Source organism: Schistocerca nitens, chromosome 1, assembly GCF_023898315.1.
Source record: "Schistocerca nitens isolate TAMUIC-IGC-003100 chromosome 1, iqSchNite1.1, whole genome shotgun sequence".
NCBI classification, from domain to species: domain Eukaryota; kingdom Metazoa; phylum Arthropoda; class Insecta; order Orthoptera; family Acrididae; genus Schistocerca; species Schistocerca nitens.
The window spans coordinates 651474829-651619007 of NC_064614.1; the positions used below are offsets into that span (position 1 = coordinate 651474829).

The following is a 144179-nucleotide window of genomic DNA, read 5'->3' on the forward strand; positions in this document are numbered from 1 at the left end:
GATGTAGATGTATTAAAATCCCAATGGTAAACTGCTGAAGCATTTGCAACAAAGTGCCAGATTTTGAAATACTTGTGAAAAGCAGTGAAGCTCACATAATATTAGGTGCAGAAAGTTGGTTGAGACCTGTAATTGATAGCTGTGCGATTTTGGGGGAAAATTTAAGTGAACATTGAAAGGATAGGCAAATGGGAAATGCAGGTAGTGTGTTTGTCGCAGTAGACAAGAAACTCAGATTGACTGAGATAGAAATTGAAGCTGCATGTGAGACTGTTTGGGCAAGACTCAGTATGAGGGGTAGGCATAAAATGATAATTGGATCCTTCTATTGCCCACCAGACTGATCTCCTGACAGAAAATTTCAGTCCACTCCTATGCAAGTTCTCCAATCATAATGTAATCATTAGTGGAGACTTTAATCATCCAACAGTTAATTGGGAAAATTAGTTTCGTTAACTGTGGACTTGTTAAGACATCCTGTGAAACTTTACTGAATGCCTTCTCTGAAAACTACTTAGAACAGAGAGTTTGGAACCCCACTCAAGATGGAAATATATTGCATCCAATGGCAACATACAGACCTGACATCTTTGACAATGTCCACATGAAAACTGGTTATCAGTGACCATGACATGGCTGTGGCAACTATCATTACGAAAGTACAAAGGACAACTAAAACAAGCAGACAGATATACAGGGTGATTCATGAAGATACACAAATATTTTAATATGTTATTCTACAAGTAAAACTAAAGAAAAAAGTTCATTGGTCAGAATGACGTCAAATTGCAACAGAATATTATTGGAGAAAAGGGAAAACGTATGAGAGAAGAAGAAAAAAACAGTGCGGCAACTGATCAATAGGTGGCACTGTATGCATCAGAATAGGTAAATGAAAACACCCGTCATGCGCACAACCCACTGAAGTTGGTATAAACATGCCGGGTACACAGCTTTTCCTCTTGCCGCATCTGCGACGTTTGCCATGACTGTTTCAATGCAAGACCCTGCTCTGCTCGTAAAGCTGTATTACAAGAATGACGACAGTGCTCATGTCGCTCTGCAGAAGGTCCAGACACTGAAGGGTTTGAAAAAAGGCGTTAGTCCAATGACTGACACGGGTCTGGAGAAAATGATTAGAAAATTCAAAAAGACGGGTTCTTTTGGTGTACAACCTAGTAGAGAGAAGAAACGAATTGGTTCGAAGTTGGTGGAGGCAGTGGCCACAGAAAAGCAGGAGGAGACGAGTGGTTGTGTGCAAACGTGTAGTGCACAGAGAATTGCCCGAACGTTGGTCATAGCCATGAGCACGGTGCGTAAAATCCTACGAAACGTCTTTCTTTGCTATACATTCCTGACAGTTAGAGAGACCTTTGCTTTAGAATTTCTTGCTCACATAGAAGTGGACAATGATTGGTCCTGGAAGATTTTGTGGACAGGCGAAGCCCACTTCCATCTGACAGGATATGTCAGTACCCAGAATTGTTGAATATGGGCAATGGAAAATGTACATGCAAATCAACCAGTACCACTTCATCCTGAAAAGGTCCCTTTGTGGTGCTGGTTTACGGCATCATTTATCATAGGGCCATATTTTTTTTTTTTTTTTTTTTTTTAAAAAGAGGAAGGTGCTTCCGGTTCTGTTACCTGTACTGTCACTGGTAAACGCTAAGAGTGTCTTTTGCACAACAATGTCATTCCAGCTTTCCAACAGCGTGGATAGGATCATTCTTATGCAAGATGGCACACCTCTGCACATTGCAAATCCATTTCAGAAATGCTAGAATTATCAGCCACTATTTCCCTACAGCCTGGCCGTCCCGATCACCTGATCTTAATTCATCTGACTTCTGGCTGTGAGACTATCTGAAAGACAATGTCTTCAGGTTCTGATTTCAAACTTAGCTGCATTGAAGGCACGCATTGCGCAACACATTCTGAATGTGACCCCAGAAACACTTCATTCAGTTGTGGAACATGCTGTTTCTCAAATTCAACTTGTTGCAGAAAACGGTGGACATCATGTTGAACATGTTTCGCGCCGGACACTCAGAAATTAATAATTCGATTTGATTTTGACCGATGCTTTTTATGCAGTATTTGGTCTCAGGACAAATGAAACCGATGCTTTTGATATGGTTTTTGGCCTCAAGACAATTAAAAACCGATGTGAATTATGCTTTTTATGCGGTTTTTGGACTCAGGGCAATTAAAAACTGATTTTTCCCATCCGATGTGATATGACCTTGCCGTGGTGGATGGGTTTACGTAACTAACAGTATCACACATGTACACCCATGCACACTGAGTATTACAGTTTGTTCAACATCAAACGTACACCTTAGGCATTGTTGTACGATTCATTTGTCATTTGTAGTCGACCACTATTAAATTATGATGCTTACAGCGCCATCTATTGCTACATTTTGTAACTACTTATTTTTCTTCTTCCACATGTTTTCCCCCTTCGCCGTTAATATTCCATTGCAATTTGATGTCATTATGGTTGGTTGGTTTGTGGGATTAAAGGGACCAGACTGCTACGGTCATAGGTCCCTTTTTCCAAAAACTAAAACCACCCACAGAGAATAAAAAACGAACAACAGAAAAGACGGCAGACGACACTAGACAAGAAAGACACAGACACAGATCAGACAAAATGAATTAAAAGAACACAGCATGACGGTGGTTGGCCAACCATAGAGACAAAAAAAAGGAAAAGCCAACGACCGAGAAATATATTAAAAACTCAGTCTAAAACCGTAGGCCACAGGCCAGAATCAACACTAAATAAAGATAAAAACTTGGAGCAAATGATAAAAGCCCCCTGCCCGAATAAAACGCAAAACTAAACCTGCCATAGCAGAGTCATCAGTTAAAAGGGAAGGGAGCGGTCAGACCGCGCCATTCGGCGTCCCATAACGCGAAAACTTTGCGGAGTAAGACTGCTCGCAAATCAGTCTCCGGGAGGCCAATGTCCAGCATTGGTTCACTGGTGGCCTGTTTGGCCAGGCAGCCAACACGTTCATTGCCCGGGATACCTACTGTGACCAGCGGTCCACAGAAAGCCCACAGAGCGGCCGCAACGGGCAAGAGTATGCAGGGACTCCTGGATAGCCATCACCAGACAAGAGCGAGGGAAACACTGGTCGATAGCTCGTAAACCGCTCAGGGAGTCGCTACAGATAACGAAGGACTCACCTGAGCAGGAGCGGATATACTCTAGGGCACAAAAGATGGCGACCAGCTCAGCAGTAAAAATTCCTGCAGCCAGCCGGCAAGGATCATTGTTCGTAATGGTCCCCTAGAGTTAGAGCATAACCGACCCGACCAGCAACCATCGAACCGTCAGTGTATACAATGCCAGAGCCCTGATACGTGGCTAGGATGGAATAAAAGCAGCGGTGGAAGGCCTCCGGAGGGACTGAGTCCTTCGGGCCCTGTGCCAAGTCGAGCCGAAGACAAGGGCGAGGAACACACCACAGGGGTTTACGCAAAGGGGCCCGGAAAGGAGGTGGAATAGGGAAAACCATAAACCCGGAGAGAAGCTCTTTGACGCGGACCGCGATCGTACAACCTGACCGGGGCCGACGTTCTGGCAGATGGACGACCGATTGCGGGAACAGAAGACGATAATTTGGATGCCCGGGCAAGCTAAAAATATGGGCAGCATAAGCGGCCAGTAACCGGTGGTGCCGTAACTGCAGTGGAGGGACACCTGCCTCCACAAGTAAGCTGTTCACAGGGCTGGTCCGGAAAGCACCAGTGACAAGGCGTATCCCGCTGTGAAGGATTGAGTCCAGCACCCGCAACGTTGAAGGGGATGCTGAACCATAAGCCAGGCTCCCATAATCGAGACGAGACTGGATTAATGCCTGGTAGAGCTGTAAGAGGGGAGTTCGGTCGGCGCCCCAGCTGGTGTGGCTCAAACATCGCAGAGCATTAAGATGCCGCCAACAAGCGGCTAGGGCACTGTGAAATTCCCACTCACTGAATGGAACATTGTAGGTTTCAGGATGGTGGGTGCCTAAAGAAAGGCTCCGACGTTCTATCTGCTCTTTAATGGAGCGGAAGGCCAGTGAGTAATTCGCAGAAGCGGAACTCAGAGCAAAATGCTCTGCCAAGCGGTTGGCAATGACGTCAGAGTCAGTACAAACTGCTCCATTCAGTGAGAGCGCAGGGACGCTGACAGGGGTCCGATAGCCATAGCGGCGACGAATCTTGGCCCAGACCTGCGATGGAGACACATGGAGGCGAATGGTGGACACATACCGCTCCCAGCACTCCTGCTTGTGTTGGCAAATGATGCGGCAGGCCCGCACACGAAGCCGTTTAAAGGCAACGAGGTTTTCTAAAGCCTGGGCAATCTCAGGCGACCACCAAGGCACAGTCCACAGCCGAGGGTACCCAGAAGAACGGGGAATGGCAGATTCTGCGGCAGTAACGATGCCGGTGGTGACCGAGTGAACCATCGCATCAATGGCTTCATCAGAAAAAGGCACAATAGCGGCCATGGAGGAGAACAAATCCCAGTCAGCCTTATTCATAGCCCATCTGCAAGGGCGCCCATAAGAGTGACGTTGTGGCAGTAACAGAAGGATCGGAAAGTGGTCACTGCCACACAGGTCGTCGTGCACACTCCATTGGACAGAAGGTAAGAGGCTCGGGCTGCAGATCGAAAGGTCAATGGCAGAGTACGTGCCATGCGCCACACTGAAATGTGTGAAGGCACCATGGTTTAAAAGGGAGAGGTCGAGCTGTGCCAATACATTCTCAACGATGGCACCTTGACCTGTTGCCACTGACCCACCCCACAGAGGGTTATGGTCGTTGAAGTCGCCCAGTAACAAGAAAGGTGGCGGCAATTGGGCGATCAGCGCAGCCAGGACATGCTGTGGGACATAACCATCCGGTGGAAGATACAGACTGCAGACAGTAACAGCATGTGGCGTCCACACCTGAACAGCGACAGCCTCTAAAGGTGTTTGGAGAGGGACGGACTCGCTGTGAAGAGAGTGAAGGACATAGATGCAGACGCCACCAGACACCCTTTCATAAGCTGCCCGGTTCTTATAATAACCCCGATAGCCACGGAGGGCGGGGGTTCGCATCGCTGAAAACCAAGTTTCCTGAAGAGCAATGCAGAAGAAAGGGTGAAGGCTGATAAGTTGTCGGAGCTCAGCTAGATGATGAAAGAAACCGCTGCAGTTCCACTGGAGGATGATATTGTCCATGGCTCAGAAAGGCGTGAAGGGACTGGGAAGGCAGTTTATGCCGCTTGTTCACTCACTGCCACCGATTCAGTACCAGCGCGAGTGACATCCATGGCGTCTGAGCGACCAGCGAGATCCAGGTCTTCAGCAGACGCCAGAATCTCGAATTTGTCCGCAGACGCTGAGCTTGTAGGAAGCGGTAGGATGGGTGCCACCGCAATGTCGGGATTCTTGGGAATCTTTTTCTTTTTCAGCTAATCTCGCTGTGCCTTTGGTGGTTCAGGCTGGGAGGGCTTCACTGGGTCAGTCTCAGGGGCGGACGACGACCGTGAGGCCCTATGACCAGCGACCGGTGGTTGTCTGAGCCATTTGCGGGTGTCCACTTTTAAACCGGTCGGAACTTGTGAAGGGAGGTCACCAAGGGACCCCTTCCTGGCGAGAGGAGTCGAAGAAGTCTTACGCTTCTCCGGCTGGGAAGCGGGAACTGATGTCCCCGATGGTTGGGGGGCTGTTGCTCCTGAAGTAGATGGAGCAGGAATCACAACGGTAGACGATCACCTTGACCTTCTCAGGTAATGTGTCACCCTCTAAGGCCAAAATGAAGGCACCGGTGGCAACTTGATGATCCCTCAGACCCCGGTGGATGCGCCTGACGAAATGGACACCTCGTCGCTCTAAGTTGGCGCGCATCTCGTCATTGGACTGTAAAAGGAGATCCCTGTGGAAAATAATGCCCTGGACCATATTTAAACTTTTATGGGGCGTGATAGTAACTGAAACATCCCCCAGCTTCTTACAAGCGAGCAAGGCCTGTGACTGCGCAGGGGATGCTGTTTTTATCAAGACGGAACTGGACCGCATTTTGGACAAGCCCTCCACTTCCCCGAACTTGTCCTCTAAATGTTCTACAAAGAACTGAGGCTTCACCAATACAAATGATTCCCCATCAGCTCTGGTACAGACGAGATACCTGGGCGAATACGATTCGCTTTCATTCATTGTCTTTCGTTCCTCCCATGGTGTAGCCAGGGAGGGGAACGATTTGGGGTCATAAACGTTAGCTTTAAAATGAGCCCTTGAACGCTTAGAGACTGCTGGTGGCTGGCCACCAGCAAGAGAAGATGTGCCACGCTTCATTGCATGTCATCCACCCTGATGCCACGTACTCCGACCAAGGGCCCTCCCCATGGGCGCCACCTAGCCACAGCAAGGGCAACTGGCAGGATGGCCATTGCCGGGATTCCTGATGCCCCAGGGAGATGGGCATCTACTCCTTGGCATACATGGGGAGTAAACGGCGCAGGCATCAGTAGAGCGATCCCTGTGTTGTCGGGGGGCTACAACCAACAGGGTACATGGCAGCCCCACCACAATGGACTGGCTACCGTGCTGGATTTTAGGTGATATATAGTCCATGGTCGCCATCAGTGCAGAAAGTGGCACTGCACATTGCATGGCGGAAACTGCACACAGGAATGTATCAATGCCCAAGAGATAGAGAGCAGGCAGGACTGCAATGCAACGACGAATAAGCTGGCAAAAGGTCTGACCGCAAGAGGGACACAATGCACCAAGTAAGACGCTCTTCCCCAATCGGCTCGCTCTTCAGAAAAATTTTGAGATATGGAGGGCAAACCCAACAGGGGACCATCACATAAGGCCGAAACGTTTGAGACTCCTTTTAGTCGCCTCTTACGACAGGCAGGAATACCGCGGGCCTATTCTTACCCCCGAACCCGCAGGGGGCGATGTCATTATGACCAGTTATGTTATTTCTACAGCGGTTTGAAAGTTTAACTATAATTATAACCACCCTGTATAATGAAGTACTATCAGAGAGAAGCTGCTTAAATGTCCACGCAGATCTGGATACGTTTTCAACATGATGCAGAGATTGGCAACTTGTTCTAAATGTTCAGAAATGTAAAATTATGAAATTTACAAAAATGAAAAAAAAAAAAAAGTCATATCCTATGACTATATCAATGCATCACTGTTGGAATCTGCCAACTCATACAAATACCTGTGTAACACTTTGTTGGGATATGACATGGAATGATAACATAGGTTCAGTCATGGGTAAAGCAGGTGGTGGATTTCGGTTTATTGGTGGAACACTGGGGAAGTGCGATCAGTCTACAAAAGAGATTGCTTACAAATCACTTGTGGGACTGCTTCTACAATACTGCTCAAGTGTGAGGGACCCAAACAAGACAGGACTAACAGGGGATGTTGAACATGTATAGAGATGGGCAGCATGAATGGTCACAGGTATGTTTAATCCATGGGAGAGTGACACAGAGATAGCGAAGGAGCTGAATTGGCAGACTCTTGTAGACACACATAAACTATCCCGAAAAAGTCTATTTACAAAGTTTCATGAACCGGCTTTAAATGATTACCCTAGGGATATACCACAACCCCCAATGAATCACTCACACATAGGGATTGTGAGTATAAGATTAGAATAATTACTGCAAGCGCAGAGGCATTCAAACAATCATTACTGCCACACTCCATACAAGAATGGAATAGGAAGAAACCACAATACCTGGTAGAATGGGACGTGCCCTTTGCCGTGCACCTCATGGCGGTTAGCAGAGTACAGATATAGATGCAGATGTAGTATACCAATGTTCCAACCACCCATCTTACCTACAAACAAGACCCAAAACTTCTACTCCTACAGATTGTTGCTGGGATACCGAGCACTCTCATACTGGTACGGCATGTGTATCACGAGTTTCTGTGTTGCCCCACTATTGTTTGGTTGATTGTGTTATGCCAGCACTACTGAAATGAATGTGATTATGAAGCATGCATAACACGTACGGCCTCTTGAAATGAATTGTACAAGTATAGTACAAAATGTATAAATCATCATTTCGCAACATGTAAAAGAGGAAAAACTGAATGTATACAATCTGGCTGCATCAGTATACAATGTGCCTAAGAGTGCCTGAGTGTTCATAAATAATGTTAGATGCCACGAGACTTTAAGCAGGCATACGGGAAATGTTTCTTTAATTATAAGTGATGGGCTCATTGACGTCTCCGGTATTATAAGAGACATATTTATTTAATTATTTATTTGTTAATTTGGTGAAAAATGACCCCACTATGCAATGGGCCTACTATAAATGAAGACCCAGACTTTTGTATATTGATACGAGTATGTCACTTACTATTACTACTGAAAATGTTATTGAGGTCACTGACACACAATAATAAATCCTCATCAGGCTGGGACAACCTTTCTCCAAAGCTCTCAAAAAAATGTAAACTTGAATGGGCTCCTGTTTTGACTCACCTTACTTAGTTCGTCTTTGTATGTGGTATATTCCACACTTACTTAAGTTCACCATAGTGAAACCTCTTTATAAAAAGGAACCCAGAACTAATGTTCAAAATTATATGCCAGTATCACTTACATCTGTCTTCAATAAATTGAAAAATCTTTCATTCTTAAATTAGATGAGCATTTTACCTCTAGAGAATTCATGGGTAACTTCCAATATGGCTTTCATGTGGATTGGAGCGCAATATCTGCTACCGGGAAGTTTGTGTATGTAGCATTTGACAAGCTTGACTGGTTGCAAGGAGGCGGGCTATGCCTTGGCTTATCGAAGGCCTTTGATGAGGTCAGCCATGAATTTCTTTTGCATGAACTAATTGATTATTATGTCCCTGGAGTGGATATTAAGACTTTTCCACTTCTTTCTTCAAAACTTAACTCAGTGCACTGAAATTCACTTTAATGACGGTGATATGATAAGGCTTGTGCAATACAGTAACAGCTGTGTCGGTTCAGAGCTTCTCAATGCTCCCATCTTGGTCATCATCTGTACACTTACTATGTTAACAATTTCCCTTCAGATGGAAATGTATCCACCAGTATATATGTTGACAAAATGTCTGGGGTGTGCTGGGCAAGCAACTACTTAGAATTAAACACTGTCATCACCAATTCTGCTGATGTTGCATATGATTTCTTCATAGAAATAAATTTTAAAGTGACCTGAACTAGCCAACTTTGGCACAGGAAATAATGTATCATCCTTATAAAATGAAAAGAACAGCATAAATTTTGATAGCAATGATTTTTAAAAGTTTTTAGGAATGTTTTTTGACAAAAGTTTTACTTGGAACAAGAATATCAGTAACATATGCTCAAGGATGTAGAGTGGGATCTGCCTGCTAGGAAGACTTTTCCATTATTTAGGCACATGTGCTTTAAGGTTGGTTGATTTGGGGAGGGGGACCAAACAGTGAGGTCATTAGTCCCATCAAGTTAGGGATGGATGGGGAAGGAAGTCAGCCATGCCCTCTCAAAGGGACCATCCCGGCATTTGCCTGAAGCAGTTTAGGAAAATCATGGAAAACCCAGATCTGGATGACTGGACGCAGGTTTCAACCGTCACCGCCCCCCCCCCCCCCAATTGTCAGACCAGTGTGCTAACCACTGCACCACCTCGCTCGGTCACATACTTGAAAGATGGTCACAGTTACACAAATAGAGCTTTTCTTGCAGCAAAAAGAGCAATAACATAGATTCCCAAGGTGGATACAAGAAGATCATACAAAGAATTGTTTACGGGCCACAGACTGCCTGCATTATACGCACTCTACATTTATTGAATCATTATTATGGTGCAAGAGGACCAAAAATACAGTCTTGTCGACAGTCAAATACACGAATACCAAACTAGACAGAAGGACGATTGTCTTAGAAAAAGAAAAAAAATTTACCCATACTTTAAAGAGCCCATAAGTGAAAGGAGCACTCTTTGGTAATAAATTACCAACACACCTTGAAGGTTCAAAATTTAAAACCACACTCAAGAACGGGCTTATATTAAAATGTCCCTATTGCCTCAATGACCTCTAATTATACATATTGTCATTAGTTCGTATTTGACACCTTGCATGTTTGTTTGTGGGCACTCTGTTTTTTATTTTCATCTTGTATATTAAGATTCTACTCATCTTAGTGTTACCATGATTAATTATAATGCATGAACTTCACGTTTACTGCAGTTAACAATAAATGAAATGAAAGTTCTAAGGGCAAATAGCACTAAGGGTAGATGACACATTAGTAACTGATGGGCATAGTGTGGCAAATCTATTTAACAAGTACTTTATATCCGTTACTGATAGAATGGGACTTTCAGGATCAGTAAATAATGCCCTTGAATATCTGAAACTAGCCTTCACAAATAGCTTCAAGCACATGAATATATCACTCACTTCACCAAAAGAAATAACTTCCATAATAAAATCTTTAAAAACAAAGCATTCTAGTGGGTACGATGAAATATCAACAAAGTTAATTAAGGCATGTTCTTGTGAGTTTAGTACAATTCTAAGTTACTTGTGTAACCAGTCAATTATAACTGGGACATTTCCTGACTGGCTAAAATATGCAGATATTAAGCCTCTATTTAAGAAAGGGGATAAAGAGATACCACCAAACTACAGACCGATTTCACTTTTGCCAGCATTCTCAAAAATTTTAGAAAAAGTAATGTACAGGCAGCTGCTCAACCATATGACTACAAATAACATATTATCAAGAACACAGTTTGGATTTCTGAAGGGTTCTGATATTGAGAAGGCTATTTACACCTATAGTGAAAATGTACTTAATTCATTAAATAACAAATTACAAGCAGCAGGTATTTTCTGTGATTTGTCAAAGGCATTTGATTGTGTGAACCACAACATCCTTTTAAGTAAATTAGAATTCTATGGTGTCATGGGCAGTGCTGCAAAATGGTTCAAGTCATACGTCACTAACAGGAAACAAAGGGTGTCAGTGCAAGGGACTAGTGAATTAAGTCATCAGTCATCATCAGAATGGGAAGAAATTACATGTGGTGTCCCACAAGGATCCATCTTAGGGCCATTGCTTTTTCTTGTGTACATTAATGATCTCTCATCAGTTACACTGCCAGAATCAGAGTTTGTTTTGTTTGCAGATGACACAAGTATTGCAATAAATAGTGTGTCAAGTGTAGTTCTAGAAAGATCTGCTAATGATATTTTCATGGATATTAATAAATGGTTTAAAGCCAACTCACTGACATTAAACTTGGAAAAGACTCACTATATGCAATTCAGAACCTGTAAGAGGTTTCCACCAAGCATATGCATAAAATACGAAGAAGAGCAGATACAAGAGGTTGACAGTCTTAAATTCCTGGGATTACAACTTGATAATAAATTCAGTTGGGAAGAGCACACCACAGAACTGCAGAAACGCCTTAACAAATCTGTATTTGCAATTTGAGTGTTAGCAGACATAGACGACATAAAAATGAAAAAGCTTGCATACTCTGCCTACTTTCATTCCATAATGTCATATGGTATAATATTTTGGGGTAACTCTTCAAGTCAAACAAAAGTTTTCAGAGTCTAAAAGCGTGTAATACGTATTATTTGTGGAGTAAATTCACGGACGTCCTGTAGAAACCTCTTCAAAGAACTGGGTATACTAACTACTGCATCTCAGTATATTTACTCATTAATGAAATTTGTCTTATATTCTCTTTTTCCAACAAACAGCTCAGTTCATACATACAATACCAGGAACAAAAATGATCTGCACAAGGACTTAAAAGCACTTACTTTAGTTCAAAAAGGGGTCCACTACTCAGGAACACACATCTTCAATAATTTGCCAGTAAACATAAAAAATTTAGTTACAAATAAAGATCAGTTTAAAAGGAGCCTGAAAGACTTACTAGTGGCCAACTCCTTCTACTCCACTGACAAATTTTTAATTCATACTATTAGTATTGTTATTTCAGCTTAAAAAAAATAAATTGACATGTTCCACATCCACGAGGATCTCCTCAGCACGGATCTATGGAACGAAAAACTAATCTAATCTAATCTCCAATTCCCCATTCACTCACTTGTGTATTTCTTACACCTGTCACTTCTTAGCTTTCCCATTTTTCACTAAGTTACCAGTTTCAACTGACATATCACAAAATGTGACATAACTACTGTTATTAGGTGTGATACATCTTTTATCATGTATGGGAAATTTTCCCCATTTGAAAAAATTAAGTTTTCTGTCCCAAATTGCCTTTCAATAGACTGTCTTTCAAGTAACATATTTAAATGTCGCGGGATGTCAGCTGGAAACGCTATGTCAGCTATCCGTTTGTTGTAATTCAGTTATGGCTGTCTAACCTTTTCACAAACAGGGTGACTCCCTTCTGAATTGCGAAGAATGCGTTGAGAAACGTCTCCATTAAACCACTGTACCCCCCCCCCCCCCCCCCAAAGACTACGTAAGTCACTATATGTTACTTCCAGTTCTTTCATCAAGCCCTTGAACTAACGATAAACACTGTGTAAAACATACACTGCTTCGCAACCATCAACCTTCACATCATTACATTTCACACCTTCTACAGAAATTTCTTCCTAATGGCCAAAACTGAGTATACTTAATTCGTTCTCGAGTTCTTGTTTCATGCAAGACACGAAATATGTTGAATCCAGCTACATACAGTGCACCGTCTGTCACCATAGTACAAGACTTGTCCCATGACAGCTTTCTTGCAAATACTTCTACGAGCTTTCATGTGTCTTGTAAATCCTGAGGGCAGAACACGATCAATGACGTAAAATTTACAAAAACAATTAAAAGGCAGTGTTATGAACATAACTTACATGATCTAGTGCAGTGCACAGCCTTCCCCCAGGCGCCAAAGTTTTGCAGATAGACTTCAGCTCCACATTTCTAATAAAGAAAAGAAACGACTCAGACTTCAAGAGAGATTCTAGTGTATTGTCAGTTTGCTACAAAATTTTAAATGTGTACTGGGTACGGCTCAGGCGTACCGGTTACATAAATTACACAATATTGATCCTTTAACAGCAGCATGTACTTGACGAAAAAACTGTCAATTTCTGATTTAATTACGAGCTCTTCATTACCTCCCGAACAATTTCAAAGCAGATATGTATGTTATCCGCCCTAATACTCACATTTCAACGGCTAGTTTATAAATAGCGTTTAATTCAGCGATAGTAGGTTCCATAACCAAAAATCACACACAAGCACAAAAAAAAAAAACAAATAAAACCGCACCAGTCGTCAGATGCCAATGTTGACACATTCAAAATAATTTTCTTTGCCGCCAAAAACCATGCACACACGGTGCGAGACCGGAAACAACCAGCGCCACCTAGAAACAAAGCCTCACAGCGTGTGTCGTTACGTTCCAGCGGGGCTCATACAATACCGACACTTTGGCAGACCCTACAACACGGACTGTCCAACAACGAACAAACGCAAGTGCTTCTTGTGGCGCAAATGTATATTGTCATTTCAACTAATGTAAAATAAACATGGTCGAAATTTCCTTCACTGATGCCTATTATAAACGAAAATAAATCTCATACTCGCAATATTTCGACTTTATTGAGGTGCAACTTCGTAATTTTAACATATGCACATAGAGTGGCAATACATACATGGTAAATTGTGCCTTTTTATATTGCAATTAGCGATCCAAGTCTGCGCGTGTTTTATGTTAAAACGTGCTTATATGTAATCAGAGTGAAACATTAAAACCTTTTAATGGAAAACAAGCGCAGATGTGAATCACTAATTGTAAAATATAGCAGGCGCATACCATGTTCATTTTTTGTTACTGGAAAATTATCGAATTGGCTCAAAACCTAGCCAGCAAAATTTTGTTTGATACGAACACACATATAAAGCGGCAGCACACAAATTAATAGAAGTATTACTAAATCTACTGATTTATGTAATATCATCAATGAGTAAGGAAACACACATTCATGACAATCTAAAATACTAGAGAAACTCTGTTACCCGTAATTTTCATACACCGAGGGACAGACAGAACCCCCCCCCCGCCCCCCCGCCCAAACACACACACACACACACACACACACACACACAGATAGAGAGAGGGGGGAAGTGAGGGGGTGGAATAAACGGAATAATAATATGATTTCCAAAAAGCGCTGTTTTACATGTCAACAAAAAATTAAAGTACAGTTTATTTACAATTTTTTCTTCTTTTAAAAAACATTTATATTTTACCTCATAGTTGCATCATTTCTTCTCTTAGCATAATTATTTAACACTATATTTATGCAATGGAGCAGTATGGCTCATCTGATAGTCTAGACTATGTCTGTTTTTACGTTTGTCTCCACTGATAAAATCACTGGCAATATTACAGGACCTTCAAATCTTTGATTTGCCTCTTGCTGAAACAAAATTTCATGTTCTTTTATAATTTTTGGAAAGTTAAATAAACATAAGTTATATATGCCACTACACCTTCTTTAGGATAAGCCAAGCCTCCTCGATCTTTGACCATTATGAAATGATCATCCTGCTTTGCTTCATCTGAAATGGGAAATACTTTGCAATACTCTCCGTGAGTTTTTTTTTTTCAGCACTTGGTGTGAGCAGTATCCTGATATGTAGTGCAATAATGGCCAGGTGTCCTCCATTATGCATTGAACATCATTCTCACAAGATGACGTCGGGTAGAGAGGTAGTGTCTGTTTCAGTTTGACGAAAAAGTCGTGTTTTACTTGATATTAAGTGTGTTAAATGTAACAGGGTAGTGTGTAACGGAGTTCTGTTCGATTCTTGCGACAAATGGTGTCATTTTCGATGCACTGAAGTGTCGGAAAATAATCTTCCAGATAATGAAATGGTCGTATGACATTGTTGGCTGGATGTCCCAGTAGGGTTAGACCGCCAAGTGCAAGTCTTATTTCAGTCGGCTTCACATTGAGCGACTTGAGGCCGATGATAAGGAGCGGTGAAAATCTCCAATCCGGCCGGGAATCGAACCTGGGCCCATTTATTTGCATGGGAGGCAAGCACGTTACCAGCCAGCTAAGGAGGCGGACATCTTCCAAATGAAAACACTGAGTGGAAGTGCCATAGCTGTGTAGATACAAATGGTAAACAAGTATGTCTGAATAACATGATGGATGAAAATGCCTGTAGACGTGCTTCGCATAGAGATGCCCTGCAAGAAATTAACCGTGTGAAAATTATTTCAGTGTTGCATGAGCATATTAAATATCTCTAGTTAGAGAACGCGAAATCAAAGGAACAGGTTTGTGCTGCTGATTGTAATATCAGGTATAACAAGGGTACTCTTAACAGTGAAATAGCTGTTCAAACATGCAACGAGGTTATGCCTTGGGAATGTGTTTCAAAGAAAAGAACACTCGCAAAGAAGATCAAAGCTTATGAAAGCGTTAACTAAATCTGAAAACAACGAATCAAAAGCGTCAAATGACAATGGAAACTCCTGCAAAACAAACGAAAATGGAGAATACAATTCTTTGAATTTCAAAAGTCGTGTGTCAAAGTCTGTAAGCAAACACAAAATAAGGATTCCTTCTGACAGCCACGGTCGTGGTATGTCCAATATATTAAGTTCAGTGTTGAATGACTCAACCAAGCTTAAAGTGGAGGGGTTTACGAAACCTGGAATCCCTCTGAGTAATGTCATGGGTAAAAGTGACTTCCCTGAATGGTCTACTAAAGATTTTTTTGCTGTAATTGGAGAATCAGACGACGTTAGCAAAAAACAAGCATTTGATGCAACCTCTGCCCTCAAGAGAACACTGGCTAGACTCATACGTACAAATAGCATCATAGTGAACATACCACATCGACATGGCTTGATTGGAGCTTCATGTGTAAGCAAAGAAGTATCAAAATTAATATTAGATACAACCAAGTCTGTGATCGGTTTAAGAATGTGCCAGCAATAAATGTAAGAACTTTTAAAAGGGACGATTACCCAAAATGTGGACAGCACATTAATTACTCTGGTAAATTAACTTTATGCCGGGCCATTGAAACAGTTGTAAGTGATAAGTTAAAATAGCAGAAAACAATCCACAGTCTTGAACATGAATGTGTCCAGCAGGGAATCTTGCAGTGATGACCAAGACTTGTTCTTACAAGTCTTGGTATAGGCCTATTAACCTTCAACCACCACCATTAACTACAAAGTTAGATTATGAGAAACTTGTACTACAATCAAAAGATAACTGTGATCAGGTGTCCTTGTTTCATATACACATACAGTCAGTGAGAAATAAACTGCATGAACTCTAACTAGTTTTAGAAGACTTGCACTGTGATATTCTGTGCTTAAATGAGCACTGGCTTAAAGAACATGAATCCAAGATGTAACTCCTATTGGGTTAAAATTTTTAACTGGCTATTTTATATCAGTTATGGAAAATGGAGGAATACCAATACTAATGAAAAGTGATCTGAAACACACTGTTAAGGTTATAGATCTCAAGGATATAGTCCATGATGGAGAAATTGTAATTGCTGCCGTTCACTTCCCCAAAGCAAGATTGTCGTAGTATACATTTACTGTGTCCCCAAAATTGGTGCCAAAGTTATTGTCCAACATGTAGATAATCTCTTAATGTTCTTACTTAGATATAAGAATCATGAAATTTTAATATTTGGTGACATTAATATAGATGTGATGGTGCAAAATTCTAAAACTAGATTACAACTAGATACATGTAAGTCATACAGTTACAATTGCCTTCACTATATACCTACCAGGCAGAACGCCTGTCTAGATAATTAATACCAAATATTTGCAAAGATGATGTAGTAATAAACCAATGCTCTCTGATCATGATAGAATTCTCCTAAAATCAATGGGGTTAAAAGAAATCATGCTTGACCAATAGAACCGTGGACAATGAGGCAAATGTAACAAATCTCACACAAAACTTTTGACTATCGATTGGTGTAATACTGTCATGGAGAATCTTTAAGTGATGCATTTGGTTATTTCCTACATACCATTACCACTGTCTTTAATGAATATTTCCCCCTCATCATTAAACACTGGACTAAATGCAAGGAGAAAACAGAAAAGTAATATAACTGAATGGTATACGCCTTACTTAAATAACTTAAGAACTTACTATAACAAATCTTTCTCGGATAATGAGTATAGACATTCATATGCCAAATTAAATAAAACCTGTACAGAAAAGGTATCATCTCTGCAAAGAAAAAAGCAAATGACAACTATATTCCTCAGGCCAGTAACAAATGTAAAGCAGTATGGAAATTAATTAAAACAGAAATAGGGATAATTGCAGAAAATTTACCTGTCCCCCTAAGCAAAGATGAACTAAATAACAATTTCATAAATTCTAGGAAATTATCTATAACAGATGAAAGAAATTTAGAGTTGGCAGTAGACTTGCCAGAATATGGATGGAGACCTATTTATCCTAAGGATATACTGAATGTAGTCAAATCATAGAGCAAATCCAGAACTGAGGAAATATATGGTTTTTCTCATAAAGAATATAATTAACACTATATTCAATCCACTGTCTTACCTAATCAATAGAATGTTTACAGAAGGAACATTTCCAGACTCCCTTAAACTGACACTTTTCATACCCATATTCAAAAGAGGAGGCAGAAATTCATCCCAAAATTGCAGACCCATTGCAATAGTATCTATAATATTCAAAATTATTGAAACATCAATAAAGGACCAATTAAACGTTGTTTTTTAGTCCTAAATAGGGTCCAATAATGGATTCCAAAGTGGGCTATCAACAATAACGGCAGCTCAGGAAATTGTTTTACGAATATTACATGGTTTTGAAATTAGGGAACACACTTATGTATCTTTAGTAGACTTACCCAAGGTATTTGACTCTGTGCCACATAGCATTTTTATTTAAAAAAAGTTGAGAAGTATGGAATAACTTATGTAAAACTATTATTGCAAAAAGCATTTGAAAAACAGAAACCAAATGATAGTTTAAAATTCAAATAACAAATGAAGTATGGAGTCCCACAAGGATCTGTACTGGGACCTTTCTCATTTATTGTGTATGTGAATTACCTGCCCAACTTATTACATTGAATTAAAGAAGACAAAGGAAACAAGACACTGGTCCAGGGAATTGTTTAAAATGAGGGAGAAATGTACACATAAAAGCCTCTTAAAGGAAATGTACACTCAGAACATTAACTTTATGTGAATGGACAATTAAACTTTTAATAACTTATTTAGAGCTACTTCGCCCTGACACTGAAAAGGAAGACACATGTAAGCAAAAATTTATCCTCTTGTACTTGGTCCTTTAATGACATTTCATTAAAATACCACAATGTGGGAACATATAGCACACATCATCCATAGAAGAACTGGAGAACTTCGAATTTTTCCTTCATTGCGCTCCCACTTGTATGTTATGAGTGTAACACTGATTTTTTTCTCAAACTCTTTCTGCATAACATATGGCTGTGAAATATACAACAATAGCTACATTTTGGTAACTGCCAATGCTATTTTGTTTTTATCCTTGATCATAATTCCCACAGTTGTGGAAACTCATGACAGAGTTACATAAATTGTAATAAAACTATTTTCCACTATACATATGTGCAGCAAAAAACATCAACACAAACAATGTTCACCATCTCGTCATGCGGTCCATCAATCAAAATTTCTGGGTAACATGACAAACACGCTCTATGTTTGAGAAACTTCAAACAGCATTTTACACAGTCAAATATTTAGCAAATACAGTAAATTTTGACAAACTGTTTGATCGTGTACAGGTCTTTTAAAGTGTCCCAAATAAAATAATGCTGATTCACACTAGATGTCAGTGGACTGTCATGTCACATCATGTCACCATCACATTAGGGTGCATTCACACTGAACATCATGTCATGTCAAGTAACATCAATTTGTTTCAGCCCAACACTGAATAGTGAAAATGAGGCTATGAAATGACATCTGTGGTACAAAAGTCAGCATATAGTATCGGAACTGAGGAACTAAGAACGAAAACAATGGCGTATTTACAATTTTGTCTTTGTGTGTGTGGGGGGGGGGGGGGGGGGGCTAGGCCTTTCATTTCACAATAGCTCAAATTGAAAATTAATTTTGTAGATCTTTACAAATTTATTGTCCAAAACTGAAAAAAATGAAGTGTATCATTAGCTTTCATTGGTTTGTTTATAACACTAATGACATTACAAAAACTATTTACTAAGATTAGAAGTACATCATGAAATCAAGTTTGAATAGTTTTAATAAAACACAATAGAGTTGCTAAGATAAATTTCTGCTTTGATTCTCTTAATTGCCAATTTTTGTAGTCTAGGCCCATGTTAATTTACACTCCTGGAAATTGAAATAAGAACACCGTGAATTCATTGTCCCAGGAAGGGGAAACTTTATTGACACATTCCTGGGGTCAGATACATCACATGATCACACTGACAGAACCACAGGCACATAGACACAGGCAACAGAGCATGCACAATGTCGGCACTAGTACAGTGTATATCCACCTTTCGCAGCAATGCAGGCTGCTATTCTCCCATGGAGACGATCGTAGAGATGCTGGATGTAGTCCTGTGGAACGGCTTGCCATGCCATTTCCACCTGGCGCCTCAGTTGGACCAGCGTTCGTGCTGGACGTGCAGACCGCGTGAGACGACGCTTCATCCAGTCCCAAACATGCTCAATGGGGGACAGATCTGGAGATCTTGCTGGCCAGGGTAGTTGACTTACACCTTCTAGAGCACGTTGGGTGGCACGGGATACATGCGGACGTGCATTGTCCTGTTGGAACAGCAAGTTCCCTTGCCGGTCTAGGAATGGTAGAACGATGGGTTCGATGACGGTTTGGATGTACCGTGCACTATTCAGTGTCCCCTCGACGATCACCAGTGGTGTACGGCCAGTGTAGGAGATCGCTCCCCACACCATGATGCCGGGTGTTGGCCCTGTGTGCCTCGGTCGTATGCAGTCCTGATTGTGGCGCTCACCTGCACGGCGCCAAACACGCATACGACCATCATTGGCACCAAGGCAGAAGCGACTCTCATCGCTGAAGACGACACGTCTCCATTCGTCCCTCCATTCACGCCTGTCGCGACACCACTGGAGGCGGGCTGCACGATGTTGGGGCGTGAGCGGAAGACGGCCTAACGGTGTGCGGGACCGTAGCCCAGCTTCATGGAGACGGTTGCGAATGGTCCTCGCCGATACCCCAGGAGCAACAGTGTCCCTAATTTGCTGGGAAGTGGCGGTGTGGTCCCCTACAGCACTGCGTAGGATCCTACGGTCTTGGCGTGCATTCGTGCGTCGCTGCAGTCCGGTCCCAGGTCGACGGGCACGTGCACCTTCCGCCGACCACTGGCGACAACATCGATGTACTGTGGAGACCTCACGCCCCACGTGTTGAGCAATTCGGCGGTAAGTCCACCCGGCCTCCCGCATGCCCACTATACGCCCTCGCTCAAGGTCCGTCAACTGCACATACGGTTCACGTCCACGCTGTCGCGGCATGCTACCAGTGTTAAAGACTGCGATGGAGCTCCGTATGCCACGGCAAACTGGCTGACACTGACGGCGGCGGTGCACAAATGCTGCGCAGCTAGTGCCATTCGACGGCCAACACCGCGGTTCCTGGTGTGACGGCTGTGCCGTGCGTGTGATCATTGCTTGTACAGCCCTCTCGCAGTGTCCAGAGCAAGTATGCTGGGTCTGACACACCGGTGTCAATGTGTTCTTTTTTCCATTTCCAGGAGTGTACTTTGAAGTGTATGTAATCTGCTTGTGTCTGCTTTTTTAACACACATAAATACAACAAATAATTAAAACCTTTACTAGAAATTTAAAACACAAAAGGAAGACAGTGGACACTTTGTTTTTCCATATCACTTATCATAGTTTGACACCAATCCTTTCTTCTCAATGAATCGCTATCATTGTAAGCTTGTTCAGATGTATTTTGCTAATTCTATTCCTTAGGTAGTCTTGATTCTCTGGGGTGTAGAAACTTCACTCATTTGTGACCATTGTGACTTGTACAGTTGCCAGTAACTGTAGAAATCTAACGACATTAGGATAGATCTGATGGTCACAGGCAGACAAAGCTTCCATTGCATTTTGAAGCAACTGCTCCAATAAACTCACACATTGATGAAAGAGTTTCAACTCAGCTAATGTATTTGTTAAATCGGTGACAAACGGATCTGAAGCATAAAATGTATGGAGTTTAGTAACTCCATCAATGATACCTATGTCTTCAGTTTTTCATAGTAGAAGACAATTAAAGCTGTTAAAAAAAATTCACAGTGTATCAGGAACCAGTCCTGCAATGAACTAATGAAGGCATCCAGAACAGGTATGAACACAGACACTTTGTAGTAACCCTCAACACCATCATTGGTATCTGGACTTGTACAATGTGCTTCCTTGGTAGAAATGTGTGGTTGCTTGATTTCAGCTCTATTGGCTGAAACTAATTTCTTGGCTTCTAAAAAAAGACAGCTGAAGATATCATCAACATTTTCTCTCATTACCAGAAGTTTTCTTTTGAGTTCCCAGACAATGTGACTAACAGTGCAAAATACATGTATTGCCGCTGAAGTTGATGACAGATGGACTCATACAGCACAAACAGTTCAGAATTTATAGCCGAGTAGATCATAAAATACCCCTCGGTAATGGCTGCAAACAGAATCATAGTATCATGGGGTATGGTCTTGTCAAATTTTTGAATCTTTCCCAGAGCTGAAACAACACAACCATATCTCCCCATGATGTCTTGTGCACTCCAAAAATGCTCAATCCATATAATGAGTCTTGTATGTTTCAAACTCCTGAAGCGAACATTGGATAGTGATTCAAGAGCATCATTTAATATTTGGCTAGATTTTGGTTTCCCAAAGAAATTACCTGCCATTTCCAGGCTTCCTATAGAATTCCTGATAAATTGAATGACGTGTGTGTCAGTGACTACCAAACTGAAATTATGAGCTGTATAATGAGAATATACAGCTAAAGGGTAATCGTGTTGTATTAATGCATGAGCCTCATGGGCTTTCCCTGAAGTGGATGCAGCACAATTATAGCCTGGTCCTTGTAAAAATGACACATCAAGATCAAAGTTTACCAAGTTTTCAATTATAGATCCAACTAATCCATTTCCAGTGACAACAAGCACTGAAACAAAGTGCAGGAAATCTTCACGAAGATTGAGATCCAGGCAAGTTTAAAGGGTGCAAAAAGAGACTTGCTCTATTCCAGCAATGTCAGCAGTTTCATCCACAAGATACATGAAATCGTCAGTATCATTAATGTGCTGAGCAATCCTTCCCAGGAGTTGGTTACTGAAAATTGATGGTCTGGGTTAGGACTGGAGCACTAATCTACTTGTCGGAATTACCAGTTTCTTCTAAACTTGCTGTTAGTTTTTCCTCACCTTTGGCACAATATTTTAGAATGACATGAAAAAACACATGTTATTCTCTTTTGTAAGCTTTAGTAGTCTTGAAGTGTACATGTCCCCTTACTCCAATCTCCTAATGGCAGTAGATAATCACCATTTCGATAATAGAGATTATGCGTTTTCTACTTCTTGCTATCTGCTCCAGGTAATGTTTTATATCATTTGTCTTGTTCATCATTGCGTGAACAAAACTGTCATAATCGAGTACAGCAACCTTATGGTAAGCATTGCTCACAAGGATGTTGACATATGCAAGGGCATGCTTCTACTTAGAAAACTTAGAAGTTACCAGGGCTCTACCACTTCTGTGACTACCTTTGCCCAAACTTGTACTAACGAAAAATGCACAGTACGTATGGAAGAGACAATTCTGTTATGGAGAGTACACTAACCAAAAATATTTCTCCATTCAACTCCGGTTGAACTTTTAAGTTGTGTTTATTTGATAGTATACAATTACTTATCCCATACTTACAGCCTGGTGGTGGATTGTCAGAACTTGATGTATCAATGAAAGATGATATTTTTGCTTCAGGACCAGACAAAGGAGATTTTGAACCAGTAGTAATGCTTCTACTGTTCGAAAACAGCAGTGACAGCAACTATGGTGGATCATCCATTTTTCCAGTGTGAGAGAACACTTTCTTCTAGTCGTGGTGTTTTGGAGAATTAGCTGAAAATTTTTCCATTTCTTGTTTTGCACTTAATTGTCTTACCTCTCAAAACCATTATTCCATTATACTAGATTCAATGGCACTGGTTTTATAACAGTGTCTTATCGACAATTTAACAACCAATAGCATAGAAAATCATGTATGAAACAAGAGAGAGTATTTTCTGGTCAGTGCATGCTCAGCAATGTGTCCACCGCATCTGTAATATGCACTGTATCTGTATTCATTAATGTTGATTTATTGGTACATTAATATGCTGAGATCTATCTTGTAAACTTTGTATTTAATTCGCCATTGATGTTCAACTGATATATGTTACTAAAATAAAACTGAAAACAGGTAATGTTAGTCTGTAATGGAGGATATTGTTTAAATAAACAGGCTTTAAAAAACTCTATTTACTATTAACCAGTCACAACATACAACAACACCAGTTATTGGAGATGCTATTTTGTGCAGAGATTAGTTTGGAAACAGTCTGTTATTGGCATATTATAGCAGACTACAAGTCACTTCTTCAAATACTGAAGCTGAGATATTTTTAACCCTTGTTTTCTACCTATTATATTATCATATTGTAGGAAAACATGTCTATCATTTCATATTTTCTTGGGAGGAGGGGGACTTAATCCCAGAAGTCCCCACTCCTCCTCACTGAATGATAAAGTTGATTGATGGTCAAGGCAAACTTCATTATGTATGCTCTTGATCAATTTTGTGTGCTATAGGGGTGAGAAGTAAAGAAACATTTCACAATATTTGCTACAGGTGGGTCATTTGTGATCAAATGGATCCAAAGGAATGGCCCACTTAAGTGAATGAAGGGACTGAGGGATGACATCTAAGGAACGATTGTTCACCGTGGACTTTGGTAGCCTCGTTTCTAGGAATGGACGTTCACTGTCCATTTCCCTTGGGCCAGTCTCATTCCCAGAACGGTCATTCACAGTTCATTGTGGTCAAGGTTGGTCTCTTTCCTGTATAAGCTAGTTCACAGTTCACTTCACCTAGTTTACTTCCTCCATTCTTTGTTCTCACCTTGATCTCACTTGACTGGTTTCGTTCTTCTTTGTGTAGTCGCTTGTTCCAGCTCAACTTTTTTATAATTACATAAAAATTAAGTTGTATGTAATACAAACATTTGTTTCAGGTAACATGAATACAAATTTGCTTATCTCTTCATTGTTTTGATCAAGTTAAGAACACATATTTATGACAAAGCAAGTATTTTTTTTATTTGACCATATTAAATGAGGACCATTGTTTTCTTTATTCTTAGATAAAATTTCATTTGCTCGGTTTTATGGGTAGTTTTAAGATAACTTTTAATATTTTTTTAAAAAAATATTGTAGTGTAAAAAAGTTTACATGAAAACTGTGAGCATTGTATTTCTTCCAAAAATAAAATGACACTTATGGAGACTCTAATTTTTCAGATTTTGTGTTTTCTTTTTTGTAACCCAGTTTGGTTTTTTGCACAAAATAATTGTGCATGGTTTCGGCTCAGTGTGAAAAGGGGAAGTGTTGCATCTCCATTTAAAAAATCGTAGAATGACTTCAAATCTACTTAATTTTTTCTCAAAAGATTTTCTGCAGATGAACCTTTAAAAGAACCTTCGTTCACTTTCAACTTAATTATTAACATCATATTGTTGTATTAACTTTAATAAGACAGTTTATAAGCTTACCATGTGAGTCAAATGTGATGAGAAAATCACATTCTATTTTTAACATACTTAATCTTGCATAAAGTCTTTTTTTTTTTGCTTTAGAACTTTAATGGAATCCTCAGACACAACATGAAATAATTATAGCTTCTGTTCTCTGTTTTCTTAAAAAAAATTATTGCAGTCACCTCTGATCTTGGCACCTTTTCAAGCCAGATAATTTACAATATTTACTTTAGTACCTAGATGTAGAATGTTGATAACATCTTCATTTTCTTGTCATTGTGAAGAATTTGTCTTTAAGAAACGTATCCCTCAAATCAAATCTGTTTCAGGATACTATTACTTCATTACAAAGGAACTGTTCAGTCAACTTTTCATAATTTTTGTGATTTGATCGATTCCTGCTTGAGCACTTATAAATTTTCGTCTATTGGTTCTGCTTAAAGATTTTGTGTATTGACTGATTGCATTTTTGGTTTAGAAGATTAAGGAGACAGAACAGAAGACAGAAAGGGCAAACGATTTTTCAGTTTTTCTAAAACAACATGTGGGGTATCAATATTGATGATTTGATTTCATCATGAAATAGAAACTTTTTCAATATATATATTGCTTTTGCCCACCACTTTGCGTGCTGGATCGCCTTGGAGCATGGAAAGATAGTTCATGTGATGGTTCTTTGAGAAGAGAGTTTGCAGTTATTTATAAAAACTATCAATATAATTATTTCATACATCTGAGACCAGAAAGGTAAAACAAGAGATGTTTTCCCAAAATGTTTTTAGTCAATACGCACACAACTCTAAAAGCGGTCACATTTTATTATATTGTAAAAGAAACTAATGATTTATCTAGCCAGTGTGAGTTCCATGGACAAGCTTTTTCTGTCCTTCTGCATAGTAAGTTAAATGACTAGTAGCAGTAGTAGTAGTAGCAGCTTTATTCATCTCTAGAACTCTTTTTACAAGGATATAGGACATGTCAAAGTATTTAGAAATCTAGATCAATTTACAATTAGCTAATTCGTATATACATGTATTTAAAGACTTCTAATTAGAGACAATCATTAGATTTACTCATGGTATACAATACTTCACTTAAAAATAACTTATTAAATAATGTAATGCTACATTGTTCACTCATATCTCGCTATCAGTCACTACACATGCTATACACACATTGTTTCATAACACTTCACTCACTACTCACCCACCCACCCACCCACCCACCCACACACCCACACACCCACACCCACACCCACACCCACCCACCCACACACACACACACACACACACACACACACACACACACACACACACACTGCTGATCTCTGAGCTATTTTATGTACCGCAACTTCCCATTTGCTATCCTGAAAAACTGAGTCAGCATCCCTCCATAATGAGCGAGCTGTTGAGCTCAGAAAGAGGAAGAGGTGTTAGTATTGTGCTATGCATAGCTTGGGGGTAGGTATTTCTAGAAAGGAAAACAAAGAAGGAATAGAATATAAAGTGAAGGTGTTATGCGGAATGTTAGTTATTTTATAATCATTATTATTAATATTTATTTCTATAACGTTTTTTTATCCAATCCCTACTCTGTTTTAGCTAAGTAATCCTTCAATGTACAAAATGTATTGCATAACAAGTATTTTTAGCTGCCTTTTTGAATAATTGTATTTTGGCAATTTCTTTCATCTCTTTTGGGCATTATCTGTACAGTTGTATTCCTTGATAGAAATGCTGTTTTGAGTTTTATGTTTATTTTTTCTTGGTAAATGTAACTTGAGTGTATCTCTTGTTGCATGGTCATGGACAGAGTTGTTTGTGCAGTAATTACCAATGTTATTTTTGATGTGTACAACTGACTGGTAAATGTATTCACATGGAGCAGTTAAAATCCCTAGTTTTCTGAACAGATCTTTACAATGAGCTCGGCTAGTATTATTGGTTAAAATTCTTATGGCTCTTTTCTGGAGTTTGAAAATTGTGTTCATGTTTTGTGCATTTGTTCCTCAAAAAAGAAATCCATAGCTAAGTATTGAGTGTACATACGAATAATATGTAACTAAAAGACACTGCATATTACACACTGATGATAGGATTCTAAGGGCATAACATGCTGATGACATTCTGTTTGCAATTACCTTTGTGTGTTCACACCACTTCAACTGAGAATCAATATTCATTCCCAGAAATTTTGCATTTCTTACACATTCTATAGAGGTGCCATCTAAATTTAATTTGACATGGTCATTTTTTCTCTTCAAACTGAAATTCATGGCATTAGTTTTCTTTATGTTCAATGTCACTTTATTACTTTTTGAACAATCATAAACTTCCTTGAGAGTTTCATATGCTTTTTCGGCAAGGAGTTCTCCTGTTTTCTCAGTGACTATAATATTGCTGGGGATCAGAGAAGAGGATTTTTTCACAACGACTGACACGACTGGGAAAGTCATTGATGTATATCAGGCACAGTATTGGTCCTAATATGCTACCTCGCGGAACCCCTATATTAATGTACATTTTGTTCTGGTAAGTGTTTTACTAACAAGGGAACCTCCCCTTCGCAGCCCCCTCAGATTTAGTTATAAGATGGCACAGTGGATAGGCCTTGAAAAACTGAACACAGATCAATCGATAAAACAGGAAGAAGTTGTGTGGAACTATGAAAAAATAAGCAAAATATACAAACTGAGTAGGCCATGTGCAAGAAAGCAACATTAAGGACGGTGTAAGCCCTAGCTGCTCACGCTAACGACGAGACCACGGCGCTCCTGAAATCACATTCTCCTTAATGTTGCCTATCTTGCGCATGGACTACTCAGTTTATATATTTTACTTATTTTTTTCATAGTTCCACACAACTTCTTCCTGTTTTCTCGATTGATCTGTGTTCAGTTTTTCAAGGCCTATCCACTGTGCCAACTTATAACTAAATCTGAGGGGGGTGCGATGGGCAGGTTCCCTTGTAAGTGTTTAGAACTATTTGAAGTATGTGTTTCCTCTACTCTTTGTACCCTATGTGTTAGGTATGATCGGAACCAGTTGTTAGCTACGCCTCTTATTCCTAATGCTTCTAATTTATTTACTAGAATCTTGTGGTCGACTGTATCAAACGCCTTAGAAAGATCCAAAAATATGCCTGTGACACAGTCATCTTTATCAAGAGCATCAAGTACAACTTTTGTGAATTCTACCATGGCTGACTCTGTATTTTTGCCATTTCGGAAACCAAACTGTGATTCGCTTAAAAGATTGAATTTATTCAGGTAATTAATTAATCTGTCTTTCATAATTGCTTCTATTTTTTTGAGAATGCTGACACCAGGGAAATGGGCTGGTAATTTTCTATGTCTTCTCCATTACCTTTCTTAAGCAAAGGTACAACTCTCGCCTGATTTAACTGCTCTGGAAATGTCGCTAACATGAAGGATTCATTTATTATATTTGTTAAGGGGCCTTGTATAATCCCTATGCATTGTTTCAGTACACACATTGGTACTTCATCTAAGCCTGCTGACTTTTTATTTTTTAGTTTTTTAATTGTTTTACTGACTTCATTCCCTGTGGTTAGCAGTAACATCATTGTATTTAGTGCAAATTATTTACAGGTGTTATGTTTCTTTGGGGGAATTTTTGCTGTAACTTCTCTGCAGTACTTGAAAAATGCTCGTTTGCATAGTTTGCTAGCTGCTGTGGATCATTTATTAATTTATCCCCCTCCTTTAGCAGTAAGTTATTCTGCGTTTGTTTGCCTCTCCCCATTTCCTTTTTTATAACATGCCAGGCTGCTTTGCGTTTATTCTCTGCATTATATATTAGTTCGTCGTTAAATGACTTTTTTGCAGCAATCCTTCCTATAGATCTTTTTGTATCTATGATAGAAATTTAAGAATTCTGGATCATTGCAAATCTTTTTCATGGAACTGATGTGTTTAAGTGTTTTGGAGGACTTCTTAATACCTGCTGTTATCCATCTGTTTTTGTGAGATATTGATACAGACATGCATAGTTTTGGAAATGCCTTTTCAAAGTTCAATTTAAACAATGCGGAGATTTTAGAGATTTTCATTTTCACATTGGTTTCCTTATACACTTCATCCCAGCTTTGTTTTTCTAGTTCTTTTGAAAAATCTTTTATTTTGATTTCTGATAGATGTCATTTGTAGGCTCGTAGTTTAGAGAATGATTTGATGCCTGACTTTACTGTTGTTATTTGACAGAGATGGTCTGATAGTCTGAGAACTTTTACAGCTACATCACATTTTTCCCTGTCCATATTTGTGGCCACATGGTCAATCACTGATGAAGTCGTTGTGGTAACCCTTGTTGCACTATTGACCAATAGGGACGTGCCAAAACTTTGAGGGATATTTGTGAAGGTGCTGCTGGATTCATTTATGATGTTAGTGTTGCGGTTAATGGCCCCACACATAATTATGTTGGCTATTGTATTTGAGACTTTATGTAGAACTTCTGTTAACTTATTGAAAAAAGTGTCCACTCTACCACTGGGAGATCTATACACACACAAATGATTAATTTCTTGGTAATATCAAGCCCTGTTAATTCAATAGCTGATATTTCGAAGCGTTTCTCTTCACTTACAGTACTGAGATCATGTCTTGATTTGAACTGTGTTCCTTTTCTGATATAAATGCATGATCCTCCACCCCTTGAAGTAATTCTGCAGTAAGAGTTTGCGTTTTCATACAATGATAATACTATATGTTGGATTTCTGTGTCTCTACACCAGTGCTCAGTAATAAAAACCACTGTGCAGTTCAAAGATTGGAGCTCAAGATCTAATAGTTGTATTTTATTTTTTATTGATTGCATGTTTGATGGAGGATTGTTAAGTCTGTGAAATGCCCCATGTTCCTCTTTCCAATGGTCATGTGAGTTATTGTTTCAGTTTTTTTAAAGTGCTGGACATACTCTTTAGGTAGGGGAACCTGTTGTCTGGATTTATCCTAAAAAAGACCTATTTTTCCTACCTATGACAACAGGTATTTGACAATGTGTGGTTCAAGATCCACCCCCTATACTTTCATGAATCAGCTGTACCAATCTTCCTTCCCAGTCCTGTTTAGGTTTAGGCCATGCCTAGTGAAACCCCATTTGTTGATAGTCCAGATGGGCACCAGAGAAACATGAGCAAAGTTGGCTGTCCTCAGAGCCATCCCTAACCCCACGTTGATTCGCCTCACAGCTCCATCAATGTGCAGTCGATCATGACGCCAGAACAGCTCAGCAAAGTGTACATTGGTGCTATGAGTCAAGTAAGCTATCTTGTCCAGGTCACCACCTATGTCATATGCCCCATCCCTGTGCAGACTGTTTCCCACCTCACCCACTATCACTATATGGTCCTCTTTTGTAAAGTCCTTACATAAAGACCCTAGGTCCTCTATCACATGACTTATTCCTGCATTTAACTTGAAGATACTGACCCTGAGAATTCCTGTAAGTGAGGGCTACACCTCGCCCTTGGCTACTATCTAGCAGCAGCAGTTTCTTCTTCCTAGCACTTTGTCCAGTCCTAGGTTTCTTGGCATCAGTTGAAGTGTGCTGAACATTTCCTGCTCCTCGTTCTACCTGAGGCTCTTCTCCACTTAACTCTGGCAGTGGTAGATACCTGTTTTTTGCGTTGATGATAAATCTGTCAGATCGAGTTCTCTTTCTTCTGCTCTTCTGCTCAGCCTACTCTGACCTCTTTTTACTGCCTTGTAGTCACTGGCCTAAGTCAGCCACCTAATATGATACTTTCCAAGGATTCATTTAGCTGAGGAAATGGAAGTTAACAACCTTCCTACAAAGGGTAATCAATGAACTGATCACATAGAAATAATAATTATGTGTACCTGATCTTTTCTCTGGAAATTTATCTAATTTCCATGTAGTGTGCACAATTAGATAGAAAAAAGGGAAAGGTGGATGAGTAAAAACGAAGGGTTCTGAAAAAGGAACGGTCACCAGTGAGCTAGTTCCAAAAGATGAACGAGTTTTCCCATCTCTAATACACACAAACACGCCAAAAAAATGTTGTAAGGGACTAAGCAAAACTTGTTTACCTTATCTATCATGTTTTTTTCCCTTACATGACTAATAACGTCATAAGCAATTGTATTTTTCTCCTTCATTAGAAATAAGCTCTTGATATGAAAACGTTACTTAATGAAAATTGCTTCATCAACTGTTATTCTTATTTATACACAGTGTAGGCGACAGTTATGTTCTGTTGCTGTAAAATCTAATTAATTTTTCGCTTTCAGATATCTGACCTCGGTTATGGAAGAACACTCAATGGAACATTTGCAATTTGTCTCGAAAACACATCAAACTAACACAATAAAGACTAAGAAGGTACAAAAACACAAATACACTACGATAACATGAGTGAACTGTGCGAAAATAGTTAATTTCCGATGTTAGGACGCGACGACACCGTCAGAACTTTCTTCCCGAGAAGCCTTGACAGTGACGTGAAGTGGTGGGATGGGACGGTCCATTGACGGCTCGTGTGAAAGCCACCATTTGAAATTCCTTGTGGGATATTTTGATATTTTCCCAGTCTAGCAGCATGGCGTTTTGTTGGCGCGGTTGGGGGGGGGGGGGGGGGGCTGGTGGCAGGAGTAGACTGAAACTGTATAGTGTCGAAATATGAAATTTGTGGGGATTTATTGCTTGCACAGTTACTTGCGCAGTTATCTATGCAGACAGATCGTTACGTTTGGGGAGGTTTTTAACGATGTACATAAAAGGTGATTAGCAATTCGAGTACCGATCAGTAGCTTAACATATATATATATATATATATATATATATATATATATATATATATATATATATATATATATATATATATATCGAATGTAACAATCAAATGGCTGCTGAAAAAAAAACTACATAATTTTGCAATTGAGGTCGGTGAATGTATGTCACCTATTTACGTGTGCAACAAGCAAAATATTTACAATGGTCGAAGGTTGTTTAGTTTCTCTCATATTACATAGTGTAATGGAGAGGTTCTGACATAGTAGTCTTACGCGTATTTCAAGCAACCCTTCACACGAAATCAGAACTTTTGAGCAATACTGACCGTTTTTAGTATACAAAGAGTTTAATTCTCTTGTGTCACAAACATATCTTTGTGTTTTGGGTTATAGCTTTTTGAATTAAAGCGGCAAAGTTATGTGACGAGTGTGGTGGTTGTAATTGAGTTGTTAGTTGTAGTTTTGTGTATGTTAATATGGCTTTTCACATAAATTGTAGTAGTGACATAATTAAGTCAGACAACAAAGTGCAGTATATTCCATGCTACATTGCAAGAAATGGAACAGCAAACGTATCGAAGTATTTTGAACCATACGTAAAAACGGATGCAAATGAAAATGGTACTTGGTTTATTACTTGGAACATACGTTATTTTCCGGAATGTTTAATAATTAATTTTGCTTAATGGTGCCCTGTTGTTGTTGTGGTCTTCAGTCCAAAGATTGGTTTGATGCAGCTCTCCATGCTACTCTATCCTGTGAAAACCTCTTCATCTCTGAGTAACTACTGCAACGTACATCCTTCTGAGTCTGCATACTGTGTTCATCTCTACGATTTTTACCGCCCTCCACACACACGCTTTCCTTCTGTACTAAACTGGTGATCCCTTGATGGCTTAGAATGTGTCCTAGCAGACGATCCCTTCTTCTAGTCAGGTTGTCCCGCAAACTTCTCTTTTACCCAGTTCTATTCAGTACCTCCTCATTAGCCGGCCGCGGTGGTCTCGCTGTTCTAGGCGCGCAGTCCGGAACCGTGCGACTGCAACGGTCGCAGGTTCGAATCCTGCCTCGGGCATGGATGTGTGTGATGTCCTTAGGTTAGTTAGGTTTAAGTAGTTCTAAGTTCTAGGGGACTAATGACCACAGCAGTTGAGTCCCATAGTGCTCAGAGCCATTTGAACCATTTTTTTTAGTACCTCCTCATTAGTTATGTGATCTGCCCATCTAATCTTCAGCATGCTTCTGTAGCACCATATCACAAAGCTGCTATGCTCTTCTTGTCTAGATTTTCTGTCTGACAGACAACTCAACAGCCCATCCTTTTTTTTTGGTCAATATTTCGCAATTATGCAGTGGGGACTTGTAGGCTACCCTGTAACAATAACAAGTCTTACATTTATCAATATTAATTCACAAGCACATTCTTCTATATCTTGATCTACACAGAGTTCACGGATTTCAAAATTGTTGCATTTAGGCCTATATTCCTTTTCGTTATGAATGTGGCAACTACTGTATTCATATTGGATGCACATGAATAGGTTACTAATTTATAAGCACTTGCATTAAGATTTTCAGTTGTTTTTGTTATATGGTGTTCAGACAAATGACATCAATTTTATGGGAATCTCTGACAATTTAATTTCCTATTGGTGTGTATACTTACTCTAGTAACCACAGGGATTTGCCTTTGTATGGTGGACTGTCTTAATTTTTCCGCATGAGTGTAGGCCATGGTAATGATATCTCCATTTTATGGCAACTACTGGAACAACACCAGTATGAGATTTTGTATCGATCTGAAGGAGCACACTCAGTAGATTGGTCATTACACCATAGAATCTCCACCAAATCCAGATTTTTGCACTCAGTAGCTGCTCCTTTTTCGTCCAGGTCACTTCTAATACTGTTCTAAAGCCAGCTGTTTTCAGCTGCTTCAACTATCCGTACCTGTGTTTTCTGTTACATATACAGTAGGAGCCCGCCAGATGCAGCCTTCTACATTGGTGTAGGATTGTGGATGGAGGTGTCTTCTCATGTGCTGTGGCACTAATGAGACAACATTCAGTTTGCAGATATTTATTTCTAAGAGTTTTACAATTACTGTCTTCTTTCTAGTGCTGCCTAGCACCGGGTGTGCTTAGCCCACATTGCACAAAGATGCAGGATACACATCAGCACCCGACTATAAATCAGCTGCTGCAGGCCCTGGCATTGCCTGAAGTCAGTGCTATGGCCACATAGCAGGAGGATATGGCGGCCAGTGTGACGCTACAGCCTGTCATAGCTCTTGACGAATGTTGGAGCGTCAGTGCTCTCATGACTTAAACTGCTTTTAGGCTCAGGCTCACGCTGCACGTCATTATTGTCAGTTTCCAAGATGGCGTGTGGGTGGAATACCTACCAGTGACACAAAGGACAGCCTAAGAGGTAGTCTCAGCATACAGCTTGTAAGGCCATACTCATACCGTCGGAGTTGCGGCTCAGGTACCCTGTTCCCAAGTTGAACAGCTTGCAGACAGGCAGATCAGTTCTTCATCCACGGAAAAATGGCCTGGCCCTCATGTTCGGGTAGTCACAGGTGTGACAGGCAGGCTTGCAGGGTTAAAGTTCCTTTCACAGCCAGACAGCTGTAGACTTTTAGCAGTGTACTCCAAGCTGGCGGTGGCTGTAGGCTTGTTATTGTACTCAGTAGGCCATCCTTGCAAAGAATAGAGCTGACACTCCATTGATATCATTGATGCTGGTGGATTGGCCTAACTCAGATTGACTGGAAGGAAGGCAAGGGCTTTAAGCAGTCAAGAATGTGATTCCTCATATGGGTGATTAAATGTGCTCATGTTTTCTGAGCTTTTCAGCATTCTTTGCTGGCCTAATCTTCAACTTCAGGGATTATGAGCATTCCTTTATGCTGTGCAGTGTTGTCTGAATGTTGAATCTGATGTTCCTGATGTTCTGTCGTACACAAACTGAGGTAATGAGCTTTTTGTGTGTTTGTACTTCTTATCCTCCAAGTGGTGACACTGGTTACACCCCCCTGCCGGTTCGGGGGTAAGAATAGGCCCGCGATATTCCTGCCTGTCGTAAGAGGTGACTAAAAGGGGTCTCCAACGTTTCGGCCTATATGTGATGGTCCCCTGTTGAGTTTGACCTCCATATCTCAAAATTCTCCCGAAGAGCGAGCCGATTGGGGAAGGGCGCCTTACTTGGTGCATTGTGTCCATCTTGCGGTCAGACCTTTTGCCAGCTTATTCGTCGTTGCATTGCAGTCCTGCCCGCTTTCCATCTCTTGGGCATGGATACGTTCCTGCATGCACTTTCCGCCGTGCGATGTGCAGTGCCACTTTCTGCACTGGCGGCGACCATGGACAACATGTCATCTAAAATCCAGCACAGTAGCCAGTCCGTTGTGGTGGGGCTGCCATGTACCCTGTTGGTTGTAGCCCCCTGACAACACAGGGATCGCTCTACTGATGTCTGCACTGTTAACTCCCCACGTATGCCAAGGAGTAGATGCGCATCTCCCTGGGGCATCAGGACTCCCGGCAATGGCTATCCTGCCAGGTGGCCTTTGCTGTGGCGCCCGTGGGGAGAGCCCTTGGTCGGAGTAGGTAGCATCAGGGTGGATGACACGCAATGAAGCATGGCACATCTTCTCTTGCTGGTGGCCAGCCACCAGCAGTCTCTAAGCGTTCAAAAAGTTCACTTTAAGGCTAACGTTTATGACCCCAAATCGTTCCCCTCCCCGGCCACACCATCGGAGGAACGAAAGGCTATGAATGACAGTGGAAGGTATTCGCCCAGTATCTCGTCTGTACCAGAGCTGATGGGGAATCCTCTGTGTCCGTGAAGCCTCATTTTTTTGTAGAACATTTCGAGGACAAGTTCGGGGAGGTGGAGGGCTTGTCCAAAATGCGGTTAGGGTCATTCTTAATAAAAACAGCATCCTCTGCCCAGTCATGAGCCTTGCTCGCTTGTAGGAAGCTGGGGGAGGTTTCTGTTACTATCACCCCGCATAAAAGCTTAAATATGGTCCAGGGCATTATTTTCCACAGAGATCTTCTTTTACAGTCCGATGACGAGCTGCGTGCCAACTTAGAGCGACGGGGTGTCCATTTTGTCTGGCGCGTCCACCGGGGACCGAGGGAGAATCAAGTTGCCACCGGTGCCTTCATCTTGGCCTTCGAGGGTGACACATTACCTGAGAAGGTCAAGGTGATGGTCTACCGTTGTGATGTCAAGCCATATATCCCTCCCCCGATGCTGTGCTTCAGGTGTTAGAAGTACGGCCATATGTCTTCTCGCTGTGCTTCCACCCTCATATGTCGCAACTGTGGTCGACCATCCCATCCTGATACTCCATGTGCCCCGCCTCCCAGCTGTGTCAACTGCGGAAAGCACCATCCCCCTTGCTCGCCGGACTGTAAGATTCTACAGAAGCAACGGAAAATAATGGAATACAAGACCCTGGATCGACTGACCTACACTGAGGCTAAGCGGAAATTTGAACGACTTCATCCAGTACGCATGACATTATCTTATCCCGCCACTGTCACTCCTGCTACAGTTGCCATAGCTGCACCACATACCATCAGGTCTCAGAGTCATAGGACCACACCTGCCCCCTTGATGGTGGGGCCCACTTCTCTCCCTGTTGCTCCTGCACCACCTACCTTGGGAGCAGCACCCCTTCAACCACTGGGGATACCAGTCCCCACTTCTAAGCTGGAGAAGTGTTAGTTTTCTTCGACTTCTCTCGCTCGGAAGGGACCCCTTGGGTCACTCCCTTCCCAGGTTCCTACCAGCGGCACAGCAGACACCCACCAGTGGCTGAAGAAGCCACAGGTTGCTGGTCATCGAGCTTCGCGATCATCTTCGGTCTCTGAGACTGACTCCAATATACCTTCCCAGCAACGGCCACCAAAGGAACAGCGAGAGAAAGCGTCACGTCATTGAAGACCCGTAAGACCAAGGCACCTGCGGTGGCACCTACCCCACCTCTACCTACAAGCTCTGCGTCTGAGGATGAGGTGGAGATTCTTGCGTCCGTTGAGGACCTCGATCTCGCCGATCGCCTTGCACAGGTGCTCAATCGGAGGCAGCAGGTGACCCAGCGGCATAATCTGCCTCCCCAGTCCCTTCACGCCTTTCTCAGCCATGGACAATATCATCCTCCAGTGGAACTGCAGCAGTTTCTTCCACCATCTAGCTGAGCTCCGACAAATTCTCAGCCTTCACCCTTTTCTTTGTATTGCTCTACGAGAAACCTGGTTTCCTGCAATGTGAACCCCCGCCCTCCATGGCTATCGGGGTTATTATAGGAACCGGGCAGCTTATGAAAGGGTATCTGGTGGCATCTGCATTTATGTCCTTCACTCCCTTCACTGCAAGTCTGTCCCTCTACAAACACCTTTAGAGACTGTCGCTGTTTGGGTGTGGACGCCACAGGCTGTTACTATCTGCAGTCTTTATCTTCCACCGGATGGTGGTGTCCCACGGCATCTCCTGGCTGTGCTGATAGCCCAATTGCCACCACCTTTCCTGTTACTGGGCGACTTCAACAACCATAATCCTCTGTGGGGTTGGTCAGTGGCAACAGGTCGAGGCGCCACCATTGAGCATGTATTGACACAGCTCGACCTTTCCATTTTAAATGATGGTGCCTTCACACATTTCAGTGTGGCGCATTGCACGTACTCAGCCATCGACCCTTTCAGCCTGCAGCCCTAGCCTCTTACCGTCTGTTCAATGGAGTGTGCATGATGACCTCTTTGGTAGTGACCACTTTCTGTCACTACCACAGCGTCACTCTTCTGGGCACCCTTGCAGATGGGCTATGAATAGGGCTGACTGGGATTTGTTCTCCTCCATGGCTGCTATTGTGCCTTTTTCTGATGAAGCCATTGATGCGATGGTTCACTCGGTCACCACCGGCATCGTTACTGCCGCAGAATCTGCCATTCCCCGTTCTTCTGGGTCCCCTCGGGGGAGGCGATTAAAGATCGCTGGCGGGCACTCCAGCGTCACAAGCACCGTCCCTCAATAGACCACCTCATCGCCTTCAAGCGGCTGCGTGCGCGGGCCCTCCGCCTTCTTCGCCAATGCAAGCAGGAGTGCTGGGAACGGTATGTCTCCACCATTGGGCTCCATATCTCCTCATCGCAGGTTTGGGCCGAGATTCGGCACCTCTGTGGCTATCGGATCCTTGTCAGCGTCCCTGCGCTCTCACTGAAATGAGCAGTTTGTACTGACTCCGACGTAATTGCAAACCGCTTGGCAGAGCATTTTGCTCCGAGTTCCTCTTCTGCGAATTACCCACTGGACTTCCACTCCATTAAAGGGCGGGTGGAATGTCGGAGCCTTTCATTTCACATCCGCCATCCTGAATCCTACAATGTTCCATTCAGTGAGTGGGAAGTCCACAGTGCCCTAGCCGCTTGCCCTGATACAGCTCCCAGGCCAGATCGCATCCTCTGTCAGATGCTGAAACACCTCTCAGTGGACTGCCAGTGACGCCTCCTCGAACTTTACATCTGAATCTGGGTCGAGGGTGAGTTTCCATCGCAGTGGCGGGAAAATGGTGAGCCGGCAGTTGAGTTGGGTACTCGACTCTCGTGGCCTTCTGGCTCTGCCTCAGGGTGGGTTCCGTAAGGGCCGCTGTGCTGCCGACAATCTGGTGAGCCTGGAGTCAGCCATCCGTACGGCCTTTGCCCGCCCCCGCCATCAGCACCTCGTCGCCGTCTTTTTCGACATGCAGAAGGCGTACGATACAACATGGCGCCATCACATCCTCTCTATGCTTCATGGTTGCGGTGTTCGGGGTCCACTGCCGATTTTCGTACGAAATTTTCTGTCGCATCGTACCTTCCGCGTGCAAGTCGCGGCCTCCCATAGTTCCTCCAGAGTTCAGGAGAACGGGGTACCACAGGGATCAGTCCTCAGTGTCTGCCTGTTTTTAATTGCAATTGACGAGCTCACTGCGGCGGTGGGAACGTCTGTCTCAGCTTCCTTGTATGCTGACGACTTCTGCCTCTACCATAGCTCCATTGGCATTGCAGCTGCTGAACGTCAGCTGCAGGGCGCTATCCGCAAGCGGCAGTCTTCGGCTGTAGCACATGGCTACCAGTTTTCGGCTGCCAAGACCAGCATTATGCATTTCTGCCGGCAACGAACAGTTCACCCTGACCCGCAGCTTTATCTTGCCGGCGAACATCTTGCTGTGGTGGAGACACATTGGTTTTTGGGTGTGGGTTTTGATGCCCGGTTGACTTGGCTCCCACATATTCGGCAGCTTAAACAGATGTGTTGGCGCCATCTTAATGCTCTGTAATGCTTGAGTCACACCAGCTGGGGTGCCGACCGATCTACCCTCTTACGGCTCTACCAGGCGTTAATCCAGTCCCGTCTCGATTATGGGAGCCTGGCTTATGGTTCAGCATCCTCTTCTGCGTTGCGGGTGCTGGACCCAATCCTTCACAGCGGGATTCGACTTGCCACTGGTGCTTTCCAGACCAGCCCTGTGAACAGCATACTTCTGGAGGCAGGTGTCCCTCCACTGTGATTACGGCGCCAACATTTACTGGCCGCTTATGCTGCGCATGTTTGTAGCTTGCCCGGGCATCTTAATTATCATCTCCTGTTCCCGCAGTCAGTCGTCCATCTCCCAGAACGTTGGCCCCGGTCGGGTTGTACGATCGCGGTCCGCATCAGAGAGCTTCTCTCTGGGCTTGGGGTTTTCCCTCTTCCACCTCGTTTCCGGGCCCCTTTGCATACACCCCAGTGGTGTGTACCCCGCCCTTGCCTTCGGCTCGAATTGGCACAGGGCCCCAAGGACTCAGTCCCTCCGGAGGCCTTCTGCCGCCACGTTCTTTCCATCCTTGCCACGTATCAGGGCTCTGGTGTTATTTACACTGACGGTTCAATGGTTGCTGGTCGTGTTGGTTATGCTCTCACTCTAGGGGACCACTACGATTAACATTCCTTGCTGGCGGGCTGCAGCGTTTTCACTCCTGAGCTTGTCGCCATCTTTTGTGCCCTAGAGTATATCCGCTCCTGCTCAGGTGAGTCCTTCGTTATCTGTAGCGACTCCCTGAGCGGTTTACGAGCTAGCGACCAGTGTTTCCCTCGCTCTCGTCTGGTGCTCACTATCCAGGAGTCCCGCCCATACTGTCGCCCATTGTGGCCGATCTGTGGTCTTTGTGTGGACCCCGGCCCATGTTGGGATACTAGGCAATGAACATGTGGACTGCCTGGCCAAACAGGCCACCAGTGAATCAGCTCTGGCGGTAGGCCTCCCGGAGACTGATTTGCGGGCAGTCTTACGGCGCGAAGTTCTCTCGCTTTGGGACGCTGAATGGCGCGATCTGACAACACCCTAACAAACTGTGTGCTGTCAAGGGGACGACGGCTGTGTGGCGGTCATCCATGCGAGCCATTCGCAGGGACTCTGTCGTCCTTTGTCGGCTCCGCATTGGACACACCCGGCTGACGCATAGATATTTACTGAGTCGTGGGGACCCGCCTCTCTGTCGCTGCAGGGCAGTTTTGACAGTGGTGCACATTTTGTGGCCTGTCCGCTTTTAGCTGTGGTCAGGCAGACATTTGCGCTGCCTGATACGCTCCCTGCCCTTTTAACAGATGACACTGCCATGGCGGGCTTGCTTTTGCGTTTTATTCGGGCAGGGGGCTTTTATCATTTGCTCTAAGTTTTTATTTTGTGTTGAGTCTGCCTTTTGGCCTACGGTTTTAGACTGAGTTTTTAATATGTTTCTCGGTGGTTGGCTTTCCCTTTTTTTCTCTATGGTCGGCCAACCACTGTCACATTCTGTGTGATTTTAATTCGTTTTGTCTGGTCTTTGTCTAAGTTTCTCTTGTCCTATGTCGTCTGTCATCTTTTCCTTGTTCGCATTTATTCTGTGTGGGTGTTTTTAAGTTTTGGAAAAAGGGACCGATGACCATAGCAGTCTGGTCCCTTTCATCCCACAAACCAACCAACTGGTTACACCATCATTGCATACTTGGTGGCTGTGTACCACTCAACTTCATCCCTGTCAATTCCAACAAAATTTCACTGCATTCTTAACTACTATTCTGGTGTGCAAAAATACCTAGATCCAAGAACCTGAATTTGAAATCGCCAAGTGGTTACCAGGGTGATCACAGGCAAGCTATAGACAGGTAGAAAGTGTGCTCCAAAGCCACTTTGTTTTGTCAAGGTTTTGAGTTCATCTTCTAAAAACAAAACTGGGTCATTTCCTGTCGAGTGGCCTAATGGTTCCCACTCGATCTTCTGCATTTTTTATGAAATTTTTATAGGATGTACATGGGTTTCACATAAAGCTGTGCAGTCGATAAGTAGTATGGTATGGCCACTAGCCAGGCCAGTTTTTTCAGGTTGTGACAGATATGAATAAATAAAACAAGTTTGATTTACTGTTGACCAGGGTCCAAAGGGACTCCTACACTGAAACTTAGTGGTTCTGCTCAGTGTTTTTGGTATAACAGTCTAGTTGCTGAAAATGTGCTTTGTATACATCAGATTTATCACACCTTCCTGTCAAAGTAGCTCATAAATTTAGATCACATTTTGACAGCTTTTATCTTATAATAGAATGACTTTCTGATACTGCTTGTTTTCATTTGCAATCAACCAGTACATCATAAAGCTTGCAAGTGGCATCTTGATTACTCAAATAATTATTGAGTCATTGAAAATTAATGTCGGTTTTAAAAGTCATCACTTTTGTCTGATTTTCAAAAGACTGTAGCTCAAAAGGATCTTCTTGGATTTGATTGTTCTTTGTACCATTGTAAAGTGGGAGTTAGAATTACACGGTAACTTGATGAATGTTCAAGGCAACATTTCAGTGTAGTGTAACATTGGTGGTACAGACATTTCTGCACGTCACCTAAAGAACTGTTCCGTGAAAAAGGGCTTATGGGTTGTTACTTTGGAATCAGCTGATCAGTTGAAAGGATCTCTACCGTGAAATTTCAATGGATGTCAATGAGGGATGCCAGAGGTTATGCAAAAAGAAAGCAAGTGAAACTCAAGAAGCATTTGCACATAACATAGTTGCTGCGGGTCGACTGGAGTGTCCGATCCCACCCGTCGGCTGTGACCCGTGACGTAAGACTGTTGTGGTGTGTGGCGTCACGATGGCGCAGAGTTTGATTTGTGAATGTGGCGTGTTTGTAGGTGTCGATGTGTTTTGCTGTTTGTTGTGCCCTCTGGTGGTGTGTTTAGGGGTTTTGTGTTGTGTGGTGTATTGGGTTCAGTTTGGTGTTGCTGCTTGTTCTGGTTTTGGCTGTGTGTGGAGAGGAATTGTTTTCAGTGAGTTAACAATTTGGTGTTTGTTGTGTGAAAGTTATTGTAGTCCTGTTTGCTGTAGGTCGTGTGTTAATTTGAGTAAATTAATTTGTTGCTACTCTTGTTAGATATGGATATGTCTACATCTACATCTACACTCCGCAATCCACCCAACGGTGCCACTGTCATTACCTCCCTTTTCTGTTCCAGTCGCATATGGTTCGTGGGAAGAACGACTCTCTGAAAGCCTCCGTGCGCGCTCGAATCTCTCTAATTTTACATTCGTGATCTCCTCGGGAGGTATAAGTAGGGGGAGGCAATATATTCGATACCTCATCCAGAAACGCACCCTCTCGAAACCTGGACAGCAAGCTACACCGTGATGCAGAGCGCCTCTCTTGCAGAGTCTGCCACTTGAGTTTGCTAAACATCTCCGTAACGCTATCACGGTTACCAAACAACCCTGTGACGAAACGCGCCGCTCTTCTTTGGATCTTCTCTATCTCCTCCGTCAACCCGACCCAGTACGGATCCCACAGTGATGAGCAATACTCGAGTATAGGTTGAACGAGTGTTTTGTAAGCCACCTCCTTTGTTGATGGACTACATTTTCTAAGGATTCTCCCAATGAATCTCAACTTGGTACCCGCCTTACCAACAATTAATTTTATATGATCATTCCACTTCAAATCGTTCCGCACGCATACTCCCAGATATTTTACAGAAGTAACTGCTACCAGTGTTTGTTCCGCTATCATATAATCATACAATAAAGGATCCTTCTTTCTATGTATTCGCAATACATTACATTTGTCTATGTTAAGGGTCAGTTGCCACTCCCTGCACCAAGTGCCTATCCGCTGCAGATCTTCCTGCATTTCGCTACAATTTTCTAATGCTGCAACTTCTCTGTATACTACAGCATCATCCGCAAAAAGCCGCATGGAGCTTCCAACACTATCTATTAGGTCATTTATATATATATTGTGAAAAGCAATGGTCCCATAACACTCCCCTGTGGCACGCCAGAGGTTACTTTAACGTCTGTAGATGTCTCTCCATTGATAACAACATGCTGTGTTCTGTTTGCTAAAAACTCTTCAATCCAGCCACACAGCTGGTCTGATATTCCGTAGGCTCTTACTTTGTATATCAGGCGACAGTGCGGAACTGTATCGAATGCCTTCCGGAAGTCAAGGAAAATAGCATCTACCTGGAAGCCTGTATCTAATATTTTCTGGGTCTCGTGAACAAATAAAGCGAGTTGGGTCTCTCACGATCGCTGTTTCCGGAATCCATGTTGATTCCTACAGAGTAGATTCTGGGTTTCCAAAAACGACATGATACGCGAGCAAAAAACATGTTCTAAAATCCTACAACAGATCGACGTCAGAGATATAGGTCTATAGTTTTGCGCATCTGCTCGACGACCCTTCTTGAAGACTGGGACTACCTGTGTTCTTTTCCAATCATTTGGAACCTTCCGTTCCTCTAGAGACTTGTGGTACGCGGCTGTTAGGAGGGGGGGGGGGGGGGGGCAAGTTCTTTCGCGTACTCTGTGTAGAATCGAATTGGTATCCCATCAGGTCCAGTGGACTTTCCTCTGTTGAGTGATTCCAGTTGCTTTTCTATTCCTTGGACACTTATTTCGATGTCAGCAATTTTTTCGTTTGTGCGAGGATTTAGAGAAGGAACTGCAGTGTGGTCTTCCTCTGTGAAACAGCTTTGGAAAACGGAGTTTAGTATTTCAGCTTTACGCGTGTCATCCTCTGTTTCAATGCCATCATCATCCCGGAGTGTCTGGATATGCTGTTTCGAGCCACTTACTGATTTAACGTAAGACCAGAACTTCCTAGGATTTTCTGTCAAGTCGGTACATGGAATTTTACTTTCGAATTCACTGAACGCTTCACGCATAGCCTTCCTTACGCTAACTTTGACATCGTTTAGCTTCTGTTTGTCTGAGAGGTTTTGGCTGCGTTTACACTTGGAGTGAAGCTCTCTTTGCTTTCACAGTAGTTTCCTAACTTTGTTGTTGAACCACGGTGGGTTTTTCCTGTCCCTCACAGTTTTACTCAGCACGTACCTGTCTAAAACACATTTTATGATTGCCTTGAACTTTTTTCATAAGCACTCAACATTGTCGGTGCCGAAACAGAAATTTTCATTTTGACCTGTTAGGTAGTCTGAAATCTGCCTTCTATTACTCTTGCTAAACAGATAAACCTTCCTCCCTTTTTTTATATTCCTATTAACTTCCATATTCCGGGATGCTGCAACGGCCTTATGATCACTGATTCCCTGTTCTGCATTTACAGAGTCGAAAAGTTCGGGTCTGTTTGTTATCAGTAGGTCCAAGATGTTATCTCCACGAGTCGGTTCTCTGTTTAATTGCTCGAGGTAATTTTTGGATAGTGCACTCAGTACAATGTAACTCGATGCTCTGTCCCTACCACCCGTCCTAAACATCTGAGTGTCCCAGTCTATATCTGGTAAATTGAAATCTCCACCTAAGACTATAACATGCTGAGAAAATTTGTGTGAAATGTATTCCAAATTTTCTCGCAGTTGTTCTGCCACTAATGCTGCTGAGTCGGGAGGTCGGTAAAAGGAGCCAACTATTAACCTAGCTCAGTTGTTGAGTGTAACCTCCATCCATAATAATTCACAGGAACTATCCACTTCTACTTCACTACAGGATAAACTACTACTAACAGTGACAAACACGCCACCACCGGTTGCACGCAATCTATCCTTTCTAAACACCGTCTGTGCCTTTGTAAAAATTTCGGCAGAATTTATCTCTGGCTTCAGCCAGCTTTCTGTACCTATAACGATTTCAGCTTCGGTGCTTTCTATCAGCACTTGAAGTTCCAGTACTTTACCAATGCAGCTTCGACAGTTTACAATTACAATACCAATTGCTGCTTGGCCCCCGCATGTCCTGACTTTGCCCTGCACCCTTTGAGGCTGCTGCCCTTTCTGTACTTGCCCGAGGCCATCTAACCTAAAAAACCGCCCAGTCCACGCCACACAACCCCTGCTAACCGTGTAGCCGCTTGCTGCGTGTAGTGGACTCCTGACCTATCCAGCGGAACCCGAAACCCCACCACCCTATGGCGCAAGTCGAGGAATCTGCAGCCCACACGGTCGCAGAACCGTCTCAGCCTCTGATTCAGACCCTCCACTCGGCTCTGTACCAAAGGTCCGCAGTCAGTCCTGTCGACAATGCTGCAGATGGTGAGCTCTGCTTTCATCCCGCTAGTGAGACTGGCAGTCTTCACCAAATCAGGTAGCCGCCGGAAGCCAGAGAGGATATCCTCCGATCCATAGCGACACACATCATTGGTGCCGACATGAGCGACCACCTGCAGATGGGTGCACCCTGTACCGTTCATGGCATCCGGAAGGACCCTTTCCACATCTGGAATGACTCCCCCCGGTATGCACACGGAGTGTACATTGGTTTTCTTCCCCTCTCTTGCTGCCATATCCCTAAGGGGCCCCATTACGCGCCTGACGTTGGAGCTCCCAACTACCAGTAAGCCCACCCTCTGCCCGGATCTTGCAGACTGACGGGCAACCTCTGGAACAGGACAAGCAGCCATGTCCGGCCGAGCCTGAAACCGGTTCGTCAGACAAACTGGAGAGGCCTTCTGTTCAGCCCTTCGGAATGTCTTTCGCCCCCTGCCACACCTCGAGACGACCTCCCACTCTACCACAGGTGAGGGATCAGCCTCAATGTGGGCAGTATCCTGGGCAGCCACAGTCGTAGTCCGATCGGGGCATGCGTGGGACGAGCTGGCTTTCCCCGACAAACCCCCATGCGGACTCCCACAGTGATGCCCATTGGCAACAGCCTCAAGCTGTATGACCGAAGCCAACACTGCTTGAAGCTTGGGAGCGAAGGGATGCCAACTCAGCCTGCATCCGAACACTGCAGTTGCAGTCCTTATCCATGCTAAAAACTGTTGTGCAAGGAATGTCTGAACTAATCTACAGGGAGCACAAACAGTTCGACACAAAATGTAAACGGTTATTAAAATACAAGATTGCCTAGTAAATGCAGTAATGCTGCTACTTGCGCGCTGATGACACACTGCTCGGCGGCGGAAGGAGACTACATGATTTTACACTATTCAGGTACTAAAACGCGATGCTACAACTCTCAAATACTATAATACACCCAAAATTTATGAATTAAACAATGCAAATACCAAAAACACGCGAAGAAATTAAGAATTGAACTATGTAACAAATAAGTGAGCTAAGAGTATACGACTTGCTGCTGCAGCTGCTTATCCAACTGCGGCATGGAGCACACTGACTGATAAAATTAACGGTGTGCGTTTGCATGCTGAGATGGGGAGGAGTCCGATGGAGTTGATTAAATTTCTGCAGCTGTTTGGTTTGTTGGCAGCGGTCGTGAAGTGTGCTGTTTGTGATCATGAGATGAAACTGGCAAAAGTTGCAGTGTCTTGGACCAGGGACGGTTATATGTGGCGGTGCCGTAGTGATAACCTACGGCGCTCCAAACTTCGTCGTTCCTGGCTCGAGAAGTCTAGGTTTGGCATGCATGAGATGCGTTGTTGATGTACTACTTTAGTTATGAATCCTCTCACAGTTTTTGTGCACATGAGACTGGTGTGAGTGAGAGGAGTGTGCTTGACTGGTCGTTTCTACCATATTTGTGACATTGTGGGTCAAAGCAGATGGGTGGAATCGGAGTCTTCCTTATTTCTGTTGCTGCTGGGGGCTTTGATCCAAAAGATTTTCAAACACCCATTACAAGTAAGGCCTGTACTAAATGCTTAGATCATTGGTTGTTGATTAAAGAACTGAAAGCAATGATGCAATTGTCAAAGCAGTTAGAAAAAGTGCAGATTTTGGCATTGCCGTCTCAGAGTTGAACTATATAAAAGGAATTATGCAGGAGTCTGGTGTGTCAGAAAGAAGGTTAAATATTGTAAGGTGACATGCAGAATTATCTGCAAAACCTATGCTACACTGTATTGATATGTTGCCTTCAAGATCCATGAAGTTACTGTTTGATTTCAACTTGCACTTGATTTCGTTTTTGATATTTAAATGTAAAAATGCAAATACATTCATGTAAAAAGCTAGCATGTTCGTAGATGGTGAAAAGCATTGTGATGAATTCCAAAATAACACAGAAATAATGTAAATGAACAGATAAACATTTCTGAAACTTGAAGTCTTAGTAAATTAATTTTTATTTTAAGAAAATCAAAGATAACCAATAACAAATTTAACAGATTTTACATAATTTTTCAACTGTGCATACAGCATTCAAAAGTCCATTCTATGTTCATAATAGCAGTCAAAGCAGTTTTTTAACTTCTTTATTGTCTTTGAACTGGTTTGTCTCATAAATAAAACAAACTTGTTCTCATGAAACAAAATATCTTTTCAATGGAGCAAAGAAAAGTCAACTCTTAGGGGACCCTTGTGAGATATAGCCTTTTGAAAATCAGACAAAATTGATAATTAATTTTTTTGAATTGACTCCAGTCTTTGATAATTCAGTAATTGAGTAATCAGGATGCCACTTGCACAGGCTTATGACAAGGGGTTGGCTGAAAATGAGGGAAAAATCAGCATCAAAAAGTCATTGTCATAAGATATGATATGTCAAAACAAGAACCAAATTTGTCATGACAAGATTTATGAGCTACTTTGACAGCAAATTGCGATAAACTTGGTGTACACTGAGGAACAGTAATGCAAACTTCGTGAATTATTCATATCCATTCTGGCATTTACAAGGGCGTATCAAGTGGCTCTGCCATACTACTTATCAAACTGCAGTTACATATGGCTTTATATAATACTCACACATGCATACATCCTGTAACATTTTCAACAAAATTGGAGAGGGATGTGGGGGGATCTTGTTTAGATGTAGGCCATTGACATGGAATTCTACATCTTTCTGAGAAATGGATATCGGAGAGACATCTTTAACCCTAATACTTAAAAGTGATCCTTGCATTGTGGTCATAATTGGTGACTGAATGATTTTTGGAAGTAGATTCTGTCATATTAGTGTATCCTCCATTAATTTACCCAAAAGAAAAAGTAAACAATTTCAACATAACTCTTGTGAGCACATCTACACTGGTGTGCAAAACTGAAGGACAAAAGTAAATTTTGCATAATGTGTCACTGGCAAGTAACATAGCTTGATAAAACTTGGACCATACCTAGAATGAATTGCTAGGGTGTAGCAAGAAGGTACCTAAAATAAATATGCAGTGAGAGGAACAGACATGGCACTTTTATTCAATTACTTTGAAATCACTACTTTTATGTTGGTCCCAAGGACATTACAAAAGGCAGGACGTGGCTTGTAATAAGGTGCGTTAACACCACGGACAGCAGTACATGCTCTTCAATGTGCTGCAATGGTGGCCACAGTTTTGGTAAGGAGTTGTTCTTCCACCAGCACTGTGGTTGACAACTGCTGTGTGGTCGTTGGTGCATGTGAGCATACTGCAGTCTCAACGCAAATTTAAGATGGAATGGGCAGGCCAGTCCACTTGCCGAATATCCTCTTGTTCCAAGAGCTTCTCCACCTGTTCATTTCAATGTGGTCACGCATTGTTGTCCATAAAAATGAGGTCAGGAGCGAATGCAAATGCACTCCTGAAAAAGTGCACAAGGGGAGGAGTGCAGTGTCACAATACCATTGACCAGTGAGTACACCATGTTCAAAGATTTGGAGGTCAATATGCTCATGAAACATTATGCTTCCCCACACCATAACCTCTTCACCAACAAAACAAGTCATGTTGGACAATGTTCCTGGGCGTATTAAGTGTTCCCACCTCTTGCCATATTAGCTTATATTAAGAGTCAATACTCATACTGAATCAGATGCCATCCAAGAAGAGCTTGCGACCCCAGTCCTTGTGCTCTTGGCTCCATCGCAAAAGGTAGTGCCGATGTGTGAGTGTTCGTAGAACATTACATACTGGACATCAGGTGAGGAAACCGTCTCCCTGTAGTAGCTGTGCCACTGTGGAGCATGACATTGCATGCCTTGCAGTCTCATTAAATGTGGTTGCAATTGTACCTGCTGTTTGACATGGGTTCCAGTGTGCCTGTTGCATGCTGTAGTGATCATCTGCAGCTGTAGTTGACCACGGTCAACCACCTCCTCTCCCTCGGGCGGCATTACCTGTGGTTTGGAATGCTGCTCGTGCACATGAAATGAGTTTGTGAGTAACACGAAACTCCTGGGTTACATCCATCACACTTTGTCCTTCTTCCAGATTCCTGATGATTCTTTCGCATGTGAAATTGTCCAGATGTTTGCTCCAGGCAATGTTGTACTGAAGGACCCCATGTTGTACTGAAGGACTGCTTGCCAGTTTACACACACACACACACACACACACACACACTCACACTCACACTCTGTCTTTTCTCATTCCTTCAACTGCTTCATATTGTGGGGCCAGCCCCATTTGCCTCTATAGTTTTGCTGTCCTGATGATGCCAGGTGTCATTCAACTTTCTGTGCACAATTGGGTGACCTGTGGCACAAGCTCCTGCACTTTCATTCATTTTCACTGACTAGCCCATTCGTAATTGTTGTAGAGCAGTGTTTGTTTATTAGGCTTTACAAATTATTGCAACATACAGGTCTCTCTTTAGATGGTCACATTTCAAAATTTTAGAAACATATTTTCACCAAAAGTACAGCGCTGTCTAATCATTACTACTGTAGAATCTGTTACAATGTAGTTTAATGGGATAAAATGGTGGAAGGCCCAGATAATTTGAGCTAGCTATAAATTACTGCAGATAATGTTGCCTGATTCTTCTTGGACTCCCAAATTTGAACACTACACTTGTGTGATTCACAGTGCCTCTCCTGTATTTTCTGCCCCTGGCGTTTCAGGCACCCACTCCGTTCTGTGTAATGCAGTGTATCTTTCAATAGCGTGTAAAGTTACAAAAAACAAAATACAAAATGTTGAAGAAGATGTGGCTGATTTTCTGTAAACTGGTGTCAACCCAATCAAGAAATACTAATTAACGCTCAGTACAGCATTATACAGGGTGATTCAAAAAGAATACCACAACTTTAAAAATGTGTATTTAATGAAAGAAACATAATATAACCTTCTGTTATACATCATTACAAAGAGTATTTAAAAAGGGTTTTTTTTTCACTCAAAAACAAGTTCAGAGATGTTCAATATGGCCCCCTCCAGACACACGAGCAATATCAACCCGATACTCCAACTCGTTCCACACTCTCTGTAGCATATCAGGCGTAACAGTTTGGATAGCTGCTGTTATTTCTCGTTTCAAATCATCAGTGGTGGCTGGGAGAAGTGGCCGAAACACCATATCCTTAACATACCCCCATAAGAAAAAATCGCAGGGGGTAAGATCAGGGCTTCTTGGAGGCCAGTGATGAAATGCTCTGTCACGGGCTGCCTGGCGGCCGATCCATCGCCTCGGGTAGTTGACGTTCAGGTTTCATAACTAACCTTTTTCGTAGGACTCTCCATACAGTTGATTGTGGAATTTGCAGCTCTCTGCTAGCTCTGCGAGTCGATTTTCCTGGGCTGCGAACAAATGCTTGCTGGATGCGTGCTAAATTTTCATCACTCGTTCTCGGCCGTCCAGAACTTTTCCCTTTGCACAAACACCCATTCTCTGTAAACTGTTTATACCAACGTTTAATACACCACCTATCAGGAGGTTTAACACCATACTTCGTTCGAAATGCACGCTGACAACTGTCGTCGATTCACTTCTGCCGTACTCAATAACACAAAAAGCTTTCTGTTGGGCGGTCGCCATCTTAGCATCAACTGACGCTGACGCCTAGTCAACAGCACCTCAAGCGAACAAATGTACAACTAAATGAAACTTTATAGCTCCCTTAATTCGCCGACAGATAGTGCTTAGCTCTGCCTTTTGTCGTTGCAGAGTTTTAAATTCCTAAAGTTGTGGTATTCTTTTTGAATCACCCTGTATACTGTGTTATGCGTAGTGGAATGTTTGGCCCCTTGTGGTCACACAGCGTCTCGCATGAACCTGTCCTGTGTCCACCTGTGCCCGTGTGGCAGATGTATTAAAGAATCAGTCGAACAGTGTTTTGTAAGCCAATTCTCATGAGGGAAAATGCATTTCCTTAAAATTCTTGCATTGAATCTAAGCCTGGTATTTTCCTATGACTATGTTCGTGTTGTCATTCCGTTTTTAGTCACCCTGCAGTGTTATTTATACGTACATTGCAGTTGTTACAGTTTACTGTGGTTTATTGTCAGTAGAATAATAGAACAGTAATAGATTTCTCTGTAGGCCTATATTAATGCAGAGTATATTAAATTTATATATGCTCAGTTCTTGCAAATACATTTATATTCTGCAAAATATTGTAATGTACATGGCAAAGTTACTTCCATTTTACCACTTATTAGGATTTCTTCCAGTTCCATTCACATATGGAGTGTGGGAAGAATGATTGCATAAATGCCTTTGTTAGTGCTGCAATTAGTTTAATTATGTTTTACTATCCATGTGGTGGTTGAAGCATGTTCCTAGATTCCTCACTCCTACCTAATTTTTCTATCTTCGAGTGTCTACTTGTTCAGGTTTTTCAGCGCATCTGTGACACTTTCCCATTGGTCAGACAAACCTTCGACCATTTGTGTTGCCTCTTTTTTAAGCATACATTTGTGTTGCCCATTAGTCCTATCTAATTATTTAATATGGGCTCCACACACTTAAGAGCAATATTCTAGGATGAAACAGCGCACACTCCGCTGCAGAGTGAAAATCTCATTCTGGAATATTCTAGGATGTGTCGCACAAGTGATTTGTAAGCAATCTCCTTATTTGACTGATAGCATTTTCTTAGCATCCTACCAGTGAACCGAAGCCTACCAGCTGCTTTACTTATGAGTGGGCCTATATGATCAATCCATTTCATACCCCTACAAAGTATTCATACAAGTTGGCTGATTCCAGTTGTGAATAGTTGATGTTGTAGCCATAGGGTAATATGTTTTTTTGGTTTGTGAAGTGCACAGTTTCATATTTCTGAAAATTTAAACAAGTTTCCATTCTTTCTGCCACAATGAAATCCAGATTTGATTGAATATTTGCATGGCTTTTATAGGTAGCTCATCTGTGTGAAATGTCTGAGATTGCTATTAATATTGTCAACACACATTTCTGGGGTATGCCTGCTGTGTCCTGCTATTAATTCCAGTCCATCCACAAGTTCACTCGATACCCCCGTACAATCGTACTTTCCACTATAAGCGTTGTTGTGATATCGAGTAAATGCCAGATGTCAAGAAATACTGCATCTACTCATCTGCCTTGATCCATGGCTTTCCAGATGTCATGTGAGAAAAGCACATATTGAGTTTCGCATGATGATTGTTTTTGGAATATATGCTGGTTGGCATAGAGGATATAATTATGTTCAGGATGCTTGCTTGCTTTTGTGCTCTGAACATGTTTTAAGCTCCAACAGTGGCTGCATGTGAAAAATATTATATGGCAAGTTTCCTGAATCACTTGTGCTACCCACTTGTAGACGGGTGTGACTTGTGCTTTTTTTGCATCTATTGGGCAGCATTCTTTTGTTTAAGGAATGTATGATGTATGAGAGTTATTGATAAATCTGCTAAAAAGTAATAAAAAATGTTTTGTAAACATATCACCTTACTTCTCGACATAAGTCTCCTTTGATAGATATACACTTGGTCCAGTAATCCTCCAGCTTTTTTATGCCATCGTAAAAATACATTCTGTCAGACTCAGCAAAATACTCTTTGACTGCAACTATCACTCCCTCATTTGATTTAAATTTCTTCCCAGAAGCCAAGGTTTCATAGGGAAGAGGAAGAAGTTACTTGGGACTACGTCTGAGTCTCGTAAACAGGGTGGATGAGGAACCAATTCAAAGCCCCAGTCATGCATTTTTGCCATTGTTGTCGCTGATGTGTGAGGTGGTGCATTATCCTGTGTGTGTCAACCTCAGTCTTTTTTCAGCCAACACAAGTTTCACACGAACCAACAATGAAGCAGAAAAGGGTGCAGTTATGGTTCTGCTTTTTTCCAAGTAATCTATGAGGGTTATTCCTTGGGAATCCCAAAAAACAATGGCCATCACTTAACCAGCTGCCAAAATGGTCGTTGCCTTCTTCAGTGCACTTGCACCAACCTTTGTCCATTGTTTTGACCACCACGTTTACTCTGTTGCATAATGATGGATCCAGGTTTCATCAAAAGCCACAAACTAGCGCAAAAAGTCTGGCAGTCTGCAATCAAACACTGCCAGACATTGTGGTGAAATGTTTTGCCGAATACGCTTTCGGTCGACTATGAGAAATTGGGGCACCCACCTCGGACACAGTTTCTCCAAAACTAATTCTACATGCAAGATATTTGCACTCACTCAGTTGAGATGCCGACAGTCCCAGCAACATCATGAAATTTTATTATGTGGACTTCACTTATAATACCATGGATTTTGTCAATGGATTCCTTTGTGATGACTTCAATTGGACAGCCAGAGCACCCTTAGTCTTAGGTGCTTGTCCAACCTTGTTTAAAGTCATTAATCCAAAAGTAATTGGTCTTCAATGATAGTGCAAAGTCCACATGAACTTCATCCAATTCTGTTTTGATTTGTGCGACAGTCAAACTCTTCAAATGAAAATGTTCAGTAACAGCACGAAACTGTTTTCTCCATTTTCAGTCGCAGTCAACACACTAACTAGATCAGGCAGCTGTCAACAATGAAGTGTATGCTGTACATTGTTGAAATTCTTTATATGTTCTTTGGAATAGTCAAACTTACCAACTACAAATGCGCAACAAGAGTGTACCATTCTTTCTACATCTACAGACATACTACACAAGCCACCACACTGTGTGTGGTGGAGAGTACCCTGTAACGCTATTAGTCATTTCCTTTCACGTTCCACTCACAGATAAGGCTTGGGAAAAATGACTGTCTATGTGCCTCTGTGTGAGTCCTAATTTCTTGTATCTTGTCGTCATGGTCCTTGTGTGATATGTATGTTGGCAGCAGTAGGATTGTACTGTAGTCAGCTTCAAATAGCGATTCTTTAAATTTTCTCAACACTGTTCCACGAAAAGAATGTCACCTTCTCTCCACAGATTTTCATTTGAGTTTCTGAAGCATATCTGCAACACTTGGGTGTTGTTTGAACGTACCAGTAACAAATCCTGCCTCTGAATTAATTCAGTGTCTTCCTTCAACCTGACCTGGTACAGATCCAAAACACTCGAGCAATACTTAAGAATAAGTTGCATCAGCATCCTATAAGTCATCTCCTTTACTTTTGAACCACACTTTCCTAAAATTCTTTTTCCCTACCACAATCTTCTTATGCTTCATCCATAGTCCGCAGTATATCATGAGAAAAGAACAAGCTGAGTTTCACAAGAGCGGTGCTTTCTAAAATGGTGCTGATTTGTTGGTGTAAGCTTTTCGGTCTGTAGAAAATTTATAATATTTGAACTCAGAATATGTTCAAGAATTCTGCAGTAAACCAATGTTAAGGATACTAGTCTGTAATGTTCTGGGTTCTTTTGTTTGCTCTTCTTACATACACGAGTCACCTGCACTTTTTCCAGTCGCTTGGCACTTTGTGCTGGACAAGAGATTTGCAATAAATGCAAGCTAAGTAAGCGGCCAGTGCCATAGAGTACTCTTTGTAAAACCAAATTGGGCTTCCATCTGGACCTTGTGACTTATTTGTTTTCAACTGTATCAATTGTTTCTCTATGCCAGGGATGCTTATTACTATGTTGCCCACATGGGACTCTGCAACAGTAAAACGACAATATGTTTGCATGATTCTCCAGTATGAATGATTTCTTAAATGCAGGTTTGAAAACTTCATCTTTCATTTTGCTATCTTCAATAGCCACACCAGACGAGTCAATGAGTGACTGGAAGGAAGCTATAATGAACTGTTACCAACTGAGGTTGCGCAGTGGTTGGTACACTGGACCTGCATTCAGGATGATGAAAGTTCAAACCCGCGTCGAGCATCCTAATTTAGGTTTGCGTAAATCGCTTCAGGCAAATGACGGGATGGTTTGAAAGGGTGCGGCCAATTTCCTTCTCTCTCCTTCCCTAATTCGAGCTTGTGCTTGTCTCTGGTCGCTACACACTAATCTCCTCCCTCCTGTTCTCCTAGGTAAATATCGATCCAGTGCAAGGTCAAGTTTTCTTTTGAGCCTGAGCCACAGTTCTTCTACAAGCTCCTACCATTGGTGTCACAGGCAGCCTTCAGATATGACCACAGTAGATATCTGTTTAACATGAGAATTAGTGTCAACTGAAATTATGTCCCAGAGTCCATATATTTTAACAATTATAGGGATCATTCCCTATGAAATCAACAAGTAAAATAATATGTTTGAACCTTGATGTTTTAGAATTGTCAAATTTTTTGTCATTTTGTTCTTTCTGCCAACTAAGATAAAATACGAAATTAAAGATTTTGTTTTTAGATATTAATTTTTAATGTTTATAAAATTAGGCAACTTTGAAACCAAGAAATGACCATATCTCAAAAACTATTTGACTTAAATACTAAAACATACACCATTTTTTTCAGTTTCTTATAAACTTTAAAAATATGCACTGCTTCACTATATTTATGAACATGATAAATTTTAACAAACCAAACTTTTTAAAATTCTTAATAATCAAAATTAGAATATCTTTCCCTTTGGAAAGAAAGTGTTACATACACTATTTCATAATGTGAGGGCCAAATTTCAGGGTGGTATTCCAGTGGAAACATACTGAAATAAATTTTATTTTGCTGCAATTTGCATTGTCAGTTGTATCAAAGTTCCACATGGTTTGCAGGCTGATTCAAAAAACTGAAGTTAAAATAAAGTTGTGGAGTACTATATAGGCACTCTGCAGTTTACCATTTTAAAAAAGTAGTTAACAGTAACATATAACAATTAACATAAATAATGTAAGGAACAACATTAATGGAAATTGCAGGATGAAACAATACGTAAAATAAGGCAAAGTTATTCACCCACCTACAATGGGTCTGATGTGTGGAGCATAGACACATGTAACAGGAAAAAAAGATTCACACTACCTATCAAGCTCTTGCGTTACTTCTAGAAGAAGTATACACATTCACACACGCAACCAGACAGACATCCAAATACACATTCCCATGATGTGGAAGAGTTATCATTGATTATCAAAAGCAGTTGTCTAGTCTGATGGAGGTGGGAAGGGGGTATAGAAGGAAGTAGCAAGATAGTACAAGGCAGGTCTTTTGACATATGGCTCAGCAGCTGTGCAACAAGACAAAAGGGTTCACAGGGTGCAGTATATAAGAGAGAGAAAAGAAAATGGGGGAGGAAAGAAAGATGGCGACAGGGAGATTTGAGAGAAAGGGGGAAGTTGCTGGAACCAATTGAGGGGGGGGGGGGGGGGAGAATCCACACATGAGTGGTGAAGAAGTGGTGAGAGAAGGCAGTACATTGAGCAAGATGGGGAAGGAGTGGTGTGGACATAAGAGAGAAGGGAAGAGGTAGGGCAGTGAGAAACGGGTTTAGGCCAGGGGGATTGCAAGAGAGCAAGATATGCTGGAGAGGGAATTCCCATCTGCATAGTTCAGAGAAACTTGTGCTGCAACAGAGTATCCAGATAGCTCACATACTGAAGCAGCCGTAGAAGTCCTCTCTGTTATGGTACGCAACATGCATGTTCAACAAATGGATGGTAAAGTTCGTGGTACACCACAGTTTGGCATTGGCCACTCTAGTGAATAGACAGTTGGTTACTTGTCTTGCACACATAGAGTGCTGTACAGTAACTGCAGCATAGCTGATTAATAACAGGTTGTTGTTGTTTTTATGGGACATGGCTTGCACCTAGGCTGATCACAAGAGAATGACACATGGGGTGCAGGATTGGGAGCAGAATTGTAATAGGGATGGACCAAGATATTCTGTTGATTGAGTGCGTGGCAGAACACAACTTTGGATGGCGATAAGATATCCATAATCTTCAGGCACGACGAGATAGAATTGAAGTCCTGCTGAAGAATGTGGTAGAACTTTTCAAAGCTACGGTGATACAGAGTGATCAGAGGAATGCTGGTTGGTAGCTGGTTAACTGGTTTGGTATGGGAGATGTGTTTCTGGATGAACTGGACAGTATATTGTCCGTCAGTAAAGGCTCTGGTAAGGTTATCGGTATATTTCAACAACTACTGCTTTCCACTGCAGATGGAATATTCTTGGGTGGCAAGGCTGTGAGGAAGAGACTTTTTGACACAGAACGGGTGACAGTTGCCAAAATGGAGGTACTGTTGGTGGTTGGTGCACTTGACGTGAACAGACGTGTTTCTGGAGCTATCTGAGAAGTGAAAATCAACGTCTTCACTAAAGACGCCTCTAGTCAAGTAGTCGTAAGATGACCCCTGACAGATGCAGTGGGCTGGGCATTGCAGCTCCACATGTCTGCTGCAGCCAGTCATGTTACGCGATTTTGTAAACATCTCTATGCCAATGCCTCAGTGTTGCTGGAGCCCTATAGATGGCTATTATATTCGCCTGCGGCAGTTTGCACTTCACTGCTGAAAGCTGGCAACTGAGCTGCCAGCTGTCAGGAATCATCTTACTCCGACTCACCTACAGGAAGGTGTGTCGTTAAATTGATAAGGAGTAGGTGTTGAGGTTATGGAAGAATGAACAAAGGATGTCCTTATTGTGACTCCAGGTTATGAAAATTTCATGAGTGAATCTGACACAGGCAAGGAGTTTTGGGTGTTGACTGGTTCGGAAGGATTTTTCCATTTGTTCCGTAAATAAGCTGGCATAGGACTGTGCCATTTGAGTATTCTAGGTAGTACCAAAGATTTGTTTATAGTTTCAGGCTTCGAAAGTGAAATAATTGTGGGTCAGGATGTGGTTGGGTATGAGGATTAGGAAAGAAGTGGTTGGTTTAGTCCCAGGAGGATGTTAGGAAAGGTGTCCACAGGCATAGGAGATGTTGCTGTACAAACGATCACATCAACAGTGATCAACGAGGAGTCTGGTAGTAATTGAACAGGAATTGTGGAAAAGTGGTGAAGGAAGTGAGCAGTGTCTTGAATGTATGATGGGAGGCTACGGACAAATTTGGGAGGTGTTGATCAGAAAAGGCAGAGGCTTATCTGTGGGAGTGTTTATCCCAAATAGAATGGGACAACCTGTGGGGTCGGGTTTGAGGAGCAGGAAAAAGATAGAGGTGCGGGGGTTGGTCTGCGAAAGAAGATGGATTCAGGTGCTGGGAAGGACTTAAGGCGTTGAGGAGCCGCTGGAGCTCATATTCTACTTCTGGGATGGAATCATAAGGTTCGTAAGCAGAGACGTCGAAGTTGGCAGATACCCTCTGCCATGCAGTCACTACGATTCTTGGCCACTGTGGTGAAGCCATTGTCTGCGGGAAGGATAAGATGCAGATTAGTTTTCAGGTTATGGATAGCTGTGTGTTTCAAAGGAGTAATGTCTGATTCATTGTCCCCCAGGGGGTCTACAACTCTTTTGTGGATACATGCGTGGTGAGCATGGGGTCCCGAGCTAGTGCAGTTCTCCTTCCTTTCCGGGCTGCCCTACCCCCCCCCCCCTTTCCCCATCCCTCCTCGTCCGCAATCCTCCACCCCCCTTTACCTCCCCTACACACTCCCTCTTCTTGGGAGTAATGTATCAAGCCTTCGTCCGGAAATGGACGTTTGAAGACTCCAGGATCCTGTTTCCTTTCTTTTTCTCCATCGTCACACTTTCTTCCTCTATTGGTCTTTCCCCATGTTCACTCTTCTCCTTGCTTCTGTCTCTTCTTCTTTCTCCTTGCCCTCTTCTCCTTGTCTTCTCTTCCATGTCTTATTCTCCACTTCGGCGTTTGAGATTCTTTCTTCTATCCCTCTCTCTCTTTCCTCTCTTCTTTCCTCCCTGTGCGTGTCTGAAGGCCGACCCACACGTTCGCACGCGTAGCCGGTGACGGGGTAACACAATTCCCTACCCTGGTTGGACAAGTAAGGCATGTACGTACCCCCTGGTAAAGGCCAGGCCCAGGGAGGGTGATTGCCTGAACTGTTACCTTCTGAACGTGGTGATTGGTCCCTCCGTCTGTTTCTCAGGAGGTGTGACCTGAGATGTGGACAATCACCTAAGGCGGGAGTGCCCTCTGAAAGGGCCCCCACAAGGAAGGAGCACACCGTCGGAGACGCTGGCAATCATGGGGGATTCATCCGCAATGGATTTCTCTTCTTCTTCTTCTTCCCTGTCTTCTGCCCAAAAAAGAAAGCTAGATGAAACTCCTGTTCCGAAAATTCTGCCACCTGCACCGAAGTTTCTTGTTGTCACACGATCTGACGGTCATGATTTCTCAATTGTCAACCCTTTCGTCATTCATTTGGAGACAGAGAGCACCTGCCAGGCCCAAAAATTACTTCAAGCCACTCTCTTACACACATTCCCTGTACGGGTGGAGGCCCACTGCACCTTGAATTCGTCGCGTGGCGTGGTGTATACGAGGTCACTGTACGGACTAACTGATGAGGAGATTCTGTCTTTCCTCTCTGATCAGGAAGTGACAGCCGTCCATCGGGTCGTGAAAAGAGTCGACAAGGACCTCATATCGACCCGAATCATATTCCTGACATTCGACAATGTGCAATTGCCTTCACGAATTAAAGTGGGTTATGAGATCATTTCTGTTCAGCCGTATGTACCCAGCCCTACAAAGTGTTACCAGTGTCAGCGGTTTAACCATACCCGGCAGTCTTGTTCAAGTGCGGCTAAATGCATTACCTGTGGCAGGGATGCCCATGAGGGTGACTGTCCACCTTCGTCCCCTCGTTGCGTCAACTGTATGGGCGACCATGCTGCCTCCTCTCGCAACTGCCCCATCTACAAAGATGAGAAAAGTATACAGGAAATTCGAGTGAAAGAGAAGGTGTTGACCTCGCCTGCTCACAAGTTATTCAGTAGCAGAAAGCCCACTGTGCTTACAGCAGGGAAATACAGTACCGTTCTCGCCTCTCCTCAGCCAACCAGGGAGGTCATTACACAGACATGCAATCTAACATTTAGTGATTCGGTCGTCAGATCGGCCAGTGCTAAGATCGCCCAATCAACTTCTCCTCTTCCTCCCACCAACCCTAAGGCTCAATCATCATCATCTGCTACTGCTAAGACGAGGACCTCTAAATCAGATGCTTGGATCTTCAAAAAAGAACTGACACGCGAAGATTTCTTGCGTACCCGAACTTTACAGCCATCAACTGTTCTTTCGACAAAACGTAATTCTTCAACGAAGGCTCATAGTAAAAAGAGTTCTCCATCTCCGCCATTTCTTCTCCTTCGCCACCCAGTGGTCGCTGTCCCCGGCCATCTTCAGTTTCGCCAGGCTGCACCACTGGTAGCCAAGCATCTGGCCTTTCACCGGCGGAGGAAGCTGCCCCTCATGACCAGCTCAGGAAGGTGGCAGACGCAACTGTTGAGTTGATGGACCATGACTCACCACCTATTGATTGCAGCAGCAGCAGCAGCAGTGCTCTCTTGAAGCCAGGCCCTCAGCGACCATCGAGGTGACCCTTTCTTGTTTCTTCTTTTTCTTTTCGTTTTCATAATGGCACTTCTTCAATGGAATATTCGCGGCATTCGGTCCAACCTAGAGGAACTAAAATTGCTCCTTTGAATGCACTGCCTGCTTGTCGTAGGTCTCCAAGAAACGAAATTACGCCCATGCAATCCTATTGACCTGGCACACTATACCTCCGTGCGTTTTGACCTGCCCCCTGTGGCAGGTATTCCGGCTCATGGAGGGGTCATGTTGCTGGTTCAGGATGATGTCTACTACAATCCAATCACATTGCACACGGATCTGCAGGCAGTTGCCATCCGAATTACTCTCCCCACTTTCACATTTTCCATTTGTACTGTTTACACTCCATCATCGTCTGCCTTTACTAGGGCAGACATGATACAACTGATTGCTCAGCTTCCTCCACCATTTTTGTTGATTGGAGACTTTAATGCCCACCATCCCCTATGGGGCTCTCCAGCATCCTGCCCAAGAGGCTCCCTCTTGGCAGACCATTTCAATCACCTCAATCTAGTCTGCTTAAATACCGGTGCACCTACCTTCCTTTCGGATGCAACGCATACCTATTCCCACTTGGACCTCTTATTATCCACTATCCAATTTGCACGTCAGTTTGAGTGGTATGCTCTGTCTGACACATACACGAGCAACCATTTCCCCTGCGTAATCCATCTACTGCGTCACACGCTTTCTCCACATTCCACTAGCTCCAAAGCCGAGTGGGGTCTTTTCACCTCCCTGGCAACCTTCCATGATCAAGACTTCTCCGGCTGCGATAGTCAGGTCACATACCTCACGGAAGTTGTTCTCACTGCTGCTGAATATTCCATCCCTTGTACTTCCTCTTCTCCCCATCGAGTCCCAGTCCCCTGGTGGACTACGGCATGCAGCGACGCTATTCGTGCTCGGTGACGTGCTTAACGCACCTTCCAACGCCACCCTATGATGGCGAACTGTATCAGTTACAAACAACTCCATGCACAATGTCGTCGTGTTATCAAAGAAGGCAAAAAGGGTTGGTGGGTGGCTTTCACCAGCTCATTCAACAGTGTTACTCCTTCTTCGGGTGTCTGGGGTGGCCTGCGCCGTCTATCTGGCACCAAGGTCCACTCCCCGATTTCTGGCCTGAGTGTAGCGAATGAAGTCCTTGTGGATCCTGAGGATGTTTCAAATGCCTTCGGCCGCTTTTTCGTGGAGGTTTCGAGCTCTGCCCATTGCCACTCTGCCATCCTCCCCCGAAAACAAGCGGAGGAGGCACGGCCACCTTCTTTCCAGTCTTTGAATCGTGAAAGTTACAATGCCACTTTCACCGTGCGGGAACTCGAAAGTGCACTCGCCCGGTTCCGATCCTCTGCTCCGGGGCCTGATGGTATCCATATTCAGATGCTGAAGAACCTTTCTCCTGCAGGTAAAGGCTTTCTTTTTGTGCCTATAATCACTTCTGGACTGAAGGTCATGTTCCCACGCGCTCGTGTGAAGCAGTTGTTGTTCCCGTACCCAAACCAGGAAAGGACAAATGCCTTCCTTCCAGTTACTGCCCCATCTCCCTTACCAGCTGCGTCTGCAAGGTGATTGAGTGCATGGTAAATTCTCGATTGGTTTGGCTCCTTGAATCTCGACGCCTCCTTACCAATGCCCAATGTGGCTTTCGTAGGCGTCGCACTGCTGTTGAGCACCTAGTTACCTTGTAGACCATCATTATGAACAACTTTTTGCGTAAGCGCCAGACGGTGGCTGTGTTCTTTGGTTTGGAGAAGGCTTACGATACCTGTTGGAGGCCGGGCATTCTCCGCACCATGCACACTTGGGTCCTTCGCGGTCGCCTCCCTTTTTTTATTAATGCATTTTTAATGGATTGAATGTTCAGGGTATGTGTGGGTTCTGTTTTGTCAGATGCCTTTCGCCAGGAGAATGGGGTGCCCCAGGGCTCCGTTTTGAGCGTGGCCCTTTTTGCCATAGCTATCAATCCAATAATGGATTGCCTTCCAGCTGATGTTTCAGGCTCCCTTTTCGTGGACTGCTTTACGATCTACTGCAGTGATCAGAGAACATGTCTCCTGGAGCGCTGTCTTCAGCGTTGTCTTAACCGTCTATATTCATGGAGTGTCGTCTACGATTTCCGTTTTTCTGGTGAGAAAATGGTCTGTATGAACTTCTGGCATTACAAACAGTTTCTTCCACCTTCCTTACATCTCGGTCCCGTTGCTCTCCCATTCGTGGAGACAACAAAATTTTTAGGTCTTACATTTGACAGGAAACTTTGCTGGTCTCCACATGTGTCTTACTTGGCTGCTCGTTGTACCCGTTCCCTAAATGTTCTCAGTGTTCTCAGCGGTACGTCATGGGGAGCAAATCGAATGCTCCTGCTTCACTTATATTGGTCCATTGTCCGATCAAAGCTGGATTATGGGAGCTTTGTCTACTCTTCTGCCCGGCCGTCCGTCTTACGCCGTATAAACTCTATCCAACATCAGGGGGTTACGTCTGGCGACTGGAGCATTCTACACCAGCCCTGTTGAGAGTCTGTATGCCGAATTACTGCTAAACTACCGGCGCAATATGTTCTTTGTCGGTACGCCTGCCGACTGATGTCAATGCCCGACCACCCGTCATATTTCTCCTTCTTTGACGACTCTCTCGACCTCCAACACGGGCTGTATGTCTCTGCCCTGTTACCTCCTGGAGTTCGCTTTTATTGCCTGCTTCAGCAACTTGATTTTACCCTCCCTACGACTTTTGGAGTGGGTAGCCCGTCGCCACCTTGGCTCCAGGCTCAGGTTCGCATTCACCTTGAACTCAGCTCGCTCCCAAAGGAGAGGACCGCAGATTCGATATACTGCTCCCGGTTTGTCGAACTTCGTTTGAGGCTCGCTAATTACTTCTTTATTTACACAGATGGCTCCAAGACTACTGCTGGCGTCGGATGTACCTTTGTCGTTGGAGATGATACCTTTCAATACCGGCTCCTTGACCAGTGTTCAAGCTTTACAGCTGAGCTTTTTGCTCTTTATCAGGCTGTTCAGTATATCCGCCGCCATCGTCATTCTCCCTATGCCATCTGCTCTGATTCTTTGAGCGCCATTCAGAGTCTCCATGACCCATTTTCGGACCACCCTCTCGTGCAACAAATTCAGTGGTCCCTTCAGTCGCTAGCTGATACCGGCACTCGTGTTCTTTTTTTGTGGATTCCTGGCCACGTTGGTGTGCCTGGGAATGAAGATGCTGATGCTGTGGCCAAGGCTGCTGTCCTCTTGCCTCGGACAGCTTCCTTTTGTGTCCCATCAACTGATGTTAGTGGGGTTCTTTGTCGGCGCGTTTCATCATTGTGGCATGAGGCTTGGACCTCTCTCCATGAAAATAAACTTAGGGCCACCAAACCGATCCCAACGGCTTGGACGACCTCCTCACGCCCTTCCCGGTGAGAGGAGGTCATTTTGGCCAGGTTGCAGATTGGTCATTGTCGGTTTAGCGACCGCTACCTGTTGTGTGGTGACCCCGCGCCGCAGTGCCCCTGTGGTCATCCATTGATGGTGTGCCATGTTTTATTGTCCTGTCCCCGTTTTATTCACTCTCGTGTTGTCCTGTGTCTGCCGTCTACCTTACAGGAACTTTTAGCTGATGCCGCTCTAGCAGCTGCTCTTGTCCTTCGTTTTATTACACTGACTGACTTGTCCCAAACTATCTGACTCTTTTATTTTGTTTCTCTGCATCTTTGTAAGTACTTTCTGATGCTGCCCCCATGCGTTTTTCTACGCTATTAGTGCACTAATGTTTGTGACTGGGCACTAATGACCTTAGTAGTTGAGCGCCCTAAAAATAAAAAATATATATATATATCATTGGGAAGGGATTTAGGAAACAAAGATGAGGCCAGGTTAGAAATGAAGAATTCGTTAAAAATTACCAAGGGCTGACTGGGTGGTAGGGGAAGATGATCACATTTGGAGGGAGGTTGGAACTGTAGAACTGTTTCAAACAAGCTTGTATTGGGAGTTTTGATTTGGGGGGGGGGGGGGGGGTTGCATGGAAAAGAAATGTTTCCACTGCAGAGAACGAATTAAGGAAATAAAGTCATTTACTTGGTTTAACAGGTGTGATTCAGATTCATTGATGACACGATCATGATGTGGACAGCCTTTCTCCTTTTGTCCATAACCTAAACACCTACTTCCAAATTCATTTCATCCAGTTTTCCTCACTCAACGAGCCATCTTCCTAGATGACAATTTGTCGATTTCTAACTCTCAGATGGCTCCATAAATACATCTGTTCATATCAAGCACACCAATCAGCAACTGTGTCACCGCTTTGACAGCTGTCACTCTGTCCATGTCAAAAAGTCTTTTTTCCTACAGCCTCACCCTCTGTGGATGCCGCATCTGCAGTGGAAAGCAGAATTTGTTGAAATATGTCAATAACCTTACCAGAACCTTTGACAATATCCTATCCAACTCTCCAATAAACATTACCTTGTGCCACCTCCTCCTCTGACATCAGTAAATATGTCAATCAGCTAACAACCAGCCCCTATTCCAGTCTTACTCTATATGCTGCACACCATGGGTCATTACCTTGTGGTTGGCCTACGTGCGAGACCTGTCTCGTGCAATCCAGTCAGTCATTTCGTACCCAATAAAAGGTTGGCATTTGTGAAAGCAGCCATGTTATGTATCAACTGTAATGTAATTACTGCACAGTATTCTGTACATGAATGGCCACTGCAAAAATGTGCAAACTGTAAACTTAACCATTCAGTTCCCGAACCTGTTGCACTCCATAACAGAAATGTCTTCAACAGCTGCTTCGCTCTGTGGGCTGTTTCTATTTTGCACTGCCTCATCTTACCTTTTCCTTTGTTTTTTCTGTCCACATTGCTCTGTCCCCATCTACATTGTGTACTGTCCTCTCCTACCACTTCTCCCCCTCCCTCTCCCCCCTCCCCCTCCCCTCCCTCCCTCTCCCCCTCCCTCCCTCTCCCCCTCCCTCCCTCTCCCCCTCCCTCTCCCCCTCCCTCTACCCCCTCCCTCTACCCCCTCCCTCTACCCCCTCCCTCTACCCCCTCCCTCTACCCCCTCCCCCTACCCCCTCCCCCTCCTCCTCCCTCCCTCTCGCCCCTCCCCCTTCCCCCACCATCCACCCCCTCCCTCTCCCTGCAGGTCTGGGGGTTACAATAGGCCCCAAGGTATCCCTGCCTGTCGTAAGAGGTGACGAAAAGGAGTCTCGCACTTTTCGGCCCTATAAGTTCAGGTCCCATTTTATGGTTTGATCTGCCACTTTCCAAATTCTACAGAAGTGCGGCCATGGGGGGTAGGACACCTTACATGGTGCATGAGCTATCTGTAGTGCCCTTAGATTTGATCTCCTGAACATCTTATCACGGCTTTGCATCTCCACCTGCAATTCAACTATTTGGGCGAGGACATGTTCCGGGGTGTGTCATCTTATTCTGTTTGCTTCTTCCTTTGCTGTGGCTAGGTAGTGCCCGTGGGGAGAGCCCCTGATCAGAGTGGGTGGTATCAGGGCAGATGATCCACAATGAAGCGGACTAAGTCATCTCTTGCTGGTGACCATATGGTGCCAGCAGTCTCTTAGAAGGGCAAGATCGAGTACTATGCTGACAGATATGACCCTAAATCATTTCCCTCCCTCACTACACTATGGGAGGAACGTAGGGCTACAGAAAGACAAGAGCCATAGTCACCTAGGTATTTAGTCTGTAGAAGAATTGATGGGGACTCTTTTCTACCCGTGAAGCCTCAGTTTTTTGTTGAATATCTTGCAGATAAGTTTGGGGAAGTGACAACGGTGTCCAAGATGAAAAGCGGTGCAGTCTTGATTCAGACAGCATCTCCAGACCAATCCCGGGTGTTACTTGCTTGTGACCAGCTGGGTGATATTCCTGTTTCCGTCATTGCCCATAAAAGCCTCAACATGATTCAGCGGATTATTTTCCATCGAGACCTCCTCTTGCAGTCTGATGATGAGCTCAGAGCCAATCTAGAACGGCACGGTGTTCATTTCATATGGCACTTTTACAGGGGACCCAAAGACAACAGGGTTGCCTTCGATCATACAATGTGAACTTTCACGGCCGGTATTGTCTTCACTTAAAACTTCCGGGCTGATAGGCCGTGGTCGAAGTATAAAACTGTCTCCTAACGTTTCGTCTCCGACTGCGGGAGACATCTTCGGAGGTAAATCGGCGAACCAGTTCGCCGCTTTACCTCTGAAGATGTCTCCCGCAGTCGGAGACGAAACGTTAGGAGACAGTTTTATACTTCGACCACGGCCTATCAGCCCGGAAGTTTTAAGTGAAGGGTTGCCTTCGTTTTGGCCTTTGAGGGTGATTCATTGCCTGAAAAGGTCAAGGTGATGGTTTACCCCTGTGATGTTAACCATACGTCCCTCCCCCTATGTGGTACTTTAAGTGCTGGAAATTTGGGCACGTCTTCCCGCTGCTCTTCCAACGCCACACATCGAGACTGTGGACGTTCACTGCATCCAGATACTCCCTGTGCACCTCCTGCCACTTGTATAAATTGCGGAGAGCAGCACTCCCCCTGCTCACCAGACTGCACAGTATGCAGTACTCCAAAAGGAGTGGAAAATCATGGAGTACAATACCCTGGACCGGTTGACTTACCAAGAGGCTAAACGTAAATTTTAACGATTACACCCCATTTGGTTGACGTCCACATACACTGCAGCTACATTAAAATCGCCATCACAAGTACCAGTCGTACCACTCTGTGCCACAAACAGTGGGTCGTCTGGGCCTCCAGAATACAACCACCCCTTCGGTGGTAGGGGGTCAATCTTCTTCCGTTGCTCCCGAAGTCCTACTTCAGGAGCAAGGCCCTCCAAATGCAGGGGACGTCAGTCCCCCCCCCCCCCACCCCCACCCCCCAGCCACAGAAGCAACAGCCTCCTCCGGCTCCTCTCGTACAGAAGAGGTCCCTTGAGACCCTCTCTCCCAAGGTCTCCACTAATGCCACAGCGGACACTCGCCAGTGGCTAAAGGAGCCAAAAGCTGATGGACGAAGTGCTTCACGGTCTTCCTCCGTGCCTGAAGCTACTTCAGATAAGTCCTCCCAGCAAGCCCCTAAAGAGAAGCGGATATGGATCTCACTGATGCCTCATCCACAATAGGAATGGATACAAATACTCAATCAGTGGCAGAAGGTGACCCTGAGGCTTAACCTGCCTCCTTGCATTCTTCATACCTTCCCAGCCTCACTGTAACGTCATCCTCCAGTGGAATTGGTGCGGCTTTTTCCACCACCTGGCTGAGCTATGGCAACTGCTAAGCTTTACACTTGCTTTCTGCATTACCCTCCAGGAAACCTGGTTCCCGGCAATGCGGACCCCTGCCCTTCGCAGCTATAGGGGATATTACAAGGACCGTAGTGACTATTATAGAGTGTCAGATGGAGTTTGTGTCTGTCCTGAACTCAGTAAGCAGTAAACCTGTGCCCCTTCAAACCCCTTTTGAAGCTGTGGCTGTCAGGATAAGGATGACACAGGAAATAACTGTCTGAAACGTATATCTTTCTCCAGATGGTGCAGTACCCCTGAACGCATTGGCTGCACTGATTCATCATCTCCCTAGACCTTTCCTACTTTTGGGAGATTTTAATGCCCATAACCACTTGTGAGGTGGAACTGTGCTTACTGGCCGTGGTAGAGGTGTCAAAACTTTCCTGTCTCAACTCGACCTCTGCCTCTTAAGTACTGCCCCCCCCCCCCCCCCCCACACACACACACACATTTCAGTGTGGCTCATGGCACTTGATTTATCCCTCTGCAGCCCAGAACTTCTCCCATCTGTTCACTGGAGAGCCCACGATGACTTGTGTAGTAGTGACCACTTTCCCATCTTCCTTTCACTCCCCTAGTGCCATTGCTCCAGATGTCTACCAAGATAGGCTTTATGGGGAGGTTTACTATCTTTGGCTCGAAAAAAGCATGTTCTTTGAGAATTTTTTTCTCGGGATGTGTTATAGATACCAATGTCAAATTTGGTCAAAATGTTTATTGATATTTCCTTTATAAACTGGAATTTTTTTCGACCGGAAAAGTCGAAGAGCAAAGGCGGAAGTGCCGTCGGAACGAAACAAAATTAGATGTAGATGTCCACTTGCGGTACGTTACAGATCAGCTGGCTTGTCTGAAATCAAAATTGATTTGACGTTAGAAAAGTATATAAGATTCTATAGGAGCTGTACCTCACTTAAGTTATTTGGATCTGTAGGAAACAAAATGGCGGCAATTTGGAAAGAAAAGGGTTTTTTTCATCGATTTTTTGACTTCGTCGGCCAAGTAATAATATTTATAATTGATGGATCAGGGGTAAAAGTGGTACAACTCCTAGACAATTTAGTTAGCTTCATCGGAAACAAAGAATCATGCCAATTGGTTCAGTACATTTGAAGTTATCATACCACGCGATAAAAAAAAGTCATTTTGAGAAAAATGCGTTTGAAGGGCCGTCCATCTCCCCCTCTCTGTATGCAGACGACTTCTGCATTTTTTACTGCTCCTCCAGTACTGGTGTTGCTGAGCGGCACCTACAGGGAGCCATCCACAACGCACTGACATGGGCTCTCGCCCACGGCTCCCAGTTTTTGGCCACTAAGTCGTGTGTCATGCACTTCTGTCGATTGACTTGGCTACCTCACCTTCATCAGCTTAAGTGGAAGTGCTGGCAGCACCTCAGTGCCCTCCACTGCCTGAGCAACACCAACTGGGGTGCAGATCGCTCTACTCTGCTGCAGCTGTACAAAACCCTTGTTCAATCCCACCTTGACTATGGGAGTCTGGTTTATGGTTCGGCGGCACCCTCAGCGTTGCGTTTGCTCGACCCAGTGCACCACTATGGCGTTTGACTGGCAACAGGAGCTTTAAGAGCGAGTCCAGTACCCAGCATCCTGGTGGAGGCCGGAGTCCCTCTGTTGTAGGTTAGGTGTGCACATCTGCTCGCCAGTTATGTTGCACACATTCGTAGTTCTCCTAAGCATCCTAATTACTGTCTCCTTGTCTCATCTGCAGCGGTTCATCTCCTGTATCAGAAGCCCAGGTCAGGGCTTAAGATTGCAGTTTGCGTCCAGTCTCTTCTGTCTGAAGTGTAGTCCTTGCTTTACCACCTATACTCAAGGTCCATTCACATACACCTCCATGGTGTACACCTAGGCCGAAACTTCGCCTGGACCTCTCACATGGTCTTAAGGACTCACAGTTAACCCTGCAGCTCTCTGCTGTCACTTCCTCTCGATTCTTGACATGTACTGAGGCCATGAAGTGGTTTACACTAACGGCTCGATGGCTGATGGTCATGTTGGCTTTGTGTATGTTCGTGGAGGACATATTGGACAGCACTTCTTGCCGGATGACTGCAGTGTTTTCATTGCAGAGCTGGCGCCCATTTCTCATCCTCTCGAGTGCATCCGCTCATGTCCAGGCGAGTCGTTCCTTCTCTGTACTGACTCCTTGAGCAGCCTACAAGCTATCGACCAGTGCTATCCCTGCCATCCTTTTGTAGTGACCATCCAGGTGTCCATCTATGCCCTGGAACAGTCTAGTCGTTCCGTGGTGTTTGTGTGTACCCCAGACCACATCGGAATCCCAGGAAATGAACTTGCCGACAGGCTACACGGAAACTGCTTCTGGAGATAGGCATCCATGTAACTGCCCTGCGATCATTAATACGCTGCAAGGTTTTTCAGCTTTGGGAGATGGAATAGCATAATCACAGTATGCACAACAGAGGTTTCTGAACAGACTGACTACAACAATGCCACTCCCAGCAAATGTAGTGGGGGTACAAGTTTATGTACAGACGTCACTGACGACTGGGCTCCTGTGCACCCTTGTTACTCTGTCCACTGAGCTCCTTTACACACTTGTCATGAGGACTAAACTTGTACACAAAATTGTAGCCTTCTCAACAATACAGAAATTTCACATGTTTATCATTTTACTTTCATCATTTTGAACTTTTAATAATGTGTTACTTAACTGAGAATAAAGCAAGATGTAAACGAACAGTTTTTTAACATAGAACTAAAGCAGAATCGCCTTTTGTGCCCTTAAGGAGACAATGAATGTGTATAAGCTCAACATTGGCCGTATGCGGCTAGCACATGGCTACCTCGTCTGTCATGAGAACCCACGTCCGTGTCACTGTGGCTCACGTATGACTGTCTTCCACATCTTGCTCGACTGCCCACTTTTAGTCATTCTGTGGCGGACTTTTAACCTTCCCAGCACCCTACCTTCGGTGTTGGGCTACAATGCTTCAACAGCAGATTTAGTTTTATGTTTTATTCGTGAGGCAGGTTTTCATCATTCCATCTAAGGGTGAACATTTAGCCTTCTCTCTGAGGTCACCACCCTCCCTCCATATTAACTCTGTCGCACTTCCTTTGCATTTGTTAGTCTTGGTGGTCGTCTTTTCCCTACATGTATTCATCTCACATTGTCTTTTTGGGGTTGACATTTTAATGTGTTGCAGAGTGGCTGGCTCATCCTCTTTTATTATTGTGATCCGCCAGCCCAGATCATACGCTCTATGGTTTTAATACCTTCTTCTACTGTTCCTTGTGGTATGTGTTTTCTCCGTTTTTTGTTCATTCTATTCGTTTTCCTTTTGGGTGTGGTTTTGGGTGATTTTGCACCTGGAGCCTTGCTTATGTCAGGAAAAAGGGACTGATGACCCTATGGTTTGTTCCCTTTATACCCCAAACCAACCAACCAACCTCTCTCCCTCTCCCCCTCTCTCCCTCCCCCCCCCCTCTGCCCCCCCTTCTCTCTCTCTCTCTCTCTCTCTCTCTCTCTCTCTCTCTCTCTCTCTCTCTTTCTTTCTCTTTCTCTTTCTCTCTCACCCCCCACCCCACCCCCCATCTGATTTCTCCCCCCCCCCCAACTTTTTAAACCTCTCACTTTCTCTTCATCTTCCCCCCCCCCCCTTTCTCTTTTTATTTCTAATACGCTCTACTCTGTGAACCCTTCATTAGGTTTGGCAGCCCCTGATTCATCTGTTGAGACATGGCTCACACTATCCTGCCTGCCTCTCGCGTTCTTTCCTACTCTCTCCCCACCTCTGTCACCCCAGGCAACTGCTTTGAATAATTTGTCTTACTGTGGCCAGAGGAGTGTGCGTGTGGGTGTTTGTGCGGGTGTTTGTGCGGATGTATGTACTTTTGCTAGAAAAATAGCAAAAGCTGTTGTGAACACTGATTTCCATTACATGTGTTTCTGCTCCACTCATGTTCCTGTCTATTTTGCATACTGTAAGGGATATGTCATCTTCATTTTATGTAACATTCAATTTAGTTGTAGTTCATGTTTGTGTATTTTACCGTATATATAGTAAAATAAAGATTCACTTCTATTGCCAGTAATTAACTGTAGTGGAAGTGATTGTTAAGATAAAATTAGCAAAGCACTTGAAAGTTGATTCTATGGATGTTGCCTGTTTAATTGGTTTATTGTTTCATTGTAATAAAATTTAGTTGTAACTTGTATTTATTTGACACTATCACCCAATACGTAGTTACAACAATGAAAACAATAAATTTTTGACAAAATAATTTAATTGGATAGATAAAAAATCTGCTCACTAAGCAGCGGCAGAACACATGTAAAAGAAGGTTCCCTGTGTCCCAGGAGAGATCGCCGAATTAGCAGACGCGCCTCCAACCGTGGGACACGCACGGCTACTCAATGCGTGGCCTATCATTCTGGAAAGTGCCACTGCTGGCGATATAAGCTTTGACACACATGCAGCACAGTTGCAGATATTTGTGGGAACTGCACACTGCATTTGCTTTTATCCCCTTCCGTCTCAACTTTTCCCGACTGCTCATCTGTGGACTGCTAATGCTAATTTTTATTACATGTCCTACCTAAAATTCAGCATACACCAGCTTGGCCTCATTTTCAGACACGATTGCAAAACACATCACAAGGTCTGACCGAGACCCAAACTCGGCTCACTGAGTTCAAAGGCTGGTGTGTTAACTATTACACATGGAACCGCACACTACCATCAGAAGGGGATGGATGTGGATGCAGCATGCAGTTTTCGCAAATGACTCGAATACCTGCAACTGAAAGCAGTGGCGCTTCCCAGCATGTGACAGTTTCACATCTCTCAAACAACCTTCTTTTATGAGTGTTTCCTGCCGCCACTTGGTGAGTAGTTTTTTAGTCTATCCGTTTAAATTATTTTGTCAACAATTGGTTGTTTTCATTGTTATTTTAGCCCATGTGGTCATCATTCCTTCTTATGTAACCCTATTGTCAGTCTTTGTTGTAGTCTGTCTTGTTCAAACTGTCATCTGTTTCCTACCTTATGTGCTACCAACCTTCTTTTATGTGTGTGTTATGCTGCGGCTTGGTGGGTAGACCTTATATTTAGTTAGTATTATTTATTTTAATAATAAAATATTAAACAAAAGGCGATTCTGCTTTAGTTTTATGTTAAAAAACTGTTTGTTTACATCTTGCTTTATTCTCAGTTAAGTAACACATTATTAAAAGTTCAAAATGATAAAAGTAAAATGATAAACATGTGAAATTTCTGTATTGTTGAGAAGGCTACAATTTTGTGTACAAGTTTAGTCCTCCTGACAAGTGTGTAAAGGAGCTCAGTGGATAGAGTAACAAGGGTGCACAGGAGCCCAGTCGTCAGTGACGTCTGTACATAAACTTGTACCCCCACTACATTTGCTGGGAGTGGCATTGTTGTAGTCAGTCTGTTCAGAAACCTCTGTTAGAGTGGATGTACATGCTTCACGGAGAGTGTAGAATATTTTATGTGATTTTGTTGTGTGATTTCTAACTAACTAAAAGAATTTTAAAAGTTAATTATAAATAAATTTGAAAGACTGATAGGAATGCAATAAAATGGATGAACAGTACTGTATTGGATAGATAGTATGTGAAGTGTGTCACAAAACAGTTTATGGTTCAGTTTAAAAAAACACAAAAAATATTATTGAGTTTGATGAATATAGACAAACTTTTTTACATTACGAGTAAGTTCTTCTATATCATCAGTTTTTATCAAGAGAAAAAATATATTCTGAAGTACAGCCACATTTTTGGAAAAAATGCTCTGATCCACTCATGGTTCATAAAAAGCCAGTTATTAAAGGTTTGAGGGAAATAAAATTTGAACACTTGCCCTTTATTAGTGCAAGTAAAACAGCTTCCCGAGTGAAATTTAATGTGATACCTGGAAATTCCCTGTGCCTAAATTTACTCAAAAATTTTTATCGTGAATCCAGAACTAGACTCGTGTAACCTTTTTAATGATGTTTATATACCTAATTAGGATTGATTGAGTGATTGATTTTAACAGGAGAGCTAAAACAGCTTAGGTCTAACCTGCCACTGCCCGCAGCGTAACTAGGTTTATTGTGCGGTATCGCTCCCTGTATATCTAGTAAAGCCAACCAGTGCCCTTAAATAGTGCAAGGAGTCCCTCTACCAGTTTTTTGTTAGACACAATTTCTTCAGGTCTAGTTGTCCCAAAGATTCTGTATCTTTCACTCTCCAATGCCATGCATTCAAAGATTAGGTTTGATTCAGTTTCTTCACCCTCATCACAGATCCTACATTTAGGGTCCTCTTCCGTTATACCCATTGTGTGTAGGTGTTTTTTGAAGTTCCCATTGCTGGTCATCTGTCCAGTCATGAGTTTGATCTCTTTCCTGTTCAATCCCAGGATTGCAGAGCTTCTTTTAAAACATGGCTTGGGCATCATTACTTTACCATGTTTTTGTTTATGGACCTTGGTCCAATATCCTACATGTTGTTTCCTAAGCCAGTTCCGCAGTTCTAATTTGATCATAGCCTTGGTGATTGTCAAGACAGGTTCTGGTCCAATAAATGGAGTTGTTGCCCCCATCCTAGACAGTCTATCGGCTTGTTCATTGCCACAAATCCCTGAGTGGCCAGGGACCCACACTAGGTACACCCTATTGCTTCCCCCTAGCTCCACCAGAGCCCTGTGGCAATCTGCAACAATTTGAGATCTTGTTGCAGGAGCTGCCAATGATTTCAGGGCTGCCTGGCTGTCTGAATAGATGTAGATGCTACGGTCATTGTAGCACCTACTCATATTCTCCTCCACACATGCCCTAATTGCAGTAATTTCGACTTGGAATACAGAGGCCAGTTTCCCTAGAGAGATGCTGCTCTCCAGTCTTGGCTGAACCCTCTACAACTCTGCCCCAACGCCTTGATCTGTTTTCAACCCATTGGTGAACCAAACGGTGTTGAACTGTTTTCTCCCACTGCTTCCTACTTCCAATTATTATGTTGTAATGCTTGTCGAAGTAGTTCGGAGTTATTATATAGTCAGCGGGCATTTCCCCAGCCATACCTGTATTTACCTCACTCACTATGTTTGTGTGTGATTCTGGATATCCGAATGAGACCCAGTTTTAAGTCTGTCTGCCCCAGCTGCTGCCCGAGTGTAATTTAATGTGATACCTGGAAATTCCCTGTGCCTAAATTTACTCAAATTTTTTTTTTCTTGAGTCCAGAACTAGAATTGTGTAACCTTCTTAATTAAGCTTATATACCTAATGAGGAAGCTATTAGCAAATTGAATCTTGCTTGTTGTAATTTAGAAGTATCTCCTGCTTTGAAAGTAAGAAAATTGAGTAGCAGAAAAAGAAAAGCAGCTACTGAAAGCAAGGTACAACGAATTTCAGACAAAGTTACAAAGACCTAGAACCATGCTTTAATATTGCAGATACCAAGAGCATTTATATAAAAAAGAAGAAAATCTATCTCCAGAATCGTGTGACACTGAGTATTAGAGCTTAATTGAGAAATTAGAAAGTAAGTGTTCAGTGACACATAAAGAAGAAAAAGCTAAAATTTTAAGTTTGCATCCTGACTCATGAGTTCAACTTCTCTGATCATTTAGTTGGACTTACCTGAACATTAGTGAAGGATCACGGCATTCTACCAGTTTTAGGAAAGAAGAAAGGAAGATGTATAAGTGAGAAAATATTGAAAAGCTCCAGCAGGTTTTTGAAGATGATAAAAACAGAGCAACATGCCCGGGTAGCCCCCCTGCAGGTCCGGAGGTTAGAATAGGCCCGAGGTATTCCTGCCTGTCGTAAGAGGTGACTAAAAGGGGTCTCACACGTTTTGGCCTTTATGTGATGGTCCCCTATAGGGTTTGACCATTTTTCAAAATTTTCACAAAGAGCGAGCCAATTGGTGAAGGGTGCCTTACATAGTACATCGTGTCCATCGTGCATTGAGATCTTCAGCCCACTTTCTCGTCGTTGCATTGCACTCCCGCCCATTCTCCATCTCTTGGACAAGGACACCTTCCTGGGTGCATTTTCCATCATGCACTATGCAGTGTCACTTTCTGTGCCAGCGATGACCGTGGACTTCTTTGCAGCTCATGTCCAGCAAGGTACCAGTCCATTGTGGTGGGGCCACCATGTACCCTGATGGTTGTAGCCCCCTGACAACACAGGGATTGCTCTGCTGATGCCCGCGCTGTTAACTCCCCACGTATGCCAAGGAGTAGATGCCCGTCACCTTGGGGCATTGGGACTCCTGGTAATGGCCATCCTGCCAGGTGGCCTTTGCTGCTGCTGGGTGGTGCCCATGGGGACGACCCCTGGTCAGAGTGGGTAGCATCAGGGCGGATGACGCACCATGAAGCGTAATACGTCATGTCTTGCTGGTGGTCCGCTACCAGCAGTCTCTGAGCGGGCCAAGTCTAAGTTAAATGCTAGGAAATATGACCCAAAGTTGTTCCCATCCCTGGCCATCCCATGGGAGGAACGCCAGGCTAAGGATGGCAGTGAAGCTTATTCACCCCGGTACTCGTATGTATGAGAGTTGATGGGGAATCTTTCATGACGATGAAGCCTCAGTTTTTTGTGGAGCCTTTGGAGGACAAGTTTGGGGAGGTGGAGGGTTTGTCCAAAATGAGATCTGGGTCAGTTTTGATAAAAAAAAGCAGCTTATGCCCAGTCATGGGCATTACTCACTTGTGGCAAGTTGGGGGATGTTTCTGTTACCATCACACCTCATAAGAGCTTAAATATGGTCCAGGGTATTATATTCCGCAGGGACCTTCTTTTGCAGTCTGACGAGTTGCGTGCCAATTTAGAGCGGTGCGGTGTTCATTTCATCCAGTGTGTCCATCAGGGTCCGAGGGATAACCAGGTTGCCACCGGTGCCTTCATCTTGGCCTTCAAGGGTGACACATTGCCCGAGAAGGTTAAAGTGATGGTCTACTGCTGTGACATCAAGCTATATATCCCTCCCCCCTATGCGGTGCTTTAGGTGCTGGAAGTTCGGCCATATGTCTTCCCACTGTACTTCCAGCCCCACCTGTTGAGATTGTGGACGTCAATCGCATCCCAATACTCCGTGTGCCTTGTCGCCCATCTGTGTCAACTATGGAGAGCATCATTCACCTTGCTCGCCAGACTGTAGGATTTTACAGACAGGAAAATCATGGAATATAAGACCCTGGATTGACTGACCTACACTGAGGCTAAGAGAAAATTTGAGCACCTACATCCTGTGGCTATGACCATCTCATATGCCGCCGCTACAAGAATAGTTGTAGCCCCATCAGTTCCACGAATTCCAGTTGGCTCTCAGAGCCATAAGACTACACCTGCCCCTTGATGGGCGGGGGGCGGGGGGGGGGGGGGCGGCACTTCCCCCCCCCCTGTTGTTCCTGCACCACCTACCTCAGGAGCACCCCCCCCCCCCTCCCCAACCATCGGGGACACCAATCCCCACTTCCAAGCTGGAGAAGCCTAAGTCTTCTTCGGCTCCTCTCCAGAAAGGGGTCCCTTGGGTCACTCCCTTCCCAGGTTTCTGCTAATTGGAAGGTGACGCACGCCAGTGTCTGAAGAGCCCAAAAGCGGCTGGTCGTAGGGCTTTCCGCTCATCCTCAGTCCCGGAGACTGATTCAGTGAAGTCCTACCAGCCAGGGAAACCCAAGGAACAGTGCAAAAACTCGAAAAAGAAGACCCCTAATAACAAGGAACTTGTGGTGCCACCCACACCAGCGCTGCCTAAAAGCTCTGCGTCTGAGAATGTGGAACTTCTGGCGTCCACTGAGGACCTGGATCTCGCCGGACTCTCAGACACAATGGATGCAAGCTGCTCAGGCAAAAAGTCAGTGGCAGCAGGTGACCCTGAGGTGTAAATTGCCTCACTGAATGTTCCATGCCTTCCCAGTCTCACGATGATCTCATCCTCCAGTGGAATTGGTGCGGTTTTTTCCACTGCCTGACTGAGCTACGGCAACTGTTAAGCTTTACACCTGCTTTCTGCATTGCCCTCCAGGAAACCTGGTTCTCGGCTATGAGGACCCCGCCCTCCGTGGCTATAAGGGATATTACAGGAACCGTAGCAACTATAGAGTGTCAGGTGGAGTTTGTGTTTATGTCCTAAACTCAGTCTGTAGTGAAACTGTGCACATTCAAACCCCTCTTGAAGCTGTGGCTGTCAGAATACGGACGACACTGGAAGTAACTGTCTGCAACATATATTTTTCTCCAGATGGTGCAATACCCCTGAATGTATTAGCTGCACTGATTGATCAACTCCCTAAACCTTTCTTACTTTTGGGAGATTCTAACGCCCATAACCCCTTGTGGGGTGACACCGTGCTTACTGGCTGAGTTAGAGATGTCGAGACTTTACTGTCTCAGTTCGACCTCTACCTCTTAAATACTGGGACTGCTACACATTTCATTGTGGCTTGAGATACTTACTCAGCCATTGATTTGTCAATTTGCAGCCCAGGACTTCTCCCATCTATCCAGAGGAGAGCATATGACCTGTGTGGTAGTGACCACTTCCCCATCTTTTTGTCACTGCCCCAGCGTTAGGCCCACGGATGCTTGTCCAGATGGGCTTTAAACAAGGCGGACTGGGAATCTTTCAAATCTGCTGTCACAATTGACTCTCCCTCACAAGGTAACATTGATGTGATGGTTGAGCAGGTGACTACCACAATCGTTTCTGCGGCAGAAATTGCAATCCCTCGCTCTTTAGGGTGCCCCCGGCGAAAGACAGTCCCTTGGTGGTCGCCGGAAGCAACTGAGGCAATTACAGAGTGTCGGTGAGCTCTACAGCGACATAAGTGACACCCTTCGCTAGAGCACCATATAGCCTTTAAGAGACTCCGTGCTCGTGTACGCCAGCTTATAAAACGACGGAAACAGGAGTGTTGGGAGAGGTATGTGTCGACCATTGGGTGCCATACGTCACCTTCCCAAGTCTGGACCAAGATTAGATGTAATTTTGGGTATCAGACTCCAACAGGTGTCCCTGGCATTAGCATCAATGGCGTGCTATGTACTGACACAAACGCGATTACCGAGCACTTTGCTGAGCACTATGCTCGAGCCTCTGTGTCGGAGAACTACCCCCACAGCCGTTCGCACCCTCAAATGGTGGATGGAAAGGAAAGTCCTTTCATTCACTATACGTAACAGTGAACCCTATAACGCCCCATTTATGGAGAGGGAGCTCCTCAGCGCACTTGCACATTGCCCCGACACAGCTCCTGGGTCAGATTGTATACACAGTCAGATGATTAAACGTCTCTCCTCTGACTACAAGCGCCACCTCCTCGTCATCTTCAACCGGATCTGGTGCGATGGCGTCTTTCTGTCGCAATGGTGGGAGAGCATCATCGTTCCAATGCTCAGACCCGGCAAAAACCCACTTGATATGGACAGCTATCAGCCCATCAGCCTCACCAACGTTCTTTGCAAGCTGCTGGAACGTATGGTATGTTGGCAGTTGGGTTGGGTCCTGGAGTCATGTGGCCTACTGGCTCCATGTCAGGGTGGCTTCTGCAAGGTCGCTCTACCACTGATACTCTTGTGTCCCTATAGTCGGCTATCTGAACAGCCCTTTCCAGATGCCAACATTTGGTTGCCGTCCTTTTTGACTTATGTGAAGCATACGACATGACCTGGTGACATCACATCCTTGCCACATTGTATAAGTGGGGTCTCCGGGGCCAGCTCCTGATTTTTGTCCAGAATTTCCTGTCGCTCCGTACTTCCCGTGACCAAGTTGGTGCCTCCCATAGTTCCCCCTATATCCAGGAGAATGGAGTGCCGCAGGGCTCCGTATTGAGTGCTATTTTTAGTGGCCATTAACGGTCTAGCAGCAGCTGTAGGGCCATCCGTCTCGCCCTCTCTGTATGCAGATGACTTCTGCATTTCTTACTGCTCCACCAGTACTGGCGTTGCTGAGCGGCGCCTACAGGGAGCCATCCACAATGCACTGACATGGGCTCTTGCCCACGGCTTCCAGTTTTCGGCCACTAAGTCGTGTGTCATGCACTTCTGTCGATAGACTTGGCTACCTCACCTTCATCAGCTTAAGTGGATGTGCTGGCAGCACCTCAGTGGCCTCCGCTGCCTGAGCAACACCAACTGGGGTGCAGATCGCTCTACTCTGCTGCAGCTGTACAAAACCCTTGTTCAATCCCACCTTGACTATGGGAGTCTGGTTTATGGTTCAGCGGCACCCTCAGCGTTACGTTTACTCAACCCAGTGAACCACTGTGGTATTCGCCTAGTGATGGGAGCTTTTAGAACAAGTTCAGTGACCAGTGTCCTGATGGAGGTCGAAGTTCCTCCATTGCAGATCCAACGTGCACAACTGCTCGCCAGTTACGTAGCACACATTTGTAGTTATCCTGAGCATTCGATTTACCATCTCCTTTTTCCACCCGCGGCAATTAATCTCCCGCATCGGTGGCCCAGCTCAGGGCTGACGACTGCGCTTTGCATGTGATCCCTTCTGTCTCAACTGGAGTCTTTCACTTTATCACCACCTATCCAGGTCTGTCTGCATACACCTCCATGGTGTACACCTAAGCCGTAGATTCATCTGGACATTTTGCATGACCCTATGGACTCAGTTACTCCTGTCGCTCTCTGCCTTCACTTCCTCTCAATTCTTGACATGTACTGAGGCCATGAAGTGGTTTACACTAACGGCTCGATGGATGATGGTCATGTTGGCTTCGCCTATGTCCGCCAAGGCCATTTTGAACAGCATTCCTTGCCTGATGGCTGCAGTGTATTCACTGCAGAGCTGGTGTTCATCTCTTGTGCACTTCAGTATATCTGTTCATGCCCTAGGGAATCATTTCTTCTGTGTACTGACTCCTTGAGCAGCCTACAAGCTATCGACCAGTGCTACCCTCGTCATCCTTTGGTGGCATCCATCCAGGAGTCCATCTATGCCCTGGACTGGTTCTGTCGTTCAGTGGTGTTTGTGTGGACCCCAGGACACATCGGCATCCCAGGCAACGAACTTGCCGACAGGCTAGCCAAACAGGCTAGGCTACAAGGAAACCGCTTCTGGACATGGACATCTCTGAACCTGACCTGCATTCTGACTTATGCTGCAGGGTTTTTCGGCTTTGGGAGATGGAATGGCATAACAGTACGCACAACAAACTGTGTGTCATTAAGGAGACTATGAATGAGTGGAAGCCTTCCATGCGGGCCTCTTGCAGGGAATCAGTTGTCCTCTGCCGGCTCCGCATTGGCGACACTTGGGCGACCCACCGTTACTTCTTGCACTGTGATGACCCACCTCAGTGTTGGTGTGGCGCCCGGTTGTAATTGGCCCATATTCTGGTACACTATCCCACTTTGACTGCCCAGTGACGAAATCTTGGGTTACCGGACTCGTTGTCTCTCATTTTCTCTGACAACACCCCATTGGCTGATTTAGTTTTACGTTTTATTCATGAGGGTGGGTTTTATCATTTGATCTAAGTTTTAGTGCATGTGCTTTGTCTTTCTGTGTTCTCCACCCTAGTGCTTTTAGGGTCGAGGTTTTAATATGTTGCAGAGTAGCTGTCTTTTCCTTTTTATTTCCGTCGTTGGCCAGCCACTGTAATTTGCTTTCTTTTTTCACTCTTATCTGTTTCTAGCATCTCTCTGTTGTTTTCTTGTCCTTTTTTGTTCCTTTGAGTGTTCATTACCTTTCCTTCGTTCTTGTGGTTTTTTCTTTCTTTCTGTTTTGTGTCATATGTCTCGTATGGTTTATTCTCACACTTGTGGCATTGTTTCATTAGGAACAAGAGACCAGTGACCTCATAGTTTGGTCCCTTCCCACCTTTTTTTAAACCAATCAACCAAACAACCATGCCCAGGTAGCAAAGATAGCAAAAGAGTTGTTATAAATGGAGTTAAAGTAACAAGGCAAAAACGACAAGTGCAGTTAAATTTAAATGTACTTTATGCAGCTTTCAAAAATGCTCATCCAGAATGCAAAATTGGAATGTTATTTTCTTGGGCTCCTCAGGAAGACACACCTTATGTGTTTGTTTATATCATCAAAATGTCAAACTGATGATTGTGGGTGCAAAACTCAATGATGTTAACTACAAAGATTTACTAGATTTAATGGTCTGTGATGCTAACAGTTGTGAGTACATGCTGAGTTTGTGAGGTAAACACCCAGGTAACGAATCTGAGGAGGAAATGCTCAACAATGTGGCCTTGAAACACTGGGTCACAACCGAAAAAGCTTAAATGATAACAATGGTTAATTCTCAGGAAGAATACTTTGAATCTTTAATTGTTGACTTAGAAAATCTCCAAAGTCAACAGTATGTTTCTAAAATCTGAAGCAAGTTCTTGAAGGAAGGCAAAAAAAAAGTAAAAAAAAAAAAAAAAAAAAAACTTTATGAAACTGAATGCATAGTCCTAGATGATTTTACAGAAAACTTTACATTTGTGGTTCAGGATGAAATACAAAGGTACCACTGGGTCAATGACAAGGCAACAGTGCATCCATTTGTTCTGTATTTCAGAAATGAGAAAGATGAAGTTTTTCAATTTGCATTCAATGAGACTACTGTGAGCCCAACACTCGTTTCTGTATGTGTCCAGTACACTCAAATTTCTGCACTACATCACCACCACCCTATGACTTCAATTCTTGAATATGTTTTGAACCATTTTTTAGTATCACCATCACCAAGGTAATTGCACTTCATCGCACGCAACGGAATATTGAAATATACTAACACCACCAGCCACTTTCATTCCTGCACTACTGCCACTATAGTTAGCTGTACATTTATTTTCATGTGTACCTTTATTTTTTAATGGGCCCTTACAAAATTTAGGTATTACTGCTACATCTAAAACTTTCCCTGTATATATGCTGGTGGCAGATAATACACCATGAAAAGATGTGTGTCCACATTTATGCCAGGTACCACCAAATGCTGCAGTCAAGTCTCTGTTACCACTGTTTTCTATTACTGACACTTTCACAGCTTTCTTCATAGATTTTATACAAAGATCTTCTAATTTAGATGCTACAAATGTGTTACAGTTTGTAAACTTGGTTGGGGGATTTGGAAGATTCATTAGGCCACAGAAAACTGCAGCTACAGTAGCACCCATACCAATTGTATGCAAGGCATAAACAAATCTGATGTTGTGTTCATAGATTTTCCTACCAATTTCTTCATTTGAAGTTACTGCAACACATGTATGAACACTTACCACACCTCAGTTCCATTTCACTGGCAAGTCCTGTTTGATTTTTTATAGAGAGTTCCAGACGAACTTTATTACACTGACTACATATTACACAGTTTGCAAAAATTCTGTTGAGAAATGACTTACCAGATATTTCATTCACATCCAATTTGCCCATAAAACATTCATACTTTTCACTAACTGAACCAAGCTTCCTCTACAGAGTACTTTCTTTCCCACTTTCATTGCAGTGGGCAGGTATACCAGCAAGGTTAAGTTCACATACTTAGTTACCGTCTTTATTGTTTATGGCAACAACACCTAATCTTTGCTTTCCAACACTTCTCCTTTCTTTGAAAGCCTTCAGAGGATTTCTAGTCTCCCTTGATTATCTTTCAATAAAACAGAGACTTCAATGAACAGAATTCACCGTGAATAATTTCCGGATCACAGAAGAGTAAATAAACATGAAACTCACGACAATCGTGCTAGCGATATATATCAAACTATCACACTTATTTTGTAACTCTTATTTCCTCTCACATCACTAAAATGTACATGATGAACATGTAGATTCATGAGTACAACATTTGACAGCAGTTAAACAGCATCACAGTGGGTTGTCTTCTGAACTGAATAAATTGTATTATCAATAGAAAGGGAAAAGTCTGAAAATTTTTAAAATGCAAAAAGTAAAACTTGAACATTTCATGATTTTGAGCTATTCTGGAGCCCGTTAAAAAAATAGTGGAAAAAATGAGCTGCTCGGTGACACTTTGTTTCCTTTTTAAGTTGTACAGAAAGGCTGCATTATTTGCCTCTGCTTTACAAGTCAGTGTAGGTGGAGAGTGTGTAGTTCACCAATATCATGTTACCTCTTTGTATTCCATTTGCCATAAACATATGTTTTATTTACAATCAGTGATTTACTGTGCTTTGATGAAAATGACTTTGTGATTGACTATTCAGAAAATTGAGTTGTAGGTTCCAGCTCCCAGTCAATCTTACTACCTTCTCAAGTGCAACATGTTTGCTTTGTTGACAGATTTGTACATAGCTGATTGCTCACCAGCAACAATGAGTTCACCACTATGATCTGTTAGTCACAAAATTATTTAATTCGAGATACTGAATGTTAAGTACTCATTTGCTTGTCATGTGTTAGATTTCTAGATGAAACTTGATCATTTATTTTACAGGCTTGAATACAGAATGTTTTATATAATCTCATATGCTTGATATTTTTATGAGAAATTGTGATTTTCAGTACTTAGGGCATCCTTCAGAGGCAGACCTCTTGTTGGTGATAAACTTGAACTACCAAAACAGTACTCAGGTATTGTTATGCAAGAACAGAAGCAGCCCTTAACAGAAAGTACAGAAAGGACAGCGCATGTGACACATGCCTTCAAATCTATTGTATACTGGAACTGGGCAAAGCAGCCTTCTAAAAATGATGCTTTTATTAGTTTGTTGGATTGGATTGATATTGCTGAGGTGGTGAGTATTCGTTGTTACGAGTTCTCTGAGCATCATTTTTCTTGGTAGATGAAATTTTGGATCCAGAGTATTGTTGTCACTTGAGTTATTTATCATGATCTTGCTGCTGTATCCCAGTTTCTGTGCAGAAGCATCCAACACCACATGTTACATCTGGTGTGTCCATTCTGTCTTTAAGGCCTGTATCATCTCTGATATCTGTTAATAGCGCACACACACCACTACATTTAAAACGAAGTTTTGTAGTTGTCTGCACACATAATTACCTATGAATCACACATTACACTTTTGGTTTAAGCAGACTCATCTCAGAATTGGATTACTGCAATTCAGGTGTCACATAAATTTATAACCTGTGCAAGTGTTGTCTACATGAATGGAATGGTATGGTATGATATTCCCTCTGCTTATTCTCTCTCTCTCTCTCTCTCTCTCTCTCTCTCTCTCTCTCTCTCTCTGTGTGTGTGTGTGTGTGTGTGTGTGTGTGTGTGTGTGTGTGTGTGTGTGTGTGTTTCAATCTCTTGATTATTTGGGGATACATCCCTAATTGCCAATTACAAAAGCAACAAAGCAGATCAGCATCAGCATGTAGAAAGGATGATAAATTGCCACAACATCCTGTCTTGGCTGACTGGAGATCATACTTAGGGTGAGTGTTGAAAGGTGGAAGAAGTAGGGAAGTGAGAGAGAGGCGGGTGGAAAAGATCATGCCATAAAACACATAGGTGAATACAGGGGAAGTGACAGGCACCAATGCCCCTTCCATTTCTCATCCAGAGAAAATTGCTAACCATCTCACTCAGGCTGCAGTGTCAGAATAATACAGTGGCATCCTGTTTATTGTTCATTCTATGTAGCACGTCTTCTGTTCAACACCTATTCTATTTGTTGAGTTGTGATCTATCCTCTACATATTATTCCAGCATGGTTTTTTGTCAATATTTAGGTTATATTTCATGACCTTTAGATTGTGTCATGCAAGTGAATTACTGACTGTGATTTGTAAAGGCCTAATAAGGTTTTGGTAGTTTGTGCAATTCAGATAAGAAGATAGTGAGTGTGAGATATCTGGTTTGAATACCGAAGTGGGCAGGAACTTCCAGTGAATGTGTAGGAGAATATAATCTTTAAACAAGGGTAAGTCCAGGATGGACTACCAACAATATGGAAAGGATAGATTGCTAATTTGCACACAGAGGGTGCATTGAGCCACAGACAGGCACAGTGAAAAATACTTCTAAAATATTTAAGCGTTCGAACAAAGTCCTTCATCTGAAGTAGGAAACACACATGCTTCGAGAGAGTGGACGTGCGTGTGTGTATGTGTGTGTGTGTGTGTGTGTGTGTGTGTGTGTGTGTGTGTGTGTGTGTTTCTCCTTCAGAACGACTACTTCATCCAAAAGTTTAAATTTATTAGCAGTATTTCTCATTGTGCCTGTCTGCGACTCAACAACTCCTCTGTTTGAGTGTAATCTTTGCTATCCATAATCTTCATTTCGACAGGATCCGCATCTGTGCTGAATTTTTTAAATCATTTTGTGATGCCTTCAGCTGACAGTTTCTTTATCTGATGTAAGATTGTACAATTTTGGCCTTAGGCCAATTTCAAATACCTGAAATAGAAGCATTATAATTGAATGCATTATTATCATTTAAAGAATGGAAAATCCAGAATGAAATGTAACAATATAATGAAAGGGATAGTTGCTATTCACCTTATGGAAGAGAGCTGAGTACACTCTCTCTCTCTCTCTCTCTCTCTCTCTCTCTCTCTCTCTCTCTCTCTCTCTTGCAAACACCACTCACACATGGTTACGTAGGCTTTCCCGGCGTAATAAGTCTAGAAAGTCTCTTCGGGTTTGCTGCCAGATCCTAAAATCAACTTGACTCGATATTTCGGCAATCCAACTGTTCACCATCTGTAGGAAAATGCTTCTGCTGCTGATGAGTCCCACTGAGAACTGAGAGAGTCTCAGCGGGACTCATCATCATCAGCAGCAGCAGCATTTTCCTGAAGATGGCGAACAGTTGGATTGCTGAAATATTGAGTCAAGTTGATTTTAGGATCTGGCAGCAAACCCGAAGAGACTTTCTAGACCACTCACACAAACATGATGACAGTCTCTGGCAGCTGGAGCCAGAGTGTGAGCAGTAATGCATTATGAGAGAGGCAACATCGTGGGGCAAGGAGGAGGTTGGGGGACTGGGGCAGGGAGGGGAGGGATAGCAGGGTAGGGATGAGGCACAGTAGAGTGAGGGTAGGCAAGCTAAGTGCATTCGGGAGGTTAGACAGAGAGTGGAGGGGGGGAGGGGGGTAGTGGAAAAGGAGAGAAGTAAAAAAGACTAGGTGTGTTGATGAAACGGAGGGCTGTGTAATGCTGGAATGGGAACAGGGAAGGGACTAAATGGGTAACAACACTGACTGACAAAGGTTGAGGCGAGGATGGTTATGGGAATGTAGGATATATTGCAGGGAGAGTTCTCATCTGCACTATTCAGAAAAGCTGGTGTTGGTGGGAAGGATCCAGATGGCACAGGCCGTGAAGCAGTCATTGAAATGGAGAACAAGCTCAGCAACAGAGTGGTCCAGTTGCTTCTTGGCCTTAGTTTGTCGGTGGCCATTCAAGTAGACAGTTAGCTTGTCCAGGTAGAGTGCAGCACAGTGTTTGTAGACCACATGACTGGTTTCACAGGTAGCCCCACCTTTGATGAGGTAGGTGATGTTAGTGACCGGAGTGGAGTTGTATGTGGTTGGAGGATGTATGAGACAGGTCTTGCCATGAGGCAAGGGATTGGAAGCAGGGGTTGTGTAGGGATGAACAAAGATATTGTAGGTTCGGTGGGTGGTGAATACCACTGTGGGAGGGGTGGGAAGGAAAGTGGGGTGGAAATTTCTCATTTCAGGGCACGATGAGAGGTAGTCAAAACCCTGGCGGAGAATGTAATTCAGTTGCTCCAGTTCTGGGTGGTACTGCGTCATGAGGAGAATGCTCCTCTGTGACCAGACGGTGGACGTTTGGAGTTGTTGGGTGGCTGAATAGATAAGGCACAGGAGATCTGATTTTGCACAAGGCTGGGAGGGTAGTTACATTCTGTAAAGGCCTCAGTGACACCCTTAGTGTATTTCGAGAGAGACCGCTCGTCACTACAGATGCGATGGCCACAGGTGGCTAGGCTGTGTGGAAGGGACTTTTTGGTATGGAATGGGCAGCAGCTGTCATAGTGTAAGTATTGCTGGCAGTTGATAAGTTTGATATGGACAGAGGTACTGATATAGTAGCCATCTTTGAGGGGGAAGTCTGCATTAAGGAATGTGGCTCGATAGGTTGACTAGGACCAGGTGAAGCGAATAGGGAGATGGTGTTGAGCTTCTGCGGTAATGTGGATAGGATGTCCTCACCCTCGATCCAGATCATGAAGACGTCATCAGTGAATCTGAACCATAGGTTGGCATAGGATGGTGTCATGTAGGTGCCCATAGCCATACCCCGGATTTGTGCGCAGGTAATGCCTCCAAAGGAGAAGTAATTTTGAGTCAGGATATAGTTGGTCATGGCAACTAGGCAGGAGGTGGTTGATTTGGAATCCGTTTGGCGTTGGGCAAAGGTAGTGTTCAATAGCAGTAAGACTGTGGGCATTAGGAATGTTTGTGTAAAAGGAGATGGCATCAATAGCGATGAGCAGGACACTGTGTGGTAAAGGAACAGGAACTGCAGAGAGTCGGTAAAGGAAATAGTTGTTACCTTTTATATAGGAGAGTAGGTTGTGGGTAGTAGACTGAAGGTGTTAGTCTATGAGAGCAGAGATTATCTCAATGGGGGCACAGTAACTGGCCTCAATGGGATGTCCTGGGTGGTTGGGTTTATGGACTTCAGGAAGCATGTAGAAGGTAGGAGTGCGGGCAGTGGTAGGGGTGAGGGGAGAGAGGTACACTGGGGAGAGGTTCTGGGATGGGCCTAAGGATTTGAGGAGAAATTGGAGATCCTGCTGGATTTCCGGAATGGGGTCACTGTCGCAGGATTTTTAGGTGGACGAATCTGACAGCTGGCGGAGTCCTGCCAGGTAATCCTTGCAGTTAAAAACAACACTAGTGGAGCCTTTGTCTGTTATTCGCTGATGAATTGCGGATCTTTGTGCGGATGTAAGTTTAATTTGCATGTTGAGGGATTTTGGGAATAATGGTGAGACAAGGTTCAAGGTTAAGAAATTCTGGGAAGTTGGCAGGGCAAGATTTGGAGGGTAGTGGGAATGGATGATGGTTGGATGGAGGAGTGAACTGAGTTAGGCAGGATTCACTATTGGTCTTTGGTTGAGTCTGATTGGTAGGGTTGGTGGCGAAAACGTGTTTCCACTGTCGCGACCGGGAAAAGGAGAGAAGGTCTTCAACAAGTCCTGCATGATAGAATTGGGGGTCGTGGCAAAAGGTGAGGCCTTTGGAAAGGAAAGGTACTTGTGTGGGGCTAAGGCTTTTGGAGGAAAACTTCATGACTGTTTTTTTGGTTTGTTTAGGTTCCGGGTTTTGTGTGATGGTGAGAGTGAGTATTGTAGAGTGGGGTAAGTGTAGTAGGTCTGCGAAACAGGGTATGTCAGCTATGAGTGGACGTGGGGGAGGTTTGGATGTTGTTGTAGAGGTTGCAGGCAGTGGGAGTTTAAGGTGGGAGTAGGAAGTGAGCAGGGAGAGTTTTTTCAGATAGTGTTGTGCATGTTGCTCTGGTTCCTGGAGGACAAGAGTTTGTGTGTGTTGTGGGATCCAGGAATTTGAGATTGCGCAGCAGGAGAATTTTATGGATGGACAGAAGGTATTGTAAGGGTGTTTGGGCCTGATTGATGTTGTTTTGCAGGACTATGTTGGTGAAGGCTAAGGATTGGAGGTCATTGTGGAAAGAAGGTTGGCAGCCGGAGAAGGGGTATTTGACGGTAAGGCCACTTGGGGATGTCTCCACAAGCCAGGAAACAATGTAGGAACAGTATGTGGGACTGAGTTCTGGTTAGGGGTAAGGAAACTTTTCTGTATTATGCAGATGGAAGGAGCAAGGATACATGGTGGTGGAAAAAATATGTAAAAATACCTAAATAACATAAACTTACATCCGAAAAAATTTGCAAACATACAGTCAAAACGTGGGAAAAATCACGAAAAGGACCAAATGGATAAGGGGGACAAATCGCTGTTACAGGTCTGTAGGTGGATAAGTGTGAAGGAGGAGGACAGCAGATGTTACTAGATTAGGTGAAATTAGTAGATCCGAACTCAAATAGAGAGGGGAAGGAATGGGAGGTGGGGAGGGGTTGGTAGGATCAGCCTACTCCTCAGATTTCTTCTCATTCCCCTTGTTTCATCCTTTTCGTGATTTTTCCCACGCATTTGAGTGTATTTTTGCTAATTTTTTCAGATGTAATTCTATATTTATGTATTTTTATGCATTTTTCCACCACCATGGATCCTTGCTCCTTCCATCTGCGTCAATACAAAAAGGTTCCTTGTCCCTAGCCGTAACCCAGTCCCACATACTGTTGTTGCTGTGTTGTTGCTTGCGTTATGGAATCTCCCCCCCCCCCCCCAAAAAAAAAAAATTGCTTTACCATCAAATAACCCATCTCCAGCTACCCCCCTTCATTCCACAATGACCTCCATCTCTTCAGATGCGGCCATACTTAGCCCTCACCAACATAGTTCTGCAAAACCATAGCAATCGCGCCCAAACCTCCTTGCAATACCTTGCTTCCATCTGTAAAATTCTCCTGCTAAGCAATCCCAAATTCCTGGATCTCATAATGCACATTGAAATTCTTGCCCTCCAGGAACTATAGCAACATGCACAACGCCACCCAAAAAAACTCTCCAACCTGCTCACTTCTAGCTTGCACTATACCTCTACAACCACCTCCAAACTTCCCCCATGTCCCCTCACAGCTAACAAACCCTGTCTTGCACACCTACTACAGTTACTTCATCCTCCAAAACACTCTCACCACCACACAGAATTCAGAACCTAAACAGATCCGAAACACACCTTTCCTCCAAAAGCTTTAGCCTCGCAGAAGTATCAGTCCTTTCAAAAGGCCTCACCTTTTGCCCCACCCCCAAATTCAATATGCAGGCCTTGTTAGAGACCTTCTCACCTCCTCCTGGTCCTCCTTAATCAAAGACCAGTATTGAACCCTGCCTGACTCAGTTCACTCCTCCATCCAACAGTGATCCACCCCCACTGTCCCCAAATAACCCCCAGGTAACTTTTCAGAATTTCTTGATCTATAACCTTGTCTCACCATTATTTACCAAATCTCTCGACATGAAAACTAACTTAGATCCCCTACCCCCTGGGGCCCATGGTTCTTTCGTGAGTTCATGTGTGAAGCACAGGGGCCCCAAGATACTGCAGCCAATGCTTCCTTCCGTGGCTGCATTTCCTTCACCCTGCCCTCCCTCCTTCTCCTCGCTCCTTCCCCGTTGCCCCCTCCTTTCCCTCTCTCGGTGTTCTGATTTATGACAACCTGGCTATCCTCCTGGTTTCCTGTTTTGGTTGCAGTTTTGTTCCTTTTGCCTGCTTGAGGTTTGACCTCCACTTCAAAATTTCCTGCTTTTAGCGTGAGCCATCTGGGGAAGAACTCTCTCCATAGCATCTTCGGTGTGGATTCCTCTCCCCTCCTTCCTTCTTCTCTCCCTTCCCCACTGTAGTCCCCTTCCATCCTGCTAGGTCACCAGCATGTGTAGCGAGTCCATGTGGTGGGGCTGTTATGTACCCATATGGCTGCGCCCTCTGACAACACAGGGATCACACTACTGATACCTGAGCTGATCCCTCCCCATGTATGCCAAGCAGTGGTTGCTTATCATCTTCATGGAGCATCGGAATTCCGAGCAACGAGCACCATGCCAGATGGGCCTTGCTGTGTATGGGTGGTGCCAATGGGGAGAGCTCCTGGTTGGAGTGGGTGGTATCAGGGCACATGAAACATATCAAGCTGCAAAAATCTGGCCGTTCTCAAATTGTCGTGTCTTCAAATAGTGAAGGATCATTGAATGTTGTTTCGTATGACCCACCAACCTTCCCTTCCCTCGCTACACCCTGGGAGGAGGGTCAGGCTCGCTGTTTTGGGATAACACACTTTCCCTATTACCTCATCTGTCCTATGATGGATGGGAATACATTCACCGCCACAAAGCACATTGTTTTTTGTGGAGAATATTAAGGACAAGTTTGCCAAAGTGGAGTCCCTTAGTAAGATGCGGTCGGGCTCCCTGTTCATCAAAGCTGCTTCGGCCACCCAATCCACAGCTTTTCATGCCTTTGATCATCTTGGCGATATCCCAGTGTCTATTGCCCCGCACCAGTCTCTGAAAATAGTCCAGGGAAGATTTTCCATAGGAACCTCATCCTGCAAACTGATGAGGAGCTCCGGGCTAATCTGGAGTGGTGTGGCGTTCATTTTGTTTGATGTGTGCAGAAGGGTTGCAAAGACAACTGCACCGATACTGGCGCCTTCATTCTGGCTTTTGAGGGAGATACCCTCCCAGAGAAGGTCAAGGTTATGTGCTACAGATATGACGTGAAGCTGTACGTCCCTCCACCTATGTGGTGCTTGTGTTTTGGGCATATGTCTTCCCGCTGTACGGTGGACCCTTTGTGTGGTGACTGTGGCCACCCACACCATGAGGGAAGCTCCTATGTTCCACCATTTATGTGTGTCAATTGTGCTGCCACTCCCCTCATTCATCGGACTGCACAACCTACAAGAGAGAAAACAGGTGTATACGACCCGGGAGATCCGGGAAAAACCCGGGAATTTTTTGAATTCCGGGAATGTTTCATTGTTTTAGTTTTCAGTTAAATTTTAGTGATTTTGACTGGTAAGAACCAATATTCCAACAACGGATATTACTGTATCCTGCGTCTGCAGGATAGTACTGCAGCAACAAAACATTAACAAGAGAAGGAAAAAACGAAAATAAAACTTGAGTCGCAAAGGAAATCCGCCGTATACAACAACAAAACATGGTGCTCATACAAGTGTCTGCCAACAGCAAAGTGTGTCAAAGGCTTTAGAAAGACTATGCAATGATTCATAACGACAAATTGCCTCCGATGAGCGTGACATGACAGCTGTTGACATTAGATTCGTTTGAGCAGTTGCGTGCAGGCTCTTGTGCATGCGCAGTTGAGTCGCGTATGGGTAATACCTTCTCCTGCTTCTGGCTACGGATGTGTGGCTGGGCGCCACTATCTAGTATTGCCCCGGCTCGAAAATATCTTAGATCCGGGGCTGATGCACAGAGCAGTCTGAGTTGTGGTGGGGAGGTGGGTAGTATCCACATGACATGTGTTTAGTGATTTTGCTGTTTCCTCTTCATTTATTACTCTCTCACCACATGAAAACAAAACGGATTTCTGTGACCGGGAGCTATCAGATGAATTAAAATATGTTCGCAGAATTACGAAAGGCTAAAATTGTTGTTATTTTCAGGTTTTATTTCCACCTTTCTGACAGTCAAGCATTAATCACCTTGCGGAACAATGAAATTATTTTTGTCGCTTTGTTAAAGAGATTTGGCTTTTATTAATCTTTTGAGCCGAGGCAGTCAATTTAATTGAAATGAAGTGATTAATTTCACACTGTTGGCTAGTTTCAACTGTTCGCTGCATTTCAAGTGCACGTTTTCCATCTTCTAGCTCGCATGGCATTATGCCATAATAAAGAACCAAACATGAGATAATTCAGTACTGGTACTCAAGAAAATTTACATCCGAATCTGGACATACGAATGTGCACTTTAAGCCCAATCATGCATTTTAGTATGGTTCACGAAATTCCGATGAACTTGAAGTGTCCTCTGATGTCTTGTTTCTTTTGTGACATAGTGCAACATCTTTTAATGTTTTACACGTACGAACATACGGGCTTCCTGTGTCATCGTAGCTGCGCAAGAGCGATGGCGCCTGTTATCTGGTGCTCTCTGTCAACTGCTGAAACAAATCAGTTTCTAACTGATCATGACAAAACATTGCGGATGATGGTTTGAAAAGAGTTACTTTCAAAGTAAATTTCCTTTTATACAAGATGAACTATATGTGAGAATGTACGATGAATTTCTTAAATCACAGAGCGTTTGACTCTCAATTAAAAATCACCTCTTTGAGGACAACTATCTAGAATAATTTCGAGCCTAGAAGATCAGACCTTTTCTTCATTATTAAAAATGTTACTGCCACATTTGTGTGATATATCTTAAAGTGTAACACACGCAAAAAAGATCAACATTATATGTGGAAGCTTAGCTTCTCTTGCAGCTTATTAATCTTCGAGACTACAATTATATGTGAAACCTCTGTTTTTCTTGTAGCAACACTATATATATTAATTTAAACCATCAACTTTTCTTATTTGTGTGTTCGCACTACTTAAGAGTGATCTTGCTATTGGCTGACTACATCACATGTCCTATGCTGTCATCAGCTGGAGAGATCACATGACATGAGGTATGACTGGCTGACAAAGCGCGTCGCAATCTTGATTTCAATGCCTTAAGTAACATGCGGTGTTTGGTGGAATTCGAATTTATATCTTCGTAACACGAAAATATTCAGCGTACATGTTGCTGCTGCTGCTATACATCAAAGATCTTTCCAAAACGTGTCAACCCCCCCCCCCCCTCCTCGGAGTTTAGTTTTCTAAAGTGCCGGGAAATTCTACGTCAGCATATAAAACCATAAACATTCAAAAGACTGATAAGTTTTACAGTGCCGAGGAAAAGTATACTCACACATAACATGGGGAAAAACGTATTTTCACTCGGGTGAAAGTGTATTTTCAACCGAGAAATCCGGGAAAAATCTGGGATTTTTTTTTTTTCCTTGTCCATGTATACACCCTGGAAAAGAAGATCCGAGATCGCCTGTCTTATGTTGAGGCTTGCCAGAAGTATGAGAGGCTCCATCCAGTGTCACTGTCTTCAACTTTTGCCTCTGTTACTTCATTTCCTCCTCCTACCTCTTCCTTACCCCACCCCCATCCCCCTCCCCCCCTCCCCCCCTCCCCCTCCCCTCCCCTGCAGTTCCCACGACCTCCTATCAGGGAACCACTCCCCCCTCCTGGGCCAAAGAACTGCGCCCCTTCTTCAGCACCTGCTGGTGATCGGGCTCCCTCCCAGGAGGGAGGTAGACATTGCAAATGGTGATTTCTGGAGTCTTTTGCACTCAAACTACTATTGCTCCCCAGTTGGTATGTAGGGGGATCCATTCACTAATGACATCGAAGCGAACCAAAGTGCAGACCCCACCAGCTGCTACCCCAGGGCCAGCATGGTTCCGACAGAATGCTCGATAACCACGAAATCTTGGAGAGCGGTCATCACAGAAATAAGTTTCTTGAAGAACAAGACAGAACCCAGAATAGGAGGAGGCAAGACGTTGCATTTCCAATAGTTTACGATAGAATCTGTTGCAATTTCACTGGATGACCGTGTGGTGAGACTTCAATAAATATCAGACCCAGGTTGCAAGAGGGGAGATGGCAGCTCCCCCCACTCCATGAATTACGATTACACAAAAATTTTGGTCCATACATCAAACGTTTGGACCTTGATTATCAGTGAATCTGTGGAAATAAGATTGTCTGACAACGAGACTCTCATCAATCGTGATAGCGGTTATCAGCTAAACTCTGCTTGAAATCCTGTTATAGAGAAACTTCGTAGTCGACTTAGTTGTGTGAAGATGAAAATCGACCTGATATCGATACGCCAAGCTTTCACCGTGGAGGGTGTGAGACGCAGCGCACGGAGTTGTTATGAACGCGCACGCTGAGCAGCGCATGCGCAATGTCACCTCAGTATGGCTTTAAATAGCAGAGCTCAGCGTGTACTCGCCAGTACTACTACAGTGGTACTCACCTGAAGATGGCCAGAAGACTCTACGTCAAAATATCGTGGCAAGACGTTATTGACATCCGGCAGTTCTCCCGTGTTTTTATGGAACAACCAACAAGCTGTCTATCTGCTTGAATGGCTTCCGTCAAACTGAGGCCAAGAAACAACTGGACCACCCTGTTGCTGAGCACGCTCCCCAAGACAATGTTCTCCATTTCAATGGCTACTTCACATCCTGTTCCATTTGGATCCTTCCTGCCAACACAAGCTTTTCTGAATTGTGCAGGTGGGAGCTCTCCCTGCAATATATCCTATGTTACTGTAACCCTCCTCACCTCTACCTTTGTTAGTGTCCTTACCCATTTAGCCCCTACCTGTTCCCATTCCAGCACTACACAGCCCTCTATACCATCAACGCACCCAGTCCTTTTCTCTTCTCTCCTTTTCCACAAGCCCCGCCTCTCCCCTCCCGCCCTCTGTCTAACCTCCCGACTGCACATAGCTGCCCTACTCTCCAGCTCTTCCTTGCACACTTCCTGCAGCACTTTACTGTCCCCCCATCCCTACCCTGCTATCCCTCCCCTCCCCAACCCAGTCTCCACCTTACACCCACCAGGTTGCCTCTCCCATAATGCGCTGCTGCTTGCAGTTTGGATCCGGCTGCCAGAGACTGTGTGTGTGTGTGTGTGTGTGTGTGTGTGTGTGTGTGTGTGAGAGAGAGAGAGAGAGATAGATTGGTCTGTTTTTGAAAAAGGCCGTGTTGGCCAGAAGCTTACTTTCCAACAGCCTTTTTGTAGTGCCTTTCTACAACTCATCATTTTGCTATATGGTGAGTAGCAACTATCCTTCTCATTATATTGTTAGTATCACTTACACATTTAATGTAAGAGAAAGTAAAATCCCAAGGTATACTAAGAGGCTTACAACATACTTTAATGCCACATACCTCTTTGCTCGTGTGGCTGCTTATAATTGTCATAAACTAAATTGGAATTTTTGTAATTTTGCATGTTAATTTTGAGCCGTTGTTACAAAGCTCTTGTAATTGTGTATAAGGTTGACGTTTGTAATATAATGCACCAGGAAGATTATCATTATTTATAGAAATTTGTTAATTAAGCCATATATATGTTTATCTATACTTACACAGCTCTGTGACGCTCCATCCTAAAATTCAAGTGCCATTTGAGGATGCAATCTCCCTGTACTGCTATTTAGATTAACAGTCAAAGGCAGGTTATGGGCCGTGCGGTCTGACGCGTCTTCTCACAGTCCGCGCGGCTCCCCCCATCGGAAGTTCGAGTCCTCCCCCAGGCGTGCGTGTGTGTGTGTGTGTGTGTGTGTGTGTGTGTGTGTGTGTGTGTGTGTGTGTGTCGTCCTTAGCATAAGTTAGTTTAACTTGGATTAAGTGTGTAAGCTTAGGGACCGAAGACCTTACCACAAATTTCCAAATTGCAGATTATGGGGGAAAGAACTATTAGAATCAATTTTATGAAAGTACTTCTGTATTCAGAATATATGTAAAAACAAAGATGATGTGACTTACCAAATGAAAGTGCTGGCAGGTCGACAGACACACAAACATACACACAAAATTCTAGCTTTCGCAACCAACGGTTGCCTCGTCAGGAAAGAGGGAAGGAGAGGGAAAGATGAAAGGATGTGGGTTTTAAGGGAGAGGGTAATTGTAATTACAAATGTCTGCTCGTGCCTGTGTATGTGTGTGTGTGTGTGTGTGTGTGTGTGTGTGTGTGTGTGTGTGTGTGTGTGTGTGTGTGTGTGTGTGTATACCTGTCCTTTTTTCCCCCCAAGGTAAGTCTTTCCGCTCCCGGGATTGGAATAACTCCTTACCCTCTCCCTTAAAACCCACATCCTTTCATCTTTCCCTCTCCTTCCCTCTTTCCTGACAAGGCAACCGTTGGTTGCGAAAGCTAGAATTTTGTGTGTATGTTTGTGTTTGTTTGTGTGTCTGTCGACCTGCCAGCACTTTCATTTGGTAAGTCACATCATCTTTGTTTTTAGATATATTTTTCCTACGTGGAATGTTTCCCTCTATTATAATCATACTTCTGTATTCAGGTAGACATACATGTTGGGTATGTTATAATTTTGTAAACTGATGAATTCTCTCTCAAATCATGGCTCCGTGGTGTATTCTGTAATGTTATTCCTCCCTACATTGAAATTTTAATGATTTAAGGATGCTACTGTGTACATTTATTATTGACACTCAGTACTGGACTGGGATCTTGAATCATGCTAACATTCTTTTGCAATTTGTATTACAGCTACATACATCGGACTGAGGATGTGGGTCTTGTATCAGGAATGAAAATAGTTTGTATACACAAAATGTTTGAAAGTAAATTATAATCATATTTGTTTATTCCTTGGTATATGTATGCTTCACAATGAATCACACAGTCCCGAATAATGTAGGTAGTCTTGGTTGTTAATGTTATGTAGCATATTTTCCTCCTCCTCCTCCTCCTCCTCCTTCTTCTTCTTCGTGTGATAGTGAAAATTCAGTTCTTGATTGTTTTATTGTGCAGAGATAGTAGTGCTAAACATCAATGAAAGAGAGTTTGTAATAAGATCACTAAAACAATGTTTTATTTGTAAGATGGTAAACAACTGTAATTGTGACTGTTTGTCAGTAAGTTGCTACATGTTTTAATGCTTCAATCATGATGCATCTGTTCAGTTTTCCATTAATGTTTTGTATATTTGTGCATGGTAATTAAAAAAGTTGACATCACTTGAATATTGTGTTATTAATACTTTTGTACATATTCTTCAGTTATGTCCCCATTTCATCACCTGGTCTCAGTAGTCTTTTCTTTACTTCTTCATTAGCTTTGCAAGAAGAAATGTATTAAAAAAAAAAAAAAAAAAAAAACAAGTACTATTCATCCTACCTTGCTGCTGCTGCTAACAACCAGTTTGTTACCAGAGTTGTGTGACAGATTAAAACTTTAGCAAACTATGAAGGTGCAACATTGTCATCACAGATGAATATCTGCATTTGATTCTTAGTCCAGCCCACAATTTTAAGGCCCACAAGGTTTATTTCAATGTGCACCTTGCTACATAGTGCATGCTTCATTCTGGAACTAGCATTAAGGCTGTGCCATTGTCTGGTAACCCTTCCTCCAATGACTGGTCAGCCAGCAAGATGTGCAGAAGACACTGTGTGTAGTTTGGAAAGTATGAGATAGTGTCAGATTGAGGTTTTGCATCAGTCTTTGAGACATTCTCAATTGTTAGAGGTATGCTGGTGAAAGGCAAATATTTGGGCAATAGTTCTGGTCGTGCATTCGACTTTAGCCTCAGAGTGAAGTGCACTTCAGTGTGCACACTCTCCGAAGTGAAAGTTTTCTTTCTAGAAGAATAATTGTGGTAACAGGTTTATTTAATTAAATGTAACAAAATATTCCTTTTCTTGAATTAATGTATTTTACTACATAAGAGGATGCATATTTCCTCCATAATGTTCTTATCAAATGGTTTTGTATGTTCTGAAAAAAGTTTATGGTAATAGATGAGGCTCGCAGTGTCTTCACTTTTAAAATTGTATCAATATGAAATGTAGGAAACCTTCAATAGAATGTTAAAATACATAAATCAGATTCATGGTGTACTTGATTCCAGCATATAGAGTTAAATAGTGACAGGGCAGATATCCTATAAATGTTGATCTGAGGTTACAAAGGCAGATTCTAGTCCTTTGGATATATCTTTACATTTATTACCAGGTTCTGCAACAGTCGACATGCTCTACTTTCTTATACAACTTGGTAAACATTGGGCAGGATGGTAGTGCTTATGGAGTTTAGAATAGCAATTTTTCTATGCCACAAAACTTTCCTGTGCACCAGGGTGGCAAGTTTAGATCAGGAAGTGAAAAATATGTTGAAAACATGTGACACCTATGATATAAAAATTTTATGTATTTGTCAGTGAGACTAATTTTAAGCTTTGTGAAATATTAGAGTTAAATACACACAACACAACTTAGTTAGGGATAAGACAATTGTGATTGTCAGTAAATGCATGCATGTGGTAAAGATGACACCATACTCAGTTTTTATGCTACTGAATGGTGTCTTGTGCATGAGGGCCCCCCCCCCCGCCCGATTTTATTTAGGGGTTCTACCAACTTTTGGGAATATAATAGTACACACATTTATACATAGATGTAACACAGGCATCAAATCCTTGTTATTGTGTAGCACAAGAACCCCAGTTTGTGATTAGTGTGAAATTGTGCTTTTTGATCCACTTTGTCATTCCCATATGAGTGACAATGCACTAATAACCCTCATCAAACTGAACTATTTATTGTTGAAAAGGTCAGCTTTGAAAGGCAGTAAACTAGACTCAGCAAAAGGAAATAAAAATGTACAGGCTGTGTTCCAATGTGAATCCAGTGTCTGAACATGGGAAAATGTGTAAATGAATGGGGGCATAATGCATTAAATGTATTTAAGTGTTTAGGCCAGTGTAGAAGGTAATGTCATTTGGTAGGGCAAACTGCAGTTAAATGGACTGTGTGTGAATTGGAGCCCAGTAAGAATGAATGTGGCAGATTTTTAAGTAAAATAACAGAAACAAATGATGAGAAGGCCTTGGTGAAATTACTCTGATTCTGTAACATGTTTTCGTATTACCAATATGGTGTGGAAGCCGTTCAGTAGATGAAATGCTGATGTAGTGATGATTCAAAACCATGATCCCACTGTTCATTTACATTTTAAAGCTGCAAGGCCTTTCAGGATTCAAAACCTTATTACTACGCAGTTTGTTAATAATAAGACTTTGATAGAAATTATCAGGAAGCATATTGTGTGGTTGAAATAAGCTAATATGTGTTATATCTTTACACAGAAAACATGTAACTTTTGTGACAAAATGTAATGGGAGCAATAGAACTGTATAAAAATACTACATAGATGCAGACGAAAAACAGTCTGGTATGTTTTCAGCTGTAGCTTTGAATAAAGTATTTCTCTATACTTCACTCAAACAACAGAAAATTTGAAATTAAAATTCTACGACTTTTGCCAAATTAAAGTGCCACTCCACTTTTCTAATATGATTCCCAGAAGCAACTATGCAACACGCTTTCATACAATAGGTATATTTGACAGAGAGAAGGAATTTGATACTATTTGCAGGCATAATATCCTCAGATCACTCCATGAACGAGGCTCTCAAGGTTACTTTCCCTTCTTTATGTCTCCATCATCACCCCACATTATTGGAAATATTGAGTCAGCTGTCCTCTGACAGATCTGAACAGGAGGATAGTGTCCCTCAAGGTAGTGTTTTAAGTGTGATTGTGGCCATGCTATTAACACTATAACAGTGACAATAAAAAGTCCTGTCCAAAGTTTCTCTTGTTCCTTCTCCATCGCAACAACTACTCATCACCTGCAACTGACAATTAGAAGGCAGGAAGAATGGTTGGAGGAAAAAAGGTTTCAGCTTTTCAACTGACAGCTCTCTCTCTCTCTCTCTCTCTCTCTCTCTCTCTCTCTTTCTCTCTCTCTCTGTGCGTGTGTGTGTGCTTGTGTGTCTGGTTACTGAGCCTCGTATTTGATTTTAAGGTTACCTGGTTGCTACACCTTATGGACATGAAAACAGTCTCTAAAATCATTAAATATTTAGAGATATGTTGGATGTAGGGCCAACAGCCTTGCTGCAATGGTAACACCAGTTCCCATCAGATCACCAAAGTTTAGTGCTGCCAGGTTTGGCTAGCACTTGGATGTGTGACCAGGCAGTCTGTTGAACACTGTTGGCAAGCAGGGTGCACGCAGCCCTTGTGAGGCAAACTGAGGAGCTACTTGATGGAGAAGTAGAGACTCCAGTCGTGTAAACTGAACTACAGCCCGGAGAGCGGTGTGCTGACCACATGCCCCTCCATATCAGCATCAGTGATACCTGTGGGCTGAGGATGACACAGTGGCCAGTCGATATTGTTGGGCATTCATGGCCTGTTCAGGCGGAGTTTAGTTTAGTTTTTATGTTGGGTGTGTTTTGCGGGGTGCAGACAAAGTTTTACAGAGATTTGTGCAATCTCAGCCGGATTATGGGTGCATGGTTTACAGGTCTGAAAGACTCCTGTTTAAAAATATGGAACACAGTCCATCTCAAGGAATTTAGGCTAGCCGCTGGAGCCTTTAGAACCAGCCCTGTACCAGGCTTATGCATTGAAGATGGTGAGCTGCCACGTAATATCAGGTGGGGAATACTTGTGGTGCGGCAAGCCTGTAAAATAATATCCACACCACAGACACCTGCATACTACACACACCAAAAAAAGTTTTACATCACCTTGGTTTGGAACATGTACAGAAAATTGGAATAGAAATCAACATAAACATCATTTCTGCCCTTTTTTATTGCTCATGAAAACCACACATTGGATGTTGTACCACCACAAAGCGAGACCTTCAGAGGTGGTAGTCCAGATTGCTGTACACACCGGTACCTCTAATGCTCAGTAACACATCCTCTTGCATTGATGCATGCCTATAATTGTAATGGCATACTATCCACAAGATTATCAAGGCACTGTTGGTCCAGATTGTCCCATTCCTCAATGGTGATTCAACGTAGACCCCCAGAGTGGTTGGTCGGTCATGTCGTCCATAAATAGCCCTTTTCAATCTATCCCAGGCTTGTTTGATAGGGTTCATGTCTGGAGAACATGCTAGCCACTCTAGTCGAGTGATGTCGTTATCCTGAAGGAAGTCATTCACAAGATGTGCACGATGGGGAAGCGCAAATTGTCGTCCATGAAGACGAATGCCTCACCAATATGCTGCCGATATGGTTGCACTATCGGTCAGAGGATGGCAGTAACGTATCGTACAACTGTTACGGCGCCTTCCATAACCACCAGCGGCGTACGTCGGCCCCACATAATGCCACCCCAAAACAGCAGGGAACCTCCACCTTGCTGCACTCACTGGACAGTGTGTCTAAGGCATTCAGCCTGAATGGGTTGCCTCCAAACACGCCTCCAACAATTGTCTGGTTGAAGGCATGTGCAACACTCATCGGTGAAGAGAAAGTGAAGCCAATCCTGAGCGGTCGATTTGGCATGTTGTTGGGCCCATCTGTACCCATAGGTAGTGGTCATCCACTGCAGTAGTAGCCCTTGGGTGGCCTGAGCGAGGCATGTCATCTGAACATCGCTTTGGTTTACTCCGAGATGTCTGGACACTTCCCTTGTTGAGAGCCCTCCCTGGCACAAAGTAACAGTGTGGATGTGATCAAACTGCGGTACTGACTGCCTAGGCATGGTTGAACTACAGACGACACGAGCCGTTGTACCTCATTCCTGGTGGAATGACGAACTGATCGGCTGTTGGTCCCTCTGTCTAATAGGCACTGCTCATGCATGGTTGTTTACATCTTTGGGCAGGTTTAGTGGCGACTCTGAACAGTCAAAGGGACTGTGTCTGTGATACCATTTCCACAGCCAATGTCAGTCTGTCTTCAGGAGTTCTGGGAACTGGGGTGATGCAAAACTTCTTTGGGTGTGTGTGTGTGTGTGTGTGTGTGTCGTTGCTTCTCCACCAATGGATTGACTTTTCTTTCATTGATTGCAAGCAATGAGACTCTCTGAGATTTCTGCGAAGGACTGCCTTTTAGATATGCGTGGGACTGATTTTAAAGTTTGCATTGGATCTTTACCCTGAGTCCTAAAGAGGTCCAGAATTATTTCAGCTTTGATAAATTTTGAGAAGGTGTGCATACCAGCTTTAATTTAACTGTGTCATCAGGATTTGCCTTCCCCAATGAATACATAGTATTTAATGTATGATTGCAAATGATCCTGAAGATAATGAGCAGATGAGGTCTTGAAAGCAAAAAGTTTATCTGCTGCAGTTTTATTAGTGTCCTACAGACACTGCAGCAAATTTACCAAGCAGAAGGTACAGGAAACACTTCTACTTTGACATGTATACTTCACAAGCCATTATACAACGTGAGACTGAGAGTATACATCATACCAATTTTATCCTTTTTCTTTCCTATTCCATCTCCATGTTGAACCACTACCTATCTTTGTTGCATGTGCCCTAATCTCTCTGTCTTAAATTCAGTATCCCTATGCAAGGTATACAATGGTGGCAATGTAATGGCTGTACAGTCTTCTTTGGATACAGGTTGCCTAAATTTGCCCAACAGAGTGTTGTGAGAGCTACATTGTCTTTCTTCCAAGGATTCCCATTAAACTTCCCCAGGCATTTCTGTTAAACTTACATATGGACTATACTGATGTTTTACAATCCTAGCAGCACTTATCTGTATTAAGTAGATTGTTGTCATGCCTACATGATAAGGACTCCAAAAACTAGAAAAATACTCTGAAATTGATTGCACTGGAAAATTTTTTATGATCTCCTTTACAGTCATACTGCATTTTCACAGAACCCTTCTAACAAATCTATGTCTTCACTCGTCTTACCTAATAATGATTTTAAAAAACAATCCCACTTTGTAGCATTTTCCTTAAATGCTTATACAATGAGACATGCTGGAAATGTTCGCCATTAATATTGTGATTGGACACTGTTGGATTCTTTCTCTTCATTATAGAGATTATCTTAAAATTATCTACATTCCCAGAGAACTGCCATTCATTACAACAACTGGGACCTGTGTAAAAGTATTTCCCCATTTTCTTACAATCATCCAATGGCAGTACTTTCCTCTAGAGAACAGAATCGTCAACAATCAATCTTGTAGTGCTGCCAGTCCTATACAGTAAATCATTTATGTATATTACGAACATTATAGGTCCTTTCTTACTTTTTTGGGGCAAAATAATGTTTTTTCCCCCATTTTTAAGGTACACTGGCCATCCAGAATAACATACTGGATCTATTAGCCAAATGTTCATCAAGTCAATAACATATTTGCAGAGATACTTCATATGATCTTATCTTGGTTAGTAGTTGAAAATGTGGTACAGTATCGAACATTTATCATAAATCTAGGAAGATGAAATCTACCTGTTCACTTGCATCTACTGTTTGCAAGATGTTGTGTATGAATAAAGCTAGCTGTTTTTCACTCAAGCATTTTTTCTGAGTCTGTGCTGATTGAGAGATGTGCCCTAATCTCTCTGTCTTAAAATCAGTATCCCTATGCAAGGTATACAATGGTGGCAGCGTAATGGCTGTACAGTCTTCTTTGAATACAGGTTGCCTAAATTTGCCCAACAGAGTGTTGTGAGAGCTACATTGTCTTTCTTCCAAGGATTCCCATTAAACTTCCCCAGGCATTTCTGTTAAACATCAATGTTTGAACTTAGAATATGCTCAAAGATAAAACAACAGCTTTACATAAATAATATTGGTCTGAAATTCTCTCTCTCTCTCTCTCTCTCTCTCTCTCTCTCTCTCTCTCTCTCTCTCTCTCTCTCTCTCTCTCCCCAATCTTTTACCCATTTTGTAAACAGGAGTGATATGGTCTTCCCTTTCCAGTCTTGTGGGACTGTTTGCTGCACAAGAGAATCTGACAAATATAAGCTAGGAAAGGAAGTAATTCTGCAGTGCGTTCAATGTAAAATGTAACAAATCCATCAGTGTCTGGTGCCTTGTTTGCTTTAAGCGTTCTTAATCATTTTTCAATACTGGGGCGCTGTTATTGATATCTCTTATTTGTGGTGGTCAAATATTTGTACGGCAATATCCTCATGCGTGAATACATTTTTAAATTTGTAATGTCTGCTGTATTCAACTTGTATTTTTCTGCTGTGTATCCAGGCACATGGGACTCTGAAGAGAAAGTAGGTGAAGCACCCAATGTGGCCTGCAGGAAACACTGTGGCACAATGTGCCTTTGCCAATAGACTACCTCACTCCTGAGTCAGACACACATGCAACTTAGGGAGGAGGACTGACTGACTGACTGACTCTGAGGGACAATAAGCCAACCATTTGGCTGTGGCAAGTCTCATACCAGCCACTAAAATGAAATGATTTACCTGACCTACCACTGAACAGGACACTGCCGTTATTCCCACCGGCAGATCTTCCCGTCTGATTCCTGTGGTATGCAAATCGCTGTGTGCCACATTTTAACTGAGTGCATTTCATATTTGGACAAGATGCAGAGTAGACAAATTCATACAGTGTCATGTCTTCTATTTTTAGCTCATTATAAGGCAAGTGCAGTAAAACTTCTAAAGTATTGTGTAATGTATTGACTCCACTCTAAGGTTTTCATCTGTGACAGAGTGTATAGCTCATCCTTTTATCTTTTTTTTCTATCCAGTGATCAGGCACCACATTTATCTGTTGTGCTATTTTGGATCTTCCAAGGAATTCCTCCGTGCAAGTCTTAGAGCTAATTGTAAACCTTGTTGTAGTGTGGGTGCGTGGGTGGACACGCGTGCACATGTCTGTTTTAGGGTCTTGTTACACTTTAGGCATGTCTTGATGTAAACATTGACATACTATCCTTTCAATAGTGGCTACTATTGAGCAGGCAGTAGGGATAGTCATGGGGAGTCAGCTTTTGCCAGTTGTTGCCTACATGTGTATGGAATATTCTGAAGAGGGAGCCCTGGAGTCAGCCCAAAGGAAATCCACTTTTTTTCCAGTATGCTACTGTCACCTTCGTTATATGGCCTCATGGAGGAGACAAGCTGAATGACTTCCTCAAACAGAACATCAGTTTTACTGTGGAAGCTGAAGTGCATAGAGTGCTCCCACTTCTGGATATCCTTGTAAAAAGAAGAGCAGACAGCATGTTGGGCCACAGTATGTGTTGGAAGAAGACACACACTGACCATTACCTGTCTGCAAAGACAGATGCATAGGAATGAGGTGCTCAAATGTCCTACACCCACTGTACAACAGGCAGAAACAAAAGAGGAGTCTCAGGAGGATGTGGTGATTGTGTTTATTCCCTTTTGTGGTGCATTGTCTATGAACATAGAACAAATTCTGTGGAATCACCAAGTGAAGACAGTCTTCTGTCCATCAGCTTAGTACTGTCAAAGATGAACTCAGATTATGGAAATTTGAGGTCTGTCATATACCCTGCCAATGTGTCAAGATATGTATAGGTCAGGTGGTGCATACTGTCAAAGATCGTTGCCGAGAACACCAATGGCACACCACATTGCAGCAGCCTAACAAGTCAATAGTCGCAGAACATTGCCTCTCAGAATTATACAGACTGAATTATGACCGTACAGACATTCTGACATAGACATATAACTTCTGGGACTGTGTCATTAAAGAATCTATCAAAATTTGAGTAAGGGAACATGTAGTTTACAGTACTCATAAATCAAGACAAGGTTTAGCCCACTGAGCCAAATGCTGGTCAAGCTTCAATTATTACTTGAATGGCACTTAATGTGCATACCAAAATTCTCAAGTGAAATTCTAATTAACTAGAATCGGTCAAGAATTAACTCTAAAGCAGAAAAGCTAGTCAAGCTCTAGTGTCAGAATAACACCCAAAGCTCATACCACTGCCAATTGGCACTTGACTCCACTAAAGGTTACTGCCCCATGTCCTGAATAAACAGCACATGGAAGCAAGCACAACTGGAGGGCGCGGTGACAAGGTATACAGTACAAATATGAATACAGCAGCCCCACAATAAATAACAAATTTGGTCAATTACTATCAAGGGAGGTGTGCTGTATGTAAACAAGATATGCTTAGTATTCTGTACAATGGCAGCTATTCATAACGCTCACTACCCTTTGAGCTCAAAACAGCAGCACCCCCCACACATGACTGTCAGTGGCTGCTTGCCTGCACACGAGCCAGCATACTAAACCGACCGCAAGAGAAAACTTCTTGGTGGCTGACAGCGCAGCCGATGACATCGACAGCTTCTCACTGCTTGCCGAGCTGCCTTTTGTGACCTCTTTATTCACCAGCAGTGTTTAGTCATTCACTTCTACGCACGAAGAGAATAGTGCTGTCACACCAAAACCCTTCTCCAGGCATTAATGGCAGCCCAGATGTTAGCTCCAGACTTATGCTCTTTGGACGCTGCAGGTAGCTGCAGAATTTGCAAATCATTGTGGCGCATACTGTCAAAGTATGTACCATCACAGGACTGCGGATCAGCTGTGATAGAGACTACATCCTTAGTAAGGCCTAGGAACCAATTTATTTTTATTTATTTATTGTTTCGTGGGACCAAATTAAGGAGAAATCTCCATGGTCATGGAACGAGTCAATACATGAAATTATAACACGATATTAGAAACAGATAAAATGAAATATAAAAAACATATTCAGGTGACAAGTCGTAAGTTTAAATAAAGAAAATCAACAATGTAACACTGGAATTTGCTTAATTTTTTAGCTCTTCCAGGAGCTCCTCGACAGAATAGGAGTGAGCCATGAGGAAACTCTTCAGTTTAGACTTAAAAGAGTTTGGGCTACTGCTAAGATTTTTGAGTTCTTGTGGTAGCTTATTGAAAATGGATGCAGCAGAATACTGCACTCCTTTCTGCACAAGAGTCAAGGAAGTGCATTCCACATGCAGATTGGATTTCTGCCTAGTATTAACTGAGTGAAAGCTGCTAACTCTTGGGAATAGGCTAATATTGCTAACAACAAACAACATTAAAGAAAATATATACTGTGAGGGCAATGTCAGAATTCCCAGATTATTGAAAAGGGGTCGACAAGAGGTTCTCGAACTTACACCACATATAGCTCGAACAGCCCGTTTTTGAGCCAAAAATACCCTTTTTGAATCAGAAGAATTACCCCAAAAAATAATACCATATGACATAAGCATATGAAAATATGCAAAGTAGACTACTTTTCGTGTTGAAGTGTCACTTATTTCAGATACTGTTCTAATGGTAAATAAAGCAGTATTTAGTTTCTGAACAAGATCCTGCACATGGGCTTTCCACAACAGCTTACTATCTATCCGAACGCCTAGGAACTTGAACTGTTCCGTCTCGCTTATAATATGCCCATTCTGTCTGATCAAAATATCGGTTCTTGTTGAATTGTGAGTTAGAAACTGTAAAAACTGAGTCTTACTGTGATTTAGCATCAAATTATTTTCCACAAGCCACGAAATTATTTCATGACCTACATTATTTGATTCTGTTTCAATATTACACACAAGATCCTTCACTATCAAGCTGGTGTCATCAGCAAACACAAATATTTTTGAATCACCCGTAATACTAGAAGGCATATCATTTATATAAATAAGAAACAGCAGTGGCCCCAGCACCGACCCTTGGGGAACGCCCCACTTAACAGTGCCCCATTGGGACTGAACATCATTACCACTCTCAATATTATAGAGAATTACCTTCTGCTTTCTGTTCTTAAAGTAAGAGGCAAACCAATTGTAAGCTACTCCCTTTACTCCATAATGGTCCAACTTCTGCAGTAATATTTTGTGGTCAATACAGTCAAAAGCCTTCGTTAAATCAAAGAAAACACCTAGCGTTCGCAACCTTTTATTTAATCCGTCCAAAACCTCACAGAGAAAAGAGAATATAGTATTTTCAGTTGTTAAACCATTTCTAAAACCAAACTGAACATTTGACAGCAAATTATGTGAATTTAAATGCTTCAGTAACCTTGTATATACAACCTTCTCGATGACTTTAGCAAACACGGATGGCATAGAAATAGGTCTAAAATTGTCAACATTATCAATGTCTCCCTTTTTATAAAGTGGCTTCACTACCGAGTACTTTAATCGGTCAGGAAACCGACCACTCCTAAAGGAAAAGTTACAGATATGGCTAAGTACTGGGCTAACATACACAGAACAATACTTCAGTATTCTGCTAGATACCCCGTCATATCCATGAGAGTTCTTGGTCTTTAGTGATTTAATTATTAACTGGCCGGCCGAAGTGGCCGTGCGGTTAAAGGCGCTGCAGTCTGGAACCGCAAGACCGCTACGGTCGCAGGTTCGAATCCTGCCTCGGGCATGGATGTTTGTGATGTCCTTAGGTTAGTTAGGTTTAACTAGTTCTAAGTTCTAGGGGACTAATGACCTCAGCAGTTGAGTCCCATAGTGCTCAGAGCCATTTGAACCAATTATTAACTCAATCTCCCTCTTGTTAGTATCATGGAGGAGCATTTCAGGTTACAGTCTAAGAACACTTTTTTCTAAGAGCGCTATTTGATTCCCTGTTGGGACTAGGTTTCTATTTAGTTCACCTGCTATATTCAGAAAGTGATTATTAAATACTGTACATATATGCGACTTATCAGTAACACGGACATTCCCACTACGCACTAATTCTATATCCTCGACCTGTCTCTGCAGACCAGCCACTTCCTTTACGACTGACCATATGGTTTTAATTTTATCCTGAGACTTAGCTATTCTATCTGCATACCACATACTTTTTGCCTTCCTAATAACATTTTTAAGCACCTTACAATACTGTTTGTAATGGGCTGTTGCATTTAGATTCTGACTGTTTCTAACGTATTGATACAATTGCCACTTTGTTCTACAAGATATTCTTATCCCTCTAGTCAGCCACCCAGGCTGCCTGTTTGTGCTAGTACCCTGTTTTGAACGCTCTAACGGAAAGCAACTTTCAAAGAGCACGAGAAAAGTCTTGAGAAAAGCATTATATTTATCATCTACTGTATCAGCGCTATAAACATCTTGCCACTCTTGTTTCTTGATATGGTTTACAAAGGTCTCTACAGCAACTGGATTAGCTTTCCTAAAATGTAGATAACTATATTTAACATGTGTTGCAGCACAAAAATCTTGTAGAGTTAAAATTTGTGCATCATGATCTGAAAGGCCATTCACCTTTTTGCTAACAGAATGCCCTTCTAGTAATGAGGAATGAACAAAAATGTTGTCTGTGGTTGTTCTACTGTTCCCTTGCACTCTCGTTGGAAAGAATATGGTTTGCATAAGATTATATGAATTAAGGAGGTCTACCAGCATCCTTTTCCTTGCACAATCACTTATACAATTAATATTGAAGTCACCACATATAACTAACTTTTTGTATTTCCTATAAAGTGAACCAAGAACCTCCTCTAGCTTTAGCAAAAATGTTGTGAAATCAGAGTCTGGGGATCTATAAATAACAACAGTTAGAAGTTTAGCTCTGTTAAATTTAACCACACCTGCACAACATTCAAACACCTTTTCAGTGCAGTACTTTGAAACATCAATTGACTCAAATGGGATGCCGTTTTTCACATACATGGCTACTCCCCCACACCACAAAGAGCTCCTTGAAAAGCTGCCAGCCAACCTGTATCCTGGTAAAGGAAGCCTCTGAATTATCTCCTTATTTAAGAAGTGTTCAGATATACCAATAATTTCAGAGTCAACATCTATAAGCAGTTCACTAACTTTATCTCTAATACCTTGTATATTTTGATGAAATATTCTAATTCCCTCATTACTTGGATACCTAAGCTTTGTCAAAAGTGGTTCCTTTGTTAGAGAGACTTCCCTTAAGCAGGAATACCTATCAGCTGACTTCAATCTAAAAAAGGTGCAGCTCTAACACCCACTACTGCAGGAATTTTCCCATGAATGATCCCACCAACCCCACCTATGCTGTCACCTATAAGCTTTGCCAACCTCCCCTTCCCATACCTGTTGAGGTGCAGGCTATGTCTAAAGTGCGCGTCATTTATGTTGGCGGCTGAGTTTAGGTTCGTTCTGCGCATCTGACGTCACAAAACACAGTCAGCCAATGAACAGAGAACGATGTTGCCAGATCTCGACTGCAGTGCAGAGCATGGACGAGTGTCTTCAGTTTTAGAAATGTTCAGTCATAAATAAAGTAATAGAACAAAAGCAATGCCTTGATAGCAGACTTTCTTTTATAGAAAGTTTGGAAAAAGCATTCTTTATACCAATTGCTTCATATTCTATTAATTAATTAAACCAAACAAGCAATAAGACTCCTAATTCAGGCAATAGCAAGGAAAGGTGTTTGTACCAATCACACGAACCGCTTTTTCACAATAAAGAACAGCGGTAATTGTTTATTTCCTACTGTACTTCGACGAAGCGTGAGTAATTCATAGTCATACCAACAGTGTTTGTCAGTATTTTGCGTGACGTGTTAGAGTCTTCATGAGGATCTGCAGTCAGACGAATTGCGATAGCGTAACGGTTAAGGCGATGGGCTTCTACGTGAAAGGTTATGAGTTCAAACCTTGTGCGGAGTGTAATATTTTCATTATTTAAAAACAATATCAAAGTGCGTTACTTCACAAATTATATTCGTTTGAATGCAATTTTTTGAAATTTCTAGTGCTTTGTCTCTTTATTTAACATAAAGCCAAACGTGCTCAGTGTAAATAAAACTTTTGTTACAGTCGGGAAGACGGAATATTTCTCAATATTACATACAACACCTATGTGGTACTTAAATGAGATATTATTATAGAGTAAATTTTATGTGAAATTTAGGTATCTTGACCACATTTCATTCTCAACATTGTGACAACTAAAATCGACCATACGGAAAGTATGCTCTATTGACTTTTACCTCTGCAAACTCTTCAAAATTTTGTGCAATGGTTACTATATTTAATGCTGCATAATAACTGCGTTGAACATCGAAACAAAATTAAGTCATTTATGGGGGGAAGGTATCAGTCAAGAAGATGTGTAAAAATCTAATCTTTGGGCCAAATAGTTTTTGTGGAATCGAATGATAAGACTGTCAAAGCAGTCGGAACACGATGTGTCTGCACAGGCGAGCAGTGCAGTGACAAAATCGCGCACTGCGCGGAATGCAGGGAGCACATCTCTGTAGCAGCGAAACGGTTAATGCGGCCGTGGTGGCTTTACTTCATGCACTGCGCGCTCCCCCCTAAACGTAAGTTTGCGAACTATACTATACTATGGCGCTGCTTCAATTGGCGCGTACAACTGGCAACGCAGCAATCTCCCGCGTCTGGGCGGGCATGCGCGAGCCGCCAAGATAAAAGAATTGAACTATAGTGAAACCCGTCCTGCTGATAGACTCCACGGACACCATGTTTTCTGTCATCAGCGCACCCCCAAGTCTCATGTTATTACGCCTGACGGCTGTATTAAGATGAGGCCGATTGTGACGCTGAAACAGTTCCACGAAATGCACATTCGTGTTGCCAGTCTGAGTGGCTATCTTTTCCAGGTCACCATCTATGTCATACTCCCCATCCCTATCAATACTATTACCAGCCCCACCCACAATCACTACCTGATCCCTACATAACCCCCCTATGTTAACAGTCACCTGAGCCAATCCTGCATTAGCCTTCATAATGCTGGTGACCTGGTACTCACTCCCCAGCACTTCCTGCAACTGCTGGCCTGTACCTCTGCCATGAGAACTACCTAACAGCAGAACCTTCTTCTTCTTCTTCTTCTTCTTCTTCTTCTTCCTCTTTAACTTTGCAACTGTTCTAGCCACCGTAACTACTGAGGTCTGCTGCATACTTCCTACATCTACAGCTACTAGAGATTCCTCTCCACTAGACTCTGACAGTTGGTCATATCTATTGTAAACACCAATAGTAAAACTATCTGAAAATCTTCTTCTCCTAGCAGATCTCTTGCCACAAGCCAGCTTCCATTCCCCAACCCCCTTCTCCCTCCTCATCCTATCTAGCTCCTCCTGTGCGTTTTTCAACTGCACCTGAAGGGCACAGATCTTACGCTACTGTTCCTCTATCAACTTACTCTTGCTACATAATCTGCAGTTCCAGGAGAGGATCTCACCAGAATGCCCACTGGCTTCTCCACTGCATCCCCCCTAGTGAAAATACTTCGAACAAGTCTCACACCGCAATCCACTACTCACGAACGTACGGCAAAGCCCACACTTCTCACTCGTGGTAAAATTTTACTTTTATTTAAGTTCCGCTACTACAATAAGAAGATGTTAAAAACCTGACTACAATAATCACAAACTTACTCTACAAGGGAAGTAACTACTATTATTAACAGTATTAATAAACAACAAATGTGAATATAACAAAAGACTAATACAGAAAGAGAATCAAACGTCTAATGACACAGTAACGAAGCTGAAAACGGTTCCCAAAAGGTTCTCCTGAGATTATTTCACTAGAAAACACAAGAAACTCCAGTTGAAGACTAATAAAGTTCCTAAATAAACCACTATACACAAACAATTAATTAGTACTTAGCTTTCGATGCGCCGCTACAGCTGCAACTGGTCAGCGTGGAATGTAAACACAGGTAAGAGGTTACGTTGCTCAATACGAAACACTCACAAATATCAGGTCACAACACAAAAAAGCAGAGCTGAATGAAGAAACCACTAATAAGTCACTTATATAGTAAACATTATCACAAAAACCTTTAAAATATGTATCTGAAACCTAAAAATATATAAAAACTTGGAGAGCGATCTCACACGCAGTCACTCGCTTATGACGTCACACCAAAGATCCAATACTTAGTCTAATGAAGAAGAGGGAGGAGATACTCACAACAAACTGATTTTGGGGACAGGCAGAGTAACAGTAGAGGTACCTCTAGCACTGGTACCTGGGTGAGAACAGAGGATGAACTCTTTCAACTTTATTTCTTGTTAATTTTATAACAATAAGCACCTGAAATATTTTAGTACGGGTGCTAAAGACCTGGCTATTGTGCATCCATGATTTGGGGCATGTCCCAAACAAGTATGCTGAAAAGCTGCATTCCATGTCCTGGCTACAGTTCGGAATTAAATGATAGCCTGTATCATCAATTATTAGTCTTTTGATAATACTTTTGCAAAGGAGAATTAAGTATATACACAGGGTGGCCATAATTGAGGTTCCAGTTTCAAAACACTGGAGAACGAGAACCACTTTGTAGAATGACATCAGATTTGAAAAGCATATTGTTGGTGCAGGGTGAAACATAATGGAACAAAAACAAAAATTAACGAAAATTTGACCAAATTGATGGTGCTGTAAGCATCAGAATATGTACACCAACAGATGTACAATGCACTGCTGCTCCTCAGTGTGCATCCGAGATTCCCACCAGGACCGTTTCCATGAAGGATCGTGCTCTGCTGGTAGGGCTCTCTTACAAGAACAGTGACTGCGCAGTAGTAGCCATGCACAAGTTCCAGACACTCAATGGTATGAAAAAAAGCTTTGGTCTGACGTCTGCTAAACTTCTGGAGACAATTATCACAAAATTCAAAAATATAGGTTCTTTTGAAATGCAATGTGGAATAGGAGGAAAGCAGCTGATCCGACGTCTATTGCAGATGTGGCTGCAGCATTGCAGGAAGGGTCAAGTAGTGGCATACGAACAAGCAGTGCACGGAGAATTGCCCAAGAGCTGGACATGCTTATGAGCATGGTGCATAAAAATCCTACGAAACATCCTGCATTGCTACCCATACGTAATAACCCATGTTCAGGGGTTGCTTCCTGCTGACCAACAGCAAGACAGATGTTCACTCTGGATTTCTTGCTCATGTGGAAATGGACAATGAATGGCCTTGGAACATTCTGTGGACAGATGAAGCCCATTTCCATCTCCAAGCACACGTCAATACATGGAACTGCAGAATATGGGCAAGGGAAAATCCACATGCACATCAACCAGTACCACTTCATTCTGCAAAGGTGACTCTGTGGTGTGGGTTGACAGAATCATTTCTTTTAGGACAGCATAAGGAGCATACCCCCCCCCCCATGGACCATGGACCTTGCCATTGACGGGGAGGCTTGCGTGCCTCAACGATACAGATAGCCATACCGTAGGTGCAACCACAACGGAGGGGTATCTGTTGAGAGGCCAGACAAACATGTGGTTCCTGAAGAGGGGCAGCAGCCTTTTCAGTAGTTGCAGGGGCAACAGTCTGGATGATTGACTGATCTGGTCTTGTAACATTAACCAAAGCGGCCTTGCTGTTGTGGTACTGCGAACGGCTGAAAGCAAGGGGAAACTACAGCCGTAATTTTTCCCGAGGGCATGCAGCTTTACTGTATGGTTAAATGATGATGGCGTCCTCTTGGGTAAAATATTCCGGACGTAAAATAGTCCCCCATTCGGATCTCCAGGCAGGGACTACTCAAGAGGACGTTGTTATCAGGAGAAAGAAAACTGGCATTCTACAGATCGGAGTGTGGAATGTCACATCCCTTAATCGGGCAGGTAGGTTAGAAAATTTAAAAAGGGAAATGGATAGGTTAAAGTTAGATATAGTGGGAATTAGTGAAGTTCAATGGCAGGAGGAACAAGACTTCTGGTCAGGTGAATACAGGGTTATAAACACAAAATCAAATAGGGGTAATGCAGGAGTAGGTTTAATAATGAATAAAAAAATAGGAGTGCGGGTAAGCTACTACAAACAGCATAGTGAACGTATTATAATGGCCAAGATAGACACGAAGCCCATGCCTACTACAGTAGTACAAGTTTATATGCCAACTAGCTCTGCAGATGATGAAGAAATGTATGATGAGATAAAAGAAATTATTCAGGTAGTGAAGGGAGACGAAAATTTAATAGTCATGGGTGACTGGAATTCGACAGTAGCAAAAGGGAGAGAAGGAAACATAGTAGGTGGATATGGATTGGGGCTAAGAAATGAAAGAGGAAGCCGTCTGTTAGAATGTTGCACAGAGCATAACTTAATCATAGCTAACACTTGGTGCAAGAATCATAAAAGAAGGTTGTATACATAGAAGAATCCTGGAGATACTAAAAGGTATCAGATAGATTATATAATGGTAAGACAGAGATTTAGGAACCAGGTTTTAAATTGTAGGACATTTCCAGGGGCAGATGTGGAGTCTGACCACAATCTGTTGGTTATGAACTGTAGATTAAAACTGAAGAAATTGCAAAAAGGTGGGAATTTAAGGAGATGCGACCTGGATAAACTGAAAGAACCAGAGGTTGTACAGAGTTTCAGGGAGAGCATACGGGAACAATTGACAGGAATGGGGGAAAGAAATACAGTAGAAGAAGAATGGGTAGCTCTGAGGGATGAAGTAGTGAAGGCAGCAGAGGATCAAGTAGGTAAAAAGACGAGGGCTAGTAGAAATCCTTGGGTAACAGAAGAAATATTGAATTTAATTTATGAAAGGAGAAAATATAAAAATGCAGTAAATGAAGCAGGCAAAAAGGAATACAAAACATCTCAAAAATGAGAATGACAGGAAGTGCAAAATGGCTAAGCAGGCATGGCTAGAGGACAAATGTAAGGACGTGGAGGCTTATCTTACTAGGGGTAAGATAGATACAGCCTACAGGAAAATTAAAGAGACCTTTGGAGAAAAGAGAGCCACTTGTATGAATATTAAGAGCTCAGATGGAAACCCAGTTCTAAGCAAAGAGGGGAAAGCAGAAAGGTGGAAGGAGTATATAGAGGGTCTATACAAGGGCAATGTACTTGAGGACAATATTATGGAAACGGAAGAGGATGTAGATGAAGATGAAATGGGAGATAAGATACTGCGTGAAGAGTTTGACAGAGCACTGAAAGACCTGAGTCGAAACAAGACCCCGGGAGTAGACAACATTCCACTAGAACTATTGATGGCCTTGGGAGAGCCAGTCATAACAAAACTGTACCATCTGGTGAGAAAGATGTACGAGACAGGCGAAATACCCTCAGACTTCAAGAAGAATATAATAATTCCAATCCCAAAGAAAGGTGGTGTTGACAGATGTGAAAATTACCGAACTATCAGTTTAATAAGTCACAGCTGCAAAATACCAACACGAATTATTTACAGACGAATGGGAAAACTGGTAGAAGCCGACCTCGGCGAAGATCAGTGTGGATTCCATAGAAATGTTGGAACACGTGAGGCAATACTGACCTTACGACTTACCTTAGAAGAAAGATTAAGGAAAGGCAAACCTACATTTCTAGCATTTGTAGACTTAGAGAAAGCTTTTCACAATGTTGACTGGAATACTCTCTTTCAAATTCTAAAGGTGGCAGGGGTAAAATACAGGGAGCGAAAGGCTATTTACAATTTGTACAGAAACCAGATGGCAGTTATAAGAGTCGAGGGGCATGAGAGGGAAGCAGTGGTTGGGAAGGGAGTGAGACAGGGTTGTAGCCTCTCCCCGACGTTATTCAATCTGTATATTGAGCAAGCAGTAAAGGAAACAAAAGAAAAATTTGGAGTAGGTATTAAGATACATGGAGAAGAAATAAAGACTTTGAGGTTCGCCGATGACATTGTAATTCTGTCAGAGACAGCAAAGGACTTGGAAGAGCAGTTGAATGGAATGGACAGTGTGTTGAAAGGAGGATATAAGATGAATGAACATCAACAAAAGCGAAACAATGATAATGGAATGTAGTCGAATTAAGTCGGGTGATGCCGAGGGAATTAGATTAGGAAATGAGACACTTAAAGTAGTAAAGGAGTTTTGCTATTTTGGGAGCAAAATAATTGATGATGGTCGAAGTAGAGAGGATATAAAATATAGACTGGCAATGGCAAGGAAAGCATTTCTGAAGAAGAGAAATTTGTTAACAGCGAGTATAGATTTAAGTGTCAGGAAGTCGCTTCTGAAAGTATTTGTATGGAGTGTAGCCATGTATGGAAGTGAAACATAGACAATAACTAGTTTGGACAAGAAGAGAATAGAAGCTTTCGAAATGTGGTGCTACAGAAGAATGTTGAAGATTAGGTGGGTAGATCACATAACTAATGAGGAGGTATTGAATAGGATTGGGGAGAAGAGAAGTTTGTGGCACAACTTGACTAGAAGAAGGGATCGGTTGGTAGGACATGTCCTGAGGCATCAAGGGATCACAAATTTAACATTGGAGGGCAGCGTGGAGGGTAAAAATCGTAGAGGGAGACCAAGAGATGAATACACTAAGCAGATTCAGAAGGATGTAGGTTGCAGTAGGTACTGGGAGATGAAGGAGCTTGAACAGGATAGATTAGCATGGAGAGCTGCATCAAACCAGTCTCAGGACTGAAGATCACAACAACAACAACAAGGAGCATATCTTGCACTAGTCTCACAACAATTAGAAACCAATCCCACTTTGCTTTGTGTGCAATTTTTTGTCCCAGGACAATTAAAAGCCAATATAATTTTGCTTCTTATGTGGATTTTGGTTTCAGGTAAATTAAAAACCGATTATTCCAATCCCAAGGTGGATGGGCTTACCTAACAAGCAGTGACACAACTGTTGATTGCCAATCATGTGCATTGAACAGTACAGGTGGTGTAATGTGCAACTCAAACCATAGCTGTTGTATTATAATTCATATGTCATTTGTAGTCGACCCAATTTATGTTGAGATACTTACAGTGCCAATGGACACCCTGCACATGTTACGTAAAATATCTGTGTACTGGTGAAGAATACTTGTGTCCTTAACAAATGTTCACATATTTTCTGCTTCCCTTACTTGCTTATAGTAAAAACTAAAGTTTTTCAGACAGGTGACAGTTTCTCAAATGTGCATTTAATTACTATTAAAACATTATTCACAAAGTGATGCGGTCACTTACTGGCACTAGTTTCTCTATCACTGACAGACGCCTCAGATGGATTAACTACAGAAGGTCCCTATGTGGGCTATGTAGTGATACTTCCCAACAGACCACAGAACAGATGGGAGTGTTTGAAGTTGCTGTAGGATCCATTTGCATCCCACAAGCAGTTGGGAAAATAGTCAGCCAGAAGGAGCCCCTACGTGCCTGGGGAAGGCTTGCACTACTGCCGTGCAACAGGTTCTAACCAGCAGCATATGGCAAACTTTAAGGTTGAGTATTCTTAATAAATAGGTTTGTACCATCCTGCCATTTAAGCCAAGATAAGCTTTCCTGGTGACGCAACATTCCACGGAAGCATGCACAGAGTTTACAGTCAAAAGAAGATTGGTGGCATTCACCAGTTCCCAGTTCAGCAACCCAGTGTTCACCAAACAATACCAAGCCAACAAAGATTGACCTCCCTGAAGTTCCCAACATTGACATCAATCATGAAGCATATGTGACTTATTGAATGCCAGAGATGTGGTGGGCTACCCTCTAGGAATGCAAATCTAACCATCTGGCTGGTGATATTGTTTCATCAACTAAGGTACTGTCTCCAAGATCTTTCTTTGCTCTCTACATTCCAGTTTGATCTAATGGTCTGGTCAAGTGCCCCCACATTTCCGTCAAATCCATATGAAAGATATTTTCCCCTATAATGTTAGTCCCTTCTTTATTATCTTTAGAAACCTTTCAGTATTTAAGATTAACTCTAAAAATAAGAATTTTTTTTGTTCTACTGCCTGGGGAATTTCTTGAGCCCTGTGTCTTCTCCACAACCTGGAGGATACCTTCAGTGGCTGACTGTGGTGTAACAATAATTTGGAACCAGTAATGTTTATCATTTTCCTGCCCTAAAGTAATTTCTTGAAAACTGGTTAGTACAGTTTTTCTATAGTTTCTTCTGAGCGTATTATTTCCAAGAACTGCTTTGTGATATGTGCATATGAAATAACACACTTTGTCATTCACATCCTTTGAAGTGGTACCACAGTTATTTTGCTAGACTTTCATTCAGGTTGTTAAAATCCCCAGCCATTAATCCAAGTGTTGGTTTTCTGTGGTTTCCCAGGATTTTTTTTTTTTACCAAAGTTGTAGTTGATTTCATACCATATTGTTTTTTGAGATACTTCTTAGTATACAGATTTACTGGTGATGATTGCAACGACAGATAGTTGTTCCCCATTTCCTGCCACCAAGCAAGGTGGCTTAGTGGTTGAAACACTGGATTTGCATTTGGGAGGAGCAGGGTTCAAATTCACGTCCTACCACACAGATTTACAAGTAATCTCAAGCAACAAAACTGATTACTCTTTTCCTTGGGTTCTGTTTTGTTTTCTTTCAATCCATATAGAATATAATGTTACCCAAAAAATGTAAAAACATTCAAATCACTGGTTGTATTATGAAGTTTACATTTGACTAAAATAGTCTTTGTAGAATAGACACACAAGGCAACTGATTGTTCATATGCCATACCATTAGGCTACTTTTCAGTCAGATTTAAGGTTATTTTGGCAGAAAGCAATTTGTCTCCTCAGCTGCAATGAATTTAACTATATCTACAACTACATTTACACTAACCAATATTGCAAGTGCTTTTTCTTTTTGTCTGTATATATCTTAAGAGTTTCCCTTACACAATAAACATTTCCTGCTCTACATTTTTTAGGTATCTGCCATAGTTAGGCTCATGTCAGTTCACAATGCTCTGTCCTACAGCCTATTAGTTTACAATATTGGACACAAATATTCTTCTCTCCAGAGTAATAATTATCTTTAATAATTATTTTTAGAAAATAAATTATTTAAGTTCTTAGTTTATCCATTGAGATACTTCTACAGTATTATTTAACAGTCACATTCATGGATATGTTGGTTGCCAATACCATATACAAATGTACAGTTCCAAGTTTAAAACATTACTTTATAAAATGAACTATGTTGACTCAGTTTCTACACCGAAGTGCAGTTTTCCTCATCATGAAATCTCTGAAACATTTTCAACAGTTATATGAATGTGTGATGTCTATTTTTTCAGACATATCTGAAAGAACAGACACCACTTATTCATATAACTGATTTGCCTCGATGGGCAATGACTCCACCTTCCTTAATGTAGATGCACAAATATGTCTGACCTCCCGCGGGAATCTCGAGTAGCGAGCATGGAGGAAAGGGACAGGGACTGCGGATAAGCAGTGCTAGGTGGAAGTATGTGTCGGCTGAGAGGCGTACCAAGATAATCCGCGTAGTTGCAATAAATACTGTGTCCGGGTTGTATATTAGATAATCGCACTTTCCTAGTAAGTAGGAGATCCTGGATTCGAATCCTGGTCCGGCACACATTTTCGCCGCTGATTCTGCATAAAGTTCCGATGTAGCTGACATCACTAGTCCCTTCCCTTCCTTCCCCTTCCACCTAAAATTTACATATAATCATCAACAGTGCCTGAAGGTTTTCCCCTTTCATCTCCAAATAACCTCCAGCCTTATGTCTCAGTGGGACACACTTTCCAGTGTGATGTAACATATCACTCCGGTCAATTGATATGTTACCCAGCACCTATTTAGCTGACGAATGATGATTGCGATAGTTGGAACCATTTCTTATTCAAATAGTTTGGAATCAAAAATTGTTTGGAAGTTTTTGTCATTGTCTTTGCATGTGAACCATGTATCTTCAATGTGGAATAGTGACTGCACTGTTATCACAAGTTGTGGTACCTGCTACACATTGCATTTGTTCCATGCTTCAACGTCCCAACTTGTAGAAGCAGAGTGTGCTGCCAAGTAAAGAGCACACTTTGACACTACTAATGGTGGCACAGTGAATGAAAGATGTACAGAGAGATCTGTCAAAAACTGTTTATTCTGTGGTTGTATTTCAATACCTCAACTTGATGTTTATGTTGAGACTGAGAGTCAACTAATTATTGTAATGTTCCTTGAGAAAGTACTGTCTGTCACAAAGGGAATTGTATAATATTGCAAGAATGTACATCACATCAATTGGAGAAATGTCATATTTACTTTTGCCACTGCTTGTTATGCTGAGTTCTATACTTCCAGCATCTACTGCAGAGCTTTTCAGTATCCACTGTCATGAATATGACAGTAACTACAGATCGCCAACAAATTATCCTGCAAAATCGAGAAATGTCACAATCTGATACCCTAATAAAAGGACCCAGAACAATTACTGCTTGGAACAGAATGAACTTGACAAATAAAAAAATTATAAGCAGAAAATAGAACTATTAAAGATTTGTTATTTTTTTTCTTCAAGATTTACTGGAAATTATTGCTGTTGTTGTTGACCACTGAGTCAACAGCCAAATATTATGACAAAGTCCACAAGTAATTATAAGCACTACAGGTAAAGTAATTTGAGAAGAAATAGTTTGTCTTTGAACACTACCAAAATTAATCAACAACAATTGTGACACACAATATTTAATGTCTATGACTTGGGAGATTGGTGGCCAATACCACAAAGGGCTACTGCTGTTTCATCTGGTCCATAACTATGATGCAACAACTATCAGAATAACGTTAACTGTCCAACTACCAATAGCAGCACAATTGATCAAGGACTGTGATCTGGTTTCCCGTCACCATCGCGATGATGTGAACCAAGCAGTGAACTTTCATGTGCAGTGTTGAAGTCAAATTTATTCTTGTGGAGAAGTCAAAATGTAAATAATTTCGCGCTCTGAATATCTTCTTTTTTTAAGGACGTTATCTCCACTGTCATGACAGTAGTTAGTTAGAGAAGACTGGTTTTAAAGTGAATATCACTTTAATCATATGCCAGTAAGAACCAGGAAAATGAAGGAAATGTTTAAAGCCATATCTGCGATAAATGCTGGGTTGGTACACAATAAGACTGTCATAAAGGCAGAATTAAAGTGAAGATTGTATACTACTAACACAAATACAAAGTTTCAAGGTGATCTAGTTGAATGCTTATATAGGTGCTCAAGCTGTTACATTTGAAGAAGTCATGACTGAGACAAATGCCCAGACATTGCTGAATTAAATAATAAGACAGACAGTAAACATACCACGTAAAAACAGAATTCAAAGCTGCAACAGCTATAAATAATTTCCTAAAACATGTTCTAAATTCCATATAATATAATGAAATAAACTGTGGGGCATTTTTAGATTTATCCAAGGCATTGAATATTATTGATCATGAACTATTACTCAAAAAACTTTACTGCTATGGAGTCCATGGTACTGCTGAAAGGTGGTTTAAATCATACTTATCCGGCAGATACCAGAAAGCAGAACTGATAGCTCATGAAGGAAACTGGTACATTTCTGGATGTAAGAAATTTAGTTATGCAGTACCCAAAGGGATCCGTGTTGTTCTCAGTATTCATAAATGACTTAAAAAGCTATTTAACACAAGCTGATGTACCATTTGCTGCTAATATCTCTCTTTGCTAAAGCTCAGAATGAGACTGACTTGTACAAAAAATAGATATAACAACAGAAGAAGCGGGTAAATGATTTGGAGATAACTGTTCATTTTTGAATGATTTGTCTGCATGTTCGTTGCCAGGAAATTCAATATCTGGTCTGGCTGTCTATTTGGTCTGAGTAACATATGTTGTGTCTAGACAAGATAGCCTAGACACAATGAGAGGAAGCCGAAAGGCACGTGCTTAAACTCACGCAGGCTGGCGTGAGGTCTGAAACAGGATACATAATGAATGCTATAAAGAAAAGTACATAGCTTCTGGAATACTTAACTTTAATCCACATTTGTAGAACATCGCTCTTGATGATACATGCTTCACAATATTACTTATCAATTGAATACGGCGCCTTGCTAGGTCGTAGCAAATGTAGCTGAAGGCTATGCTAACTATCGTCTCGGCAAATGAGAGCGTATTTGTCAGTGAACCGTTCCTTGCAAAGTCGGCTGTACAACTGGGGCGAGTGCCAGGACGTCTCTCTAGACCTGCCGTGTGGTGGCGCTCGGTCTGCAATTACTGACAGTGGCGACACGCGGGTCCGGCGTATACTAATGGACCGCGGCCGATTTAAAGGCTACCACCTAGCAAGTGTGGTGTCTGGCGGTGACACCACAACATAAATCTGTAATTTCTGGTAAACATGGGTAATGGTGGACAGAAATGGCTGGTCCACTTCTTCTCCAACATCCTAGATAGTGGATCACTGCCCAACGACCTGAAGAGAACAAAAATGGTGGCAATTTTGAAACCAGGTAAACCACCCTCAAAGTTTCAGACTAATTTCCCTTTTGAGCTGTACTTATAAACTCTTGGAGAGCTCATCTATAATAGAATCACTGACTTCATTCTGGAATTTACCCCAGCTGAACAAGTGGATTTCAGGCCACAGAGAAGTTGCTGCAACCGGGTACTGGCCCTAACAACATTCACAGAGGTTGGTTTCCATGAAAATATGAAAACTACTGCCACAGTCGTAGATCTAACCACGGCATATGACAGTCTGGACAGAAGAGATGATCTACAAATTACTAAAAACAATCCAGTGCCAAAAAACTATAACTCTCATCAACACCATGATAAACAATAGACATGGGAAGTTTCAGCAGATACCTTGAGCACATCATCCAATGCGCTGGTCCTCAGCAGCCAAGTATTGTGCCCTAGTGTGGCTGAACAGCTGCCACACCAACTTGATCGATGTCCAGTTGAACCACACTATGCGTTTAATAACTGGGGCAATCTGACCAACAGTGATTTATTGGCTTCCTGTGTTGAGCAACATCTATCCATCCGCAATCCGCAGAAGCGAGGCCTTGCTTAAGGAATACCGCAAGCTACAGGAGAACCCGGAACTACCCATACAGGAAGACATACCAAGTTTATAACAGAATAGACTCAGTTGAAGAAACCCATCATTACAACAAGTAGAACAGCTAGATGCCAATAATACCGGGATGAGAGATCTGTGGGACCAGACCTGTCAACTTAGTGAAAATCCTGAAGAGTGTGAGTGGTTCCGAAAGTATAACTGTGATACTGCTGGCACAGAACTCAAGAGGAAACTGTGGGCCAAAATAGAACAGAGCAGACACTCCTTACAAATGGGGTGCTACATAGTCTCCGGTTTGTGACTGTGGGGCTCTGAACAGGACAATCAAGTACATTATAGATGAAAGCCCCTTGCGTTCCTACCAGGGGAGTTGGAACGACCTCATCAAAGCTAATGATACAGCTGTTATATGGATTAGGAACCTAGGTATTGACATTTAGTTAGTTTTATATGTAGTTTTGTATTTTCATATTCATGTTATATATAGTATTATTAATGTTATATATGTGTAATTTTAAACTGTATGAGAGCCATATGAATAAATAAATAAATTTGTGAATGAGGGAAAAAAATATTATGGATGAGTTATAGCCATATATTGACTAATGTAAAGCCCAATATAATTGTGAAGTTTGGCAACCAAAAGATATTACAAACTTCAAATACAATTTTTTTAAGAATTTGGTTAGATGAGCATCTAAATGGAGATAGGTGAGAAGTTCTCAATAAAAAGTTAATTAAATGCTGCTATGTATTTAGAATTTATAAAAACTGCTGAAGTGAACAAATGCATTTATGCCTAGTCTATTGCAAGATGCTGTCTTATTTTGGGGTAATTCAAGTCTTGCAAACACTCATTTCATCATCATAATTTATTGCACATAAACAAGCCATTTACTGTTTCAAAATGAGCAATAAGATTAATGACAGGGGCTACATCTAGGGAGCCCCGTTGGGAAATTGTCAAGGAATTTAAAGTTACGACCTACTTACTTCCATCTATGAAAGGATGTGCTTTTTGAAACCTCATTTCAGTTTTCTTATTTAAACGGTGAGTTCCGTGACTGTCCAACGAAGCACAGAAATGACTTTCGTGGAGAAGTACTTCAGAAATACTAGTATCACAAAATGGCAATACATCATCCCAAAATACTTATTTGCCCTTAAGAATTAAAAGGATACCATACCATTTTAAAAAAAATGAATTTATAACGTGTTAATAAATGAGAGTTTTTAGTGTTGTATTTTCAAAATTTCGGTACACCTATCTCATAATTCCAGTTACATGTAGCCATTTGTCACTGAGTGCAGTGACATGCTGATGTACCGCATTGCTACAGAAGTTGGGTGTTCATAACTAATAGTATTATTATCAGATGTTTTAAGGGACTGTCAATGATCTGATATAGTTGTTGTTGTTGTTGTTGTTGTGGTCTTCAGTCCTGATACTGGTTTGATGCAGCTCTTCATGCTACTCTATCCTGTGCAAGCTTCATCATCTCCCAGTACCTACTGCAACCTACATCCTTCTGAATCTGCTTAGTGTATTCATCTCTTGGTCTCCCTCTACGATTTTTACCCTCCACGCTACCCTCCAATACTAAATTGGTGATCCCCTGATGTCTCAGAACATGTCCTACCAACTGGTGCCTTCTTCTAGTCAAGTTGTGCCACAAACTCCTCTTATCTCGAGTTCTGTTCAATACCTCCTCATTAGTTATGTGATCTACCCATCTAATCTTCAGCATTCTTCTGTAGCACCACATTTCGAAAGCTTCTATTCTCTTCGTGTCCAAACTATTTATCGTCCATGTTTCACTTCCATACATGGCTACACACCATACAAATACTTCCAGAATCGACTTCCAGACACTTAAATCTATACTTGATGTTAACAAATTTCTCTTCTTCAGAAACACTTTCCCTGCCATTGCCAGTACACATTTTACATCCTCTCTACTTTGACCATCATCAGTTATTTTGCTCCCCAAATAGCAAAACTCCTTTACTACTTTAAGTGTCTCATTTCCTAATCTAATCCCCTCAGCATCACCTGACTTAATTTGACTACATTCCATTATCCTTGTTTTGCTTTTGTTGATGTTCATCTTATACCCTCCTTTCAAGACACTGTCCATTCCGTTCAACTGCTCTTCCAAGTCCTTTGCTGTCTCTGACAGAATTACAATGTCATCGGTGAACTCAAAGTTTTTATTTCTTCTCCATGGATTTTAATACCTACTGCGAATTTTTCTTTTATTTCCTTTGCTGCTTGCTCAATATACAGATTGAATAACATCAGGGAGACGCTACATCCCTGTCTCACTCCCTTCCCAACCACTGCTTCCCTTTCATGTCTCTCGACTCTTATAACTGCCATCTGGTTTCGGTACAAAGCTTTCTCTAAGTCTACAAATGCTAGAAATGTAGGTTTGCCTTTCCTTAATCTTTCCTCTAAGATAAGTCGTAGGGTCAGTATTGCCTCTTGTGTTCCAACATTTCTACAGAATCCAAATTGATCTTCCCCGAGGTCAGCTTCTACCAGTTTTCCCATTCGTCTGTAAAGATTTTGTGTTAGTATTTTGCAGCTGTGACTTATTAAACTGATAGTTCAGTAATTTTCACATCTGTCAACACCTGCTTTCTTTGGGATTGCAATTGTTATATTCTTCTTGAAGTCTGAGGGTATTTCGCCTGTCTCATACATCTTGCTCACCAGATGGTAGAGTTTTGTCAGGACTGGCTCTCCCAAGGCGCCAGTAGTTCTAATGGAATGTTGTCCTCTCTCGGGGCCTTGTTTCGACTCAGGTCTTTCAGTGCTCTGTCAACCTCTTCACGCAGTATCATATCTCCCATTTCATCTTCATCTACATCCTCTTCCATTTCCATAATATTGTCCTCAGGTACATTGCCTTTGTATGGACCCTCTATATACTCCTTCCAGCTTTCTGCTTTCCCTTCTTTGCTTAGAACTGGGTTTCCATCAGAGCTCTTGATATTCATGCAAGTGGTTTTCTTTTCTCCAAAGGTCTCTTTAATTTTTCTGTAGGCAGTATCTATCTTACCCCTAGTGATATACGCCTCTACATCTTTACATTTGTCATCTAGCCATCCGTACTTAGCCATTTTGCACTTCCTGTCGATCTCATTTTAGAGACGTTTGTATTCCCTTTTGCCTGCTTCATTTACTGCATTTTTGTATTTTCTTCTTTCATCAATTAAATGCGCTATCTCTTCTGTTACCCAAGGATTTCTATTAGCCCTCGTCTTTTTACCTACTTGATCCTCGGCTGCCTTCACTATTTCATCCCTCAAAGCTACCCATTCTTCTTCTACTGTATTTCTTTCCCCCATTCTGGTCAATTGTTCCCTAATACTCTCTCTGAAACTCTCTACCACCTCTGGTTCTGTCAGTTTATCCAGGTCCCATCTCCTTAAATTCCCACCATTTTGCAGTTTCTTCAGTTTTTATCTACAGTTCGTAACCAATAGATTGTGGTCAGTGCCCACATCTGCCCCTGGAAATGCCCTACAATTTAAAACTTGGTTCCTAAATCTCTATCTTACCATTATATAATCTATCTGATACCTTCTAGTACAGGACTTCACAACATACTTGCTCGCGGAGCAAGCTGTGAGCAGCAAGGCGCAAGCACGGAGCAGCGCGAGCACGCTACCCCCACTACCGGACCAGAGCGGTGAGTGGGGAGAGTCACGTGGGGCACACAACAGCTGCTGCCAGTCAATGTAAACCCGCGGCCACCCGAAGGTATATCACGAATTATTCGGTTCTAGGCGCTCAGTCCGGAACCGCGCGGCTGCTACGGTCGCAGGTTCGAATCCTGCCTCGGGCATGGATGTGTGTGATGTCCTTAGGTTAGTTAGGTTTAAGTAGTTCTAAGTTCTAGGGGACTGATGACCACAGATGTTAAGTCCCATAGTGCTCAGAGCCATTTGAACCATCACGAATTATTACTGCGACAAATGAAACAAATAAAGGAGAATGTACACGTGCCACATAATTTTATAAGCTTAGTGTATACCACTACATTCGTATTAATTTGTGAACTGTTACACAATAAAAGGTGTCACTGAAGTGTGGGATTCTCGGTTACCTTGTACTTTTTGCCCTTTACAATTGCGTCTATGTGCGGAGTAATTGTTCTTGTGCATTGTAGGTGCAGCGTGCAGTTTAAATTTCGATCAGACAATGCGTTTCTCAGGCGCGTCTTGTTACATTTCATTGCAGAGAACAGTTGTTCACAAACATACGTGGAACCGAACATTGATATTATTGTAGCCGCCAGTTTGTGCAAATGAGGAAATCTATCCTGAGGGAAGTCTCTGTAGAATTCCAAAATGTTTTTCTTGTTCTGAAATTTGTCTCTGTATTCTCTGTCACACTGCAGATCAATAATTTCTAGTTGCAGCTCAGGACGAATAGGAAAATGAGCTAGGTTTCCTGTTTCCATCTGACTCGCCCAAAGTGTCAATTTCATTTTAAAAGCTCGTATTTGATCTATGAAATAATTAATTAGCAGATCTTTACCTTGTAGTGAAATGTTCAAAGCATTCAGATGGCTTGTTAAATCTGCTAAGAACGTGAGATCACGTTTCTATGAAGGCTCTTTCAATTCAGGAACACACATATTATTTATTTCCATGAACATATTTACCTCATCTAATAGCCAAAAAAATCGATTTAATAATTCGCCACGACTAAGCCAGCGGACCTCGCTGTAATAAGGCAGGCTACCATACTGGCTTTCTACATCCTCAAGAAAGCTTTTAAATTGCCTGTGTTATAGCCCATGCTTCCTTATATACACTCCTGGAAATGGAAAAAAGAACACATTGACACCGTTGTTTCAGACCCACCATACTTGCTCCGGACACTGCGAGAGGGCTGTACAAGCAATGATCACACGCACGGCACAGCGGACACACCAGGAACCGCGGTGTTGGCCGTCGAATGGCGCTAGCTGCGCAGCATTTGTGCACCGCCGCCGTCAGTGTCAGCCAGTTTGCCGTGGCATACGGAGCTCCATCGCAGTCTTTAACACTGGTAGCATGCCGCGACAGCGTGGATGTGAACCGTATGTGCAGTTGACGGACTTTGAGCGAGGGCGTATAGTGGGCATGCGGGAGGCCGGGTGGACGTACCGCCGAATTGCTCAACACGTGGGGCGTGAGGTCTCCACAGTACATCGATGTTGTCGCCAGTGGTCGGCGGAAGGTGCACATGCCCGTCGACCTGGGACCGGACCGCAGCGACGCACGGATGCACGCCAAGACCGTAGGATCCTACGCAGTGCCGTAGGGGACCGCACCGCCACTTCCCAGCAAATTAGGGACACTGTTGCTCCTGGGGTACCGGCGAGGACCATTCGCAACCGTCTCCATGAAGCTGGGCTACGGTCCCGCACACCGTTAGGCCGTCTGCCGCGCACGCCCCAACATCGTGCAGCCCGCCTCCAGTGGTGTCGCGACAGGCGTGAATGGAGGGACGAATGGAGACGTGTCGTCTTCAGCGATGAGAGTCGCTTCTGCCTTGGTGCCAATGATGGTCGTATGCGTGTTTGGCGCCGTGCAGGTGAGCGCCACAATCAGGACTGCATACGACCGAGGCACACAGGGCCAACACCCGGCATCATGGTGTGGGGAGCGATCTCCTACACTGGCCGTACACCACTGGTGATCGTCGAGGGGACACTGAATAGTGCACGGTACATCCAAACCGTCATCGAACCCATCGTTCTACCATTCCTAGACCGGCAAGGGAACTTGCTGTTCCAACAGGACAATGCACGTCCGCATGTATCCCGTGCCACCCAACGTGCTCTAGAAGGTGTAAGTCAACTACCCTGGCCAGCAAGATCTCCGGATCTGTCCCCCATTGAGCATGTTTGGGACTGGCTGAAGCATCGTCTCACGCGGTCTGCACGTCCGGCACGAACGCTGGTCCAACTGAGGCGCCAGGTGGAAATGGCATGGCAAGCCATTCCACAGGACTACATCCAGCATCTCTACGATCGTCTCCATGGGAGAATAGCAGCCTGCATTGCTGCGAAAGGTGGATATACACTGTACTAGTGCCGACATTGTGCATGCTCTGTTGCCTGTGTCTATGTGCCTGTGGTTCTGTCAGTGTGATCATGTGATGTATCTGACCCCAGGAATGTGTCAATAAAGTTTCCCCTTCCTGGGACAATGAATTCACGGTGTTCTTATTTCAATTTCCAGGAGTGTAATTGGTTGTACGAACAACCACACTCATCACATTTTTTAGAGTGATACTCTTTGCACATAAGTTTTCCTGGTGGATCACACAGTGAATGCCCCTTGTTTCATTCGGCACGGTCAGTTTTTGCATTTTCTCCTTCAACAGCACAACGAAACCTGATTTTTTTCCCTGTCATTGCTGGTGCACCGTCTGTAGACACTGAAACTAAAGAATTCCACGACAATCCTATATTTTCAACACTTTCTTCAACACTACTTAAAATATCACCTCCGGTTGTAGTGTTCTTCATGGCTACTACATCGAGGAGCTCCTCCTTCACCTGAAGATCTCTATTAACACCCCTAATAAATATGGCAAGCTGTGCTTCCAGTGATATCAACACTTTCGTCCAGAGCTAGAGAATACGCCATAAAATCTTTACAGATATTTGCAAGCTGGCTCTGGACGTCGTCTGCCATGTCCTGTATGCGACGCATAATGGTCATGTTAGATAATGGCACAATCCGAAACTGTTCAACTTGAGATGGACACAAATGTTCCGCTGCAACTACCAAACATTCTTTTATTAAATCGCCATCAGTGATGGGGTGCAGGGATTTTGCTAAAAGCAAAGCATTTTTGTAACTCACTCTGAGAGCTGCCTCAGTTGATTTTTCTTCGTCGTCCAGATCTTCTTCGGATAGCTTCCTTTTAAGTTTAATAACTTCCTGTGCACAATCTGGTCCATCACATTTTCCACTTCCGTAGTCTTTCGCGTGGTATGACATATAATGTCACTGCAAATTAAATTTCCTAAAAGAATTCAGCGTTTTATGACATACTAAACATTTTGCAACACCATCTTTTTCTGTAAACAGATACAATTCCTCCCAATCAGGGTTGAACTGCGAAAGCATGGTTGGGGTTACACAATGGCGACTTGACATGCTTCTTAACCAGCGAAGTGACTGTTAGAGCTGATTGTAATACTTTAAACGTTACACAGTCGGCGCGAATTCAATAGGCACGCTGCGGCCCTACCCAAACGTGCGCGTGCATTTGCCCTCCCTCCCTACTCCGCGACCTCACACCTGCTCGCGAGTACATGCCTGAGCAGACGTGAGTACTCGCGCTCAATACCAGTCAGTTGTTAAGCCCTGTTCTAGTATCTCCAGGCTTCTTCCATGTATCCTTCTTTCTTGATTCTTGAAACAAGTGTTAGTTATGATTAAGTTATACTCTGTGCAGAATTCTACCAGGCGGCTTCCTCTTTCATTTCTTACCCCCAATCCATATTCACCTAATATGTTTCCTTCTCTCCCTTTTTCTACTTTCGAATTCCAGTCACCCATGACTATTAAATTTTCAGTATTGGTTAAAAACTGCCTGGTTGCAATTTTAGTTTTTTATTTTTCAACGACGCGTTTCGCCATATTTAGGCATCTTCAGGTTATCTTTTCTAGATGGACGCGTGAGGCACCAAGATCTGCATAACGCATTCCCATTCACAGGAGCGAGTAACAGAGTAAGATGGGGGCTCAGGTAGTAGGTGTATGGATTGGAAGTATTAAATTTTCATCTCCCTTCACTACCTGAATAATTTCTTTTATCTCATCATACATTTCATCAATTTCTTTGTCACCTGCAGAGCTCGTTGGGATATAAACTTGTACTACTGTAGTAGGCATGGGCTTCGTGTCTGTCTTGGCCACAATAATGCATTCACTATGCTGTTTGTTGTAGCTTACCCACAGTTCTATTTTTTTATTCATTATTAAACCTACTCCTGCATTGCCCCTATTTGAATTTGTATTTATAACCTTGTATTCACCTGACCAAAAGTCTTGTTCCTCCTGCCACCAAATTTCACTAATTCCCACTATATCTAACTTTAACCTATCCATTTCCCTTTTTAAATTTTCTAACCTACCTGCCCTATTAAGGGATCCATAGAACGCCAGTTTTCTTTCTCCTGGTAATGACGTCCTCTTGAGTAGTCCCCGCCCAGAGATCCGAATGTGGGACTATTTTACCTAAGAGGACGCCATCGTCATTTAATCATACAGTAAAGCTGCATGCCCTTGGGAAAAATTACGGCTGTGGTTTCCCCTTGCTTTCAGCCGTTCGCAGTACCAGCACAGCAAGACCGTTTTGGTTAGTGTTACAAGGCCAGATCAGTCAATCATCCAGACTGTTGCCCTTGCAACTACTGAAAAGGCTGCTGCCCCTCTTCAGGAACCACATGTTTGTCTGGCCTCTCAACAGATACCCCTCCGTTGTGTTTGCACCTACGGTACGGCTATCTGTATCGCTGAGGCACGAAAGCCTCCCCGCCAATGACTAGGTCCACGGTTCATGATATAGTGTTCCATGTAATTTCCTCATTTTTATGTACATATAAAAATAATTAATCTACCTGTGTAGAGTATTAAATAATTGAGGAGCATTTTTTTTACAGTCAATAAATGCTGAACTGTTCAAAGTTTAAATTTTTGTCACTGCAAATCAAGCTTGCTGCCATGCATGACCTCTTGAAACAGTTTGTCAAAAGTTAATATTTGCTGTTGTTAAAGGGTGTCAAACACTACAAATTTCTGCAAAACTCTATATTTACTTTCACTCAGCTAAAGCAAAAGACAATAAGCACATACTGTTCTTTCCTTCTGGGAGACCTGGAGCAAGAATAACAATGTAGGATGTCACTGATGATGATAATGTGAGAGAATTTTCTGTAGGGGGGAGGGGGGGGGGGCATAAACTGTAGGCAAACATTTGTCACCAGGACCCACAACCCACAATAGAAATCAGTAGTTTACACAACAACATTAACTCCCTATTATAACTTAGTTTGAGCCAGCTTTTTCAGGGAGAAGGAATATCAAAAAAGAAGCAAAAATGAAGAATACTGTTTTGATAAAGTAGGGCAGAAGGAAAAGAAAGGATGGTCAGGTAGTACCTGTATGTGCCACAATATTTCAAGCAACATCAGAGATGTCCAAAGACAGAGTCTAAAAAGAGCTAGAGAAAAAGAATCAAACCACAGGTTGCACAAACTTAGTGCAAAAAAGTTCTATTCAGTAATGGAGGAGGGGCATCCAAATGTGGTTACAGTATATTTTGATATATGACAGAATCAGCCAATACCAAAGCTCTCCATAGGTGAAATATTCTATTCAAGACAGGTTTGGCTATAAAATTTGTGCATCATGATTCTTTCTGAAGCACAGGCAAAGGAAAGGATTGCTTTTTATATCTGCCTTGAAACAGAAGGACCAAAGGATGCAACGAAGTGGCATCTGCTCTATTGCATTTTCTCAGAAATCTTAAGGCGTCCCGAAAATGGTCCAAATCAAATACATTTATTTTCTGACTCCTGTACCAGTCAAAATAAAAATACACAAATCATTTCCACACTAATGGCCTCCACAGAAGAAAGCATATAATTAATAAGCTGGTATGTATTTCCCTATTTGTGAACACCACTATAATCCTGACAAAATATTTGGTAGAGTGAGTGAAGACTACCAGAAAAAGGAACATATTCTTTAACCTACTGAATACTATAAAGTGCTGGAACAACATGGCATTGTTGAGATACTAAATAAAGATTGGGAAGCAAAGGTTCTCAAATCCAGTGCATTAAAAGCCGTATGATTTTCAAGTGATGCCTTGTGAAAAGTCTAAGAAGAAGATATTGTTGCCAGTTTTGAACACTTATAATGGAAGTCCTGTAGATCTGAAGTACATAAAACCAGAAACTGCAGCCAGGAAGAGAGGAAAGGAGCCACCTTGGAAAGCAACAGTGTCAGCAAGGAAAAGAAAAAGTATGTCTTAAAACTTACGAGGCATTTTAACACATCAGAAGGGGCAGAAGAGTTTTATAAGGACTTTGTTGAAAGTCTTCAATAGATTTCCAGTTACTACTGTTGTTGCCATTATTTTGTGTCATATTTCACTAATTTATGGAAAAGAGTGACTGAAGTGTTATATTGTAGTACATTATTGTATTTCTATGAAATATGAACAGTAAAGTAGCTTTCTTTGTAATTAAGGTTAAAAATAAAAAAGAACTAAAAAAATCAATTTAAACGTATATATTAAATAAACTTGTGTAACTTCCACCTCTACATTAATTGACTTTTAAAAAAAGTTGGTTTTCCCTCTATTCTGAAATAAACAATTAGAATTCTAGGAAAGTGAAACACACAGTTGGAATCATGCCTACAACACCTGTATATATGTTAAATATCTCACTTACGTAATTAGTATTTCGGTATGATAATTATAAAATGTGTCTCCTCAAAGATTTACTTTTTGCATTTATTGAGTTTTGAAAAACAAAACATTCCTCACTGTACACAAACAGCTGAGGTCATGAATGATGGCAGTTAAGTTTAGGCTTGTTCTATGCACCTATGTCACTCATTCTCTGACAACCAACGAGTGTTTGGTAATATTCTGAACACTATGCTATGAATGTTTTATGCAAAGCGAGCATTATATGTGAATATAGAAAGTTATTTAGTGAATTTTTATTCCATTTGTTGGGAGTTGTCATGGCTGGTGGTGCTGACGAGTGACAAATTCCACACTAGCAAGGGGGAGATATAACTAGCAGGATACACACTTTCATTGAGCAAGTGTATGTGCCTACCACAACTGTCCCTTAGAACCAGCAACAACGCAACCACCAACTTTGTCTCGGCCAGTGCGAACCAGCATCATTCGTGATTGCACTATAGTGTACTTAAATACTTTCCTGTATTGTTGCAAACTTATATAATATAAACTTAAATTTGCTTGGTTTTTATCTGTGGTTTTTAAGATTTGTTCACGGACACTATTATATAATAATAACAATAATAATAATAATAATAAAACATCCAAGGATATAATTTAATGGCTGAATTACAAGCAGCTGATCAGAAATTAGAAGAACACGTAAGTAAATCCTTTCATGGGGACAAAGAAATAAATAAAAATTTATCAGACTTTATTTAGGATCTACTATCGTGTATGTAATGGAGGAGTGATATGGTAAGTACCGGAACAGCGACACAAAACAAACTTCAGATGCTAGCGTCAGTTTGAATATTGTAGAACAAAATAGAGATTTAGATATTTTGTGTTCTACATTCTCAACTTAGGATGAGTGCAGTAATGATTTATCTGAACTAAAGGCTCGACAAGATGTTGTGTTAATAGTTAAACCACCTCAATCATCAGACATTGTAGGTTATCATCCTATTTGGAAAAGACTTGAATTTTGACACACAGTTTAAACTGAAGTGGTGGAACAAACACATAATAAGAGAACTTGCTGACAGTTTAAAAATAGTTACTTTAATTTTTGTTGTCCAGTGGCATGTGCTGTCTGTTTTTCTGACATGTCTGATGTTTACATAAGGGCGTGTGCTAATAACTTAATATTAGCATAAAGTGACTATTTATGAAAAAGACAAAATCACATTCAACTACACATTTTACTTTTAAACGCTGCAGTATGTTAAATGAGAACTTTTAATAGCCGTGGAAAATGTAAAAGAAATTGGAATACATTTTTCGATGCTGCAGGCACGCAGTGATTCTAGTTGCATGATATGGACCTCTGAACTGTATAGAGGGATACCTACAAGGCCTTAGTTTACCATTATATTACTTCTAATTTCAGTCTCTGTATAACGATCCCGAAACCATGAGGTACAAGGAGAAGCTTTAGTAGCAGTAGAGTGATTGTTTTCTCTCACAAGCCTTTCTCACAACTTGTCAGTACAAGTAAGAAAGCAAAGCAACCTTGGACTGCAATTTTTATTTATTTATTTTTTAATTGCAGGTATACTACCTCTCTCTGTAAGTGCTTGGTATTGTGTGCTGTGTCATGAATGCAATAACACGGAAAAGTTTTGCTACTCATCATGAAAACGACACATTGAGTTGCAGACAGGCACAACAAAAAGACTTCCACATATTAGCTTTCAGCCAAAGCATTCTTCAGAAAAGGAAAACACACACATTCATTCACACACGTAAGCACAAATGACCGCCATCTCTGGCATCTGGTAATGCATTCAAGATCATTGTCAAACATTATCATTGTGGTGATCCACGTTTTATGGTTGGGGAGGCATTCTGATCTCCAAATCTTTGAAAATGGCCAATATTATTGTGACAGAGTACTCCTTCCCAAACTAGCGTCTTTCCAGGGATGCATTCAGTCCTGACTTCATTTTTACGCACAACAATGTGGGACCGCATTGAACTGCGCAGGTGGAGGCATTCTTGGAAGAAGAGGATTTTCAGCAAATGGACTGGCCTGCCCATTCCCTCAACTGAAGTCCCATTGCACATGCGTGGGATGTGTTGGTGGAGGAATGGCATGCCTACTTCTCATTGACCTTGTGGCCAGCATGGGAGCACGTTGCAGAGCATGCATTGCTGTCCTAGGTGATCACCACAATCTTAAGAACCATGTCCCAGGGGACCATTCTAAATCACGATGACTTCAGTTTATTATAGTCTTTGAATAAAAGTGTCATTGCATATTCCTTTCATTTACCTTCTGTACTATACTTTAGCAGCTCTTTCTATGAGAGGGCAGTTCAGTAAGGAATGAATATAATTTTTTGACAACATACCTTTTACTAATCCTCATAATTTTGGTGGTCATTTTCAAAACAGCCTCCTCTGGATGTGATGCACTTGTCCCAGTGTTTCTGCCAGTCTGCAAAGACATAATGGAAACTATTTTCTTGAAGGTCCTTCAGAATTGCTTCTGTAGCTTTCCCTACTGCTTCTGATGATGGAAAATGCCTCCCACAAAGATGTTTCTTCAGGTTAGGGAATAGAAAAAGAGTCACATGGGGCTATGGCTCTGAGCACTATGGGACTAAATCCAGACTATAGGGACGGTGAGGAATGCGCTTCATGTTGATTTTTACAATATGTTCAGTAACATAATTTGCATTGTGCAGCTGTGCTTTATTGGGGTGTAGTATGCAGCCTGTTTCACATGTATGTGGACTTTTGCACCTGATATGGACTTGCAAAGTTTTCAGTTTACTGACGTGAGTAGGTACAGATGTTGATAAACCATTCCATGAATACCAAAAAATGAGATGACTTTCCCACCTGAAGAAAAACCACTTTTGCTTTATTGGGGGTTGGTGATGGAGACTTCCACACTGAGCTTTGCTGTTTGCTCTCTGGATCAAAATGATGTAGCCACATTTCTTCAGTAGTGATTACTTTGGAAAGAAACCATCGATCTTCCTCTAACATCAACTTCAACTGCATGCAGACATGCAAGCGAATGTCCTTTTGTTTTGGAATCAGCAGTATTGAACCCATTGCACGTCTCATCTGTAAATATTCTGTCACTAACATGTGAGTGGCACCCAGTAAAAGTTTCAATACTTTAGAAAGTATTTTGCAAGGTTATTCATTCATCCTCTCTCACGATGAAAGCAGCGATGTTCACAATTTCTTCCAAAAGAGTAATAACTGGAGTGCCAGATCCACCATCCTTTGAAATTGGTTGTCTCCCCTCTTTAAACAATATAAAATGTCTCTGAGTTGTGATTCAGGAGAGAACAGACTGTCCACGGGCCTCCTGTAACATCATATAGGCCTCACTGCAAGATTTGTTGAGACAAAAGCAGAATCTAAAAGCTGCATATTGTTGATTGGACACCACCTTCATTGTTGCATTAAGACACCTGAACATGTCTCAGACTGCCTACCTCTCACTGGTGGGAACCAGGCGCGCTGACAATGAAAGTAGCACAGTGTGTTTGTTACATATTATACTAACAGAATATCGTAAGATTAAATTCTAGTGCCAGAAATTAGGGACACCATCACTTTATAGAATATTATATAATGTGTGAATTTACTTCTGAGGAGATAGTTGTCATTGATAGTTTCTACAGAGATAGAATAGTGTTGGTTGTGAGGTTTACTCCAGAGATGCATATTAGAGGAACCTAATTGGGTTATAGTAGTCAATTAAGGAATTGCATTTGAAAATAATTAATAATGGTGCAGGTTTCAGCTTTGCATATTATTCTTAATGTAAATAATAATGATTAATGAAAAGTAATATACCAAGGTAAAAAAGATTAATGAAATATAACATACCAAGGTAAAAAAAGATGCTAGTTTTCCAAAATGTTACTCCTCGTGTTTGATGGTACTGACAAAAGAAAGGCATAAATCTTTCATAAAATATATGTGATTGCAAGAAATCAAATGTCAATTGTATTATACGGATAAAATGAAATAATAACTGTGTCCATACAGTGAAAAACACTGGATGAAAATTCTTGAAAGTATGCAATAGCGTAATTTTTAAGATTAATTTATTGTATGACAAAGTGTGGTGAGGGTTGATACAGTTTTCTGTGGGTGGTCATAACAATAATTGCTGTGTGGTTTGATATAAAGGGATTCTGTATTACTTTGACTGAGTTCCATTGCTAGCTTTATGAAGAATTTCATAAGAAATGTTTGCTGAACTTGGTATAAGTAGTTGAGCTAATTGCCTATCCTGACTGACTTAAAAGAATTTAAGGCCAAGTAAGAGAGGAAGCAACAGTAAAGTAACTCCTGGAGGATGTAATCTAATGTGGACATAATAAAAGTAATTAATAGATATTTCTGTGATTCTATTTTGAAAAAAATAAAATGAAAGAGCAAGCATTTATTCACTTGTGTGTGTTATGTATTAGTTGGAAGGGCAAAAACTTTAAAAATTGATATGTATTTATTTATTTATGATGCATATCTGTTGCGACATCATTTGCCGGAATTTGTGGTGTAATACATCTCTCTCGTAGAGTGATTTATTACCCAATGTCTTTCCAGCTGACAAAAGGTAATAGCTATAGTTACAACCATTTATTAGTTAGCATTTCCTCTATATGGTGAGTAGCAACTTTCCTTCTCTGGTATTGTTACATTCCATCCTGGATTTTCCATTGTTTCATTTATTAGTTAAATAGTTTGGAATCAAGAGTGGTTTCAATTTTTTTGTCATTGTTTTTGCATGTAAACATGATAGATGCCACTTGTCTTCAAAATTGAACAACTGCAGTATTTCCATGAATTGCAGTGGCTGCTGGTACTGTGTTTGGTTTGGAGAACTGGGGTGAGCCAAGTAAAAAGCATGCCATGACAATGCTAATGATGTCATAGTGAACAAGAGATATATAGAGATCTGTCAAAAACTGATTACTCTGTTGTCATATTACAATCTGTCAACTTGATATTTATGTTGAGAATGAGTCACCTAATTATTATAATGTTCCTAAAAAAAGTACTGTTCATCACAAAGAGAACTGTACAATATTGCAAGAATATACGTCACACCAATCGGAGAAGTGTCATATTTATTAATGCTAGCAAGGAGACCATGTGGTAATTGGATTTTTGTATTTTTTAATATTTATGAAATTCAAAGCACCAACATCAATCTTCCAAAGACATTCGATACAACTCTCATAAATTCTTGAGAAAATATCTTTTGAAGTTTTCTGAGCATCTTTAATATAGCATGTCATTATTTCAGCAGGCCATATGGGTGACCCGGGTTTGATTACCAGCCATGGAAAATTCTTAATCAGTGCTCATTTTATGAACATTTCCGTGAAACCTAAAATACATAAAAATTTAAAAAAATAGTTTGTAATAATTCTTTACATTTAACAATCTTTATTCACAGCCTTTTATGAACTATTGGCAAGGAAGAATTTACATTTTCGATGGAAACTGGCTATTTGTGTGTAATATGTAATTATAAATAAGAAAACTTGCATTTTTCAATGTTAAATGACAATTAGATATGTGTTAATTAGCATATATTTGATGAATTTTACACTTAAATAATGTATTTTGTCAAACTAAATCAGAAAAACCGAAAAAATGACTGAAAAGAGACTCTAACCAGCAATCCAGCCATTACCATCCTTGAGTGCTACCTATTTTTTTCCATCTTTATGTATACACATCACGGAAATGCTCAAAGAACACGCATTTTTGTCTAAAATCTTGCAGTGATTGGGAAATAATCTACTTTAGAGTATTAAAGATGCTTGAAAAACTTCAAAGATGATTTTTGAGCATTTTTATGAGTTGTACGGGACTGCTAGGGAAGACTGATACATGAGCTCTGAACTTCACGTACCTTAAATATAAGAAATTACAGAAATCTGATTGTCATGTGGTCTCCTTGTAAGTTCTATACTTTCAGTGTTACTGCTGAATGTGAAGTAGAAGCCTGACCTTCACAGTATCCTTGTTCATGAAGAAATATGAAGGTGAGCTAAATAATAGCTAGTAATTACAGCTCACGTGCAAATTATTCATCAACATTGGGGAACATTATACTGACATTATGATAAAATTAAACACATTTTCCTTCTTAATGTTGTTGTTACTGTACAATTCAACTGAGTTAAATGTGCCCAATGCATTTCTTTGTTCCACTTATTGCAGCCTCACCACAACAAAAACACACAACTGTTGGTAAAACAAATTATGAGACCCAGTCTTATATTTTGGCATGAGTCACTAAATTCTCAGAGAAAACAGTACAAACATTATATTCATTGAAATTATCCCATTACTAAGCAAGCTCTATTTCATAACATCAAGAATATGAGTACCACTCAATTCATTATGGAATCTCTCTACAAAATCTATAAGTGGTATAATCATCCAACAGCTTGTTTTCTGATTCACCATTCACCAGGATCCAATGTACATAAATTATTATTTCCTCTTTTTTTTCATAAGCTGTTCCTCCACTTTTCTGTTTGCTTTCATTCACTCATTGATAATTTATTATCCCCTTTTTTCCCCTCCTGGATTTTCTTACCTTTCATTTCTCTGTGCCAATCAGTAAAATAGTGATTTTGCTTTAATTGCACTATCTATAGTAATGAGCTCAAAGCAGGTACAGCCAGCCAGTCTGTGATCTTGCAGAATTTGGACATTTTAATTTGCACTCTCTGTACTTTTACAAATAAATTCATAAAACTTTGTCAGCATGACCAGGAAGGATTCAGGATTCACACTCATAGCAGTGGAAGTTCAAAAACACGAAAAAATAATATTTTTTTTAAATGTGAAATTTCAAGATTTTTTTCACTTACTGTTGGCTGCATTTGTTCCTATAGGTACACTTTTCTTCATAAGTAAGAGAGATTCTTCGATGAATTTTGCACAGCTTACAAACCATACTCACAGATGTATGAAACTCTAGAATTTATTTAATCTATGGAAAAATGAATGGGCTGTTACATTTTAAACTTTGTGTTTAGAGAAAACTCGAATTTTATAGTTAATTATCTCAATTTTTACCACAGTTTTTAACAGATTTGGGAAATTCTAGAGTTTCATACACATGTAAGTATGGTTTGTATGCTGTGCAAAATTTATCAAAGAATCTCTCTTACTTATGAAGAAAAGTGTACCTACAGCAACAAATGCAGCTAATACCAAGTGAAAAAATGATGAAATTTCATATGTAAAAAAAAAATTGTTTTGTTATGTTATGTTATGTTTTTGAACTTCGTATGATATGAGTGTGAATCCTGAATCCTTCCTGGTCATGCTAACAAAGTTTTATGAATTTACTTGTAAAAGTATAGACAGTGTAAATTAAAATGTCCTGTGGTGCCTCTCCTGCTCCAAGTCTTCCTACATCCCTTAACATGTCAGTCAAAAGCAAAGTACAAAGTACAGAATTGATCAGAGCAAAAAGTAAATCGTCACTCCTTAACTAAACAGGCCAGGAGTTTTTTTAACAATGACACACACACACACACACACACACACACACACACACACACACACACACAAAATGAAAAACTCACATGGAATTATGTACATTATGAGACTTTTACATCACATTTTGTTTATTACAAACAGTTTGGCCCCTAATACATGAGAAAGTCTCTTTGGGGGCAAGTAATTAAAAGAACAATTATTTCTCTAACTCTAGTCCATTTCATCTTTAATACACAACAGGATGCTCAATCAAATTCACAGCACATGCGTTTAAATTGTCCAGTGCACTGAAACTGGCAAATAACACTAATTACTTATTCAAACTGATCTGTAATTCAGTTTTGTACAATGTAAGAATATGAATAGACAATGAAGAATATACAAAGTTTCTTTGAGCTTTTAAAACAGAAAAAAGAAAGAGCAGCAGCATTTTAAATACACAAGGAATGCTCTTTGTGGTAACTAGAACTGAACAGATACATAATGACTAGATAACAATCATTACACGTCTGGTAGTACATTAAAAATACATTAAAAACAATTGATCCAATCACACACATTTCTTTCCTTGCAATTTCTTGTAACAAAAAATCTGAAGAGAATCAGTCTCATATTTCCAACCAAATATTTTAGAGCAACAGTGACTTCATTTTGTGGTACTAAAACATATAAATACTACTTCACACAAAAAAACATCTAGAATTCACTAATGTTACATCAGTCACAGCCAGTAATGTAACTATTTGTTTTTACATTATCTCAATAACATTTGCCTATAAGGAACTCCCGGCAATTTGACAAATTGGTGAGCACTACAGTGAATGCTGGCTTGTTAAAGACCACAGTTAATGAAAAAGGAAAGCTCTTGCAAGTATTCAAATCTCATCTGTATAAAATTATTCTAAAGAAGAATATCAAAAGTTTAAATTTATATAAAATTTGGTAAAAATGCTTTGCAGAAGGACTTCCACTTTTTATACATGTGTGTAGCAGCATCAGGGTATGTTTAACTGGCATTTGAAATTCCTTCGACATTGGACATTTCTGCTTGGCGCATTGCTTTATGATGTTCTTGTTGCTGTTGTTGCTGCTGCTTGATAATTGCACTCAGCCTGTTTAGAAGGAACTGTTTGTCATGGCCCTCTAAAACTAGCTGGTTTTTTAGTACCATTACCATTTGTTTATTAGCACAAGACACTGCATGAAAATAATACAAGCACAGTGCTAGAACTATAAAGGCTGGGACGGCAAATCCTGCA

General features: G+C 42.2%; 2 protein-coding genes across 4 annotated transcripts in view; one reads left to right on the plus strand and one right to left on the minus strand.

Annotated features, from left to right (window-relative positions):
- Nucleotides 1–32064: 32064 nt before the first annotated feature.
- LOC126258764 (uncharacterized) lies at nucleotides 32065–98299 on the plus strand. Its single transcript, XM_049955667.1, has 3 exons — nucleotides 32065–32305; nucleotides 84466–84698; nucleotides 97854–98299. Exons 1-3 carry the CDS (start codon nucleotides 32161–32163, stop codon nucleotides 97869–97871), a joined length of 396 nt encoding a protein of 131 aa, XP_049811624.1. The 5' UTR covers nucleotides 32065–32160; the 3' UTR covers nucleotides 97872–98299.
- A 44707-nt stretch (nucleotides 98300–143006) lies between these two features.
- Nucleotides 143007–144179, minus strand: part of LOC126258780 (transmembrane channel-like protein 7) — a 249103-nt gene continuing 247930 nt past the window's right edge. Inside the window, exon 5 of one of the 3 annotated variants that reach the window (XM_049955668.1) lies at nucleotides 143007–144179. This exon is cut by the window's right edge and continues 1634 nt beyond it. In XM_049955668.1, coding sequence (XP_049811625.1) covers nucleotides 143927–144179 — 253 coding nt within the window. In that variant the 3' untranslated portion in view covers nucleotides 143007–143926. The other 2 variants (XM_049955670.1, XM_049955669.1) reach the window with 2 other exon arrangements.

What these genes read in the sequence shown, in the direction of transcription:
- LOC126258764 (XM_049955667.1), top strand. Translation starts at nt 32,161, where the DNA reads ATGGCTTTTCACATAAATTGTAGTAGTGACATAATTAAGTCAGACAAC. An exon ending in AACGGATGCAAATGAAAATG is followed by an intron (nt 32,306 to 84,465) that starts GTACTTGGTTTA and finishes TGTGATTTTCAG; the next exon opens with TACTTAGGGCATCCTTCAGA.